The sequence below is a fragment of the Podarcis pityusensis genome (assembly GCF_964106645.2).
Source record: "Podarcis pityusensis genome assembly, chromosome: 4".
Lineage (NCBI taxonomy): Eukaryota > Metazoa > Chordata > Lepidosauria > Squamata > Lacertidae > Podarcis > Podarcis pityusensis.
Window position 1 is genome coordinate 38,452,140 of NC_138027.1, and position 144,179 is coordinate 38,596,318.

The following is a 144,179-nucleotide window of genomic DNA, read 5'->3' on the forward strand; positions in this document are numbered from 1 at the left end:
CACAGTCATAAAATAGAACAGGAACAGTAGTAAAGACCTCGGATTTTTATTTAAAGCATTTCCCTAGTAAAGGGCATCATTAGTTAGGGCCCCTGATAATCCCACAAACATTTTATACAAATATCCTTTCCTTTCTTTAACTATATGCTCCCCACCATAGTCACACATCTAGCAGAAGCATCATTTTTCAAAACAGATGCTAATAAGATAATGGCCAATTTGTGCTCTCAGTTACTGCTCTATAATCTCTGTTTAGCTCTAAGAGCATGCTTTAGACTTCTGTCTCTCATAGTTCACTGCCCACCCCCCAACCATTAGGGAGGGAGGAGACGGGAGATTAGACATTCCCAACGCATTTTCCTGCTTTCCTTTTCCACACTGTGGCTTTTCCAGCCTTCACTGGAGGTAGCAACTGCCCTCGTGTGCACTCTTCTTCATACCAGAGCATGCGTCCCAAGGTAAGATGCTTGCTGTGATGCCAGTCCAAGGCACAAGCTTGGGGATTTGTCTCTGAACATAGGGAGAAAGTAAAGAGAAAGTGCCTGCATGTTCTCAAATGAGGCTGAAATTGGTGTTTGCTTAAATCGGTCCAAAGCCGTACTGCCTGAATTCAATTTGCCTCCGGCATTCAATTAGCTCAAGAGTAGTGGCGCAATTAGTTTTAGCCTCTGGATTCAAATAGGCTTACGAGGGGCACATCTCACTTTAGATAGTCATGCATGGTGTGCTCACTTCAAAATGTGGTAATCCAAGATTGCTGCATTTGGAAGCCCTTCTGCTCAGCTGCCTGGAGTGGGGCCCAGCCCTGCCCTGGTGATGCCATTGCTCAGGAGCAGGGCCAGATTAAGGTTTGATGAGGCACTAAGCTACTGAAGGTAATGGGGCCCTTTATATGTCCAGCTGTCCTTTGTCAACAATAAATTGTCGCTGTTTTTTTGTGTTGAATATATGCTATACGGTAATTGATGGACCTAATAGATATCTAAAGCCATTTGCACATAACGAAATAGGTATTTTATCAAAGTAATTGTTGAACTAAAATACAATTAAGAAGTATATTAATAGTGAAATAATTACTAAGCTCTAACTTAAAATGATTTTTTATTCATAACAAACTTAACAATGCAAACACATTGTCATTTGGCAATAACAAAAGTTCCTTTAGAAACACAATTTACCCTTTTTTTTTCCTTTAATTTTTTTTGGGGGGGCCCAAGAGAGTGGGGGCCTAAGCTATAGTTTGTTTAGCTTATACATAAATTTGGCACTGCTCAGGAGAAGCACAAAGGTGCTTTTATGACAGCAATGTTCCACATGCTTAACTGAAAGGGAAATCTTACTGAACTGCGTGAGATTCAGGGTGCTTCTAGGTGGGGACCTAGTAATGCAAACAGGTATTTGACTACTGGGTTTCCCACCCCCACCCCCCAAAAAGACTGAATATGGATTAAAACTGAGGGGCAGATATGGGGAGAGGGGAATATGAGAAAAATGTTGTGTGGTTGCAGCAAAAACAATGGCACACATGAGAATCGCCAATCCCACACTCTTGCTTATAAGTAAGATCATGTTTATGTATAGGATTATTTTCACACTTTGGCAAGAAAAAAAAGAAAAGAAAAGCCATCATCCTTGTCTTCTAGTGAATGTAATAGGAATATTTGAAGCATGAACATGAGAAATGCAGAACAGGATTTGAGTTCCATGGAGCCTGATCCTATTCTTTCTTATGCAGAAGCAAATCCTACTGTGTTCAATGGGGCTAGGTCACAGATAAATGTGCAACAGAGTTGCAACCTTTTTGTTTTTGAATCCTTTTGGTGCTATCTGTGTGTATGTGTGAATACTGTTAATGTGGGGTAGAAACTAATGAAGACCACAAATTTTAGACAGGTTATACCCTTGGGGATGATGTTGTAATATTAGTAAGTCTGCGTGACTCATGTAGTGGTTTCCTATGTTGAACAGGCTCTGTGCAGTTTAGATTTCAAGCATGACTGTTTATGGTACTAAAATCCATCAACCCCAACTTCTCATCATTTCCAAGGGTTATATCATTACTGTATTATTCTGGGTGCTATTTCCATAACGTCACTAACCTAGTTACTGGCAGGAGATTTCACATATAAATCTCCTGGGTCTGCACTCAAAATCACTGCTGTGGTCAGAAATTCTTATCCCATTCATTAATATGCACTGCATGGGTTTAATTCTGATCTATTATTGTGGTTTCAATTGCTTTTTATGTAAATTCTTGACTTTATGATTAGGTTTGGAGTGAGATGGTTCTATATTTTTTATTGTTGTGACATTTCAATTTGTTAGTCACATTGGGTTTCTTTGAAAATTAAGCAGCACATACATTTTATTTTAAAAATACATGAACTGCAAGCTGTGTAAATAAATTGCTGTTTTTATCTACTATTTAACTGGCCCAATTATGACAAAAAAATGTGATTAAAGTGTGTTATCTGGTAAGTAATCTGCATGCAGGTATGGTTTCAAATGTGCACCTACAGAGGAAAGTTTTAAAAGCTTAGAGGACTCACAGAAAAAGACACTCTCTCCAAATCTAGGTTCAAAAGCTGATGTTGGGAAGTCAAATGAAACTATCTTTAAGTGAGGAAATGGCTGGACATTTATAATATAAACAGCGAAGTGTCTTGTAGCACCTAAAAGATACATCCATTTATCTCCCGTACACTTCCAAACACCAGGAACCACTTCATAGGATGCATTTGCATCTATTTGTGGACTCTGATCCACAAAAGCTCATGCCATAATAAATTTGGCAGTCTTTAAGATGTCAGAAGGGTATTTTGTTTTGCTTTGTTTCTTTGCTGCAGCATACCTACTTAGAGATTGGGTTGGCGTGCAACAATGCTCTCCTAAATTATTTGCATTGCACATTTGACCGTAATGTGTATGGTTCACTTTCTTACAATGTTTAAAAAGATTTAGAAAACATGGGCAAAAGGAAATAATGGTATTCTTTGGTTTTCATTTTTTCCTTGCCAAGGCATTTTAAATACTGTATGTAAGTTAATTTTATTTAAATCAGTGTAGGTTATTTACTTGCAGCTTGTTCAGTATGAGAAGGTGGGCTTCGTTCCTAGAAGGCGGTGTAGAGGGTTCGAGTTTACAACACTTTCGATGTGTTATACTTTAATATATATTTTTCGACTGGCCCTACCAATAAACATCATTAGAACCATGCTGCAGATGTGCTTTAAGTTCCACTGTCATTAACAAGTCATTGTCTGCAATCACAGGGCAATAAATCCCTCTGGAATCAGTGGTGATTGTAAACGCATTTTAGTGGGACAAGCCAATGAATGGAAAGAAACTACTTAGCATGATGCAGTTTACAACCCCCTCTCCAAATAAATCTGTTGGAGGGTCAGTTGTGGTGCTTAATCTGTGCCTTCATCTATGCTGAAGGGGAAAGGTTGCAGTGCAGTCCCACATTCAATCTCTGGGATCGCCAAGATGGGCTGACCTGACAAGAGATCCCAGCCTCAAAGCCTGGAGAGCTGACAACACTGGATCACCACTGCATTAGCAGGCAGCTTCTGGTGCCCTTTGTTCAACCTTAATATGTGTAAATAAGCACAGATGTAAAGATCTAATAATTTTCTTCTGAGGGGAACCTAACCTGGGTGTTGCAGCCAGGAGTTTTGCACTGCTTGGAGAAAGGGATTGATCATGTTTTGACACTGAGCCAATCCAAAAGTTCTATAGGTGGGGATTAATCTATTAGTGCTCATTCACACATGCACATCACTGCTTGGTGCAAAAGATAGTCAATGTGTCAAGCACTCTGTGTGTGTGTGTGTGTGTGTGTGTGTGCGCGCGCGCGCACGCGTGCTTGTCATATGAAGGAGAACAAAATGTGTTAGGGTTTTGAGATTCTAGAAATACATTTTGCAATAACACAAATCACATTGCTTGCTTTTCTTTCTCACTTCTGACATCCTGTTAATCCCTCTCTCTTTATTGTGCCAGCTCTCTTGAGGGAACGTCTTGCCACTGAGATACTGACTAGATTTAGTTTCCATTGACCTTAAAGGCATTAACTACCCACTGCTCATTTTGTTTTTCTTTTGAGAAGTAGTTTGCTTGCCCCATTGTTCCTTGTTATTCTTCTCCCAGATGCTTCCTTCCTTGATGCTGTAGCTGAAATGCTTATCTTCCTTTAAGTTTCCACCCACAACACATCCTTTTCTTAACAATTATCTCATTTCCTTTTGATAATAAGTCTGTTCCTTAATCATATTTAATCCTTGTCGGTAGCTGGCATAACATAATGATTAGGAGACTGAATTACAGATTGAGATACACCAAGTTTCACTACTGCCATGTGCTCACTTGGTGATCTTAAACCAGCCTGTAGTATTGTGGGGGAGTTTTAATACTGGTTTACCATAGATAGCTGCTGTAAGGACTACAACTAGAACATGAACACGAAGAGCTCGGAATGTATGAAAGCGCTACACATTTTGTGCAGTGTTTTGTGATTTAGAATACAGGGCTTAATTGGAGCCCAGGGGTTTTCTGAGTCTCATCACCAGAACAACTTCTTCCAATGCTAGGGCCTGGAGTTGAACATGAGAAGTAACAATGTGAAAAAATACTTTCCATGAGCTTCTGAGAAACAACAACCAGAGCCCATGCACCAGGGGTTTGTGATAGGCATCTAAGCAATGTGACTAGTTCCAATAGATTATTGGCAGTGGTGAGAGGTAAGGGACTCCCTGATAAAATTGACAATCTCCAACTGCCGACTCAATCCCAAAATTTACAATCTCAATCTGCTGACTCAGTTCATATTTCTACCAACTCCATCTTCTGACTTAGGCTGAATAAACATCATACATTTAAAGCACATTATTATTATTATTATTATTATTATTATTTATTAAATTTGTATGCCACCTTCATCCAAAGATAAGAGGGCAGTTCACAACATAAAAAATACAAAATGAGAACACAAAATTCAAAATACATAATAACAACGAGAACAAAAGCAAACCAATAACCCTTAGAATGCTAATCAGCCAAAGGCCTGGTTCTGGAGAAACGTTTCCGCCTGGTGCCTAAAGATATGTAATGAAGGCACCAGACAAGATTCCCTAGGGAGAGCATTCCACAAACAGGGAGCCCTGCAGAAAGGCTTGTACTTGTGTTGCCACCCTCCGGACCAATCATGAAGGAGGTCCTCAGATGATTATTGCAGAGTCCAAGTTGATTCATATGGAGAGAGGCTGTCCTTGAGGCACATGTCTTCAAAGCACATGACTTTCCCCAAAGAACCATGGGAACTGTAGTTTACACCAGAGAGCTATAACTCCCAGCACCCTGAACATGCTACAATTCCTGGGATTCTTTGTGGAAATTGATAGGCTTCCGATGCATATTAAATTTATGGTATGTATGCAGCATAGTCCCAATCACTTAGCTAAATCATGGCTCCCTGTGGTGTGTTCTAAAAACAGTGGTTTAGAAAGCTTCCACACAAGGTTAGCAGGCTGGACTGCCACTGGCCCTCCTGAAATTTAAGAATCAAAACCCACTACATTAGGGATAACCAATGTTGTGCCCTACAGATGTTGTAGGACTGCAACTCCCTTCATCCCTGACCACTGGCCGTGCTTACTGAGTCTGATGGGAGTTGGAAGTCCAACAACATTTGGGTAGCACCACATTGCCAGCTCCTGCATTGCATGATAAGCTCCTCTACCAAATTTCTACTCTATGCAAGGAGAAGAAGTTTAATAAAAAAAACCAACAACACGGCCCTGTTTCCTCTTTATCTGTTGATGGGGCATTCTCAGATTTTACAGACTTCATTTCATAAACAGAAAACACTTCTGCTAGGAAATCCCATGAAACCAATGAGGATCACATGTAATCATTTTGAATGTTTGTACATCATGGCACAGAAATATACATGCACTGGGAAACTAAATAAAAAAATCCTTCCAGTAGCACCTTTAAGACCAACTAAGTTAGTTCTTGGTATGAGCTTTCGTGTGCAAGCACACTTCTTCAGATACTTCAGATGGTGTATCTGAAGAAGTGTGCTTGCACACGAAAGCTCATACCAAGAACTAACTTAGTTGGTCTTAAAGGTGCTACTGGAAGGATTTTTTTATTTTGGGAAACTAAAGCCTATCATAGCTTCCCAGGTTGTACATGCTGAAAAACACCAGTGAGGTCAAGTCTCATTAGTGACAGTCCATAGGTGGATTTCAACTTCCCCACTATTTAAAGAAATGGGTAAAGTGCGGTATGTACAATGTGAAGTAGCCTTCAGGCCAATGACCTGCCATTTGTTAGTTCTTAGCTAGACATGGAAAAGCTTCACTGCTTGTTTTGGGGAGTTTTGTCTGCTATGGCAACATTTTGAAAATCCCCTGATATGGTTGCAGTGGAACAACAGCCTCTATCTTCATTATGCACCTAGGCTATACCCAAAATCCAAATAGTAGAGCATTGTAGTGGCAAAAAAGGCTATTGTGTATCTGTAACACATCTCTTTTTTCTATTCCTAGTTAAATGAAGGTCTCTGTTCCCCATGGACTTTCCAGGGCCTGACTCTGTGCATCATATGTATTGTTCTCTGTAGGATAAAGGGTAAGTCTAACATGATTAGTGCATTGGGGAAAGTGTAATGACTAGGCAAGGGTGGCTCAAGACATTTTGCCACCTGAGGCAATGGACAACATGGTACACACACACACTCTTGATATCGAGTAGCCAGCTGGACTGACTGCTGAATCCTAATTCAGTACTAGCAATGGGGCACTGCACTGTCCTGGAGGGAGGTCAGCACCATAGTTGTAAGGCTGGAGCCCCACAGCTCTCATCTCCAACAGTATGGACAGGGATATCAGGAGGAAGAGCTAAGGGCTGCCACCACCTCCCATCTTATGGCACCTGCACCAGTCACCTCATTCTACCTAATGGTAGAGCCAGACCTGTGACTATGAGCCAGTAGACCAGCAAGTGTGGCTGGCAGAGGGCTATGGAGAGTCTTGTGCTGCTGTGAGCAGGATGGGCTTTTATTTTGAGTCAAAGAAATGTATTTTTTTGGCATCTGTCTGTCTCAGGAGACAATGGAGGAGCACGCTTTGAGGGATGAAGTCAAACTGTTGGAAGGTTGCAGCACCTGCTGTGGCTGTAGAGACCAATGCAGGAGAGATATGTTTTGTTGCAGGTCAGGCAGATGAAGGCATCTGGTTGTGCTGCTACAAATGAACCATAGTGTTTCTTTTCTCTGTGCTCCTCCCAGTGGCCTTTCATCTTCTGGTCACTGCACAGACACACACAGAGCTGCCTTGTGAGGTTAAGTAATGTATGCAGCAACCCTCTTCCCCAAATTGTTCCTACCATGAATTTCAGAAAGGCTTCCTTTTCCCTCCACCTATCCAGTGAAAGGTTTTTAAAAAATGAAAGAAAAATATTTTGGAATTAGCAGCCCAGTTCTAATCTGTTCATGGTTGCTAGAAGTGCAGAACAGGAATTTTTGCATAAATAAATATTTTCCTTGGATCTAGACCAAGGGATTTGTAAGCATAAGATACGAGAGGTGATTATTAATTATTTTGTCTTGCCGCAGGTGCCATATTGACAAGTGACAGAGACGTGGAGCTGGGCGGCAACGCTACTTTGAGATGTACCCTAACAGAATCTCTTCCAACTGTTCAAGTTACATGGCAGCAAGAGGTTAATAAAAACGTTGTAAATTTGGCAGCATATTACAACAACCAAATTCCAAATATTAATGACCGATACAAAGGTCGAGTCAATTTAACAATTTTAGAACTCAATGACACTGCCATCAGCTTCTGGAATGTTAGCACCCAAGAAAATGGTTGTTACCGATGCATATTTAACATATTTCCTCTAGGATCCAATAGCAAAAAAACTTGTCTTTCTGTTTACGGTGAGTCATTTCATATTAAAATAGCTAGAGCAGGGCATTTCTTCAAATATGCTCCTTTGATAATGAAGCAATACAACACACACCATTATCTCCCCCCTGTTCCAGGGGCGCAGGACTTGCCCAAGTTTGGTTTCCTTAGGAAGGGTGTTACAAGAGCCCTACAGCATTTCCTAATACATATAACTACCGATTGAGTATAATTGGAACTACAGCTTAAACCACAGGTGGTGAACCTGTGGTCCTTCAGTTGATGTTGGACTACAACTCCTACGATCCATGAGCACGCTAGCTGCAGATTATGAGAGCAAAACCTGATAGTCTAAGATTACAATATCCACAGCAGATCGGAGGCAGTATATTTCCAGTTGCCCAGTTCCTGCCTGTGGACTTCCTGTGGGCATCTGATTGGCTACTGTGAGAGCAGAATGCTGAACTTGATAGGTCATTGATCCATTAGGTTCTTATATTCTTCTATGCTGATATGGGGAGTGGAACAGAATACTAAGAAGCTCCGGGGACCAAAAGCTCAGCTTGGTGTCTGATCTCCATCTGCCTCAAAACTGCAGGCTTCTCCTTTCGTTTCCCTGTATATACAGAGACCTGGATCACAACATTTGTTAACTGTGCAGGAGGATCTGTCCCCTTCTCTCATAATTCTTCCGATTAAGGACATTCCCAAATCTTTTGTTAGCAATGGGCTAAGCAGTTTGTTGCTATGGCAACATATTCCTGAACAATTAACAAGTCCAAGGTTCTGGCCTGTTATGCCACAGAGAAACTCACACTAACGAAAACCCCTTTGTAAAACTGATTATAAATCAGCCCACTGTGTAATAATGCTACAACATATGTTTTGGTTTTCAGCCAGAATATTGCAGTGTGGGACATTGGGCTTGTCCACATGTATGGTGTGTTGAATAACACACTATAGCACACTACAGTTGAAGGATGATTGCTCAAAGTTAACATAAGTTTCCTACCATATAGTAGGAAAGTGATAGTCAAGGGACCCCTGACCATTAGGTCCAGTCATGGCCTACTCTGGGGTTGCGGCGCTCATCTCTCTTTATTGGCTAAGGTAGCCGGCGTACAACTTCCGGGTCATGTGGCCAGCATGACTAAGCCACTTCTGGGAAACCAGAGCAGTCCACGGAAACGCCGTTTACCTTCCCACCGGAGCGGTACCTATTTATCTACTTGCACTTTGACATGCTTTCAAACTGCTAGGTTGGCAGGAGCAGGGACCGAGCAACGGGAGTTCACCCCATTGCGAGGATTCGAACCGCCAACTTTCTGATCGCCAAGTCCTAGGCTCTGTGGTTTAACCCACAGCACCACCCATGTCCCTTTTCCTACCATATAAGGTAAAGGTAAAGGGACCCCTGACCATTAGGTCCAGTCGTGACCGACTCTGGGGTTGCGGCGCTCATCTCGCTTTATTGGCCAAGGGAGCCGGCGTACAGCTTCCGGGTCATGTGGCCAGCATGACTAAGCCGCTTCTGGCGAACCAGAGCAGCGCACGGAAACACCGTTTACCTTCCTGCTGGAGCGGTACCTATTTATCTACTTGCACTTCGTGCTTTCGAACTGGTAGGTTGGCAGGAGCAGGGACCGAGCAACGGGAGTTCACCCCGTCGCAGGGATTCGAACCACTGACCTTCTGATCGGCAAGTCCTAGGCTCTGTGGTTTAACCCACAGCGCCACCCGCGTTCCTACCATATAGTCTGCCTCTAATTCAACAGTTTGCAGTTTGCCCTGCTGAGTCCCTCACTGATACAGTAGCATCTTTTCATCTTCCTTTTATTGCCCACCTGCTGTCCTTATGGTGAAGCATTTTGTGCCGTCATTTATGTCACAGGCCGCCTCAACACATTTTTACACTACAGCATCTCTGATGGGCGCTTGAATGCCACCTGCTCAGCAACGGGCTTCCCACGTCCCAACATCACATGGGTTGTGCCAAGAGGCCTGAAGGAGGAACACGAGATCACAAATCCCAATGGAACAGTATCGGTCATAAGCAATATCCTTGTAAATGCCTCAGATAGCCATTCTGGACAAGAGATGATCTGCAAGGTTACACACAGGGGGAAAGAGATGGATCTCAAGGTACCAAGAAAAGGTAAGTGAGCAAAGCACTCGGTGCCTGTCATCCTCCTAAAAGGTAGCAAACTTTCACCTTAAAAATCTTGTATTTTCTTTTCTTCCATTCTACAAGGGATGGTGAACCTGCAGCCCTCCATATGTTACTGACCTACAGTTTTCCACCATCATTGATCATTGTCCATGATACCTGGGGGCGATGAGAACTGGAGTATAACAACCTCTGGAGTGTCACAAGTTTGCCATGCCTGATGTAAAAGAAAAGAAAAAATTCAGACTAAAGAGAGGCTTTAGTGCAGGGATGTGGAACAGGTTCCAGGTGGCAGTTTTTGGCAGTTGAGTGGGGCTACCCACCTGTCCACCCCTGGATCCTTTAATACTGTATATTTCACACTTCCCCTTATCAAGTAATAATTATCATTTTATTCTATTGTTACATGCATGCATTCTTCCTTATTTTTCCTTCCTTCAAGATGGATTTGGGCATGTGCTTTTAGTCTCCCTCTGAAATTCTTTACTCTTACCTCTTTCATAAACTGAAACACACTCACTGGTTTTCAGCGAATGCATTTTGAACATATTCTTAGAAGTTATTTCAACCTCTAGTCATCTCACCCACTACAGCAAATTAAGGACCTCACTTTCAATGTAGAATTGTGATTTTATTCTATATTACATTATTATATGATATTATATTATAATATAAATCATTATTATATTATATTATATTATATTATGTTATGTTATGTTGTTATGTTATGTTATGTTATGTTATTGCATTTATATTTATATTACATAGACTCCTCTCCATACTGTCAGCAATTATTTTCTTTCCTCCATATAGGCTATCCATATGCTGTGGTGGTAACTGTACTTGTCCTAATTTCTCTGACTGTGGTTATTATTGCGGTGTGCTGCTGGAAACGACACCAAAAATAATGCAGAAGTAAGTTATTTAAACCAAAAGAAGATAAATATACGTTGTTGCTATGCAGACTACTTGAATGGTAGCCGATGCACATAAAAATGCTGGATAGCAGCTGAATGATAGGGCTTGTGCTCAGAAATGGAGAGATATGTCAATTTTGGTTTGTCCTGAATTCTCAGTTTTCTGAGAGCTCCCAGCTAGGCTCCGCCCCCTTTTGTGCTTGAAGAGCAGACCAGAGTGAAGACTACTTCTACTCGGTCAGCTCCCCTGGCTCCGCCTCCCCAGTCACGATTGGTTCATTTGAACTGAGGTTTGGCGGGAACCTCAAGGTCTGTGACCTGAAGAGGTGGACCAGGAGCACTCTGCCGGGAGTCATGGAGGATCAGGGGTGCTGTGCATGGGCACGCAAAGGGTGCCCTCCATTTTATGGGGAGAGCGGTTATTTTAGAACAAATTTATTGACTGGAGAACACCATCACAATTTAGAAATTATGAATTTCAAAGGTTGGCTGTGTTTCAGTTTTCATATTGTTTCATAACAATACTCCGGACACCTGTACACATGATCTCTACACATGTGCAAGTGTTTGTATGGAAGTATACACTTGTTGTACGTCCCAGTCACTGTGTACACAGACTGTACACTCATTGAACATTACACAGGAATAGCAGCAGGGTTGTGCAGCTCATCTGTTGTGTACACGGGGACCAAGATGGAACACACGATGAACGTATTATGTGAACATCTCAAGTGTTATCTCATAAAGAGGCTTTGCAAAAGTTCTGAAGCATTACCAAAACTACCATATCAGTATGCGTGTGCTTTCCCCCACAGGGCAAAAAGCATTTTGTGTGGATGGGAGAAATATTTTGACTGGGAAAATGTCATGGAAGGAAAGGCTTAAATGTCATTCACAGCTCTGTATTCCCAATCTGGTTCAGGGGCTTCCCATACCCCATCTAGCTTGGCCCAGAGATGTTTATAGACTTGAGCTATGCATCATAGGCAACACTGATGATAATATGACTTCCCAGTCCTGGGAGATGGAGTTTTCATTGGTCTACAGCCTAAATTCCTTCATATTTAAAATATGCTCCATGAATTGGCAAGGCTTGTGAACAAAGAAATTACATTCAGCGTTTAACTTTCTCCAGGCAGCTTCATTTGAAACAGCTTTATTCCTGCTTAAGTCATTCACAACGTTTAAACAAAGTGAGCTACCCATAACATTTTAGCGATGAGGCAGTTAAGCTTAGTGAGAGTTTTGGATTGATGTCAGCCACAACCCCATATGAAGCTGAAGATAGAGGCTTCTAGAACTTTCACTTCCTCTCTCTGGAACTTTCTTTTTCCTGCACGCAAACAGGCACGCACACACATACAAGCAGAAACTGGGCCACCAGCTGAAAGAGACTTTTCAGAGGTGGAATCGCTTCCCTTACAAATCAAGGCAAATTAACTGTGGTGATTTAAAATTAGACTTTTGTAAAAATGCATATTATTCTATTAGGATTTTGAATGCCCCCCCCCCAGGTTTAAATGAAAATTCTATGAAAAATGTATATGTACAGTGGTACCTCGGGTTACATGCACTTCAGGTTACATATGCTTCAGGTTACAGACTCTGCTAACCCAGAAATAGTGCTTCAGGTTAAGAACTTTGCTTCAGGATGAGAACAGAAATCGTGCTCCGGTGGCGCGGTGGCAGCAGGAGGCCCCTGGTGCTTGAACCTGGTGCTTCAGGTTAAGAACAGTTTCATGTTAAGAATGGACCTCCAGAACGAATTAAGTACTTAACCCGAGGTACCACTTTATTGGAAATGAATTTATTTTTTAAAAAGGAAGTTCTAACTGGAAAATTAAATGTTCATCAACATACAAAATCAACTTTAAAAATGTAGGGCAGGAGTAAAAAATTTCAGCTGACCTATCCCAAATCCTATATCTTGACAAGCTCTCTACTTTCAAATTTCCCCCTCAGCTTTCTTATGAGCCAACAATGTTGTGCCATACCTCCACTGCCCAGTCTCTTGTCTGGAACCATATCCTGCTTGAAATTCCTGGAAACATCAGATTAAGACAGATAAGGACAGTCATAGGGAGTGTCTACCATAACTTAAAGCCAAGTATCATAAGGAGGGATTTTGTTTCCTGTGCTAAACAAAAGAAATGGACACTTATAAATTCTTATCTAATATTCAGAGATGTTTTCGTAGGGTAGCCTATCAAGGTTTTTACAGCACTGAGGAAATAGGAATGAAACTACAAATTAAGGGCATGTTGTTCTTGACGTGAGAACATATTCTTCTCTTGCTGGGGCTTTAGGCTGTGGCAATTTTTTTAGGAGATCATCATGGCAGCCAGAGCCCATGGAGTGTCCAAAAATGAAGGCAGTTGTGTTGCTCCATTGTGTATGTGTGTAAACATGCAATCACACACGCATGCACACAAAAGCATAATATCCAGTTTATTAGGGATCAGCCTGGCTGAAACATCTGCATAATTACAGTGGTACCTCAGGTTAAGTACTTAATTTGTTCCGGAGGTTCGTACTTAACCTGAAACTGTTCTTAACCTAAAGCACCACTTTAGCTAATGGGGCCTCCTGCTGCTGCTGCGCCACTGGAGCAAAATTTCTGTTCTCATCCTGAAGCAAAGTTCTTAACCTAAAGCACTATTTCTGGGTTAGCGGTGTCCGTAACCTGAAGCGTATGTAACCTGAAGCGTATGTAACCCGAGGTACCACTGTATCTGGACATAAGCTCTATTGAACTCAGCAGCGCTTCCTGCTGAAGGCATATAAGATGATGTGTGTCAGAGGTGATTCATACATTAATAAACAATAGTAATGATAATAATAAGTTCAACGTCTGAAACTCACAGCAAGGGTAGCTAGCTATATCTTCATAAAGAAATCTGCTCTTGTACATCTAGTACTTTCTTCTTGTAAGGAAATTGACTTGTCAAAGGATTTCTTGAAACATCTTAACATTCAGACAAGTGCGGAGCAAGAGCAACACCCAAACCTGCCCTTTCAGCTCTCAAAAGTCCTGTTTCCTATATAGACTGGATCCCTTCCAAACAGTAGCAGCCAAGCCCCAAACAGGATATATTGCACAAGAACCCTGACCTTTCCCTTCACCTTCATAGTTCCATATTTTCTCTTGCAGCTATGGAGTGGCTTTTTATTCTGAAACATTTTTGATTGTCACACAAGTGAGGGCTGCACACCACACACTTCCTCCTGCAATGTGGGTTTGTGGTTGTGGAGCAGGAGTAGTTCTGAGAAAAAAAGCAACGTTTCTCTCAAGAAATAAGTATTCCTCAAACACTCATGTGCAATCTATTCCTGTATTCCCCCTCCCCCTTTCTTCAGCAACCTGGGTCCTATTTAAATAGGGCTTGTTACAGAAAATGCAAGTTTAGTACTGTTTCTGCCATGACTATGTAGAGCCCATTGCCATACCCGGCTGGTGTGAAATTTTTGAAACACTTGGAGCAGTCATCTCATTCTTTCCTCATACACTATATATATGAAGATTCAGGAAGAAAAGTGAGAATAGACTACATTCATCATACACAATGGGAAAAAACTATGAAATGGCTCCCTGACAGTTGAAACACGCCTGACATTGTCATTTTTTACCCATTTACCCAGGTTTTAGGTGGGTACAGTGATGCTCATCTTTTAGTTGCTGGATGAGCATTTTAAGAATTTTGTATTGTACATCTTTTTCTAATTTGGCTCATAATTTTAGATTTTACTTCACTATATATTAAGTTGTTAAGTTACCTTGTATCATGGCAACAAATATATATATAATATTGATAAAATAAAATAATTAAAACTACTCTATCTATCTGTTCTCTTTTAGGAATCTATTTTTTTTTATAAGATATTTATTAAAGTTTCAAAAATAAAAAAAGAAGTTACAATAGTAATAATAAAAAAAGAAAAAAAGAAGAGAAAAAAATAAAAAAAGAAAGAAGAGAATACAAAATACAAAAAAATAAAAACAATTAAAAACAAATCAATCTTTCCATATCTTATCTTTCATTCACTTGTTTCCCTGACCTCCTCACACCTCCCCTTTTTGTATTCCAGTTCAGTAAGTTAATTCAGCAAATCCTTTCCCTCTTTGTTTTTATCTTAGTCCTTTGTCTTAATATGTAATAACTGTATATTCTCATCTGTTAGCAGTCCATTTTTACGTACTCCTTGTAACATTGCTACTAAAACCCCCTTAGCTTCATTCCAACATTCATTAATTTTACAGAATTTCTGTAGATAGTCTTTGAATTTCTTCCAATCTTCTTCCACCGACTCTTCTCCCTGGTCTCGGATTCTGCCCTCTTTTAGGAATCTAAGGGATTAAACCAACATTCTGAATTTTGTTCCAGGGAACTGAAAAAACATTCTAGCAACTGTGTCTATATAACTAGAATGTCCTGAATGCAGCATCAATTTAAAGGAGAACCTGGACCAAATTTGTGATTCATCATTGTCAACTTTTCCTCTTTTTCTACTGAAAGGACCTCTATGGCTGAAGCTTACAACTCTGCCTACAGCGAACAATGGCTGGTCTCCAACAGGGAAATAACATGTATCTTGGCAGGCCTACCTTCTAGGTAGTCCTTCCACCAATATAGATGCCAGATTTGTGAACTGTGGCCAGATCAAGTGTCAACAGAAGTAACAGGCCACACTCATTTTCAGTGGCAAATACAATATCAGCTGGGATCCAGAGGTTCTCTTGTACAAGCAGAAAGCATCTCTATGGGTACAACCCCCCTAGATTCTGTCAATTCTCCCCTCTTAATGCAGCCTCTCTTACTACATCCCATGTTTTTCCCAGTGGTGGGAAAGCACCATTGTCTGAGTAGTGCCCTGCTTCTTTGTCACTGGATCCAACCCAAAGAAAATGAATTATTAATTCTTAAATGAAAATAGAATGAGAAAAGAAGGTGGTAAACAGCAGGATTCTAGTCTAGTAAAAGGCTTAGAATTGTTAAAACCAAGAAACACATGTGCAGGGTTTGGGCCAGTTTCCACCATGAAGTATTCATTTGCTCCAAAAAGAAAAAAGCACAATGCAAAAGAAACACAGATCTGCTTCTGTTAATACAACTTTGGCTTTCCTTCTTTAAACACACTATTGTTAGCTGATTTTAAAGGGAAGCTTAAAAGGAAAATGCAAAGGGACAATGTTTTCCAGCAATCTACTGAAGAGGAAGGGCGCAGGTTTGATGAATAAGAGCTATTCAATAATTCTGCAACTATGGGAATTGAACAGGAAACAATTAATTAGGCTTAAAAAAGAATTAAGGAGAAGAGGAAGTTATTGTTTAAAGGGACAGTAGCCCAAAAGACGTTAGCAGTGCTTACCAAACCACAATGAACAGGCTAGTGCTGAAATCGATTTCATTTTAAGAAAGTAATAATTAGAACCTACCAATCAGGTAAAAAAAAGAAAAGAAACACAGGGAAAAAAGGAACGCAGTCGGTAATAATGTCACATGGATTTTGTTAAACCTGAGAGAATAAAGGGATGTCAATTTCAAATTAAATGGCTCATATAAAAGGAACCTAAGTAAATCTTTATTTTTAGATGGGCATTAATTATTTCCTGGTGTTAGTTATCCTAACTGTGCTTTATGGCAAGTTCTTGTACATTTATTGTTACCTCTTCTGTGGCTACCTCTCTTAAAATAAATCATTGCACTGAATGTATGGAAAGACTTGCTGCATTTTATGTAGAAACCAAATAAAGTAATTTCAAAGAAAAGTGATAATATGCTCCTTATTGTTGATGTCTTTGGCTTTTTTTTTTTTTTGTCAAAATGGGACCTCAGATTAAAATAGTGCTACAAGTGGATGTAGATTTGATGTGATGATAGTCTAATAGTCCTTCTTTTTACCTTTAAAAATCTTCCTGCACTGATTTCTTTAAAAGTAAAAAATGACATTTAAAAAATAGCAATGAAGGTCTATCAGAACTAGTAGACAGGTTCTCTGGCCTCCTGCAGTTTCTTGTGGTTACAAGAAAGCCCCCTGAGGTTATTATAGGGGCACTTGGGAAGGTTGAAGAATGTGGACCACCAGAGAGAGGATTTGTAGAATCAAACCAAAGACATTCATTAAAAACTTTGACACCTCTAAAGTAAGGGAAGTGCCCTTCACCCATAGGAATTTCACTGAAAAATTTTCTCCGCTTTGGTAATTTTTTATAATTTGATTCTTTTTAATGCAATTTCTTTTCTAGTGCATTGATGGAGAATGGTAAACAAGCAAATAAGTATGTTTTTCCTGATTACATAATTTCTAATTATGTAAGCCACCTCAAAGTTTTGTAGAGAGGTGGGATATTATATGGATAAATTGAGAAATCTGTGCTAAAGCACTGCAACCTCCCTACCACCATTTGTTTTCAAAACTTTTTTGAGACTGTACGTGCCCCATTGCAGTGTTAGGATGTTCAGCTAGTCAGATTAAGAATGACAAAACTCAGCACAACTACTAAAGAAGTCAGCTGGTAGTCTTTTTCCAACCACTTACTTCGGCTATGCTGCTAAATGAATCAATATGATGAAGGCAGAAAGATGAGAACTTTGCTGAAATCAACTTTCCATTTCCTTGCCTAGATCTGAAGATAATTGTTTGCAAATTAGATGGGTGACTTTGACAAGGAGCGTAAATGATTCATCGCAGACGGATAAATATTTTGCACCTAGATTTGCACGCTTGCAGTTTCAGAGGTCTGGTGATGAACTTTTCAAACACAGGGCAACCTGCCACTCACCCACCTGCTCTAGGCCTAGGAGCCCAGCATGTCACAGAGGATTCTGGGAGGTGTTGGCTCATCAGGCTGTTGGCACTGTTGAGGTTCTGCAAGAACTGTCCACATGCACTAAAACATTACCAGTGTTCTGATGTGGCTGTGACTCACTGGATAATATCGACACCCGCAGTTGCACAATACTTTTACTAGGTAAAAGGCACCCCTGCCCGTATGGGCCAGTCTTGACAGACTCTAGGGTTGTGCGCTCATCTCACTCTAGAGGCCGGGAGCCAGCGCTGTCCGCAGACACTTCCGGGTCACGTGACCAGCGTGACGAAGCTGCTCCGGCGAACCGGCACCAGAGCAGCACACGGAACGCCGTTTACCTTCCCGCTATAAAGCGGTCCCTATTTATCTACTTGCACCCGGGGGTGCTTTCGAACTGCTAGGTTGGCAGGTGCTGGGACCGAGCAACGGGAGCGCACCCCACCGCGGGGATTCGAACCGCCGACCATGCGATCGGCAAGTCCTAGGCACTGAGGTTTTACCCACAGCGCCACCCGCGTCCCCTACCTTTACTAGGAGGACCAACCAAAATGTCACAAAATAGTAGCAAGCTAGCTCTGGTTAACATCCAGCCTTTGTGTTTTCAAAAATAGGGAGTGACCACTATCCCAGAATACTAGCTGTGTAACCATATACTGGGAACGCCTACTAGAGACTTAGTCAGTTTGAAATATCCATTTTGTAAGAGAACCTTGTCCTTATGGCTACAACATCCAGCCAATTTCTGTACTCCCACCCCTTCTTTATTTTTCCTCGTCTCCCTGCCACTTGTTTTGTGTAATTTCTTGCAGAAAGAAGCCCCCTCTAAATCTTTCAGCAACTTTCCGTTTTGCTAACTATGTCTGGTTTAGTTATAGGGTAGTAGTTTAGACTTTCCGCAGGTGGATGATCACAATCATGGTGAATTCATTATCTGAAACACCACAAACTACTCACAACAAGTGGGTATCAGCAGGCTTAGGGGCACTAAAAATAAATATTCAGGGGTAAATCACTAAGGGGTGGAGTGGCAGGAGAGAATGCAAAAGAAGCCCAGTGAACACTGAGTGTGCTCACCAAACACACATTGCTAGCTGACTGACACTTGTTGGAGGTGGAGGAAAATGGACTGTTCAGGAAGAGAGCATGGTTGCTTGGAATTCTGAACAGTGGTACTCTACACTGTTGCTGTTTCCCACTTGTCCTTCATTAGGAAGCTGAGCCACATTCTCAAACAGAAGTTTCTAATAACAAAGCCTTTTGCCAGCAGAACAAGTATACTGTTAGGAGACTTTAACTTGGCTCTACACTGAATGCTATCCAAAGAGTCTAGATAACTAGGGAGCCATGTAGATGGTCCTTTGGGCTCATGTAAGCCTTGGATTTATATTATTATTCAGTCAGTCAGTCAGTCAGTCTCCTGGCACATAGAACAACTGCATCACAGAATTGTTTCTTCCCTATTTATTTACACCCAGTGCTTTTTTTCTTTAAAAATGCATAAGTGTACTCTCATTTTGACTCAAGAAAATCACCATTTTATAGCTCAAATCAGGAAAAATAAATACAGTAAATGGACATTGGGGGTAGCAATGGAACTGACGATTCACTGTGCTAGAGAAGAAACTAACTTTTTTAATAATTTTTTTGTTTCTTCTCCCATTAGATTCACAAAATGTTTAGGGGTATGCGTCCCCCTGTATCCCCCCAGAAAAAGGACTGTTTACACCTATTTAAAATGGTTCTTAAATGCTACCCTTTTGACATAACTGTTGTGCCTCTTTTGTGAGGTCATCCACTGGTTGCCCAAACTTTAACAATGAAACACCAACACTCTTAATAAACCTTTTGTTCCCACATGTACTTCAAGTTTACACCCTCCAGATTGCTTTCTTCCAACTGAGAATGCAGAGTTTTCCCCAAAGTTTTTCACAGTGACTCCAGCTGTGAAAGTTCATGGGAGATTTGCTCTCGTTTTGGCTCCTTTTCAGAAGCTGCTATGTAGCTCACTCCTTCACATGTTTATTCAAAAGCAGTTACCACTAAAGTTAATAAGACTTGCTCCAACTAAATAAGTCTGCATAGGGCATGGATTTGAGAAAAATAACAATGGGCTTATTATTTGGAATTAGGAGATCAAACTATAAATCGGTAATAGAAGATTTATTTTCAAAACCCTAAAACGGGTGTTTCCAATCTTTTGGATTTGTCTTCGCAAGCATTGCCATTTCCATTTTTAGAAGGCTAGGAAGTCATGGGAAAAATCCTCCCCCTTCCAGCAATGGAATGAATCAATATATCAGATGTCAGAAGGATGCCCTCCAGTTTGTGCACAGCAGTTTAAAGTTACAGCTGTCTTTTCATGGCTGACTTTTTAAACAGTTGTTTTGCATAGTCCACAATACAATCCTGTACATGTCTATTCAGAAGGCATGCCCATTAAGTTCAATGGGGATTACTCCCAGATGAGGATTGTGGCCTAACTCACAGAAATACCAAAGGTGTCGTGGGCTTTGAAGATGCTCAAACTCAGGACAAAAGGGAGAAACATGCTAATAGGAAGGCATGCTTGGCAAACCCTCACGGTGATCAACTCCTCCCCAGAAACCTATGTCCCCACTGTGGAAAGATGTGTGGATCCAGAATTGGCCTCCACCGCCACTTACACTGTCACTGCTAAAACCATGTTTTGGAAAACAATCTTACTCAGCTACAAGTGATCACCAAAGAAGAAGAAGTAGTATGTATTTGTGTGTGGACGTATGAAGAATAAAACTGTGAGAATCTATTAGGCATTGTTAAATTTATCAACAACACATTCAAGTTCAATATAAAGCAAGCTCTCATGGGCTTTTCTGAAAAAAAAATTTCTTGGATTTCTAGGTTCATTATTGCTTTGAAATGTGGAAAATATTTGATAAGCGTCAAAGGAAACACTGATGAGTAATTGTGTGGGGCTGGGCATTAAAAGTGCAGGTCCTTCTAAAGTTAAAATCTCTGGGGATTTTAGCTTTGTATTTTTATTTTTTATCTGCTTGGTTGAACTGTTTTTGGTCATCTGTCATGGAAATATTGAGAGCTTTTTGGATTATGTTGGCACTGAATGTGGGAAATGTAGATTCAGCAAGTCCATTGAACAAACAAACAGACCCTTATTGCCTCAAATCTAATTGTGAACACATAATAGCTAGTTTAGAAGAGGGAAACATTTTGTCCAGCTCCAGCATGGGACTGGGGAACCTTTGGCCCTCCAGATGTTGCTAGACAACAGCTCCCACCTTTCCTGACCAATGGCCCTTCCTGGTTGGAGTTGGTGGGACTTGGAGACTACCAACATCTGAAGGGCCACAGGTTCTCCAGCTATGCTCTAGCAGCATCATGCCCATCCTTCTTGGGTGGGTTTGGCCCCTTACCTAATAGTGCTCTTGAGCATATACCTTTATCAGAGGACACTTGCAGCTGAGGCAAAACTTTCCCACTTCCATGACACTGGGTGCTCTCATCTCTGCTATTATGGATTTCCTGACTGGAAGGGTAGTAACAAAATCCAACCACCTTCTTTGGTTCCTCTGTTAGCAACCACATTTGATTACCAGGCAAGGCTGGATGTAGACCACAGATGGAGAACCTCAGGCCTCTTTAAATGGCCTTCTAGATTCTTCTCAAGGCATACACCATCCTGAGCCACATCCCTCACCCTCCTTTGCACCCTCCTTCAGTGTTTTCGGCTGGCTGGAATATGTCTGTGAATTTGGGTAATGCTCCCTCCTTGTCTGGATGGAAGACAAAGAAGGGTTTGTGAGTGAGTAGAAACTTAGCCACTGAACGAGGGTAAAATTCATATTTGTTTATCAGCCCTTTTGCCTCAGGCCTCACCTGCCATTGGATGCGGCCCCTGGAACATTGGCTAGAGGAAATGAGGAACATTGGCTGAAAAGGTTCCCACCCTGGTGCACTTCACGCAAACTTCCACAAATGCCATGTTATCAAGCAAACAACCACATCTACCGCCAACTCTCACTTCTCCTGTCCAACCAAAGACCTCTGCATTGGTCTGGGGTGGGATTAAAATGGAGAAATAGCAGTGAAGACAGTGACTAGTGCTTCAGTTCTCCAGCAGGGAATGCCCTCTCATCTGGAGCCATAAGTACAGAGATAGAGTCTCCCTTCAAATGCTGTAGGGTAATGGGTCAGTGTGTCTGGCTGTTAACCAGAAGGTTGGTGGTTCGAGACCACCCAGGGATGGCTGTGGGCAAGATTCCTGCATTGCAGGGGGTTGCACTAAATGACTCCCAGGGTCCCTTCCAATTTTATGATTTTGTAAGGCTGCACACGAGTGTGGTGGCATGGCCCCTGCGCAGAATGGTACTGAAGGCGGTGAAAGACCCATGTGGTCCCACCTCAGGCATTGCTTCAGAGTATGGAGGGGGGCATCTGAACCTCCATCTAACATACCTTGCAAGGTTATTACTGTACAGGCCCGATTATATGCCACACCTTTAAAACTGGGGGGTGGGGGGAGAGAGAAAAAGAAAAAATACCAGAATATAATCCACTTTGTTCCTCGCTGCTCCTGGCTGCATACTGGCAGGGGGGCGGGAGCCACACTGCGTTGCCGGCGGCCTTTCCCCTTCCTCGCTCTCTCCCTTCATGGCCTTGGGGGAGAGGATGGGGGACTACGCATGGGGCGGGCGCCGCTTTGCCACGCTCCTGGCGCTGTTTGCCCAGCGCTCCTGGCTGCATACCATAAGGTTGAGAATATAAGCTGCACTTTAACTTTTCATGGTAGGAATTTTGGGGGGAAAGTGAGGCTTATATTCAGGCTAATATGGTATGTGGCTAAGAGGAGGGGAGGACCATGTAGGTCACATTGAAGTCCTTGGAAGTTATTAAGCGTAATACAAAGAAATATTAATGCAATAAAAATAAAGTGGCAATGTGTGCAGGATTCTGCCTTCTGGTACTCTTAATATGTGCTTCAGAAAGCAGATCTAGTAATTACAGTGGTACCTTGGGTTAAGTACTTAATTCATTCCGGAGGTCTGTTCTTAACCTGAAACTGTTCTTAACCTGAAGCACCACTTTAGCTAATGGGGCCTCCTGCTGCTGCTGCGCCGCCAGAGCACGATTTCTCTTCTCATCCTGAAGCAAAGTTTTAACCTGAAGCACTATTTCTGGGTTAGCAGAGTCTGTAACCTGAAGCATATGTAACCAGAATCATATGTAACCCGAGGTACCACTGTATGGGCAATTGGTGGCATCTCAAAAGCTGAGAGCAGGGTAGGCAATTAGCTGAAATGGAGCAACAACTGACATGCTAAACACAGCAACACACACAGAGGAACAGGGTGGTTGGTGAATTGAACAGTGTCTTTTTTTGGTGTGTGTGTTTTTTTTAAAAGAAGTTTGTCATAGATTTCTTCTAACCAGATCAGTGCTCCTGCCTAATCTACAGCCATCTAGTGGTCCCCAGTATTAACAACACCTCCAAGAAGCAAACGATTTGGCACGGTGAAAAACTTGAAATATGTAGATGACCCCAAACTGGGAGGGGTAGCTCATGCTGCAGAAGACAGAATCGGGATTCAAGATGACCTGAATGGATTGGAGAACTGGGCCAAAGCTAACAAAATGAATTTCAGTAGGGACAATTCAATTGACATCACTTGTAGGGTTAAAAGAAGTTTTGTAAGGAGTAATTTATAAATTATTGTGAAGAGAATTAAGAATAGATGTACTGGAAATTTGAGTTTATAGCAATAACCATAGTAACAAAATGCATAATTAGAAAGACTTTAGAAAACCATCAGTCGAGGCTGAAGGAAGACTCAGGCTGTGATAGCCAAAAGTTTTGAAATGATGTTTAAAAGGATGTTATGCTGGAAAATATGTGTAAAAACTAATAAAAAATTAATAAAATAAAATGAATTTCAGTGGGGACAAAAGTAAGTCTTATGCACACACCGCCCAGGAATGGAACCCCTGCACAAAATGTTTGCCACCTGTATGTACGTTACATAAATTATGCAGTGTGGTGTAGCGGTTAAGAGCGGTAGTCTCATAATCTGGGGAACCGGGTTCGTGTCTCCGCTCCTCCACATGCAGCTGCTGGGTGACCTTGGGCCAGTCACACTTCTTTGAAGTCTCTCAGCCCCACTCACCTCACAGAGTGTTTGTTGTGGGGGAGGAAGGGAAAGGAGAATGTTAGCCACTTTGAGACTCCTTCGGGTAGTGATAAAGCGGGATATCAAATCCAAACTCTTCTTCTTCTTCTTCTTCTTCACCACCACAGATAGCAAGACCAATAATGTAGGGTTGAGTTTGTTGGGTTTTTTTGCAGAATCCGAACTGCAGTGGTACGAAAGGAGCTCTGCCTGCAGCAAATGCACAGAATGGAAAACGATGCCTCCTTGCATCCCTAATTGGCAGCCACTCCTGGTGTTCACTACCCCCTCCCCACATGCTCTATTGGAAAGTACTATGTCACAACATAATATAATTCCAGGGTGCATTGTGGGGTGGGGAGAAGCTGATGGTGCGGACTCTGCTGTCACGAACACTATATTTTTGCTGCAGCGCTAGCAAACCAATGTTTTAAATGAAATGGGGGGAGCTGCTTCTGGTAGCCTGCCACAGTCCCACCCCAAAAAATAACTTTTGGGGCAGTCTCCCACCCCAAAAAAGCCTTTTCATTAAAGAACCTAATTTAATCACCTTATGTGGAAAACTGTATTTATCTGGGGATTCCCCACCTAACAAATGATGGGTGCATTACTAATACTTCAGGCTGGTCCTAAAGGCAAAACAGTGGAATTTTCGGAAACTGGCAGGATTTTTCCTTAACTATTCCATGGCTGCTGCTGCTAAGTAATGCTACTAGCAGTGTACAAGAAGGAAAGGAGACAACAGCCACACATGAAAAACTTCACCACCATCATCAAGATAAAAATTCTCTGCTTCAAAAGCACCACCAAAACACCAGTAATATGTTCCTTGGGGGTGAAATCGTCTATAACAATCAGCCTGCTTACTCACAGGTGGTTTGCAAAGATTCATTCAAGCCACCTTTTGGTTTCAGAAGATACCACAGTTTGTGTGACCTTTTTTTTTTTTTAACTCAGGAAGATTCTGAAAGTTAATCTCTGTAAGGAAAGATTGATTAGGTCAATTTAGCAAAGTGTGTGCATCTATCTATCATCTTTCTATCTATAAATGTCCAAAGTCTGTTTTGGGGGCCTAATCCGGCACGCTGGTCGATTTAATCCAGCCCCTGGGGTAAAATCCTAAAGAAACCTCAACAAGTTCAATCCTAAAAAAAAGCTTAACAACTTTGGTCGGCCCTCACGGCCCTTCACCACATCAAATCTGGCCCTCTTTGGAAAAAGTTTGGATACCACTGTGTTTCTTTCAGGACTGCAATCATTGTTTAATTTGCCAGATTCAGGGGAATTTTTTAAATGAAATATGCAGGTGCCTCTGATTAACTGAATAGCAGATATGTACATTTTTAAAATACAAGTGCCTATAAAAAGGACAGATTGGAAGCTCACTCATTAAAAGAGGCACTCACCCTTTCTTGACACAGACAAGGAATTCCTCTTCTTCTAAAATGATTTGGCCTGCAACACCACATGCATGCATCAACATTTCAAAACAAAGAATCCATTTTGATGCTCCAGAAATATTGTCTTGACCCACATAACTGATGGCCGCAAATTTAATTAATAGACTACAACTCCATGCACACATGCAAATTTAGATGAACTGAGTAAAATTCCATGCATTTAATACCTACATCTTCATCCCACTCTTTAATCCTAAATGGTAACGAGTCATCAATATTTTTTTTGGAGGGGGGTAGCAATTAAAAATAAGCAATTCATGTTCACATACATAAATATGTATCTTGTTTTTTTCAATTTCAAGAAGTAGCAATTCATCAATAAATTAAAAGTAAAACAAAATACGAAACTAGAATAAAAAATACAATGGAAACAGAAAATGTAGATGTTCTAAACCAAAGCCAGGCAAGATTCCAAGCTCCTTAAAAAGCGTCTAAAATCATTATTACAACACTTGGGCTTGTGGGGGTGGGTGGGGCTTATGCCTCACCTGTGGCACATAAATCATGAATTGAAATAATACACCTACAGTTAAGTTTGTGAAGAAAGAACAAGAGAGGTGTGGTGTCTACAGGGGAGTTCATTCAAACACCCCAATGTGTTGCAAAAATTCATGGGTGGGTTGCACTGCAAGCCCTTCCCCAATTACTAACATGCATTGTCCACATCCCACATAGACTGTGCATTTAGGAGCTTTCTGAAGGCTACTTACTGACATGCCAATGTTCTGTGTACAGCTCCTTCATGTACAGGGGATGCTGGGCCAATCAGAATCCAACCTTGCATGGAGGACTTCTAAGAGTCTACATCTGTACATGGCTTTGTGTCAACACCAGAGAGCAAGGCTACACAGCTAGGAAACCATGAGCTCAGTGGGTGACCTGGGGTCAGTCATTATCCCTCAACTGAACCTACCTCCTGATCTCCTTGGAGAAAGATACAGAAATGCAATTAGTCAGTAAATGGGTAAATAAATAAATATTTAGCTCAATCCTATGCACTTAACATTTGGAAGCAACAGTTTATGACCTACTGGCAGCCAGGAAGCGTCATTTAAAAAGTTGGACCGGAATCACCAAATCTAACCAACTGTTGTTTTCTTAAGCATAGATATGGAGCTCCCTGTTTCCGGCGGTGGGAAATGGCTGACTCCCACAAGACCGGACCCCCAGGGTATGGGAGGACTGTCTCGAAGACCGGCAGATTGTCCGAGATTGCCGGCATGCATTAAAGTGCAGCCAGCAGCACACTGGGTCAAAAAGAGCACAGTTCTCGGCTGGCACTCTAAGATGCCACTCCTGTAGCCGGGAATATCTGTTTGGGAAAATAAATAGATTTGAAAAACAAACAGACATGGTCTGGATCGAAGAAGCTGGAAAAAAACCTGCAGAATTGTACAGTCTCTGATGTATGAGCTCGGACTTCAAGGAGATTCTCGTCATGGTGTGTGGATTGCGGAGGTGTTTGGTATGTTTTCTCCCCTCCTTCCTTAATATCTACAATTGGTTTCTCATGCCAAGCCTCATTAAGAACTTAAATTGCTTTAAAAAAAAAAAAATGAGTACAGTTGGATAATTTTTTTTTTTTAATCAAATGCAAAACTTCAGTCAGTCATTAGTCTTAATCTACCCCAGACCTTTACCAATTTTGGATTGGTAAAACACGATAACCATCACTGTGTTTTTTTTAAAGGGGACTCACTGATATTTTGTCATTCTATCTGATGTTTACCTGTCAACTCATCCATTGCCCTGAAGTCCGGTTCACATGCACCTCTTAGCACCTATGCCTTTGAGGTGACTCCAAGTTCCAATGCTGGCAGCCAGTGACTAACTGGTGGGGCATGGCTGACCTTTTAGATGTCACTGAATATGAATGGGGCACACACACACACACACACACACACACACACACACACACTTACCCCAGGAGGAAGCCACCATCACAATCATACATTGCCTTATCATTTTTCATTTTTTCCACCCAAAATTATATCTGATCTGAGCTGCATGCACTTTCACATCCTTTCATCAACGTCATGAACCCACTCTTATCTGTACACAGCACTCTTTCCTCTGCAGTCAGTGTGCTTGGTGGCGAGATGCTAAAGCGCTTCCTGTTTTTCTCACATATTGTGTCTTTCATATCAAAAGGGGAGCAACGTGTTCATTAAGCCAGTACTTTAGATCTTTGGGTTCTTCTACTTCCTGAGAGATACTGTGGACACTTTTAGCTGAAAGTGTTCTGAAATGATTTCTTGAGTTTTCCTTTTTCATCCCTCTATTGACAGTATGTCAAAGCAGAGTTTCAGGTACTGGCATCCTTCTGCTTCAGTAATCTGCCAGAGATTAGGCAGGTGGCAATTGGGTACTGGACCTTTTCAAGGGGAATGGCCTTCCAGAGACACCTATACTGCCCCCCTTTGTGCTCTAGCTAAGCACCCTTTTATTTTCCCCTGCTTGACTTTTGCTGCTGGTTTTATGATCCCACTTCTTGATTTTATCTCATTCAGCTTACTTATTATTGATGGTTGCTTCCTTGGGCTTTATAGAGATAGGTTGTGTTGGACATTGGCTGGCTGAATGAAGAAGCACAGAGGGCTCCTCTTGGAAAGTGAAGCCTACTGCAATTCCCTTTTCTACACAAACAGTTAAAGGTGCAGGAGCCCTGCCATCTCCTTCATATGGCCACCCTACATGGATATTGGATCAAACAGGCAGGAGATGCCATTATTAAATAAACAAAAAGAAGATAAGAAGGTTCCTGCTGGTTCAGATCAAAGGCCAAGTCTAGAATCCTAGTTTGCCACAGTGGCCAATAAGATGTCTCTGGAGATGTCTACAAGCTTGATATATGAGTGCTATCCTGCGTGAAAGGAACACATATAGCCACATTTGATAACCCTAAACTCCATGAATTTGCTCACCCCACCACCTTTTAAGCCAGTTTGTGGACTATGCTGGCAGCCATTTCAGCATCTGCAGTGACAGTGAGCAGCAATCATTTATCTATCAACCATAATTTATTGTACACATCTAGTTCTTTTCCAGTTCATTCCTAGTGGAGATAATTAATATAATCTAAACAGTAATTGGTTCATTTAGCCTCAAAATTCTTTTGCTTTATATTCTGACTTGGGATATCACTAGTTGAGGATGAGATCAATGAAATACATGATTAAAGTTCTGCTAATTTGGCTTTCAGTCAGTAGAAAATGTATACATTCATTCTACTCACTGAGCACACTTCCTGATGACCAGATTATTGGGCATTCGTCCCAACTTGTTGGCAGGGAGATTAGACGACACTGGCTATTGAATGAGCATTTATTCTCATTTGCAAGGAAGTTTGATGATGTTGTGGACACTTTCCAATGAATTTCCCTGTCACTTCCCTCATTGTAAAAAGTCCAGTCTTTGGGGGAAGGGAGTTTGTTATGCAGAAGCTCCAAATCATTTTAACTGCGTGACCTGAATTTGTTGGCATGTGGTTGAATCCCACCCGAAAATAGCAACTATTTTGAAGTGCTCTGAGAGGGCATGTCCACACTTCTGCCTGCCCCATGCCTAGAAAGCTTCTCCTGGCATGAGTTCAAGCAGTTTTGTCTTTGTTCTGCCACTTTCCCCTGGAAAAACTGCTCTTTAGCCCTAATTCAGAACAAACATCAATCCAGAGAAAACCTTATTGCTTCGATTCAGTGGTAAAGATTGGGTTTTAGTGGCGGAAAGCAGCGGGGGAAATGCAAGTCTGGATGGGCCCCTTATCTCCTGCAGTCTTTTAGTAAACTGGAAGTGCAAACAAAAGCTGACAGTTTCTCAGAATATTTTTTCTTTTCTTTTTGTTGTAGTATTCCTAAGCTTTCACCATCCAATTCTATGGAAAGCTAGGTAGTGATGGGGATTTGCTTGCAGGATTTGTCTCTCTTTGCTGAAGGGATTTAGTAATAAACAGCTAGGCTGCTTATGCAACCAACTGTAATGTGGTTTGATTAAATCAAGGTTTCTGGAAACTAGGACTTGCAGAGCAGCTTATGAAAACAGAATAGATAACATCAGCATGAGAGTCATTTTAACAACCCCAAAATAATACATAGCATCAATGAATGAACACATGCTCCTAGTGGAAATAGATGGTGCGATACCCATGCACTAAGCAATTATCAGAGTGAAGCTGGTGAGAAAGCTTGCAGAGTCACAGTGGAAGAAGCTATATGATGCTAAACAATGAGCGGTTGTCCACGTTTAGTGATTCAGCCCAATGGCAGCATATTCTGTAAACTCTGTCTCAGCAGAATGCTCATGTCTCTGAACAGGTTCCCCATAGCTCAGTGTTGCATAAATAAGGGCTTCCTTCTTTTGAGGTAAGAGTTGCTGGGTATTGGAGACACATTCATCACATGTAGGCTTGGGTGGTGCCCTGGTGGCATTCCAGCAATTGCATTGATTGCCGTAGATGGGACCATCATCTGGAAATTGTAGCACATAAGGCTCAGCAGCTTGATGAAGTGCAGGTATCGTATGGGAGGCATTGCTGCACTGGGCATCTGCATTGCTATTAAGCTGTGGGGGAAACAAGAGTGGAATAGATTCATGAAAGAGTGCAGTATCTTAATCACATATCTAGCTAGGAACAAAGATGACAACCATGTCAGACGTGGACAGCTCAAACCTCAGGGAAGATGTCGTTTTTCAAGCCTTCATTAAAATCACAGGTTTCCTCCATCCCTGACCCTCTAGACCTTGTTGGGCTGCAACTCCCATCATTCCTGAGCATTGGCCATGTTTGCTGGGGCTGATGGGAGTTGGAGTCCAACAACATTAGCTGTGCAGCAGGTTGGAGAAGCCTTTTTAAAATTTTAATACCCAGGATAACATCCAAGGCACCTGGATTAAAAGAAGTGCAGTTGACACTCATCAGATTATGTATTGTTTTGATGTGAAGTTAGACACAAATGAGACATGGCACTATTCATGTCTTCAGTACTTGTGAAAAAAATCAAATGGTTGATTTTTTTTTTTAAAATAGTGTGGTAGTGATCAGGGTGAACTAGATTGGGATTGCATGTGAAAGACGAGTGTCAGTCCTTTGTACCAATGCAATAGCAGGAAAACTCCAATTGGGAGTCTGTGCTCCCAAAAGAAAGATCAGCCATGCAAAGGCTAAAGTCATGAATAATGACATGATGCCTCATTTGGACCTCTTCTAAGTCTAGAAAAAGCTGAAATTTGAAGCAAAAAACCCAGCTTTGCACAAAACTAAGAACATTTGCCCATATTTCTCCCTCCCTTCTTCCCTCTGTTGTTTCACACTATCTGGTTAAGGTTATTAGCAACTTGGGAGGCAGAATTTGTCCATGTAGTTCAGTAAGGTGCAATGTCACTGATGGCTAGCATTTAAAACACAACTAAACACCACTTCAGTTGAAGGCTGAGCTTTCTTCCTGTGTTCATGAATGAAAATTGCTTCCTTTAAGTGGCAAAGTCCATGAGGTGAAGGTTTTTATATGTATTTTGAAGGGGTTGGAACATAACACGTTAGCCCTCTCCAGGCATTCGAGCTGTAGCTCCGTGGTAGAACATCTGCTTTGCCCATAGAAGATTCCAGCTTCAATCCTTCGCATCTCCAGGTAGGACTGGGGAAGAATCCTGCCCCAAATCCTGGAGAGCTGTTGCCACTCCGTGCAGTCAATACTGAACTCAATGGACCAATGGTTTGACTCACAGGGATTGTAGGGATGAGCACCCTAGCTTCACCCCTTGTCATTATTCTCACCTTGTGGTGTTGTCCATGTGAATCAGGGAGCCTCCTGTACTTGTGGGGCTCTCCGTGCATTTTAGAACCAAGATTTTCCATGGGTCTAGGAGGCTTGACACAGTCACCCTGCAACTCATGGAGGGAGGTGGGTGATGATTAGGGAGGTAGGGGAAAGCTAGCACACACTTCTCCATGGCCTCAGCTCATGTGATTACTGTACACAGGGACAGAATGCCTGAAAGGGGCTTATGGGCATTTAAGTACTTAGAAATTCAATACCAGGCTCATCAGTGAAGAAACCTACCACATTCATTTCACTTTGCGAGATTGATGGGCCCTTATTGCTGTTCACTAGAAAGGAAAAGAAAAACACCAGCTATTGATGGAACAACATTTGGATAGTTCATCACATTCATTGTACAAAAACAAGAACGCAGCTTGTGAAAATGCCCTGTCTCATAAAAAGGGGATCAAGGAAATCCTTACCAAATTTTATGGATAGGCCAAAACTGGTATGCTGTTATAATGAAAGTCAGGCAATAAATATTTAAAGTAAGTAGCTTTTATCCAAGACTATGAGTTTTGGAAGATAGTCATGGAAGCGGTCCCAAAACACTTTTTTTAAATCCTGAGGTAGAACAGAAATGGGGGTGGTGCTACTCCCCCCCCCCCCCAGGTCAAGGGACATAGTGGTTCCCAAGATTGGTCAACTTATTTTGACCCATAAGGGAGAAACCCCTCACAAACACCTCGCCCCAAGAATAAAATATAATCATAATAAATTTAGAAGTAGCCATTTGCTGCAGTTCTGTAACACTCAAACTCAACTGCCTCACTCTGCCTGTGTTCAGCCCTGGTAATATGAGAAATGAAAAGATATTTGAGTAGCAGAAGTGAGACAGCTGAATATCTCTGCCCAGGGAAAAGAGGGGAAAACTAGAGAGATCTTGAGAGAATTCACCTTGATGCTTCCTTATGCAGCACAGCAGGCCCAAGCAGCTCAAAATGAAGAGGCACAGCGGTCCCAGGAATGACAGGAAATAAATAATCAGCTTCATGTCCTTTCCAGCTGCTTCATTATCTTCTGCAGTAGCATTTTCAGATTCTGTTATTTTATTGTGATCTGTTATTATTATTATTATTATTATTATTGTTGTTGTTGTTGCTATAATTACTATTTACATTTGCTATTGTCCTAATGCCAAAGCAACATAATGTTATATTTCAATATAGCAATGCAATTATTAATCATTAAGCAAATACAAAGAGCTGAGCAGTTAAAATCTCCCGTCAACCTCCTACCAAAGCAGAATTCACCATCAGTTAACTTAACAGGGGTGAAATACAGTGGCGTAGCGTGGGGGTGTAGGGGGGGCCGGCCGCACCGGGCGCAACATCTGGGGGGGGGGCGCTCGCACTCGCAGCTCTCTGCCCCTACCTGGCTCACTCTCTCTCTCTCACTGCAGTGCTGGCTGTGCGAATCCGATCCGAGCCACTGGGTCGCCGCCCACTGTGGAGGGGGTGGGTGCCAGGTGTGCGGTGCGGAGAGAGAGCGAGGGACTATCTGGGGGAGGGACAGTGCAGCGGCCGCCCAGCACAGCGCTGAGCGTGGGAGAGAACCACACCAGACCAGACCAGGCAGCAGCAAGAAGAAGCTGGCAGCGGCGGCAGGTTAGGGGTTAGGGGGCGCAAATTACTTGCCTTGCCCCGGGTTAGGGGGCGCAAATTACTTGCCTTGCCCCGGGTTAGGGGGCACAAATTACTTGCCTTGCCCCGGGTGCTGACAACCCACACTACGCCGCTGGTGAAATAACCAATATGGTAAGAGAAGTTAAACACTGTTTAAAAGTAAGCATTCTCAGAAAGAGAAAGAGCATTCAAAAGTCAATAAAAATAAAAATAGCATGCTTCCTAACAGAAGTAATCTGCTTGATCCAGAATGGTTTCACAAGGGTCACTGACAATACATTATGATCTCTAAATGTTCTTAATGCAACCTAGAAAGCCAGAGAGGCTATAATGAGGGTCAAACTACAGGGTAGGCAGGAGGATCCAGAATTCCCAGTGTTTTTGTAGAGGAGGGCAGAAGATGCTGAAATGAGGCAAATAAGGGCAAATGAGGCACTGCCCCAATAATCTGAGTTTGCTCTCCTCCAGTTCATGCCTGCCTGCCTTCTTACTAACAGTCACTCCAGGGTGGCACAACCTGTCATCTTCCTCCTCAGTCTCAGTGTTGCTATTGTTGAACTCAGCAAGGAGGAGGATCCTTGCTTCCCCCCCTACTGTTTTCATTACCAAAATAGCTCCTTCAACCTGATATTAGAGCCCTAGTGCCCTGAGCCCCAGTTGAAAGGATGGGTGTGTCATGGAACTGCATGCTGGGCAGCCACCAACACACCATCTCTGTGTTTGGAGCATGTCCATGAAGAGGGTAGCCATGACCTAGTCAGGGTTTTCTCTTACTCAGAGACACACTTCAAAAGGATGGATGACAGGAAGAAGAAGAAGAGTTCAGATTTGATATCCTGCTTTATTGGCTAACAATCTCCTTTCCCTTCCTCCCCCAAAACAAACACTCTGTGAGGTGAGTGAGGCTGAGAGACTTCAGAGAAGTGTGACTAGCCCAAGGTCACCCAGCAGCTGCATGTGGAGGAGCGGAGACGCGAACCCGGTTCACCAGATTACGAGTCCACTGCTCTTAACCACTATACCACACTGGCTCATTTCCACTGGGCACAACAGCAGCAGGGGGTGGGCTAGCCCACTCAGCCCCCATTCACTTTCAATACTTGGGAGGAGGATCATGTTTCACCCCCCCACAACCGTCCAAGTGTTCTATGATTGGGTGCATGGAGGGAAGCAGTTTTATAGAGTACAAGTAGAGACTTGAAACTCAGCCTCAAGGTAAACCTGATATTAAACTTATCTGTGAATCCTTTGCTTGAGATTCTTTTTTTTTCTTTCTTTCACAAAACAAACTAATAGCAGTCATGAGGGTGGGGTGAGGGAGCAGGTGTTAATTCTGGCTGGAAAAGTGGCAGGGTAGGAGAGTATTGACGTCTCCTCATGTGCCACACAATGGCATTACCTGTGCCATCCTTCCATTGCCTCCATGAAATTGCTCTTTGCATCACATAGCAACACTGGGGTGAATTAACAGTTTGTAAGAGAGATAATTTTCAGTAGGAAAACATCACGGGGGAGAAGTTGGATAAACTTCCCCTTTCTTCAGTTTTGATGCAGATGTTGTTGGGATGGGGCTTATGACTATGTTTAGGTTTGTGTGTGTTTTTTTAAAGAGAGAAGTACAGTATCCCAACTATGTGCGTCAAAAGTCACATTTAGCTCAACCCTTAGAGAACTGAAACTAAGGTAGGTCAATCTGAGATCAGCTATAGCAGGGGTCAGCAAACTTTTTCAGCAGGAAGCCGGTCCACTGTCCCTCAGACCTTGTGCGGGGGCCGGACTATATTTTGAAGGGGCAAAAACCCGAATTCCTATGCCCCACAAATAACCCAGAGATGCATTTTAAATAAAAGGACACATTCTACTCATGTAAAAACACACTGATTCCTGGACCAGATTTAGAAGGAGATTGGTATGGATCTGGCCCCCCTAGGCCTTAGTTTGCCTACTCATGTGCTAAAGTAAGAGTTGCACAGCCTTAGGTGTGCTTGTTTTGTATTTCAGCCTCCTGTGGGATTTTTATTTTGTAAGGGTTTCAGCATTTCCATTTTATACAGGCCATTTCTTAAGTTCAATGGAAGTTCTGGGCAGTGTGACCCTCTTGTTGAATTTACATACACAGAAAGTCCAAATACCAATTTGAGTCATTTAGATGTTACAACATGGGCTGTTTGGCACTCTGTACAGGTTTCATTTCTTTGCACTACTAGACAGCCTATTTTTTGTCAGATGACTGATAAGGCTACCGCTCTACACATTGTTTGCAAATAAGGGAGCCATGATGTCTTTGATGTGTGATGAACATTTTGTAACTGCAACACTTGGGTTTAACTGTTTTCTGCAATGAACCCCATCAAGATTTGGAAAACTGAAATACCGCAAAGCAAGGAACAAATGAACAACTCTTAGCCAACGTTCACACCATATATTTAAATCACTATGATACCACTTTAAACAAACAGGACTTCCCCTAAAAAAGAATTCTGGGAGATATACCCAGTGCTTTTTTTCTGGGGGGGACGCATACCCCTAAACATTTTGTGAATCTACCCCTAAACATTTTTTAAGAAAAAAGCACTAGATATACCTTTCTTCATGCATAGCCTTCAAGACATAATGCAAGCAAAGCATTTATGTATACTACTATTATTTATTAAATTTGTATACTTCCCATCATCTGAAGATCACAGGGTGGTTCACAACATAAAAAGAAAAACACAAAATACATACTAAAACAAAAGCAAAGCAATAACCCTCCCCTCTCCCAAACACGTTTTAAAGGACATAGAATGTTAGTCAGCCAAAGGCTTGCTTTATAGAGAAACGTTTTTGCCTGGCCCCTAAAGATATGTAATGAAGGCGCCAGGTGAGCCTTCTTGGGGAGAGCATTCCACAAACAAGGAGCCACCACAGAAAAGGCACATTCTTGTCTTGCCACCCTCTGGACCTCTCACATAGGAGGTACATGAAGAAGGGCCTCAGATGATGATCACAGGGTCTGAATCGCTTCATATGGGGAGAGGCGGTCCTTGAGGTGATGATAACTAAGTCCCGGGGCAGGTTGCAACAATTTAAAACACATCATTAGAAACAGTTTAATGCACATGACAAACTTAGGTCTATTCATTTCAGTGGGTTTACTCCGTGTATAACTCAGTTGGAAACAAGTCCCTTTTCTAATAGCAGTCACACACTTCAGTACAGTGCCTCCCCGGGCTCACAGTGTCATCAAAAGAGTTCAGCTTGTCGTCCATTCCAGCTCTACAGTTCTATGATTCTATGACCAAGACAGCAGTGCTGGATTATGGGTGTTTGCACAGAAGGGGGCACATGCCCTTGTGGCAGTTTTGGAGTGGTGGCAAATTACAGGCTTTCTCATGAGCATGTCTCTGTGTATGTGCCCCTATACAACTTTGCCTTGCTCCAAAGGGGAAGAGAAATTCAAAGTATCAGTGTGGGGTGGCCTTTCTAAGTCTCCCATGCCACTCCATTCAGGCTCCACAATCAGAGCTTGAAAAGATGGATTCACGGAGGCTCAGGAAACCTGCTCCATGTTGAAAGGATCCATTTTCAAGTACCCCCCCCCCAAAAAAAACTTTGAAGCTCAGCTGGATTTCCAAGCCTCCCTTATGCCTTGGAGAGCTCACCTGCTGCTGATCCTTTCAATCTCCAATTTCAAATCACTCTCTTCATCCTTCTCAACTGCTCCCACTGGGCTAAACATGCTGAGATGGAGAAGCGGGGCAGCAGTGCAGACCATTGTCGCCTATTGCAAAATTTGTAGATCCAGCATTGTAAGAGAGGCAGAACGTGCAACATGGCTGGGACTTTGATGGGCCTTTTGACAGTTGGCTTTCTATACTGTACTAAAGAGCGTTGCACACAGATAAGAGGAAAGGGTTAGCCTGCAGCATGCCAGAGGTGCTTAGAGAAGAGGAAATAAAATCAATGTACAGTTGAAACCTTGATTGTGTTGATGTGCGTTTCTTGAGCAGAGCAAGAACATAAATAAATGACCGCAGGGCTATAAAGACCAGGCAACTGACCAGGAGGCTGACTGAATTGCCCATAGGCCTGTTGCTGCAAACAGTGAATTGGAAAAAGGCCCTCGTTCTCGGAATTGCTTATGATACTTACCTTGTACAATGACTTGTATTTCATGACCTGGGAGTATGCTTTCCCCCATAGTAGCTTGACACTGATAGCGTCCACTGTCATTCTTAGAAATAGGCAAAAATTGCAAAACAAAATCATGGCCTTTCCAAAAAATATTGTGTCTTTGTCCTTGAGGCAGAATTTCACTGTTCCTGTACCAATTTATCGTAAGATTCTTTTGGCAATCCATCACTGGGCACTTTATACTGAATGAAACGCCAGCATTTATCGTGTAGTTGGTTCCCCTTCGGACAGAAATAGTGCAGTTTTCATTCCCTGAAAGAAAAAAGTGGGGTGGAAATTATGCCTGACACACCTCAGATATTTTTGCATTGTTAGCAATAATCATTTCATTGGCGTCTTGTTGGTTTTCCCATCCATGCAATACCTTTCTACAGGCAATGCTTTAGATGAGAAGAACTGATTGGCAAGCTAATGTGATATAAAATATTGACATCAGTCATCTGTTATTGGTTTAATCACAGCCAAGATATTTATAAATTATTATTATTGTTATTAGTATATTTATTTCTATCCCTTTTCCCCAGACTGGAACTCATGGCGGCTTAGAAAGATAAAACAGAACAAGCTTAAAAACAAAGAAAAGATAATTATTTAAAATGTAATTAAACACTAACAGAATCAAAATGCTATAAAAAGATCCGTTAAAAACATAAACAGTAACTACACATCCCAACAACACCCCTTTCCTAAAAACACAGTCAGTTCCCAAAGGCCTGTTGGAACAAGTCTTCACCTGCCAGCAGAAGGACAGCAATGACACAGCCAATCTAACTTCTTTAAGGAGTGAGTTCCAAAGTCTGGGAGCAGACACCAAGTGGGTGGTGGGACCAAGAGAAAGACCTTCCACAAAGAGTTCGGAGCCTGGACAGGTTTGTATGAGGGAATGTGGTATTTCAGATAACATGGACCTTGGCATCAGAAGTCTGTTATCAGAAGTCTGGATGGTCAAACAGTTACTTCTTGCTAAGCCCCATTATGCTGCCCAGACACTGAGGTCCAGCTCCGAGGGCCTTCTGGTGGTTCCCTGATTGCGAGAAGTGACGTTACAGGGAACCAGGCAGAGGGCCTTCTCGGTAGTGACGCCCGCCCTGTGGAAACGGTAGCCCTTCTTCAGTGCCTACTGTGGTCAATGGGGCAGTAGGCATGGGGAGGGGATTTGATTCTGTTTGCATTTAAAGGTGAACCTACCTAATTTGCACAGTGTGCAAACTGAAACACAGCCAACATCCTAAATTCAAATTTCTCCGAATTTTGCAGCACAGTTCTCCAGTCAAATAATGTGAGCAAAATTGCATATACCAGAGCAAAGTATGCATAAGAATGTATACATCAGTGAAAATAACACTCGGAAACATGTTCTATTCGGGGAAATTTACTTTGCAAAAATGTGTACATTAGGCACAGGCAAAAGTGGGCATATTATGAGAAATTTGCACTAAAATGCTGATGGATTTATATGGGGACTTAAAAAAAACCCCATATCATGAACTAATGCAGTGAGCTAAATTTCAGATTGGAAAAATGAGGAAACTGATTCACCTACCCCCTTCTGACCAGTGACCACAAGGCAACTTCAGCTACAGAAGGTGGAAATGGAACTAGGTGTGTGGCTGAAATTTGAGAACAAGGAATTGTGTGGGGCTTATGTAAATCTGTGGTTTTAGGAGGGAAGACGAAGTAGCAGGCTGCAGCCAGTTTGCCACAAAAAGTGGTAGAAGAGAGTGCTGTTTGGTTGCCTGGGTCAAGTAGGCATAAATAGAATGACACGGTGCGGTTCAATAACTTGATCTGATTTACGAAGTTCAGGCATTTTAAAAGCCACAACAATATCCTCAAGTAAGTCTTGTTCCCCTCCCCATATCTGAATAGAAGAATCTACAATCAAGACCCAAGCACTCCTATGGTTTTCAGCAAATGGTGGAATTGCTGTCTCTGACCATGAAGGCAGAGCATAGCCATCATGGCTGGTAGCCATCAACAGACTTAGCCTCCAAAACACAAAATTCATAGCAAGGTTGATTGCTGCCAGAAGGTGAGTGCCACTGGTTTCCTAAAATTCAGAGACTCTTCAACACCCAGTAGTCCAAATCCTTCAGATGTAGATTATATGGCATGAGACCACTTGCAAATTTGAAAGGCACACAGGCATGTGCACACACACAAACACACACACACACACACACACAGAGAGAGAGAGAGAGAGAGAGAGAGAGAGAGAGAGAATGATGCAAAAATATTTCTTTTAAATCTTGGTAACTGAAGAACTAGGGCACACTTCTCTTTGGTACTTTGAGAAACACACATTTGCTGGTTTAAAGTGTAGTTTCATACTTGAATATGCACTGCTGAATACAAATGAAAGTGTTAATCAACCTGGCATTACTTTATATATTTGCTGTATTTGTGTCCTACCTTTCCTCCAAGTTGCTCAAGGCAGCATGCATGATTTTCCCTGTCTCCATTTTTCCTTTGCAATAACGCTTTCATGTAGGGTTAGGCTGAGAGATAGTGACTGGCTCACCCATGATCACTGACACCCAGCGGGCGACACCAGTGGGGGGGATTTGAACCCGGGTCTCCCTGATCCTAGTCCAACACTATACCCACCTACACCACAGAACAGCCTTTGGTGATAGAAAGCCATTTCACGTGTTCTAACATTTAATTATTCATTGAAGATAAAGTGTTCTATAAAATGTTTAAAATAAATAAGTAATGTCCCAGGAAAGACAAGCTCCCATTTGTCTGCTCACAGTGGTCATAAAAACATATGGAGGTAAGGTGAAGGTATCTACGAGATGTTTCCAAACATTTGTCTCTCCTCTGCATGGTACAATGGCTGCCACAGTCAAAGCATTTCCTGTAAAACATTAGCTATTTTGCTTCTTTACCTTGAGTTCCAGACCAATTAAAAGCAATAAAATATTGATGCATTTATCAGCCACTTTATCAGACAACTGCAGAGAGAGGATTTCAGAATATTATGCTCTGATTAATAGTTAGAAGCTTTCTCTCTAACCTAAACTTATTCTTGAGTAGTTTTATAGTGTGGGTACCTGCAACCTTCCAGCATTGTTAGGCCTCCAATCTCCTCAACAATCAGCCATATTAATGTGCCCTTTGCACTGTATTGTCATATTGCCACTCATTCTCCTGTTTTTCAAACTGGAATGAACAGGATTAGTCATTTCAGCCTGTTTTCATTATATAATGTCTCCATCCTGCTAACACTCTGCTTGCTCTTCTCTGATACTGCACCCATTATCATATGGAAGACACCAATTCACATATGAAGAAGAAGAAGAAGAGTTTGGATTTGATATCCCGCCTTTCACTCCCTTTAAGGAGTCTCAAAGCGGCTAACATTCTCCTTTCCCTTCCTCCCCCACAACAAACACTCTGTGAGGTGAGTGGGGCTGAGAGACTTCAAAGAAGTGTGACTGGCCCAAGGTCACCCAGCAGCTGCATGTGGAGGAGCGGAGACTCAAACCCGGTTCCCCAGATTATGAGACTACCGCTCTTAACCACTACACCACACTGGCTCTCAGAAGGGTGGCTGTAATTATTCAGTGAAGAAGAGAAATTTCAGCCCCAATATAGATATATAGTGTTCGAATATAGATTAATAGTGGCTTCTCTGTTGGAGCTGAACCCTGGTGTGAAATATTCTAAGGCTGAGAATAAGGCCCATTATTGTACTATTTAGCCCAATTTGAGCTGTAGCCTGAACTTAACAGTTGTGTCTAGCCACCTGAAAACATTTAGAAATAAAGGTTTCACACACATTTCACTGGCATTCAGATAGATACGGCCATATCTTACCATGTGCCCATGTATTCTCCAGCGTCAGCATCAGAAAGAGGGAGCGCATTGCAAAGCTACCTGCGTACATGGCCTGGAATGTAGCTTCACTTCATAGTCATCGTGGAAAAGAAAGCTGATCCGTCAGGATGAAACTCTTTTTCTGGTGCAGTTTCAGCAGCTTCTTAATTCAGCTTGTGGAGGCTCATGTAGAAACACTTCAGTTACCTCAAGAAAGTGAGCCAGACTGGAGGCGTGAGGGGATGTGAAAGAGCTCTGCCACGCTCACAACAAATCAAATTTGCTCACCGTAGAACTTCCTGCAGCCGCTGCTGGTTTCCAAAGCCTCTTGCCTCCAAAACCAGACAGAATGAAATGGGGGGGGGGGGGTTGTGTGTGTGTGTGTTTTGCACCTTGAAAGAGGAACTGGTGGATGGAAACAAAATAAAATCAGCAGAACATTTTTCAAACAGCAGCTTCAATTTCAAAATCAAATCAAATCCGTTTATTGTGAGGACCATGCCTGTACACAAACATTAACACAACAATAGTTAAAAAATATTAAAATTCATTACATACTACGCCAACAAAACCTTCATCCCACAAAATAGAAAGAGAGGGAAAACAAGCAACGAGTTAAACAGACGATGAAGGGGTCTTTACATTGTCATCCATAAATCTTTCCCTGGCTTTCATGGCCTTCATCACAAAAACCGCTACCACATGGGTAATACGTGGGTTTGCATCAATTTCTTAAAAAGCATTTGAAAAAGTAAATATTTTTTTTGAAAAAATAAAAAATAAAGGATTGTTGCAGCACCTCATTTGGATGTCTTCTTTCTTTTGGAAATTCATGTCACTCCTTCTAAGAGCGAACTCATGTGCTGAGTGCCAACAAAGTTGTAACCAAAATGGGAGAGCAGTGCTATTTTTCTAGAAAAAGAGCTGCTGGAACTCCCCCCAAATGCCTCCCTTGTTCTCTTATAATGGCCACGGCGCCCACCTGAGAGGTGCCAGAACTGAGTTCCGGCTGAAGAAAAAGCCCTGTAGAGAAGTATCAGCATGCTCAGTGGGAACCCTGAATTTTGCAGAGGGGCAACAAATAAAAATACTCACACTACTGGGGCAACCCTCCCTCCAAGAACCTTCACGTCAACCCTATGAGGACTGCACATGCTCAGTAGCCATGGAATGGTGGCAAGCAGTTGCAGAATGGCTTGATGAAGGAGGCCCTGGCTGGCACCCTGAGCAGGAATACCTGTGTTATGAAATAAGAATATGTTGCAACATTTTGTTGCCCCTGCCACTTGTACACATAGCAACATGACTGAACAGAATTTCATAACACAGATCGCTTATGGATATTAATGATAGATAGATGATATACTTTTGCTTTTTTGTTAACACAGAGGGAGTTAAGAGATCGTTTCTCTCACCACTGTTAATGCCAGTGAGGTTTCCTCTAATTTTGCCAAGCCAAATTACCAGTAATATTTAGGGCTAATGCAGATGATGTCTTTCAGCAATGCTTGAGACTATAAGGAAAAGGCTGCAGAAATCTGGGACAGCTGTAGGAGGAAATTTCTATGTCCACAGCCTGCTCCTGATTTCTTAAATATATAGGAAGTTTTGTGGGCAAGAGGGGTCCTTTAATCAGGTTGAAAAATCTTTTCTAGTTGTTATTTTAGAAGTTTGCTCACTTAGCTTATCAGTCTCACATGCAAGAGACATCCGAGAACCCGTGGGCTTATTCTGCAAAGGTATCCCAACTATGAAATGCCCTCCCCCTTGGCATACAATTGGCACCAGCTCTGATGAATCTTTGGTGCCATTTGAAAACTCTCCTATTTCAGCAGACTTTTATGAGAGCTTAATTGCCTTGGACTGGTTTTGGTCCTTATTGCTGCTATTGAGACTGTTGTGATTTTATCTGCTGCTCTTATTTCTAATTGTCTCCAGACAGATCCACTTGCTTTCAGTTAAAGGTGACATTCCAGAATTTTTGTGTTGTCAAAAGGATAAAATTATTTCATAGGCCAGCGGTGCTGTCATAACGTCGTCAAAACAGCTACATCTTTACATTAGTCCATTGCGCTGTACAAGAAATAAATTATTCTAGAACCGCCAGGAATGAGAAACCCGTGCCCTGCTTTTTATCCAGGTGTTTTCTTCTCCTGGGTATTTGGATAAAACAGGCTTTCTCCAATGTGGAGCCCTCCAGACATTGTTGGTTTCTTAACTCCCATCAGTCCTAGCCAATATGGCCAACAATCAAGGAGGGTGCGAACTGGAGTCCCACATCTGAAGTCCCACAGGCTCCTTATTACTGACTGAAATGACTCTTTTCAATAAGGAAGCAAAACCTTTATTTTAGATAATGACTATGCTACAATATAACACACTGACACATTTTTAGGTGCGATCCTAAACTCTAAGCAGGGCATCACGGAGTGCCAACTCGACACTCCCAGTGCTCACACCAACCTGGGTGGAATGTGGAGTGGCAAGCAAAAACACCCCTTTGCTCTGCTAGCAGCCAGGCTGGTGCAGCCAAGAGGATTAGATTCTCTCCAATGTCATGACATGAGGGTGGCAAGATCTCAGGAGAATCTAATGGATGCTGGGCCAGGCCAGGCCTGCTTCCCCAAAACACGTCAAGGCTTTCGGCGAGTGGGCTGTTAGTGGTAAGATCTGCCTGTTGTTTGGGTGGGCACGTTGGGGGCCCCCTGTTTGTAGAGGCTAGCAGAGCTAGGCAGGGCTGGGAAGAGGGACATCTCAGCTGCACCCAAACCCCATCTAGCATGGCAGCTTGGATTGCTCTATTTTGCCAAAAGAAATAACAGAAAGGGGGAAACGAAAAGTAGTCAGTGCCACCTTTCTATCTGGCAGTTCTGCTATGTATCTTTTGCTGTTCAAATATGACCTTGCTGCCATTGTTTTAAAACTCTTTATTTTGTAAAGTTAACACAGAACTTTAAAAACATAAAGACAATGAATATTCAACATGCATAAGCAAACAAAAAATATCCTAGCAGCAAATTCAAAGATGGAACAGTAAAAAGGGATAGCAAGATTATCCATACAATATATATCTATAAATAAATGGTAATGGTTAGCACACTGTTATTTTGTTCCTTATTTCACTCAAGAAAAAAAGTTATAATGGAGACACAAAATCAGTTTAACTACGTCACTATCTATCTTTGCATGGTTGTAATAGACTATTTTTTTATTTATTTTTAAAAAAACCTTAGGGAGTTAGGGATTTTTGAGTAGCATAAGAACATATCCTAGTTGGCAGAAACTATTTTTGCCATCTCTTGTAAACTGGACAGGTTAGTTCAAAAGTTTTCTCAATCCATTATAACAATCAATATAAAAACCTGAACTTTTAACTTCATAAAAATGCAGGTTTGGAAATTTGGTGGGAGCCAGTTTTCAAAAGACAATTAGGTATGTCTTGACAACTATATGAAGAACAGTAACACCTTGGTTTGTATTCAAACTTACAGGGCAGTCCAATGCATTTCTACTCAATATATTGCTCCACTGAGTTAAGTGAAAAGTTAATCATGACTTAAGTTCCATTAACCTCAACAGGAACTAAATGCAACTAATTTAGGTTGTTCTCTAATGCACACTTACTTGAGAGTAAGCCCAATGGGACTCACTTCTGAGTAGACATGCATAGGATTGAGCTTTTGGCTTGGATCCAACCCATTATTAGCGGCGTCCTTCATCCCCAACCCAATCTGGATGGTTTGTACAACGTTAACATCTGATTGTGAAGGATGCTTCAGTAAATGTATGCTCTTTCTCAACCAGATACTCATTTTAGCATTAAGAAAGCTTAGAAACATTTCTGTCTCACAAAAGTAGAAGTCTTGTGTTCAATGGAGTCTAGAACAACAAAAATTGATGTATTTGAAATTTCTGCTCTATGTCAATTGAGAACATATGAGCAGCCAAATCCTATACTTGGAAGCAAGTCCCATGAATTCAACATGACTTATGTTGAAGTACGCATGTACAGGACTGTGGCTTTCAATAGCTATTCAAAAGCCAAATCATGTTTAGGCAACTACTCAGACCAATCTGTAAAACATTAAGTTATATTCCTTTGGCTAGGTTGCTACTAGTTACTTATTTCAGTTCTAATTCTTACATGCACAAATGACACAAAAATAACGTGTGCAAAGGTAAACTATCCATTTTATGCTTACAGAAGTCTGGCTTTCAACAATTCTTTTCATTGGTACGGTCAAAATAGTGATTTAATATCCTAAAGAAAAGGAATCTAATGTTACTTGTTTCCATGATTTGTACCAGTCGTCTGGGTTAATGGCATCATGGTGCAGCTTCCATTCTTCTACATAGCACACTTATGCACGGCCTTTTCACTTAAAACATAATGGGCCAAACAAGAACTGTTTAACTGAATGGTAGCCAACCAAATGTTGGTGGACTGCTACTCCCATAATCTCTGAACCTTAAACCATTAAGGGTTGGTGGGAGTTGGAACCCAATAACATCTTGAGGGAACCAAGTTAGGGCAGGGGTAGTTAATGTATTTTGTGCTGAGATGTGTAAGTTTCAGAAGCACAAGGCAATTCATGGATCACCACTCTGCACATTAATTGAAAGGGTGAAAAGAAAGTGTACAAATGCACACATACCGCCTCCCCTGCTCTTTGCTGGCATTTCCTTGTGAGTGATGAAGCTGCCCTACAAATAGAAGAACCAAAGCAATACAAATATCCCAGGAGTACAGCACATGCATTTCCCACTGCCATGCGCAATGGGACCTACTCCCTTTCTGACATCATAAAAAGGAAGCTTGTAGATGAAGATGACAGGGAAGTACACATATATTGATGGCACAGCATTCTAATTCACTAGAATTAGTAGACAAGCAAAATAAAATAAAATAAAAACAAGTTGTTGTTTTTTGTAGGGAACTACCAACTTGCTCCAGCATTCCTCTCTGACAAAGGTAGATTACTGTTTAATGTTTATTTTTAAAAAAATGTAAGGTATCTGAAATTAAATGAGATAAATTTTCAACAGAAAATATCTGCTATGGACCCAAACAGGGCATTTTTCTACTCCCAATTCATTATTATGAGCTTTCTTCAAAAGTAAGAAAGCTGTTCTAATCTTAAAACTTGACAATGGCCTGCCTGTGAAACTGATGCACCAGTGTCACCCAGTCCAATAGAGTAACACATTTCTTTTTAATGCTGCACTGGAGTACTGCATCTCTGCACTTGAGAACTATTGTGCAGGAAGTCTATACTGGAACACACATTCTGTGTGCCAGTAACTGTTTTTCATTCTGGAACTGAATATTAAGGCTGTGATCCTTTGTTCAGCTACGAGTTAATTAAGCTTAGGGCTGATTAGGTTCAGCCCAAGAAAGAAAACCCCAATAGTTTCTTCCATGCTGCAGATGTAACATTAGGAGCAATACATGGGGTTCTATTGGATTCTTTAAACAAAAAATCAGAGTACTTTGGCAACAACTGCAGTGGCAGGAAAAAAACAGAAAAGGGAAAAGGAAGGTGGGGTGGGGGACACACAGAAGCTCCTCCTCAAATATATAGAAACTTATAACAGATGCCACCTATGCAATTTCATACAAATATGAGAGCAAAAAAATGGATTAAATATGAAATATACTGTTTTTCGTAAGCTAAGCAGTCCAGATCCTGGGCTACATTCACCAATGCCAAGCTCAACGTGGCACTGCAGATTTTGGATAATCTCCAACATAAAGAGTATATACCTACTAGAGTAACTTGGCTCCATTGATTTCAATGGGTCTACCTTGGTGATCACCCACTTCCTCAAACTCTATGCAACTTTTCAATGCAATATTGCCTGTGTGACTGCGTCAAAACCTTCCAGTGAATCTGCATGTTCCTTAAACTGCTTATTCTGCTCTCTTATCTGTTTTAGTCCAAGAAAAGAGGGGAAAGTGTGGGGAAAGAAATGGACCCATCATCTGACTCCAACCAGATGTCTATGGTGAAGTTTCCTATTCTTTTCTATTTGATTTGGGCTTTGGATGTTAATTAATAATAATTTTAAAAAATAGGACAGAAATAAAAAGCTACTTTGCTTCCTTTGCAATTCCACCAAGAAAAAGTAAAATGTCTGGGGCATGATGCTTTTAAAAGTTATGCATTTAAAAACTCAATCAATAGAAAAGACAGTTATGGTAAACTCTCCCATTCTAATCAATGGGAAGCAAAAGTGCTTAACTGTGGTAGGATCAGGAATTGCTGTTAGCTAATGCATGAAGAAATATATTAGTCATGAATTACAAATTCCTATTAATGCTTTGCTCCTTGGAAAACATTTCATAAAGAAAAAGACAACAGCCAGTGAAGCAAAAGGTATCATCAGTAACTCTAGGAATTCGTATTACATAAACCTAAACTGTGCAAAGTTCAAAAACATGAGATATTCACGTAGATTAAAAAAAACAAAAACCCAACCACCTATTTGAGCCAGCTTTGAAATTAATCAGGGAGCAATGGAAATGCACATTAGACAACTTATATTTATATCCATTATTTGCAAAACATTGCCATCTACAGGCAGCTGACTGCGTAACTTTACTCTTACAGTCCTGCAGCTTTCCTCTGATCTGTAGTATAATTAGGGATGTGGGAAAATTGCCCCTTTAATTCTGTGGAGTATGTCATATACTCTTGCTTTCAGGACTGTGTACGCAAAAGGGATGCTCAGCAGAATGAGCATCCAACAGTAGATGCTACCCTTGGCTTTCAATGGGATGCACATCTACATCCTTACAACCCTCAACAGCTATGCAAGAGTTTGCACATCCAGCCACCAGTTAAAACTTCTCCATCTAACAGAATGTAAATCACATAGAATGAGATAGAAAGTGGGTTCAGGATAATAGCGCAAACCAGAAAAATGGAAACAGTAGCATTGGAAATCAAGCCTGCAGGATTGCTTTGGCATCCCTAAGTATAGCTATGCTGGAGATAAATTTATGCTGAAAATACGGGGCACGCATATTGGGCATATATGAATACATGTTAAAGCCAGAAATTAGACTATTGAGTTTGACCATGCCTAATTTGATCATTTGCAATTATCAGGTAATGCAGGAGGATGAAAAGCGAGCAAAGGAATTTTTCTACAATAATGATTTAGCACTGGACTGTACAAACTCAGCAACATGGCACCTTTCTGCCATTTCCCCCCACTCAAGGAGCTCAACAACATTTTAGATCCAAACTCTTGTAATACTAGAGTCACCAACAATTTGTTGCACACCGTTGCGTTTTGCAATAGATTGTCATTTTACAATACAAAAACCATTACGTAACATTGCATGTGCATGAATATAAAAATAAACCACGTCACTGCTATGCAACTGTTAATACTCCACACTTAGAACCAAGTGGCCTCCTCCACTCAGTGGTCTTCAGACTTGAGAAGCTGGTGTGAATACCCATCAGGCAAGTAGGTTTTTCTTAGCTGGTCTGCCTTGGGTATGGAGTTCCCATTCTTCACGTGGCGAGAGAGGAAAGCTCGCACAGCTGGGTGATCAGCCTTCTCGAGGGGAATGCTAGCTTCCAGAAACATTTTTACAAAGTCCTGGACGACACCGGGCTTCTCTATCGGGGCTGCACTGTTGCACTGCAAAGAGGCAGTCAGAGTTCGCGGTTTCTTCCTGACAGTTTGCTCCTCAAACTCCCCCTTGCGTTTGGTGTGCGTTTTGGATTTGAGATGGTCATTGATGGCGGACTTGCGAACATGATTCAGAACCACATTGCAGAATGTGCAGTACAGTTTCCCCCCGTCTTCATACAGTTCGCTGCCAAATTCAGTAACGCGATCCTGAGGAGTCACATACAAAGCGGTTTTAGAACGGCTCCGGGAGGGAGGTGGCTTCACGTCAAATCGTTCCATTGCAGTCTTCAGTAAACTGATCTTAAAACAAACAAACAAAAAAAGGTAGAGTATTACATTTATGTTCACTCTGTGCAGTCTCCAGTAAACAGCGGGATTTGTTTACTTGGGTATAGCTGAATACCAGAATGTTCAGTCACCAAAACGTTCCTACACCAAGAGATACAAATGCCGATTTCTCTACTAGTTGACTGCAGGCAAAAATGATGTACTCTGTACAAGATGATTATATCATGCTGTGACATTTGTGAACAACAGCAAAATTATTATGGGAAGGTTGTTTTAAAGAAAATGGGCTGTATGCATCTAAATAGTTACACTAGCGCACTGACTTTTAGCTACACAACAGAACTTCCCACAGTCTCCTCTCCCTGTGCTCCTCCTAAATCTGTTTCAGGTTTTCCAACGCTCCGGAGCAGAATTATAGGGTGAACAGGAAGAGGAGAGGGCAGAGAAATTACATTGCACAGCCAGAAGTCTTGCACTAAAGGGCCTATTTAGTTGGATACTGCCCTATGTTTATGTTAGAGACAGACATGTGTAAGTCACATGTTGGCCCCTGGCACTGATGACTGGCCCAAGGTTCTTGTTAAAATAGAGTTTTCATGATTTTTTTAAATAGGCTTGGGAGATGTAGCATATAAATTAAAAGCATATAAATTATAATTTTTTGGAACAAACATTACTGCAATGTACAGTAATTTGCAGCTATCTTGTCCATGAATATGATGCATACTTCCATTATTTGTAGCTAAATTTATGAACATCAGCTGCAATTCCCAGTGAAAAACGTACTTCCATGGTGTTATCACTGCTCTATCAGGTGCTCCAGTTCCACACACGGCTCAGGTTTGTTACGGAGAGGCTAACTTTCACAGAATTATAACTGGGAACCTAAACTAACTGAAGAAGCTTAAATCCAACTCCTGCTTCCATCTGCAGTTGAGAAAGAAAAGGGCACGTCACAGTACTTTAAAACATTTGAATGAAATGGCTTGCATAGCATTTTACTTCCACCAGCATGACACTTTTAGATATCTCTAACACTTATGGTCGCAGTTCACTTTTATTTTATTTTTTACATTGCTGGCCTTATGGTTGTTGCATTGATTTGTATATTTGAATATACCAACTTAAGAATCTTCCCAGCTGAAATGTGGAATACCAACAATAACCACCTTCATGGCAAACATGTGCGCTTCAACCAGATCTTATTATTTTTATGATAAATGGTTTGTACATAATACAAGTAGTGCTTGATTTTTATACAGGTAAATGTTTGTGAGATATATTAAGGTAATATTAACAGTGAAGTATAAAGCCTCACTGCTTGTTCCAGTGCAAAACTGAGTGGAAAAAGATTTATTCAGATAAAACTAAATAGATTTAGTTTCAAAATATTACTTCGATATATGTTTTTATATATTTGTAGATTGCCCTGATAATTGAACTTCTTGTTTCCAAAACACCTCAGAACACTGGAATATTTTTGGTGCTTTTCTTTGTGGTTTATTCTTGCATTCACTACCTCTCCCCATTTTTATTTTTATTTTGGTTTTAAGTCTTAAGGGAAGGAAATGCAGAAATGCCTTAAAGCATGGTGACAGTGGGCAGAATCAAAGCATAACATCCAGTCCATTTCAGATGGATTAGAATTCAACTCACAGCACCATAAAGTAGGCAGACATTTTCAGTATTTAGGGACATTCCTACAGTGCTCTGAAAACCCAACATGATTTTTGCTGTGATTTCAGAAAAGCAGTACTGCTGCTAAGCAGAAACACATTTCTCCAGTATGAACAATTACTAAATGAATATTGCAAAATTCCCAATTATGATCAATTATACAACTTGCACTTTGGATTTATGTTATCACAGTCAGTACAATTTGATGCAGGTATACGCAGAAGGAAATCCTAGTTACTCAGCTGCAATCCTACATACACTTACCTGGAAATAAGCTCCAATGGATGCAATAGGTCTTACTTTACTGAGTAAAGAAGGATTGATCTGAAAGTAAAAATTGTCCTCCCGTTATCTATGGAAAAGTAAGGTAAGCTACCTTAGAGTAGTCTCCCAATCTTGGTTCTCTTGCTATCCCCCGCCCCATCCCCACAACCAGAAAATGTTTAATAAGATTAAATGTTAAATGAGCCAGAAAAGGGGGGTGGAATTGTCAAAAATTTTATATTTATTTTTAAAAATCACTCATTTTCTTGAACTGAGGAAGCAATATATTATTTTGAGCAGATGGGATGAACTGATATTGCTCATTGGTAACAAACTAACAAGCAAAATGAACTGACAAATCACAAGCTTATCAGGCAAAGAAGCTGTATCCCTCTTTGAATGGGAAAGGGTGACACCTGGTGGTTGAATTCTATCAAGTTCCCTATTATAAGAAGAGGCCATTGTCAAGTCCGGCAGTGGTAGCTGGGGAAATTCTACTTGCTACACAGAAGTAGCAAATTGGAATATTCAGTTGTTGTTTTGATAATGATTTTTCTTAGAAGAATAAAAGTGGATTCAAGCTGAAATGGGATGTCTGTTCCAACCTCTGCTCAACGGCACTACTTACTTACTCTGTCTTTGAAAGAAACCACTTACTAATAAATCTTTCCAAAACTTATGCAGACGATCTATTTTAACAAACTCCAAATGCACTTTTTACAGTCACTTGCATTTAGCTAATGGGGAGGGGGAGGCTTCCCTATCTCAGGTTCTCAAATCTAGGATTATCTTATGTATATAAGGACATCATGAGATTCACAAGGCAACTACAAATTTAAGATATACTCTAGGATCTACTCCTGCCCCAAACTTACATTTGTAGATACCTAATTCACTCCTTCTCACATCCTAAACAATTTCATAAAGGTGTCTCTCACCATCCTATTGCCAAATTACTGATTAATTAATTAATTTCTATCCCAGCTTTTCTCCGGAAGGAGCCCAGGTGGCAAACACATCCACAATTCAAAAACAACACTATCAAAATATTCCAAAAACTATTACAACTGAAAACATCTAAAAGCAAATTTCAATTAAAAACAGTATTTCATCCGGTACTCTTTAGTCACTAAATGCCTGGGTAAAGAGGAATGTTTTCAAATTACTTCTGAAAGTTAAAAGTAATGGAGACAGATGCACCTCACTAGAGAGGGCATTCCATAAACAGGGAACCTCCTGCCAACCTAGCTGTTCAAAAGCACGCGGGAAGGTAAATGGCGTTTCCGTGCGCTCTGGTTTCCGTCACAGTGTTCCGTTGCACCAGAAGTGGTTTAGTCATGCTGGCCAGATGACCCGGAAAGCTGTCCGTAGACAAACACCAGCTCCCTTGGCCTGAAAGCAAGATGAGCGCCACAACCCTAGTCGCCTTTGACTGGATTTAACCGTCCAGGGGTCCTTTACCTTTACCTTAAACAGGGAACCACCACTGAAAAGGCCCTATCGCCAGTTAACCCCAACTGGGCAGCTCCTGGTAAGAGCATTACCATCAAGTCCTCACCAGCCAATTCTAGGGACCTAGATGGTTGATATTAGGGAAGGTGCTCTCTTAGGAACTTGGGTCCCATTTATATGCTCTGTATGCTAATACTAACACCCTGGATGCCAGTAGTTCACTGGTAGCCAGTGCAGTGCTTGCACAATGATAATCTTCTACTATCTTTCTTATGCATGATTTACATTGCAAAATTTGTAAATCCTGAAATCACCTTGATAGAGTATTTCTATCACTTAACTCAATTTCTTGCACACTGAAAAGACTCCACTCTATAATTCCTGGAATACTTAGCTCTCCGATATCTTTGTAGCCTTTGACATCATTGACCATGGTGTCCTAGAGAAACTCGAGGGAGGCACTGTAATGGGATGGTCCTGCTCTTACCTGTAGGGTCCTTACTAGAAAGCAAGCAATCGTAAATAACGTTCTCAGCAATATAGCTTTTAAGCCAAGAGTCCATTATGTCTCACTATTCAACATATGAAATTGCTAAGAGCTGTTATCCAGAGACATTATGTTGGTGACATACAGTTCCATCTCTCCATTTCATCTGAATCAGGGAAGACTGCGAAGGTGCTGAACTGGTATCTGAAAGCAGTGATGGGCTAGGTGGGAGTCACAAAACTGAGAGGTGCTGTAGGTGAGCAGTTCCTGCGTCTGGAAACCTGGCTCTGGTCATGGGCTGCATTCCCCTTGAAGAAATTCGTATATTTGTAGCCTGGAAATACAGTACTCCTGGATTCGAATCTGTCACTGGAATCTGTCTGTGGCTAAGAGTGTTTAAGACCAGCTTAGGCCAGTTTGCAAGCTCAAGTCATCCCTGGCCCAAGATAGCCTGGTCTCAGTTGCCTATGCTTTGGGACCCTCATGTCTGGACTACTGTAATGCACTGCTGTAATATTGGATGCTGGAGGCTGAAGCTAGTGCAGAATTTGGCTGCTGGGTTGGTCAGTGGGGCAGTTCAATGGCACCATGAACCACCAATCCAAGGTGTTAGTACTAGCATACCAAGGCAGATGTGGGTTGGGACTCTAAAGGAGTGCTTTCCCCAATATCAATAATCTCGGGCCCTTGCCTTGCCACTTGTAGGGTAATATCTGGTATACACTCAGACTTTCAGCACATTGCTCTAATTCTGAGCCCTAGTTCATTCAGTATGGTGCCCCTTAGCAACCATGGACAGATACTTCCCTTATGAAGTGGCTGCTCCACATCAATACCTGATTGCATGAATCCCAATGGACACAAATTATCTCTCCCCCAGAAGAAACATGTGTACACTCATCAATATAGAACAGCAACTTCATATGTGAATTGAACAACATGGGGGTGGGGAGAGTGATGCCCACAGCTTCACCATGTAAGAAGAGAAGCACTGCTGCTTACCTTTATGGCTAAACTTAAAATCACAACAGATGGACAATTTCCAACTGATGCTGGCAACACATGCATGGTTTTGCGGTTGGTTAAAAGAAATTTATGAAGAGCAGTGGCGACCTGCCCCAAGTCAGAAGGAATTATCCTAACATCATGCCCTATCCTCTGCTGCACATGAGCATTTTCAATCTCTCTTGCTCATTTGCCAGAAGAGCTCAGAAGAAGTACTCAGTAGATCACTTCATCAGTTGCCTGTGCATGCCCTAAATGTGGTCACTCAAGGTCACTTAACACAGATTAACAATGCATCTACATCATGTTGTCATAAATACAGTGGCTACCAAGAATTATTTCACCTCTTTCAATGTCTGCTTATGAGTGGAGTGAGAATTTTAATCTGTGTGAGTACAAAACTGGGAAATTACTCTATATGAATTAATCTGGTGGGTGCGATTTTGTGCAGACATAATAGTCCAGATGTAATAAGAATGGTGAACTGAAAAAAGAAAAAGCTGCAAATGGTAGGAGAACTTTATCTAATGAGGGACTACACTGGTTCCTGGGTTAAAGCAAATGTCATAGAATGTCCTCATTATTATTATCTGAGGCATCCATTCCCAGATTTAGCAAGTGCACATTTGTGGAACAGTTCCTCCTCATGTGTGCCTGGAAGCCATATTTTCTGATTTGAAAGCCCTGTCCCAACTCCTGGATATTTGAGGGAGCTTGTGGTTACTTAACAGCAAGGGCAAACTGTTGTTTGCTGTATGAATTTAGTCCACACATTCTGTGGCTGAACCATGTGTGATCAAGGTGTTTGTGCTATAATGATACCACAAAGCTGGGTATAAAGGTGTTTGTTTTTTGATGGTGGATACTGATACGAGTTGCAACTGGGCAGCAGCTATAGGATAAGTACCTATAAAAACTGAGAATCTCTTATCTATTCCTTGTTATTGTTGTTGGTTTTTTTGTTTTGCACCATGGGAATGGCACAATATGCTTTTTTTTAACATTGTAATCTGTGAGCTACGATGAGGCAGTGTATTTTTGTGATTCTGGTAGAAATCACTTGGATCTATATCTTAAACTGCATTTTCCATAATGATGCTGCTGTAGTGTAGAGCATTAGGTGAACTATTTCTTATGCTGTACTCTCAGTTATGCCTTGATGATGGATGGGACAGTGCAGGTGTGAAGAGTGTTTGAATTTAAGCCAAAGAGCAATCTTGTCTCAGACGTGCAACCATGCCCTGGACCTGTATTTTTGTGCCACAGCTTTGTCATAAAATGCTAGATTTTCATGTGTGCATGTGTGGGAGAGGGTTCCTTTAATTGTACAGCCTGTCAGTATAGGAGTGAACTATAATAAATGCTGGGTTTTACAGATCCAGCTGTAAAAATAGTATAGATTCATGAGAATCCATATGTGAGATTTCTATTTCTAAAACATGAAGTGCTGGAGATATTATTTCATGGCATAATCTTGGGTCAAAAGGTTGAGCTGTCACCAGATTCATTTGGGTGTTCATCTGTAATAATAGCCATAATTTTGAAATTTAAAATATTATGGTCCTCTTCGCACCAACTGGTAAATACTATGAAAGGGTTAGTGAAAGAATCAGCTTTTCAGGTAAAATACAATTCACACATTTTCCTATTATCAATATTGTTATGAGAACTAGATTAAAACAAAATGCACAGAATCTAGGCCAGACAATGCCTTAACGATTGTGAAAAGCCTGGAACCATAATAGTACTGAAGTCTCCAAGATAAGCCAAAACTAAGTGGACATCAATAAAACTGAAAGCTGCCCTGGGGAAAAAACTATAATCCAGACTAACGTATCTCACAGAGACTGTGCAAGAACAAATGAGCTCTCAGGAGGCAAAATATAGTATACATAGTGCAGAAGCCCCACTAAGTTCCCTACACCTTAACTCCCAGAGAAGTGTATATCGGATTACAGCTTTACAGTTCAAATTTAGGCATGTTACTGTTTACTTTGAAGTAATTTTACTTTGAAGTAATTCAACTACGCTCAACAGGGCTTACTCCAGGCATTAGTACTATAGGCATAGGACACTAGCACCTGAATCATGAAACCAGTCAGTGGGCAAGGACCTCATGCAAACGTTTCCAGAACTGGACCCATCAATAAACGCTCCATTATGATACCTCACCAGGAACATGTTTTTTTGTTCTTCAGTGAATTTTACGCTACTACAGTGCCAAACTCTTTCTCAGTGGCTCTTTAGAGGTTCCCACATTATATTTCCCTGTGCAGATTTTTCTTCATCAGATACAACATTTATGTTCCACAATGGCTTCGTCTTAACGAGGAGCCCCAACGTGTGCCCCCCAACACACCTCCTTCCTGGCTCCCCCCCTTTACTCGCCGCTTCCAAATCTCAGGGGTTCTTTTTCCCTCGACAGAATTTCCTGCGCCCCCTGACCCGCCATTTCCCAACACCCCCCATCTTAGCCACCCCTTTCTCCATACAACCCAATGCTATGTCTCCCCACCCAGATGGGGAGGGGGAACCATTTCCCTCCCCCCCCCCGCCGCCCAACCTCCTTCTTACAGCTCTTGACAGCCGCCTGTTCTGTCCCCGGGGGGGGGGGGGTCCGGGGCTCAGCTTCGACCTGCTGCTCCGCGCTCACCTTCCAGGTCCCGCGACAGCGCGGAGCAGACTTGGCGGAGCCGCCTACCAGACAGATAGACAGACTGGAGGAGGAGGGAGGGGGGCGGTGAGGGCGGTTGCACAGAGTTGCTTCCTCTCTCCGGCTCAGCCCAAGCGGGGCGGGACTTACCCCCCCAGCAACACCGCCGCCAATCACGGCGTCGGAAAAAGGGAGAAAGCCCATGCGAGAGGAGGGAGGAGCGAACGGCGTTCCCTGCGCCTCGCGACGAAGAGAGTGGCAGGGGCTCGCGCCAGTCGCTGAGGAGAGGAGGCGGAAGTCGAGGGTGGAGGCCGCGGCCCACTCACAAGGGAGGAGGCGGAGATTGTTTACTTTGAAGGATGAAATACGGGCCCAATCGCCGAGGGCGTAGGAGGAGCTTAGGAGGGGGGAGGGGGTTGATCGATAGGGCCTCACGCCAATCAGAATGTGGGTCTGAAAGTTCAGCCGCGGATAGGGAGGTGCGTTTCCCAATCAGGAGCCGGAGAGCCGGAGCTGTGCCGAAATTAAACGGCCGGAGGGTCGGAGGTTGCGGGGGCCCGTGGCGGCTGATTGGCAAGCGAGCTCGCCAGTAAGGACGGCCCGTGGGGGGTGGTGCCGGAATTGAGGAACGCCGCGACAGGGGGCGGGCCATCCGGCGGATCGGGAGCACAGGGGAGGGGAGCTGGAGGAGCTCGGTACGCGCAGGGCGGCCGGAGCAGCATGGCGGAAGACGAGAGCGATCAGGAGTCAGAGAGGCTCGGCGAGGAACTGGAGGCCATTGCCGGGCCGCGGCTTCCCACCGGCTTGTCCCCGGCCTTGAGCAGCCAGTATTATTGCTACCGCTTCTGCCAGGTGAGGCGCTGGCCCCGCCCCCTGGAGGCTGACACCTTGCGGGGTGGGGGTGGGCTGGGGAGGCGGACAGAAGGACAGGGGCGGCCGGGGAGGAAAAGCTGCTCGGCGTCGGGTCCCCTGCGGGTGGTTCTCTTGGAGGCGCTTCGCGGGGGCGGACCAACCGCCGGAGGGGGCGACGCTGAGGGCCCCTTTCTCGGCCAAAGCGAGGCGCCGTTCTCCGGGCCCCTGTTCGCTCCCCCCACCCCTCACGGGCGACGACCGGGCGCTTGGGAAGCTCCTTCATTTTCTCTCCCATTCCTCTAGTCTCCCCTCAGGTCAGTTTCTCCCCTCGGGAATAGCGAGGTTCACGGGCTCGTGGTTGGCCCTCCCTTCTTTTATTGTGAGAGGGAACAGTGATTTGTGTGGGGTGTCAACAGTGGAGCTCGGCCTGACCTTTTCATTCCCCCCCCCTCCCTTCCCGGCGCTGTCGCGGTGGGGGTGCTGGGGAGGAGGGAGGGAGGGAGGGAGGGGGCTTCTCTCCCCGCCCTCTCCGCCCGCCGGTCGGGCAGTTAGTTAGTTGCCAGGGTGGCGCGCGGGGGTCCCCGTGAGGTCAGGGCTTGGCGGAGGGGGTGCGAGTTGTTTGCAAGTGGTGAGGCAAAAAGGAGCAGGAGGAGACAGATAGGTTTGTTCTCCTCCGGGGAAAGTCTTTCCTGGCCTGTCCTTCCTATCTTTTAATAATAATAATAATAATAATAATAATAATAATAATAAGGCTTCCTTGCCACGGGAGAAAAAAAAAATGCGGTCCGAGGAAAATGGTTGGTGGCAAACTAGTTTGCGTTGCTGGTGCTGTTTGTTAGGAGAGGTAGCTGTCTCTGAAGGCTTTTGTTCCCTGGGGAAGAGGAAGAAGAGGAGGACCATGGTTGGTTGAATGGTCTTGTTTTATTAAACAACTGCTTGGTTCGTATTATTTGAAACATCGCTCGGCTGCTATTTCTACAAGGTATCTTATGACACAAACAGCGCTGTGCAGTGCGTGCTTGAGGTGACGTTCACCCTATTTAGCGAAACTTACTTGCAGGTGTGTATGCTCATTGGAATCAATCAGGTTTTTTTTTCCTCCTGGAGTCAATTGTTCTAATGAATTATTTGCTTAATTTTGAAACACTTGCTGTTCAACTATTTACCAGGTTTGGAACATTTTTAAAGCAGTTTCAAGAGCCTAAAGATGATAAATGACAGCTAAATGTCATTGCTACATTGTTTGCATTTTTGTAGGTTGCTTGTATATAAGGCAACAGCGATTCAAAATTGACTGGATGGCAAAGTATTGACTTGGTGGCCAAATAAAAAACAATTTTTGCTATTCTTATTTTGTATTTAAATTATTTGGGATGGATTCCTGTTACCCGCTTACCTGGAAGTAAGTGAACTCATTGAGTTTTAATTCTGACTAGACATGTTCATATTGGGTTGTTAATGCAAAGGTAATCAGAAGATAGTTTTTATTTCACGCTGGCCATGCATTTTATATAAATAGTATATCAAATGCTTGACTAATAGATTATTGTAAACACCATAGCTTTGTAACCTGTGTTAGGCACTTTTGATTGTGGTGTAGTGACAAGAACAGGCAGAAGCTCACAACTGTAACTATATGCTAGGTGCTTCTCTCCCCTTCCCTAATAGCATGCAGACGGGGAAAAAATGCCAGTGTATAAAATGCTATGCTTTGGAGTAAGACTGCTGATAGAAACTAACTTGCAAATCTTTAGCTAGCTACATCTTGTGTGCTGATACCCTTTAAAGAATCCTTTCTGTAATCCTTTCTTCGTAGCTTTTGATTTTTAAAAACTAGATTTAATAGGACTGTGAATGGCCCAGTATTTGTTTCTCTCTCATTCCCCATTCTTTCAAACACATAGATTGTATGCACTGAGAGTTCATCTATTCCACACGTACAGTGCTATGTTAGTTGGTGAAAAATCTGGCTGGCATGGTAAAACTTGCAGTTTTAAACAGTCTTCATTGATAAACATTTAGACTTCCAAATCAGTGTGTTTAGGGCTGGAATGGAAATCTACTTAACCTGCCTTTCTATTTTTTATTGGCTTCATATCCTCCATTTTCTGTTTAAACCAGGCAGTGTTGTGCCTTTCCACTGTCACTGTTTCCTTGGCTCTTTTCTCATACAAGATCTGTCTTGTCTTGTAAGGTGTATTTTTCTCTGTCTCTGGTGTGAAGAGGCTTAGGTATGGAAGGCCTTGCTAGCTGCTTCGGCCAGGCAGTGTTGCAAACTCGCTTGTGCACTCATTGTGTACAACCCTGTGAATATGTTCCTGACTGGTGTAGAGTAGTTTTAAAATGATATACAAAGTTACTGAATTATTACTATAAATTTCCACAATTGGATGCTCAGGGTAAAGTAGTTGGTATAAAATGACAATTTTAATAAATTCCAATAACACATACATTGCTGTGTGCTTGATATGGAAAAGTGTGTGGCTATTAATTTGCGTGAGTCTGACTGTCATATATATGTATTGACAAGCAGTACCTTGCAGTCAAGTTTTTTTATATAAAAAAAACCTTAAGAAAAATGATGCCTTAAACTGGAAGAAGGAGACAGTGTTATTACAAGAAAGCAATAGTGAAACAGAGCTAAAGGAAGCTGTGCTTTTTCATGGCTACAATTCCTATTTCTTATCAAATGGGACTGGAGGATTTAGTTGTCATAACTAGCTTATGCGTAAGCAACGGGTGTTCCTAACTTTGACATTGATTTTGCAATTTGATGTTGAGTAACACACCTGTTCAGTTAGTAATGTTTGTAGGTAGAGGATATGCATAACACATTTCAGGATCCAAGTTTGGAGCTGGTTTTTAGTCTTTGGGCATTTTAGTTTACATGAACATAATCTGATTAATATTATTCTACTAAAATATTTCCTTGATGGTAAGTACTTTATGGCAGGTGCTCATTTACCTTGCAAGCTCTGAGTTCTGAAATTTGAGATAGGCCTTTATAGAAACAGTGAACTTAGCTGCTACTTACAGGATTTCTTATTTTCATCAACTACTCCCTTTGGCTAGAGCTGACTATATTTTTGCAGCATCTTAGCAATACTATCCTGTTTTCATATACAAGATTCTGGCTGGAATCCTGTGCATACTTATCAACAAGCAAGTCCTACTGAACACAGTGGGATTTGGTAGAATTGCACTGTTTGTCTCATTTCTCAGTAGATGCTGAGTCTTTTAAATAACTTCTGAAGACCAAGAGTTAAAAGGGCATTTTAAACAGCTTTGTGTTTAATAACTCACCAGGAAGGTGTGTATGTAATTTTGTTCCCCCTCAGCCAGTCTTATTTGGTTTCCGTGTTGTCTGAGGAGAAAAAGAAGTCTTTCAACTAGCATAACTGATAAAAAGCTAGTTAGTATCTTGTGTTCCCGTGCTGATCATAGAGAAAGGGGCTTCCCTTGCTCTGCAGCTATCATGGGACCAGGCTACTGGCTTCTTCCTGTGTTCTTTGACTTTTAAATAGTGCTACAATGTGTTCTTTGCTTTCATAGTGAAAGGTGCATTCATGATTGTTAAACTTGTAAATCATAAAACAAGTAGTTCTGCAGATGTTGCTGGACTACAGATCCTACCATCCCTATTGGCCATTCCAGCTCGGGTTTGTAGGATTTGGATTCCAGCCACATCTGGAAGCCCACACGTTCCCCATCTTGGCTGTAAACATTTCTCCTACTTCTTCATACATTGTTTAACTGGCTGATAATCTGTAAGAGCATAACTTTAATATCTTTGCTCTTGCTTATAGTTGTTGGTTCAAAATACCTTGTATTTTTACATTTTCTCCATAGCATATAATTATGTGTATATGCAATAGAGTAACTTTGAATTGCAAATTTTATCTCATAGTAAATCTAGCCTATTCTAGACTGAGTGAGGAAATATATAAGAGAAAACATTAAGCTTTTTTAAAATAGTATACTATGCTAGAAATGTCACAGGGTAGCCTTCAGCTCTTTACAGGCAGGTAAACCTCTGTGACCAAAGGACTACTTCAAGATGTGCAGTTGAAGTGTAAGCTGGTTTTGGGTGCTGATCTTTAGATAATGTGCTACAAGTAAAACAGCTAGTTATTTAACATCTAGACCTTCTTGGCTGCGAGTCCTAGAAAACCTGCTCTCTGCCTTGCAGGCCTTTTCCCACCTAGCCTGGGAGGGCAGGGCTCTGACTGACTCCAGCTGCAAAGGTTGAGGCTGCTAAGCAGACTCTTGGGTTAGGGTGTTGTTTAGGGCAGGCATGGCCAAACTTGACCCTCCAGATGTTTTGGGACTACAGTCCCCATCATCCCTGACCACTGGTTCAGTTAGCTAGGGATGATGGGAGTTGTTGTCCCAAAACATCTGGAGGGCCAAGTTTGGCCATGCCTGGTTTAGGGGTTTTGTTGGGGGTGGGGTTGTTGCAGTTTTTAATATATTTTTTGTACCTTATTTTAGATCATATTATGATTTATGTGGAAATTGTTTAATCTGATTGTGTACTTTTTATGTTTTTTATGTTGTAAGTTGTCATGAGCATGGTTTTAACTTTGGAAAGGCAGCATACAAATAAAATTATGTATATATGTATCTGATGCCAGCTGACTTATACAATGGAACCTCATATTACGTACTGCCCTCCTTACGAATGCTTCGGGTTACGAGCTCCACTGACCCGGAAGTAGATGCTCCTGGTTATGAACTTTGCCCCAGGATGCAAGCGGAAGTCGCACGCTGGCGGCGCAGTAGCAGCAGGAAGTGCCATTAGTGAAAGTGCGCCTCATGTTAAGAATGGTTTTGGGTTGCAAACGGACCTCCGGAACGGATTAAGTTTGTAACCAGACGTGCCACTGTACCTGGTAGGTTGCTACCTGTTATCATGAAATCATCTCTCTTCTAGCCGAATTCCTAAGTGATATTGGTGGGGGTAACAAGTGTCATTTCAACCATTCCCATTGATGATGATGATGATGATGATGATTTATTATTTATACCCTGCCCATCTGGCTGGGTTTCCCCAGCCACTCTGAGCGGCTTCCAACAAAAGATTAAAAGTACATTAAAACATCAGTCGTTAAAAACTTCCCTAAATAGGGCTGCCTTCAGATGTATTCTAAACCTCAGATACAGTGGAACCTTGTGTTACGGACGGGATCCGTTCCAGAGGCCCATCCGTAACACAGAACTGACGCAAGCCAAAGTGTCGCGTCTGTGCCCACGCACAGCGCGATTTAGTGCTTCTTTGCATGTGCGAGCAGCAAAGCCTGGAAGTAACCCATTCTGGTACTTCCTGGTTGCCGCAGGATGCAACACGAAAACACGTAACCTGAAGCGGACGCAACATGAGGTATGACTGTAGTTGTTAATTTCTTTGACATCTGATGGGAGGGCGTTCCACAGGACGGGCGCCACTACTGAGAAGGCCCTCTGCCTGGTTCCCTGTAACTTCGCTTCTTGCAGTGACGGATCCGCCAGAAGGCCCTTGGTGTTGGACCTCAGTGTCTGGGCTGAATGATGGGGGGTGGAGACGCTCCTTCAGGTATACTGGGCCCGATGCCATTTAGGGCTTTAAAGGTCAGCACCACCACTTTGAATTGTGCTCGGAAACGTACTAGGATTACGACTGCTGCAGTTAGTATGGCCATGTTAAAAAGAATTATAAATTACTGCAGTATTGTTTCTGGAGAAAATGCATGTCATGCCTGCCATCTATTTATGTTAAAAACATATATGCTTAATTTTTATTAACAGATTTGGATCAATTTAGTCCTAACCAGCAAAAAAGCCTATGGGAAGAAATGGAAATGGGACATAAATCAACCTCTTCACTGTGTGAAGCTTCATTGGTTGTCTCCGGGATTGGCTAGGCTCATTTGACAGCAGCAAGAAAACAAGCCTTTAATGTTATTGGCCCTGTCCTATGGAAAGCAATACCAGTAAAGTTTCAACAGACTTTAATCTTTAAATGTCTGCTGAACTTTTCTATGCCACCAAGCATATTTAATGTTTTTATTAAAATAAATGAATGAACACGGTTGATTCAACCTCATAATCTACATGCAAACACAGATTCTGTCCCCTCTGTAGTTAATATGTTGCATATTCCATTGTGTTTGCAAATGCAAGGCACACTCAACATATTCATTTAAATACTGCTTTAAATATTATTTGAACAAGTTGTGCAGCTTCTGCAATATATACTTGATGCTGAATACCCTCCTCATCACTAGACCTGGTAGTAAAATATTCAAAGCAGTAAAAACTGAATGGGAGGAGTTGCCTTATTCAATGATGGCCACTTCATGTTGATGATCTCTAGCAGGCCACCCCACTGCCCTCCCTTCAAGTATTCATTCTTATCCCCCCCCTCCAACCACCCCTCCTGTCTTTATTAGTCCATCCGTCTTGTTGGAGGATGTGTGGAAGAACTGCTTGTTACTAAATGCCTGCAAGCACCTTTGTTCCCTCTCCCTGGCAAGAGCACACACCAGCTCGCTCAAAACAAAGAGCCCCAAATAAGCATTCCTTCCTAAGACTTGACCTTATTGGTGCCGACAGGTAAAATGAGATTTCTAAGTGCAGTTTTTCAAAAGATAATTTGTTAATATGATATTTGATCAGCATTGAAGCCCACGCATATCCATTAGGTTGGTGGTGGTCTACCTCTCACTCTTTGTTCCTTCTTTTGCTTTGTTTTCTCTTCAGGCTACCCTTTATTTTCTATTTCTTTGCTATATCTTGCTTGTTAGCTCTTTCTGAATGTTATGGAGAGGATGGATGCAATGAGGTGGTGTGTTTATATCAAATACATATTTAAAAAATAAATACAGTAATGCTATTTGGTGAAAAAATTCCAGCCCGTCACTGAGATGGGTAATGAAACATTCCAAAAGTAAAAAAAGTCAGGACAAATAGTTGTTGGGTCCCAGTAGTTTTTCTGTGTATGTAGGCACACTTGTTTATATTGTGCCTGTGTTAGCAGTCCTCAGTTTCATCCAGATCTAGTTCTTGTTTATCAGAGTTCCTGTCCTGTCTCAAATTGTTGTAATTTTTGGTAGCAATTTTATTGACCCTGACAGTGGACTGCCCATTTGCCAAATACAGTGGTACCTCTGGTTACGTACTTAATTCATTCTGGAGGTCCGTTCTTAACCTGAAACTGTTCTTAACCTGAAGCACCACTTTAGCTAATGGGGCCTTGCGCCGGTGCCGCCGTGCAATTTCTCTTCTCATCCTGAAGCAAAGTTCTTAACCCGAGGTAATATTTCTGGGTTAGAGGAGTCTGTAACCTGAAGTGTATGTAACCCGAGGTACCACTGTATTACAAAAGAGATCCCCATGGCTTTGCAACTTGTTAGGATTCCTCTTTGTTCTAATTTTGACCATATTTAATTTGTACTCTTTCTTCCCTTTTCCCCTGCCAATAGGTTGTGGAAGACTATGCTGGAAGATGGCAGGTTCCTCTGCCACAGCTTCAAGTGCTTCAGACAGCGCTCTGTTGTTTCACATCTGCTTGTGTATCATTCCCAACTGATTGTGAGCACGTGCAGTATGTGCTGAGTAGCTTAGCCTTGTAAGTATTATTATTTCACTCTTCATCCTGTAAGATTCCAACGTTGTGAACAAGTAAAAGTGCTAAACTATATCATAAAATATATAATGAAACCATAAAGAATAGTTTGAGGCCTCAGCAAACCTGTACAACTGGTTAATAAAAATGCCTGGGAAAATAGAAACAGAACAACTTCAGCAGAACATGTCAAAGCAAAATATTTGTTTCTCCTATTTCTGTCCTAATTTTCTGGATAATTCATCACTTGAGAAATGCATAGTCAATGACAACTCTGTGTATTTTCTGAGTTAAGTGTTGTGAAGAAGATTAATCTCTCATTCCCCCCCCCCCATGCAAAAATCAATGGTTGTTGTCATAACCATTTCACAAGTTTCAGTTTGTAACTAACAATATCCTCCTGTGTGTTCACATGTAAGGCTGGGATTGGCCTATATATATTATTGGGTGATAGTTCTCATTTTCCACATGTTAATTAATCTAGCTCTATGATAGATTTGGGGGGGGGGGTGTGGATTTTCCCTTGTGAATTTAAGACGTGAAACAGAGCTGAAGATTTCATAGAAAAGCTAGTTTTAGATGGGATGGTGTTATTACTATTTTTAAAAGAAACTTAATTGTTGATATGCCATATTAGGATGTTTGCTTATTTTAAATTGGAAACCAGCTCAAGCACTTGATAAACCTGCTTTGAGCATTTTTTAAAAAATGATGATCAAAATAATCTGTGATCAGACTGAAATACCTTTTATTTTTAATCCCCTGTCTGCCTCACGTCTGCCACCTCTGTAAATAATAGTTGTGTTCAGATTGACTTGTGAGTCACAAGTTCCTGTACAGTCTCTGTTTTGAAATACTGAAAGCTCAATCTTGTCTCTTTTTGATACATATCAGCCAGTATCAGCTGCCAGTGCAGAGTATGTACTGGGTGTGGGAGAGGTTTTCCTTGGCTGGTGAAGACTAGGAGACACTTGGCTAGTTGCTGGCTGGAATTACCAGTCTCTTCCTTAGGCACTGCACATTAAAAAGCTCAAATCTGTAGTTGATCAATATTGATGTAGTTTCTTTAAGTGTTCTATACCTTAACTAGATTTCCGTATTTTTACAATGATGCTTCAGTACTTTTGTTCACCACGGCAAGTATGACACTGCTTTCTGAAGAATGTAGCAAGCTGCCAGCCTTCCTCCCAACTTTGAAGCGGCATAGGGATAGAGATAACCCTGGCATTTACACAGAAATCTCCAGCTTGAAGGTTTTGAGCAGGCATAGGCAAACTCGGCCCTCCAGATGTTTTGGGCTTACAATTCCCATCATCCTTGACCACTGGTCCTGTTAGCTAGTGATGGTGGGAGTTATAGTCCCAAAACATCTGGAGGGCTGAGTTTGCCTGTGCCTGGTTTTGAGGAAGAATTTTGGCTTCCAGATGTGTTCATTTATGCCTTTAAATTTTGCCTGTGAACTAAAATAATCAGCACTTTTGTTTGAGGTACTGTTTGTGTCACGAATGCCTTAGCAGAGGCTTGTAAAAGAAGTTACTTGTATTTTTGGCAGGAAGGCCAGAATGGATAGTGAAACATGTTTGGAACTTCCCTTGCAGATTCCTATAAGGGTTGCTTCTCATAATACCACATGCATTTGGGATCATTAGGTTAGATTATCCAGGAAGCTGGAGTTGACTGGCTCTCTCTCCTCTTAGGTTCCGCAATCTTGAGGATTGCCCACTGCGTAGCCATTATGAAGTTGAATACTGATAGGACTGAATTAATACTGACTGGCAAGCCATGTGCAATACGAGGGAAGGGATAGTCAGAATTAATGCTGACTTCATAGCAGAAATGGGGATTCTGTGGCCGTCCAGATGCTGCTGAACTACAGTTATTGTCATCCCCAACCACTGAACATTCTTGCTGGCAGGAGTTGGAATTCAGGAGCTTCTGGACAGCCACAGGTTCCCAGTCCCTTCCTATCTCAGTCACACAAGTTTCATCTTCATGATACATAAGTGAGAACATATGCTAGTGCTCTAGTATATTCAGTGGCTTCCTTATGTGTTCTGATGCAATTCAGGGTGCTTGTTGATATAAAGCCCACAGGGGCTAGTGTCACATTGGTGCTTAGTTTAAAATTCTGCGCTTAAAACTTGTGAACTAAATATGTCTTCATTTTTTGCCTCGTTTTTGATTCCTAATTGCTTTGATTTTTAGGAGTTTTTTTGAATTGCTGCTGTTCTTTGGAAAGGATGAATTCTATGAAGATCCTTTAAAAGATATGCTGGGCTCAATCCAGGTAATTTATTGTTCATATGTTTGAGGAAAGGCTATTATTACAGTTTTCAGAGTATGTGACAGAGACTCAGTAAGCAAAAAGTAGCCTCCTGCTTTGAAAAATCTTAAAATTGAGAAATGAGATCACTGGTAAATATTTTATGTTATGATCAGTAAGATTAGCTTTTTATGCTAAACTTCCCTAGGACAAGGATGGCCAACTTTTTTCAGCCTGTGACTTTGGATCCCACAGTTACAGTGTTGTGTCCTCACATGCACACTGGGAAAGTACAGTAGAAAACAATTTTTTAGTGCTAAATGACAAGGTGCTTACAGGGAGCTGTCAATTGGAAATAAGCCTGAGAGTCACACAGCTTTTTGCCAGGCCAATACCATTCTCTGATGTCTTTCTTGTAGCCTTTTCACTCACCAAGAACACTGAGCACTTTGGGCTTGCCTCCCAGCATTGCCACTGCCATCTCAGCCTTCACCCTGTGACGCAATGAGAGAATGTTGCAGAAGTCTCTGTGATATATTTGTGTGCTGCTGGGGGTGTTGGGGAAGGAAAGCTTGAGAGAGCTAGTCAAGGTGCATTGAGAAGGGTAACCTGAACACATTACTGGCCAGCACTCTGACCTAGTCAAGATATCTCTTTTATCTTCATTTTTTAAAATTTTTATTTTAAACTTTGAAAATACGAATGTAAACAACGGAAAAGGTTGCCCTTAACTCATGACATAAGCTAAACGAGAATTAATGCTTTAAATGTATTTTACCCTGTGTGTATATGGAATTATATTAAATTATGCAATTTATTTATGAAAAGACAAACAAAGCTCAGTCCACTTGATGTATTAAAGAAATATTTGTATCCATTTTAGGAATGTCAGAACCTCTTGAGCAGATACGGAAGCGTTAATTTGGAGTTGGTGACTCGAATTATCAGAGATGGAGGGCCTTGGGAAGATCCTATATTACAAGCTGTCCTTAAAGCAAAGCCAGTTTCTCAGGAGTTGGGTACTAAACTTTTTTCCATAAATAGACCAAAATAGTACCACAGAGAAATGTCCTAAATCATGATATCTGCTTATAATTTTATGTAACTTCATTTGCAGGTTGTCTGTCACTCATTTTATACTGGGGATAGCAGGGTAGAATTGACATTTATAATTTCATTATTTTTCCCCCCAAAACGGAATTTCTCTTCCTCCCTGCTGTATCATTATTCCCAGGGCAGCCGACAGTTATGGAAAAGAAAGAAAAAAGAACACCCCATAAAATCACATAACAGAATAAAATGAATTGCCATGGAAATTAAAAGACACGGGTGGAATAAGTGCCCCATGTTATTCTTAATATGAGCACACTAGTCTTGCCCTATTGGCCACTTATACATGTGGAGCTTTCAATTTCTGTGTATTGCTCCTGATGAGCAAAGAGTTCAAAGAACAACTCCATGCATTTCCCCCAGTTGTCTATACAAATCTTCCCCTCACTCAATTGTGAAACATTTGCTTGTATCGGAGTTTGAAATGCAATTGTAATGAAGAATATTGCAGTAAAAGGCTTACAGTTGTCATTAAACAGTCACTGGGGCTGAGTTAATATGAAAGAGGCATGTGGCAGTGGAGGTGATATGCTATTTCCTGTTAATGTAAGAATTTTTATACTGATTTCTAAAGTAGCTGACACCTAACTGACCTCATTCTATTATTAATCTAGATATTTTACCAATTTTTTTTTATTAAATTTGTTAGTTTGTTACAGAAAAAACATACTTAGTACAGGTAAAAATACAGTATAATATAACCAGATTTACACAAAAACATGTGCAATTCATAAATATGCAAAGCAATTTGTTGGGAGGTTGACCTAGCATAATTTGTTAACTTTAACAGAAGCTCTTACCTTACATCTTTATAAAATAGAACTTTTTGTTTAACCTATGTTGCAATTTAAGATTTTTGTAATCTAACTGTTTTTTTCATTTGTTTTTACCAGTTAACAAATATTTAAGCTCTGAAAACCCACTGTTCTTTGAATTGCGTGCCAGATACCTTATTGCCTGTGAACGCATCCCAGAGGCAATGGCTCTAATCAAATCTTGCATGAATCATCCAGATATTAGTAAAGACCTTTACTTCCATCAAGCATTTTTCATGTGTCTTTATATGTCACCACTGGAAGACCAGCTTTTTCAAGAGGTACTGTTCAACACATTTTTGTGCTTAACAATATAGCTTAATGTTTTGATGATAATTGATATTTGATAATTGATATTATAGCAAAGTAGACAAATGGTAAAACAAGGATGTTTTAAAATCAAATTCCTGCACTAAATATCAAACTTTGTACAGAATATAATTTCTGAAGAGCAATAGAAGCTGTTTCCATCCTAATGCTAGCATTGCACTACCCCTACTCCAGAACTGGATGTTCATAGTTGGTGTGATGGGGGCCATATAGAAGTAAATGGAGAGGTGAAATTGATGGGACCAAATTGCAAGCAGTTCCTGATGAGATCCATGTTTTCTCATGGCGTGGGGGGGAGTGAGTGAGAGAAAACGGTTTATAGTGTTAATTAATGTTATTTAAAACATAAAACAGTTTTAAAACATGTTAGGCTGGAACAGTATTAATTGTTAGTCTTCTCAATGGAATCCCATAGCAGTGGCACTAAATTTCCTGCAACACTGGCAACCATGCTGCTGAAAGCTAGTGCCTTCTTTTGCTTGCGAGTTATTGAAATGCTGTATGTAAGGTTAAAGGTAAAGGACCCCTGGATGGTTAAGTCCAGTCAAATGCAACTATGGGGTACAGCCCTTATCTCACTTCGGGCTGAGGAAGCCGGCGTTTGTCTGCAGACATCTTTCCGTGCTATGTGGCCAGCATGACTAAACTGCTTCTGGTGCAATGGGACACCATGACGAGTGCCAGAGTGCATGGAAATGCCATTTACCTTCCCATCACAGTAGTACCTATTTATCTACACGTACTGCTATGTTTTTGAACTGCTAGGTTGGCAGAAGCTGGAACAGAACAACAGGAGTTCACCCCTCGCGCGGATTCAAACTGCCAACCTTCTGATTGGCAATCCCAAGAGACTCAGTGGTTTAGACCTTGTTCAGAAACAGTGTTGATGCAGAAAAAATGTATGCCTCAGGCAGTGATGAGTCTAAAACATGGTCTCCAATTCTCTAAATAGTCATCTTATACACAGATAGCATGCATACATTAGTAATTTATTCTGGAATTAAAATAATACTTGATACTATCTTAGTCACTCTGCTACAAAACTAATAAGGTAGCAATTTTTACTCTGTTACAATCTATAGTTTTACATAGGTTTGAATAAAAATACATCAATTTACAGCAAGTTATAGTTTACTGCTAAACTTCCATCACAAGTTTCTGTGTGTGTTAATATTATGAAGTTATTTTCTTATCCCTTTTAATGTTGTTACTGAACGTTTTTGGGATGCATTTTACTGAAATCAAATTTCCAAACTAGCTGCTTACAAGGGTCAAATATATGTTGCATAGAAACTGCCTTAATATACTTCCATTCTAAAATAAAAATCTAGGCAACATTCCCAATCCTAACCCAAAATAAAATTGGCATTCATATTTGACAGCAATCGCTCTAGTAGCAGCAGTTTGAGGATTCCAATTACTGTTAAATGGTGAGCATTAATGTTACTAGACTTACTCAAATGGATCTCATTTTGATTGTATAGCATTTGCTGAGGACTGATTGCAAGAATGGCACTGAAATCATCTGCAACATTGCAAAGGAAGGGAAGACTGCCTTAGCCTTGTACCTTTGTGAATCATTCCTTATTCCACAGCTCAAAAAGGGAGAGATGTATTGCATATGGTAAATACTTTATCTCTCATAATATTCTGTTATGGTAACATAATATCTGCAGGTTGTAGATTCATATTGCTACTAAAGACTAGTAGAAGTATAACTTATAGTTGTAACTAATACATAGTCAAGATTTCACTTTTCTGAATTGCTGTTGAAGATACCCGTACAGCATGGGATATACTGCATATTCTCTCTCTCTCTCTCTCTCTCTCTCTCTCTCTCTCTCTCTCTCCCTCTCTCTCCCTCTCTCTCTCTCTCTCTCTCTCTGCGTGCGTCTGCGTTTATAATCCTGAGTTATATGTAAATTACTGTGTTCTTAGTAGCATAATTACTCTTTTATAAATATTTCACTTACAGAATTGCTGTTTGAGCTTCTTGCTAACAAACCACTTTCTGTTTTATAGGGAGCTGATCTTTATTTGGAGTAAACTGCAGCTTAAATCTAATCCATCAAAACAAGTATTTGTAGAGCAATGCTACCACCTCCTAAGGATAGCTACAAACATAAGAGTTATATTCCCTTTCATGAAAGTTATTAGGGATGAAGTAAGTTATTGTTTCTTGCAAACTTCTTTTTTTTTAAAAAAATACTAGATTCCACCACGGCTATGAATAATTATTGTACACAGAGTACAGTTGCATAATAGAACTTTTAGTTTAAATGTCAGGAAATTGTTTATAGATGCTGCAACTGAGATAGGAGCATTGCAGACATAACTCTTAATCATAATTAATGCTAACCACTATTTTAATCCTGGTTAAGATCCAAAACATACAGTGAAATCATGGTTTAGTTTGCAGCAGAAATGTACACAGTGCCACTACTGAAACTTGTAGTTCTTTGTCTGTATAGGGACATAAGATCAAGTGGTGTTTAAACAGAAACTTTGAAGATTGTTTTTATTGCATCTAGCTTGTTAGTTTTTTGCATTCTGTAAATTTATTTGAGAAAAATGCATTTAAAAAATAATAATCTTCCAGTGTTACTTGTCTATATTGCCATTGTTACTTATGCCATCAAGTATTTATTCAATAACTTTATTACTCATTTCATTGCACTATAATGTAGGCATACTTCAATAAGATGCATACATTATATGTGCATCTGAAGATTGTGTGTTGCACCATAAGGGAAATATGTCTCTTCCTCACTTTTACATCACCATGAAAGTACAACCAGAAGTATTACTTCCTTCTAACATACAGAGGTGCAACTTGGTGCTTTCAGAGGTCTCCTTTATAAATCTGTAACAGTTGTGTGAGTATATGGGAGGCTGCTGTAGCCTCAGGCCATCAGTCTAGCTCATATCAAGGAAGACAACTTCATTGGCCCTTCCCCTGGTGTAATACTCCAATTGAAGGCTTGCTATAATAGTCATGGTGTAATAGAAAACAATAACTGTTGATTAAGAACGTAACATGGCAAAAATAATACTTTGGGGCTAAACAGAAACTTTTTTTTAAACAACATATTTGGCAGGGATGTTTATGCCTGCTCCATTCAGTATATTATAATCTGTAAATAGCTGTAGAATATTATGAGATGTAGAAGGATCCCAGTAAATTGGATTGTCTTTGTGTTCTGGGTTTTGAAAACATTGGTAAGTTATATTGTCTCATTTCTTTTCCATAGGTTGGCAAAGAAGGCCTGCAGATTTGTGTAGAGATATGTGGAAGTGCTCTCCAGTTGGATCTCCGTGATGATCCAAAAATGAAGTGTCTGATATATAAAACCATTGCTCACTTTTTGCCAAATGACTTGGAGATTGTCAGAATATGTGCTCTTTCTGTCTTTTTCCTTGAGCGCACCTTGGAATCATATAGCACAGTTGAACATCTGTATAAATGTGCGGATGAAGAGTACAACGATCAAACCAGTTCTGTACAGAATCGTGTGCGTTTTGAGCTGCTTCCAATTTTGAAAAAGGGCTTGTTCTTTGATCCCGAGTTCTGGAATTTCTTGATGATCAAGCAGAACTGTTTAGCACTGCTAAAGGAGAAAGCATCTGTTGATTTGAATAAAACTACGCCAGGGCATTCTTCTGCACATGTTTCAAAGACACGTCGAGGATTGCGTGGTGATCAAGCCTGTATAGCTGATGTAAACAACACAGAACTTGAGCATGATAGCCCTTCTGGAGCACATGATAATTCCAAGAAAAACCATATAACTCTCAGCTCATCTAAAGTCGATCACAATGTACCAAGGCACCGTTGTGTGTTATGTAACAGGGAATTTCTTGGTGGTCACATTGTGAGGCATGCACAAGCTCATCAGAAAAAAGGCAGTTTTTCCTGTGTAATGTGTCGCAGGAAATTCAGGCAAAAAGGAATAATGCTCAAGCACTTAAAGAATCACATCAAGAAAATGGCAAGGCGTCACCTTGCTGTTACTTGTCATGATCAGGAAACCCCTAATGTAAATGAAATAAACTGTGCCGATACAGGTGTCGCAACTGAAAATGGGAAGTCGGAAAGCTGCAAAGACAGCAAAGTAGAGGTTGTCATCATACCGGATACAAATCAGGAGATGCAGAATTCTGAACTCCTATTTGATATAACTGAAAATCATGATAGTTGCCAGGGTACCATTATTGAAAATGGTAGTTGTGATAGCTGTTCAAATAATACTCCTGAACCAGAAACCATGGGAGGATTTCCAGAAAGTGATAGCAACCTAAATAAAGAGTTGCCTGTACTTCATAAAGTAAATGGTGTGTTATGCCCTCAGAATGACTTTGACATTATGGACCAAGCAGGTAACTTCAAGTGTCCTGCTAATGGCTGTATTAGAGTCTTTAAAAAGATAAGATTTCTGAATAAACATGCCCGGAAAGCTCACCCCTCTGATTTGAAGGTGCAAGAACACATAATGAAGTCTAATAAAGGAAAATGTCGCTTCTGTCAGAGAAAGTTTTTTGATTCTCAACATTTTATTGATCATCTAAAGCAGCATGTTTATCCAAATGTTTATTTTTGTTTACACTTTAACTGCAATCAGAGATTTAAGCTATCCACAGAACTTGCGGAGCATATAAAAAGCCACAGTGAGTTTAAAGCTCAGTGTAACTTTGCACAGTGCGGTAAACTTTTTGAAGATCTTTCGTTGCTGTATGAGCATGAAGCTCAGCATTATTCCAACAAAACTGGTCCTTTGGAAGAAGCTGATGAAAACATTTTTTCAGATACTACTTTGGAATCCCAGTGTAGCATCCAGGAAAAAGAGAGTAGTAATAGTAAAAAGGAGACTGTAATAGACTTGCCAGTTCCAACATGGAAAGCGAGGAAAGATTCTACAGAACCAAAGACTTACATTCAGAGTGAGAAGAAAATTAATAGTGTAATTCCAAATGGGAATGAAAATGCATGTGAAGGTACTGCTACAGTGGTGAACTTGATAGACCAAAAGATACCTGCGGTAGAGCCAAATTCAGAGAACTGTAATGTTACTGACCAACTAGTCAATGGGTATGGTGAACTGGAACAGACTTCTTCAGCATCCCTAGATACTGATTCAGAAAGTGTGATTGACAAAACAAGGACAGAAAATGGATCCGTTCTGCCTGTTTTACAGAACTCTCCTGATACACCACCAAACAGTGTTGCTCAGTTGCCTTCCAAACCAAATCTGATAACAGAAAATACTTCATATGGCTTAATTTTAACAAAGCCTTTTGTTAGACCATTGCCACCAAGTTACCTGGATGAGCGATACATTAGCATGCCAAAACGTAGAAAAACTTTGACTGAGAAAGTAGATACCCATTCAGAACAAGATAAAACTAGTAGCAAATCGGAAAGGTTAAGATGCAGCAAATGCCTGACCACCTACTGTAACTCAGAAGCACTTGAGCTTCACCTTGCACAAAAGAAATGTCGGACACTCTTTGGATTCGATTCAGATGATGAAAGTAAGTTTTGAAATACTAGGTCCATGTATAGTTGTAAAAGCATTAGACAAGATACAGTGGAAACAAGCATGTGCCAGACAAATATTGAAAATGAGTGCGGTACATTTAAGGAGAAATGAATCCAAAATGTTAGGGTAGATAGATGCAAGAAACAATTGAATATAAGCTGTCAGATTTAGAATATAGGCAAGCAAGTTAGTTTGAGTGCTTTTTTAAAGACAGTATTCCGTACTTGTTAAGTAGCTGAATTCCAGTATAAAACAAGAATAGAGAGTACCTCATTGTGTATACTGTAAACATAATAATGTAATATTTGTTCACAGGTGCCTGATCAAATGTTGTGAGAAGATTTCTCAGTGAAGAGTGATGTGGTGGAGCACTACAATATTCTGCATCAGTTGTCTTTCCCTTGTTGGCCTTAATTACAAGAAGTCTGAAGTTACTAAAGAAAATCATGATCTTGCTCACTTGGGTCAGATCTAAGTGACTGTAGGAACTGCAGAATTTGAGTCCAGAAAAACTGTGTTAAAGCCCCCAAAGTACCAGTAATCTAGAAGCCACAAGGTCCTACATGAAGTTCCAGTGTAAGTAAGTTCAAAGTGCAGTAACATACTGAGTGGGAACTAGGGAGAAACACAAGTGGTACATGCCTCTTTCAGATGTGCACAGTCAAAGGAAGCCTGTCTATATTATAACAACTATTTTGAGTCATTCTATTAAATGTCCGTATGCATAAAACCCAGCCAATTAAAAGTTCATCTGTTTGTAGAGGTTGATTATTCTTAGCATTGGCATTTGGCTTATATTGTACTGTACTTTGGAAAGAGAACTTGTGAATGTAACAGAAGATCAGAACATGGCCATATCCTGGTAAAAATGTTAAGGCATACAAAACATGGAAGCATGTCTCAATCTAATATTTCAAAACACAAGCAATTAAACTTCTTTCAAATGCACCAACTTTCCTTTTTTTTTAATATCTGACCCATAGATGACCTCTATAAAGAATGCAGGCGAAGTGAAAAAAATTTAAGTACAGTGTTGGATACATGCAGTTTGAGGCTTAAAAGTAAATGCATATGCTATTGAAGGCAGCTGAACTTGACCTGGAATATAAAATGATTTTTTTATTCAAAGTATAGTTATTATGTTGGTACAGTTGATATCTTGAAAGACCAGTTTCCTCTATAAAGTGAGCTACTTGGTGGTTGTTTTTTAAAAAGATACATTTCCAACTTATCTAGAGTCCCACGAGATTCAAAGTAGATTGTCAATCCTAGGAATAAAAGCACTTGGCAAAATAACTTCATTCTTGGTGAAAGAGCAGGGAATTAAACGAACATACCCATATTGTAATCAGTATAGGAATATATAATTATCTTTATGAAACAGTTGCTTTTTTCTGAAAGATTATTGAAATGTATTTCATTACAAAATTTGTGGTAAAAATTTTAGGACTCACTGTTTCTTTAGCTAACTGAATGCCTGTAAGGACAATTCGCACTGTGCCTTGAGAGGTGAAGCTTTAACCAACCTCATTCATAACATAGTATATGTAAAGACAGAGCATTCAGATTCAAAATAAGATCCAAACAAATATTTTCTTGAATAAATCAATATGCAAATTTTCATTTCATGAAAGGTCACATGTCAAGAGACTTTGCTAACCACAGATATTTTGGAGACATTTATTTGGGTGGAGTGTATGTTTCAAAGCATTGAATGATGGTGTGTGAGTTATCACAATTTTAGGCATTTCAACTTGTTGATCAGGTTCACGTTGTTACCTCTTCTCATCCATAAAACAAGCGTATTTCAGTGTTAAAACAAAAGTTCCATAATCAAATCTAGCCAAACCGGGGGGGGGGGGGGGGAGGATGGAATTATGATCTCACACAAACATGCTTGTACACTAAAACTATCATTTAGTGTATTGGACACCAAAGTATGTGTTTAACCTTTGCATGCATTTGAGGTTATTGACTTGGATCCAGATTTTTGTTGAGCCATAGGTATTACTTAATCTACACTTATTAATTGCCTTCTAAACCACCATCTCAGTGGTTTACACAGAATAATTTAAAGCAGTTAAAAACACAAAAAGAGAAAATACAGTTAAGACAATACTAAAACCCTAACAAGTGGACCCTCATAGCAAAGCCCCAGCTGGGAGAGCCTGCTGGAACAAAAATGGCTTCAGCCATTTCTGGTAAGTGCAGATAGCTGCCACCTGTCATATCTCAACAGGAATGCTGTTTCACAGAAGAGGCAGCCACAATAAGAGCTCTGCTCTGAGTTAATGTGGAGCAGGCTTCTGAAATCCTTGGAACTTGTAGGAGGAACTCTAATCTACTGGCTGTATGTAAGTTAAGGCAGTTTCTCAAGTAACCTGGTCCTGAGCTGTATAGGGACTTGTATGTCAATACCGACACCTTGAACTTGGCAGCAATTGCCTACTTTTCCTTATGCCAGTGGGAACTCTGGATCAGAGGTCTTTGAAGGAACCGTTTTGCAGAAGGCTTAGTTTGTATTCTGCCCACTGTCAAAGCTGCTCTAGACTATACTAAAATAGCAAAATTCAATCCCAATATAATCCAGATTATAATAGCAGATTTCTGTTATGTATAAATTATAAAATATTACTTTGCATGGAAATAACTCTCATAGCACATTACACAAATGCCATACCTGGGTTCTCTGCTTTTTACCACTTGAGATCCAATATAACATTTTTTGTTTTGTTTCTGTGTACCCTGGCACCTGTAAGTGTTTAGTAGTTTACATTAAATGGGAGTCATTAACAAATTTTGGAATTTAACTGTGATTTAGCTGGAATCTGCTTGATACCATTACTAGATTAGTAAATATTTTTTTCCTATCATTGGAATATTAAAAGTGGAAGTTCTCATAAATGGCATTTAATTCAGTGGATTTCTGTCAAAATGAAGATAATGACCAAGGAACATAGCAAGAGTCCACAAGAGGTTGTTTTTCAACAGCTGGTAATTCAGAAGCATGTTGCCTTTGATTCTGGACGTGGTATATAGCCATCATGACTAGTGGCCATAACACTTTCAGTTTTCAATAGTATTCATATTCAGGTAGTCCTAGCCTTGTGTGTATTGGCTTTTTTATTTATTTCTAGTTACATTGCTAAATTTGAATGGAAGAGTATTAGCGCTGTTCAAAAACCTGCTTCAGTGGCATCACACTGAGTATCTTAAAAAAAATAAAATTATTATGCACTATATAATCGTTGCTTTAAAAGACAACTGGGTTTTGCAGTGCTTTCCCTCCAGTTTATGTGGATATTGTAGCTGTGATACTTTATCTGCTCTGCTGTTTTGTTTTGTTTTTTTTTGGATGTGGACAACAATCTTGGACACCTCTTTAGTTTGAAATTGTTTATTTTCTGTATATCACCATATATTGGGTATTCAAAATTTGGCTTCCTCAGGAATGATTTCCTTTTTGAAGTTGATGAATTATTTTCTAAAGTGTAGAAAATCAGTCAAAATAGCTGTAGGAAACATTTTGTAAAAAAGAAAAATTACCCTTCTCTTAAATGTTTACTTTGCCTGTTGTATCAAACCATTTTAAAAAGAAATTTTTAAAATGAATATACCATTACTTTTCAGTTATTATCTGATCTCTTTGCTATGCCACCACACAAATGCTTTGGATATGTTTTAGTACTAGGACAGCATGCCATTGCATTGCAAAAAGGACGGGTCTGCTGGCAGGTATCTGAATATTTGGGATTTCAGGCACCTTAAAACAGGAATGCTTAAAAATCACGATTGCAAACCCAATCCGTGTGGCTTTTAAAGAATAAGTTTACCGTAAACAGTGGCCAGAATCTAGCAAACCCACTAACTGCAAAATGCTGAGAGAGCAAGAGAGCTCAGGATAACTTTCTGATTTAGGGCTCAGGTTACAAAACCCAATCTTAGGTTTTGGCTGTTTGTAGGCTGCCGCTGTTAAACTCAATACAGGGAATGGGAAACTTCAACCAACCAACCACCTGCATGCCCCTGGTGAACTTCTTGATTGTTCTGGGAAATAATTGGGATCCCTTTTCTTGTTAACATAGAACCAGCTTTAGATGTACAAAGACTGAAGCTGCCGGGACCATATGGGGAGGATTCCCCCCCACCCTCCGTGATCCCGTTCAGTCTTCCTTGTTTCAGATTTTTGGCCCAAGGTTTGTTGGATAGTGGAGATTTGCTAATTCAGATAACGCAGTGATAAAGTTATTGAGATGCAAACCCCTAGGGGCAAATATTTGAACTTTGTGTGCTTAAAACTGTTACATATGGATAGTCTGCATTCTAAGTAACTGAAATAAGAAAAACCATCGAACAATTATTAATGGATGGTGTTCCATCTGTCTGTCTGTCCACAGGACTGTATTTCTCCAGCTGTTAATGCCCCCCACCTCCAAAAGGGACAGCACAATAGATAGTTGTTGTGAAGGGTTTACCCAGAGAAATGTGCTGTGACAGGTGTTAGTCCCTTTCCATCTCTTCCTTACCCTAATGTCAAGAGAAAAAGAATGCCCACAGCCATGGAAGTGTTACTGAACTCATGACTATCTTCTTGTCTTAAGATTTAAAGGCTAGAAAACATCACAGTGCTGTGTGTTCTATGTTTCACCAGCTGGTGGCAATATTGGCAATCTCCGCTTGCCCCAATTAGGGTGACAAATACAGATTTCATGGCTGACCATGTTTTCTAATTGAATGCCCAGTATCTAACTATGCTATCATATGGGAAAACTCTATTATTTTCAAGCATTTCTGTTTATTCTGACCCTCAGTTACATATCTGATTATCAGTTGTTCTTTATTTTTTAGAATAACTCTTAGTGCCTAAAAGGGTTCTAAACAATACCCAACTGTTGGCTGTGTTTTCCAGATCAGTTTCTTTAGGATTTGAAATACACTTAAAAAGGATGTTCACAGGTTTGTTACTATATAAATTTGGTTCATTTTAAAGGATATGTAAAAATCTAATTGTATTATTTTCTGGGTAACCTTCCTCTACAACCAGTTTTCTAGAAAAAGTTGGAAATAGGATATCTGTGGGAAAGGTCACTGGTACTTTGGTTATTTAGCCATATTCGTTAAACATCTATAAATTGTATAGTTCGGATCATGTATAACAAGAAGGTTCGGCGATACTCTTTGTTTAACACCAAGGGGTAGGATGAAACACTTAAAAGGGGTGTTTTTTTATTTATTTTGTACTGTATAACACTTTGATTAAATGCAGTGTGTGCATTTTGAGACTCTTACTTTGTAAAAGCTATTACAGATTCACCAAGAAAGGAAATTTGTGCTTCCTTCTTGAATGTTAAATTATTTTATTTTGCATTTTATATGAATACAAATTAAAACTGAGCCATCAAACTGCAATAAATCAACAGTAGTGTTTCCATTTTAAACTTTTTGTATTGTAAATAGAATTGTTCAATAAAATATTGTCTGTTATTAAAGATGATTTTTATGGTGTCTGGGATTCTACCTAGGAAATATTTGACAAGTAGATACATCATTGCTTTACAACTTCTAGACTACACAACATTACATTTTGTATAGCAGCCATACAAAGCAAATGATTAAGGCCATCAAGCAAATGATACTGCTAAAGTAAATATGGTCTAATATGCCAAGTGGCAATGGAACACAGTGACAAAGTTGAAACATTGCAGAGTTAAGCTGGCTTTTCTTAGTTGATCAGGGTTTGGCCAGGTTTGAAAACTCCCTTGGCAATAGACTCAAAAGCATGGGGAAATATTAAAGTAACAGGGCATGCAAATAGTTAACCTTTTTTATATTCTACGATTCCCATTTAAATATTTACCCACAGAGCCACCCATGTTTGTTATGGCTGCTTTTTTGCCACTACCAACATCTTTGCAGATCAGCTAAGGTTTCTGACTCCCAAATATTTAACAGTAGCTAAAATGAAGACGGTTAACAATGTGTGGACTTTAGTGCGATTTCAGTTCAGGTAAAGACAAGTGCCTCAGATACATTCTATTTTGATTGTTATCTGCATTTTTCCACCTTGCTCTGGGTGGGAGATTTTGGGGTTCTAGTAAAGTAGACCCAGCAATCCTGAAGCCTGCCAACCCCCGCTTTGTACTACCGAAGTGGCACCATCTAGGCACAAGAGGGAGAGGTTTTCGTAGGTTTGGAGGAGCCCAACCTTTTAAGAAGTACAGTACAGGATACTCCTGGGGAAACTAAAACTAAAAAAAAAAAAAAAGCCCAGTGAAGCCTCAGCAAGTTACGGGGTGGGGGGATGAATGAAGGATCCTAGAAAAAGGCATGGCTGGAATCCTAAATGCTGCCACATATTGAGTTGTTTTGCGGGATTTTATGTTTAGAGAAGTTTTTTTTTATATTTGATGCTCCTAATATTTCGTTGGGAGCCGCCCAGAGTGGCTGGGAAATAATAATAATAATAATAATAATAATAATAAATGTGTTTTGCTGGCCGCACTAGCACTGGGCCTAGAGAGCAGCCTTTTCCCTCAGCGCCCTTTCGTTGCGTATCACAGCAGACAGGCGGCAGCCACTCTCTTCCAACGGCCAAAACTTGGCTAAGGTATGCTTGGGGAGATCCCCCTTATTAGATGAGGCCTCAGAAGACAACGGAACCAATGCAGCCCCCTCCGCGTTCCAAGCCGAACCCGTTCAGGCCGCGCTCGCGTCGCGCGAAGCGTCGAGGGGGCGGGGCCGGAGGCTGCTCGCAGCAACACCCGAGCGGCGGAAGCACGTTGACCCTTGAGCCTGTCGGTTGCCAAGGTTTCCTGTGGCGGGGGGGGGGGAGAAGAGGGGGGGCGCTGGCGGCTTCGGGGGGGGGGGCTCTGCCTGCGCTCCTCACCTCGCGCCACCAAGAGGCGACGCCGCCGCCGGCCGCCACCACCACCATGGCTTCGGCCTGGGCGGGGTTGACTGAGCGCGAGCGGGACGGCTGCCGGGAGCTCCTGGATCTTCTCCACACGGACGACCTGCTGTCGCTGACGGACACGGTGACTAACCGCCTCGTGCAGCCAGACGACCGCCAAGGTATTGGGGCGGGGGGGGGGGAGTACGCGGAAGGGGTCTGCGGACTTCAAGAGGGGTGGGGGGGAGTAGAAGTGGAGCCTTGTGGGTCTCACTCCGGAGCGGACTCTCATCTTCTAGCTTAGTCAATGCAGAGACTGTGGCCAGAAATGGGCGAAAGCGGGGCGGAGACCTTGAGTCCCTGTCAGGGGGAAAAGGCGAGGTTTCAGTAAACAAACAATAACAATAATCGCTTTTTCGAACATAAGCGCCTATAGAGAGCCTCGAGGGGAAATGTTCGAACCGAATGGAAAAACAATAATACTGCATAATTTTGGTATTTCTAAGAGACGGGGGGGGGGGGAGGAGAGGATGAGGACAAGAATGAACGATCGGGTTAGTATTTTGGAGTTTGTTTTTAAGCTACTTCATTTCTCTCCACACACACATCGTCCTAACTTTGTTTTTTAAAAAACACACCGCCAGCGATTTGAAAACAAGTGCAGATATTTGTATGCTGTTTTGTGACAGTAGGTCTTCGGGTTGTAGGAACAAAACTGATAATCTGCTCCAAGTGTGACTTAACTCTTTGGCTCATAGAACTGCAGAGAAAACAGCAGGCAGAGTTCACTTAACAAGTCTTCGGACTTCAGGAGCTGTGTTGTCGTTGTGCACTGTTTTAAGGGGGCACAGTTGCAAAAGAATGTATTTGGAAGGGGGGGGGTCCTTAAACTTCATTAACTGAAATCCGTAATCTTTTTTAATCCTTAACAAATCCATCTGAAGATTCTAGCTGCCAGGAACAGACCTGTCTGCTCTCTTGGTCCAGAGTTTGTCACCCGTCCGGCTTCCAGATCTGAATGAAGAGGTTTATATTTGTAAGCCATTCCAGGAGCCTTTTTCACTAACATTTAGTGGGTGTTAGAAATAAATTTGTTTGACCAGAAAATATGTCCAGACAAAAATGCATGCTGTCATGTTATCTATAATTTTTTGTTTTATTTTGTAAAATAGGGATTTTTAGGATCTTCTGACAGCGTATGTTTGTTAAAGACTATTTGCCAGTTAAATATGATACTGGCATATTAAATTCATGTGTCTTTGATGAGACCAAAATAAAGAAGTACTTTATATTTCTAATATGCCTTTAAAAATAGCTTGCAGTTTGGGTCTTTTACTATTATTTTAACTGTGTTCAGATATAGGAGCCATTATGAGAAAATCGCTTTGTGTTGTTTCCTATTGTTACTTGGCTGGTGATTTCATACAGCTGCATGAGTAGTAGTGTCATATGATAAAAGGTAATGCTTATTTGTAGGTAGATAGAAGTTGAAGTATGTGGTTACTGTGTGGAGTTAGTAGTGGTCATGGCTTCTGCAGCCCCACAGGTGGGACACTGAAAAAAATTAGGGGAGCTTCTAAAAGTTTTCGAAGCCTGTTCTTGCCATTGAGAAGGAGGCATTAGTGACTCAGTGTCGTGAGTCAAGAGGCAGCTTCCATTCTGCTTGGTTGTCTTCTGACCACCAGGACAGTGGCAGCTCTGCCTCTCCAATCCTCAAGTGGTATTGAACACTAGTCCTACTCATAGTAGATCCATTGAAGTCAATGGACATTAATTTCAGTGGGTCAACTCTGAGTAAGAATTGGTAGGATACAGCCCATTGTTTGCAACTAAAAGAAAGTGTGTTCAACTGATCTGCCCTTGCCTCTTCCGTCCCTGTCTGAATTTAGTTTGTACGTATGTGGATTCTTGGCATAGGGGCTTCTTTGTGTTGCTGCCTATTGTTACATAACCAATATTTTCATACAGCTGCACATCTACCACATAACACAAATGCCCCAACTAATACCATACCATGTACATGTGCAGTCACAGTACTATAAAAAGGAATTGCAGCTGTGTGTACATACATAATTTAAAATACAGTGATCTAGTGATGATTTTTTTACCTGGTGAAGAAATGGTTCTAAGACTCACTCTTACCAGGGAGCATTTAAAATTTCTGTAATTCTTAGTGTTGTATCCAGTGGACTTCTGCTTATGTAACAGAACTTAATTTTTTAAAGCTTCCTGAATGTTCTTTTAAATTGCTCTGGAGGGTTGGGCCTTCTGAAGACCAATTTTGAGGGCAGTTGCTGGACTATGGTAGAATCATAGAATCATAGAATTATAGAGTTGGAAGAGACCACAAGGGCCATCGAGTCCAACCCCCTGCCAAGCAGGAAACACCATCAGAGCACTCCTGACATATGGTTGTCAAGCCTCTGCTTAAAGACCTTCAAAGAAGGAGACTCCACCACACTCCTTGGCAGCAAATTCCACTGTCGAACAGCTCTTACTGTCAGGAAGTTCTTCCTAATGTTTAGGTGGAATCTTCTTTCTTGTACTTTGGATCCATTGCTCCGTGTCCGCTTCTCTGGAGCAGCAGAAAACAACCTTTCTCCCTCCTCTATGTGACATCCTTTTATATATTTGAACATGGCTATCATATCACCCCTTAACCTCCTCTTCTCCACGCTAAACATGCCCAGCTCCCTTAGCCGTTCCTCATAAGGCATCGTTTCCAGGCCTTTGACCATTTTGGTTGCCCTCCTCTGGACACGTTCCAGTTTGTCAGTGTCCTTCTTGAACAGTGGTGCCCAGAACTGGACTCAGTACTCCAGGTGAGGTCTGACCAGAGCAGAATACAGTGGCACTATTACTTCCCTTGATCTAGATGCTATACTCCTATTGATGCAGCCCAGGATTGCATTGGCTTTTTTAGCTGCTGCGTCACACTGTTGGCTCATGTCAAGTTTGTGGTCAACCAAGACTCCTAGATCCTTTTCACATGTACTGCTCTCAAGCCAGGGAAGCAGAAGAAAGGGAAGCAGAAGAAAGTGAAGTCCCATTGTGTGAACAGAAGCCAGCTTCCACAACATTGGGTTCTTTGCTTACTCAGCAGTGATCAAATACATGTGATTGCAGCAATAATTTATAATAAAGAACTGAGCCTACAGAAAGATGATACCAATGAAGGTGTTCAATTTAAGTTTAGCACTTTGTTCTGCCTATAAACTAGAATGCTTGTAGAACACTAGAATCCTATGTTGTGTTTTAATTGTGGGATGTGTTATGTTTTTGGGAAAAAAGAAATCCTACACGAACTTGTCAGTATTCTACTATTCTGAGCATCTGACTAGATTGTCCAACTTTCATCTCTTCCCATCTTCCATCAGTGCCCAGGGGAAAGGCTACTCTGCTTTGGAACACAGTGAAGTAAAGTTATAGCTCCAAGTGGGAGGTGGGAATTAAAATAAGAACATTTATGTGCTTATCTGAGAAGGTATTTGGGGAGTACATAGCCGGCTTTTTAGTACTTATAGCCTTTGGAAGGTGCTCTGATTCAGTTTAAAATTTAAGAAGCCAAACTAAAGAAAGTTATAAGACTTTAAATAAATTAAATATTTGAAGTGTAAATGGTAGAGGTTTGCTGTGAGCACAAGTTGCACCTTATATTTGTAGCATTTGGAAGCAACTCAAAACTGTTTTGGATCCACTCATTTCCTTCTCTAGTTTTTTGGCGATCCAATGACTTTGGGAGAAGGAGAGCTTTCCTGCTAGGTGATTTACTTTATCTTTGTTATACTGGCAAAGGCATTTTTTCTCACCCCTCCACCACCTCCTTCCTAGAAGTACACTCTGTGAAATAAGAGACAACACTATGATTTTTTATTGTTAGGAAAAGAATGGTTGGGAAATAAGTCTAACTCCATCGCTTATGCCCTGCTTTCACATCCAGAATGATGACCTAAGTAAAGAAAACCATTCCTCTCTCAAATCACTGTGATTGGAGTACACCAGGGGTGTCCAAACTTTTTTCAAAGTGGGCGAGATTTGATGAAGTGAACATGCATGAGGGCCAACCAAAGCTTTTTTTACAAGTTTACCCTACAATGGTTGAACTTTGTTTAGGATTGAAATTGATGAGTTTTTAAAAAAAGATTTTACCCCAGAACATATACTGCCATGGGGGCTGGATTAAATCGACTGGCGGGCTGGATTAGACCCCCGAAATGGACTTTGGACATGCCTGGAGCACACTGAGAAAATTATCTACTGTGATTAAATGCTAGTCCTGTCAGTCAAAATGAAATATTATTCCACCTCCCCTCCCCTCTCCTTTGCGCATACACACCCTTTTAAATTCTGGGCATTTCCCCACTCAGCTTGGATTTGTATCTCAAAAGAAAAGTGAGGGATGTGTGTTTAATTTTATGGAAAAACACAGGCAACACTTACAAGTTTGGTGATTCCCTGTTTGCCCTTGATACACTTTGTTAAGCAGGCAGTCCAAGTTGGAAACATCAAAGTCTTCCTGAATCACCCCAATATGCATCATTATTTGAGATATACAGAGAGCTGATGCATATTCCTAGTAAATATGGGGGGAAATAACTTGTTGCATATATTGATCCTTGTAGTTGAACATCTTTAGGCAGACTTAATTACGATAAGGATTCTTCTGTTTTGATTGGTGAATAATTCTTGATTGAAACATGCATTTCCAATGGATCTCTTATTGGCTGTCAATGGCAAGCTGAAGGGTTGTCGCTATGTAGCAGAGCAGCTGCTTTGCATGCAGAAGATCCCAGGTTCAGGCCCCAGCGTCTCCAGGTGGGATAGGGAAAGACCCAGTCTGAAACCCTGGAGAGCTGCTGCTAGTCAGTGTAAATAATACTGAGCAAGATGGAGGAATGATCTGACCCAATATAAGGCAACTAGCTTCCTATGGCACATGGAACTTGTTTTCTTGCCAACCAACATGTGACTTAATTACATTGGACCATGAACCTGTGTGGAAAAATATGTTTTGAATAGCAGTTGCCACTGAAGACAGGCTCAACAATATTTAGGCCTCTGTCTTCAGCAAGAACCATGCTGCCTTTTACCCATCAGAGTAAAGTTTCTTTGGCTTGGGAGAAGGGTATGAGGGAAGGAACACCAGTGGCAAAATTTGGCGTTTTTGAGAGACATAATAGCTCAAAAGGACCTTTTAATGGTTCTCAAGTGATTAAGACTCAAGTTCCAGCTTTCTTTTGCAGAATGATAATTGGATTCAAGGAACACGCCTGTTTCTGATTTTATTTTCAGAAGCCATAAATGCCATCGTATTGTACAGTCAAAGTGCTGAAGAGCTGCTGAAGAGAAAGAAGGTATTTCGAGAGGTAATCTTCAAGTATTTGGCAGCAAAAGGAGTCGTAGTGCCGCCTTCTTCTGAAAAACACCAACTTGTTGATCGTGCAAAGGAGTACTGGTGTGAACAGCTAAAAGATAATGGCTCAGAAGAAATCTATACTGAGCCTGATGTACAGGTGAGGTTTATTGTACATGTTTTATAAATTCAAAGCATTCTTTTTGGAAATTAGTTGCTTGTTCATGCTTTAATAAGTTGTTCACATTTGTCTTCTATGGAGGAGCAGGGGGCATATTCTTTCTGTTAGAAGTGTATCATGTGACAGCGTTTTTGTGCAACATAAGCATCGGACCTTCCTGTCTGTTCCTCACATGCTTTGAAGATAGTAGAATAACAGGTGTCTAAATGAGAGAGGGTTCTGTGAGTGATTCCTACAGAAAGCAGGCCGATTTTGGAAGCCATATTCAGCACAACTGTTCTTTAGAGCAGAGATGGGGAACCTCTGACCATCTAGATGTCAAACCCCATTCATTCTCTGCAAGCTCCTACACATTTTTGAGGTGAGGCAACCAGAACCATAAACAGTATTCGAAATGCACTCATGCCATAGATTTGCATCATGGCATTATTATATCAGCAGTTTTATTTTCAGTTCCTTCCTAATGATCCTTAGCATGGAATTTGATAAGAATTTACCTTTCTCACAGCTGCCACACACTGGGTCAGCATCTTCATTGAACTACCCAGAACTACTCCCAGGTTTTGTTCCAGGGTAGTCACTGCCAGTTCAGGCCCCATGAGTGTATATGTGAAATTAAGATGCATCCGTTTTCACTTGTTTATATTGATTTGCATTTGCCATTTTCCTGCTCATTCACTCAGTTTGGAGAGTACTATGTGTACATCTGATTTCCCCCTACTTCTTTTGCTGCCTTGAACATGGGGGAGGAGAGGAAGTAGAAGTCCTATTGTATGAAATCCACTTCAGCATTTCATAGAACCCATGACTAATGAATGGTTCCTGTTTCCACAAAACAGAAATCTACAGAGGTTTTTTCTGCCTAATAAAGTGGATCCAAGTAAGCTGTCTATTCCACACATCTTTAGACAGCCCCTTCATTTGGTGTGCATAGTTCTGAACATTTTCAAAGCAGAAATTATGGCTGCATTAATTGTTGCATTCCATGTTAGTTGCAGTCGTAGGGTCCATTTCAACTTTGCTGAACAGTACCATGTGGAAAGGAATAAGTACATTTTGTTACTGCTTAAAAGTAAAAGTCCCTACTTGGTTTTTCAGAAACCTGAAGAGGGAGGGAAGGAAGGAGGAGACAAGCAAGATCACAGCAAAGATTGCCACAGTCTGGGAGAGGAGTTTTGCCAGTGGTTCTTTGGAATTCTGAACTCTCAGAACCCGTTGGTTGGAGAACCACATGATGAATGGGGACCACAACATTTTTGGGATGATGTAATCCTAAAGTTTTGCTATAACACTTCAGAACAAAACATGGAAGAGTACTTGGGTGCAGAATTGGTTAGCCTTCGTTTACTGTCATTGGTGAAAGAAGAATACCTCTTCCTGAACCCGAACTTGGACGCTGGTGGGCTGAAGTGGACAGTTTCACGACATGGGTTAGTTGTGGTGGCAGTAGCAGGCACAGTTCATAGAAATACTTCTTGCTTGGGCATCTTTGAACAAATCTTTGGACTCATCCGATGCCCCTTTAGGGAGAATACGTGGAAAATCAAGTTTGTGAACCTAAAGATTGTTGGTCAGAATGCCATGGAACCTGGGACCCACTTAGAAAGACCTTGCATAAAATATGAGCAGGAAGAACTCCAGGAATTCTATGTTTCCAATGATCTTTCCTTGGTTGAGTCTCAAAAATCCTGAGCATTCTGTGTGCAGAATGAAGTAGAACAGTTTGTGGGCCCAGAAAATACAACACATGAGCATACTTGAGCATTCAAGTAAGTTGTTTGCTTCTATTTCTTGAGTTAGACTTTCTGGTTGGATGACAAGCCAAAGTACTGCCTAAACAACTAGTGCTAATTGGGTTGACACCTAGTGCTGGTTGGGCTGACTCAGGTTCCCTAAAGTTACAGTCTGGCACCCTGAAGAGAAAGGAGGAATGGTGAGCAGATGCTTACCTTCTCTCCCTTCTGCTACTGTTCTCTCTCCTGCCCTTGCTTTCCCCCACTGTGAGACACGGGGAAGCAAGCAGAAAGAAGCAAGCACAAATGAGAAGGATGCAAAACGGGGAAAGACGCATCATCATCATCTTGTCTACCTGTGGCTTCGTCACCTTCTCCTTGGGGTAGCAGTGGGGGGGGGGGGTAAGGGATATGTGTGGATCAAGACCACCATATTGCCAAAGATTACTTAACAGTCACTGGATCTGTGAAGGTGTCTTCTCTTAGAGTAGTTCTTTCACATTAAAGAAGCCCTAACAATGATGGAGCCAACATTAGTGTGTTACTGTTAGTTGGAAAATTACATTTCTCTTGGGTTCTTTTTGTAATTTGCACTTGTCACTTAATATTTTTTGTGTAAAAGAAACAATGTTAGAATTAAAGCTGCTGTTGATCTCAATGCAATTACTATTTACTAGGTATATAAAAAAGGTTAATTAAAGAAATGTTTATAAGAATTTCATGAATCTCAGGGTTGTATAGTGCAATGTATTTAATTTTTTAATTTGCAGACATTTATGACTTGATTAAGCTAGACACAATTTAGGAGCTGTATAGTACAACTATACTTAGTCTTACATCTAAAATTATAGCTACGGTGTTTAAGAAATTTCCATTGATAAGCCTTAAAAACAGACTAATTTCACTTTTCTATAATTGTGAAATATTTTAAATCTATCCCACTACACAGTTCATTGTGTCTGATTCTTTGTATGGCATTATAGATACAGTGGTGCCTCGCAAGACGAAATTAATTCGTTCCGCAAGTCTCTTCGTCTTGCGAGTTTTTCGTCTTGCGATGCACGGTTTCCCATAGGAATGCATTGAAAATCAATTAATGCGTTCCTAGGGAAACCGCCTTCAGACCAGGTCCGGGGACAGTCTGTCCCCGGACCTCTTCTGAAGGCTGGGGGGGGGGGGGGGACAAGGGCTTTTCTTCCCACCCCCAGCATTTAAAAAAACCCCGGGACAGCGGAGGACTTCTCCGCTGTCCGGGCGATCTTAAAATGCTGGCGGGCGGCATTTTAAAATCGCCCCGGGACAGCGGAGGACTTCTCCGCTGTCCGGGGCGATTTAAAAGCCCCTGGGAAGGCGGGCAGGGGGGACAAAGACTTTCGCCCCCCGCCCGCCTTCAGAAGGTGTTCCCGCCCCCCGCCCCGCTTCGGAGCAGCGTTCCGAAGCGGGGCGGCTGGGGCAGGTGTTCCCGCCCCCCCGCCCCGCTTCGGAGCACCGGGAGAAGCGATCTCCCCGCAGCCCCTTGCTTCAAAAGAGGTCCGGGGGCAGCGGGAAGCGCAGCGCTTCTTCCCCGCTGCCCCCGGACCTCTTTTGAAGCAAGGGGCGGTGGGGAGAAGCGATCTCCCCGCAGCCCCTTGCTTCAAAAGAGGTCCGGGGGCAGCGGGAAGCGCTTCCCGCTGTCCCCGGACCTGGGGCTGCGGGGAGAAGATCGCTTCTCCCCGCCGCCCCTTGCTTCAAAAGAGAAGACCTGCTGTCCCCGGGGCAAGCTTCGTTTTGCGAAGCAAGCCCATAGGGAAATTCGTCTTGCGAGGCAACTCGAAAACGAAAAAACCTTTTGTTTTGCGAGTTTTTCGTCTCGCGAGGCGTTCGTCTTGCGGGGTACCACTGTACTAAGGATGAGCAGCTATAAAATTCAGAAAATGTGGTTCTGATTTGGGTCAATTATATCAAACTACTTTTGATACAATTATATCAAACTACTTACTGTCTGACAGTAAGAGCTGTTCGACAGTGGAATTTGCTGCCAAGGAGTGTGGTGGAGTTTCCTTCATTGGAGGTCTTTAAGCAGAGGCTTGACAACCATATGTCAGGAGTGCTCTGATGGTGTTTCCTGCTTGGCAGGGGGTTGGACTCGATGGCCCTTGTGGTCTCTTCCAACTCTATGATTCTATGATTCTACTTTTTCTTTCTTTCTTTCTTTCTTTCTTTCTTTCTTTCTTTCTTTATTTTAATCCAGTACAGGCTCCAGTTCTGAAACTTAACTGGATGATATCCAACATTAGCCATATGTAGAACAGACCCATTTAAATCAGTGGACTTAAGTGGTTCTGCTCTGAGTATGTCTGAGATTAGTTGAAATTTTTACGGAAAATTATTGGGGGTTACAATTCTGAGTTTCAAGTTTGCAATGCACCTTTAATACTTGTATTCTTGTTAAAATGTACTATTTTTATATAAAAACGAGTGAATGGCAGCATTTGAAAATCCTAAAGTTCTTGAAATCTTCAAGACTATTTTTGAAATTACACATCAAAGACTTTTTTGTATTACTTTGCCTTTGGCAAAAAGGTGGAGGAGCTCCTTTCCAAGCAAAACAAACAACCAAAAATCCTGACAGCTATCCTGGAAACAGAATGCCACCTGTATGTACAACTATAAAAAACAAAAACAAAATGCTTGCTAAAAAGGACAGACGTTTCATTTTGTGAAAATGTTTTGTAAGGTCATTCAATATGCAGTCTTGTCTTGATATCAGTACAATGCAGTCAGCTTCCATTAATGTTTCACTGTAGGTGTGGGGAACTTTTGCCCCTCCAGATGCTGCTAAAGTGCTACTCCAGTCAGCCCTAGCCAGAATGCCCATTGGCCAAGGATGTTGGGAGCTATAATTCAGCAACACCTGAAGAACCAAAGGTTGCCCACACCTGTTCTATGGGCTGTTGCTTCTTCTTTGCCTTTAACAACAGGTCGTGTTAGCAGGTAGTCACATTGGCCGCCATGTTTTCCAGTCACCCTTGCTGCTACTGATCCAGGTTTAAGTTTATTGTATTGATTTACAAAGCCCAGAATAACTTGGGTCCAGGATATATCTCAGGGATTGCCTTAACCCTTTATAATCCAGCTTGATCACTAAGATCATCTGCACGAGCATCTTTGGTCATTTCCTGAGTTGGTGAGGCTCATTTGATATCAACAAGAAACCAAGCCTTCAGGGCCATCGGTCCAGGCCTATGCAACATCCTGCCAATAGAGATTCAGCTGGGCATGTTCTGTGCCAACTTTTAAACACATGCTGAAAACTTTTGGGACAGACCTATGCAAACAATTAAGAGTGCATTCACCACAATCGTCTATTGATGTTTATTTTTAATTTATTTTTGCTTTTGTTTTTAACTTGTAAAGTGATAAGCTTTACTTTTTTATACTGTTAAAAACTGCTGTAATATATTTTTAATGATACAGCAGTATATAAGTATTTTTATAAATAAACAATAAATAAAGTGAAAACAATGAACCACACGGCTATAATCGCCAATATACCTACAAGCTTTTCTCAGCTGACACTAGAAATTTCTGCAGAATTTTGAAATTCCTGTTTTGCCAGCAAGGCACATAAGACACCCTCCAGTTGGTGCAAAGAGTGAAATCCAGTGCATAATTCACCTACAGAACAGAAAGCAAAATCCTTGTGAGAGGTGAGGGCCGATTGTATATAACTTTGCTGTACTGCATGCTCAAGACATCATGAGTTTAGTGCCATCTGGAAGTGTGTGTGTGTGTTGGATTTGAACATCTCTCCTTTTTGTTATTTAAAGAGATTTCTTTTTTCATTGACACGGGGGTGGGCAACCATTGTACCATGGTTAAAATTTGGTAGAGGTGGCCAGGTCCGGATAAAAATGGCTAGAGGTTGGATCTAGCCCATGGGCTATATGCTGGGGATTGCTGGATTAAGCAGAATTTCACCACTGCACACTTCCTTGATGCCTCATCAGTAACTCAAAGGCTGGATATTTCCTTTGGCTGAATTACCTCTATCAGATAGAGCAGTTGGAGACGATCAACCTGCCATTGATAAAGATCTGAACCCGTCCTTGCTTTTTTCAAGATCTGCTCCTCTCTCAAGCTGGTCAATAATGTCAAGCTGTGATTTATTTTTTTAAGGGAGAAAATAAAACCTGTATTGTTGCTGGGGTCATGCAGGAAAATGTTATCCATGACAGCTGTCAGGAAGAGAGAGAGAGAGTTGGCTGGCTGGCAACAGAATTTCAACTGACTTGTTAACAAACACATTTCTGAGAGTCAGGATCCCTGTAGGCTTAGGAGCTCAGGAAGGAATATAGAGCACTGTTCTGGCAAAAGAATAGCTCTCTCTTCACCTGACTGCAAATCTTAACAATCATGTTGAGAGTGAGATTGAAAGAGGAATTGCTTGCTTTCAGCACCTGTCTCTCTGCCTTTACATCATCTCCAAGTAAGTTATTTATTCTGCTGCTTAAAGAATGATGCAATAATCGTAACAAATCAATTTCATTAAGGTAGCAGGAAATATTTCCTGAAGAGTAATTCAATTTCGTCTACCGCCAGACTTGGAACAGGTTCACACATACACATACATCCCTTGATCATCAGATTACTTGACATTTGGCCAAATGTGTGAATTACCTCTGCTGAAAAGTGTTTATCCATCACCACCATGTTAATAAGTGATTGCTCATTAAGTACATCAGAAGCAGGGAACCCAACGGGAAGATGGCTGGAATGTCAGTTGCTACCAAAGGAGTGACAGAACTTCTAAAGGTCGGTTGCACAGAAGCAGCATACATTTCTTTGTATGTGTCTCCATTGTAGAAAGTGCAGCAGGGAGAATTGGTTGGGATGGCTACATCCAAAAATGTCTTAGCCCCCCCCCCCCCAGAAAGTAGATAGTGAGCACCTGTAGTATCTCAACAGGAGCACTGTTTCACAGACTTGGGGCTGCTGTACTGAAAAGTCTGCTCCGAATCATTATTCTAAACATTGTGACTTGAGACACTTGTCTTAACTGATAAAAAGTAGTGTGTGCCATAGATGTCAGTTTGGCTTCAAGTTATAGCAAAGATCCATGAGCCCCTCCATACTGCAAACCTGATACTTTAGGGCAGTGTTTTTCAACCTTTTTTGGGCAAAGGCACATTTGTTTCATGAAAAAAATCACGAGGCACACCACCATTAGAAAATGTTAAAAAATTTAACTCTGTGCCTATATTAACTATATATAAAGTAATTCTCTTGAATAGGAATCAAATAAACACAAAGTATTTTATAATTACTTTATTATGAAATAGTAAGTAAACAGAAATATGAAAAATTATAAAATACTTTATTCAGTGTGCAACCTGGGCCTGTTTGGCTGAACACAAAGCTGATATTCTGGCTGGAATCGAAGAAAGACACACACGTAGCTCTTCGTCAACAGCTCTCAGTCTCTCTCTGTATTTAGTTTTTATAGCAATCATGCTTGAAAAGCTCATCTCTCACAGATATGTAGTGGAAAATGGGAGCAATGTCAAAATAGCTTTGTTTGCCAGAAGGGGGAACTCCTTGGCAGTATCCAACCAAAAACTGTCCAAAGGTAGATCAGCAAATCTTAGCTTGAAACCACGATTTTGTCTCAGTTCAGTTAGTTCCTCCTGCTCCTGTAAAGTCATGTCCTTTCCACCAAATGATGCTGAGCTATAAGGGTCCCTAACCCAGTCAAGGCATTCAGTGGAGACTGAAGAGAAATAAAATGACAACTTCTCCGGTCCTCCTGGTGACTCGAGTCGCGACGTCTTCTTCTCTCCGCTGCTGCGCACACTGTGCTCGGGCGGGAAGGAAGTCAGAAGATGATGTCCTACTGTGATAGGTCCAGGCTGGAGTCTGGACTAATCACAGCCTGGACATTAGAAAAGTGGAGGGTGTCCCCCTGAGGAGCGCCAATTGGCGCCCCTGCTGGCCGAGGGTGGGGTCAAAAACCCACCCCCCATACCTAGGACACAGTCCGGCGCCCGCCTAGTGGGCAAAAATTATTTTTTAAAAAAAATCTTTTGAATTTTTCAATTTTTCCCACGGCACACTAGGCAACATCTTGCGGCACACTAGTGTGCCGCGGAACAGTGGTTGAAAAACACTGCTTTAGGGGCAATCTTTTTTCTGTTGAGGGGCCACATGCTTGTGGTAGATAGAGCCAGAGCCGTGAACAAAGGGGTTATTGCAAGTTTGGTGAGGGTTTAGGCTGCATGATGCCTGAGCTCCTAATTCCTGGATACAGCAAGGGCTAACATCTAATGGGGAATCCAACTGTTGAATTAACCAGGCAAGGCCCATAATGGTCCCTAAATAGTGTAAGAAAGAAAGAAGCTTTGTGCCAGATGGCAAATGGTTGAGCCCTCTACCTCACCTGCCTGGTAGTGTGAAGGCCAATAGCCAGAGAGTGGCTCCTGGAAAGACCAGAGCCCTTCATTTGTTTGAAGAACAAACCCATTCCCTTTTTTTTCATTTCCCCATGGTGCTTCTCCTCAAGAATATCATTTTAAGCAACATACTTGTCAACCACAACGGTGAAACATACGTGTCACTTTCTTCTTTAAGTTGTTCTCTCCTTGTAGTTCATCAACATTATTTATTACTTGTCCAGATTTCTAGTAGGGTATTCATTCTTTTAGCAATTTGCATTATTTATTGAAATGGCTTGCTCCTACGTGACATCATTTGTAGCAATTATGGGGTTTGGCATAATAGCTACGTGATGCCTCGGATGTCGCGTGGAAATGAATGATGACAAAATCCTGTCCCGGTGGTTAACACTGATGTATTGCTGTGAACTTTAAGATCTCTAATACATTTGATTTTTCCTCATGTTTTCATAATGCTTCAGCATAGAAAGCGACTTTTGGGCTTAGGTCATATTCAAGTCATAGCATAATGTCTGGCACTTATCTGACATGTGTCTCTGTAGTCCTGTAATTCCAAAGGTGAATTGCTATCAAGTTTCTCCAATAGTTACTAAATTAAAATATAGAGAACAATAACGAGTCTGTAGCTGATATGAGTAGAACCATTCTGCCTCTTTAAGTCTGATCTTGTGAGCAGCATTCACTGTTCTGCCATCATTGATATGAGATTCTGATCACTGAACTGAGATCCCCTGGATAGGGGTTCCTGAATAGGGGTGGGGAAGAAATTTGATTCAGTTCACATTGAAAGGAGAAGCTGCCTAAAATCACACTGTCCAAACAATAAGAAAACTGAAACACAGCCATCCTTCAACATTCAGATTCCTCCAAATCTTTCAGTGTAGTTCTCTAGCCAAGTATTGTGTCCAAAAATGCATATACAGTGGTGCCTCGCAAGACGAAAAGAATCCGTTCCGCGAGTCTCTTCGTCTTGCGGGTTTTTTTGTCTTGTGAAGCAAGCCCATTGGTTTAGCGGATTAGTGCTACAGTACTGTATTAGCAGCTTAGCGGGCTTAGTGGATCAGCTGATAAGCGGCTTAAGGATCAGCTGATAAGCGGCTTAGCATCAGCTGTTAAGCGGCTTAAAGATCAGCTGATAAGCGGCTTAGCATCAGCTGATAAGCGGCTTAGCCATCAGCTGATAAGCGGTTTAGCGGCTTGGGAAAAAGGGGGGGGGGAGGAAAAAAACCCCGCAGGAACTCGCAAGACATTTTCGTCTTGCGAAGCAAGCACATAGGAAATTCGTTTTGCGAAGCACCTCCAAAACGGAAAACCCTTTCGTCTAGCGGGTTTTCCGTCTTGCGAGGCATTCGTCTTGCGGGGCACCACTGTACTGAGATAAGATGTGCATCATAATGCACATATTAGTGAACATGGCGTACAAATATGCTTTAGATTATGGGAAACTGCTTCGCAAAATGAAACCTTAAGGAAGATTGCTTACAAATGTACATATTGGAAATTCACACTGAAATGCTGATATATTTTTATGAGAATTTATTTTTAATCACAAGCTGATGTGAAAATGTAGAGAACTGAAGATCAGAAAATGAGAACCTGAGAGAAAATGAGAACCCCAGTGACCTCTAGGGGACAAGGCCTTTTCCAGTTTCAGTTTACAGTTTAAACTGAAAACTTTATAAAAAATATTCAAATAAAAGGCCTTTTCCAAATCTAGTACAGTAGTACCTCGGGTTATAGACGCTTCAGGTTACAGACTCCGCTAACCCAGAAATAGTACCTCAGGTTAAGAACTTTGCTTCAGGATGAGAACAGAAATTGTGTGGCGGCGGCAACAGGAGGCCCAATTAGCTAAAGTAGTTAAGAACAGTTTCAGGTTAAGAACGTACCTCCAGAACGAATTACGTAAATTCTTAACCTGAAGTACCACTGTAGTGTGCTGGGGATTCAGCTAGGGAATAGTTTGCATCAGGCAGTGTGTTGGTTGGCATCTGTTTGTCTCGGGAGACCATGGAAGGGTGCACCTTCAGGGCTGAAGTCAAACTATTGGAGAGTTACAGCACCTGCTTAGGCCGTGAGCTCCAGTATGGGAGAGACACGATTCAAGTTACAAGAAAGCAAATTCTGACGAAACACCAGGAAGAACTTTCTGACAGTAAGAGCTGCTTGACAGTGGAACAGTCTCCCTCGGGAGGTTGTGGACTCTCCTTTCTTGGAAGTTTTAAGCAGAGGTTGGATGGCCATCTGTCATGGATGCTTTAGTTGAGATTCCTGCATTTCAGGGGGTCGGACTAGATGAGCCTTGAGGTCCCTTCCAACTCTACAATTCTGTGAGTCTATGTTTTGTTGCAGCTGGGCAGGTGAAGGAGTGCAGTTGTTCTGATGTGGCTGCACCATGGCATTTCTCTCTGCGCTCCTCTTAGCAGTCATTCCTCCTCTAGTTGCTGCTGTGGATACATGGCCTGATTGTCTCTGCAAGGGATTCCCACATGGTGGGGTAATGTGTGCTATTGATTATAACACAATCCTCAGCCTGCTTAAGCAGCCATGCTTTCAGTTAATGTAACCTGGTGCTCTCTGGCTGCTTTGACTACAGCTCCCATTAATCCCAGCAAGCGCAGCTACACTGGTATAGACAATATGGCCATGCTGACTGGGGCTGATAGTTGTTGTCCAAAATAGTTGAAGGGCACCAGGTTGGCAAAGGCTGAAGGCATGTACCCTCACCCTGAGTTCAGGATAGTGAATCCATTTAGATGTATGCAAAGAGGTTGGTCGCTGTCATCTAAAACTCCAAATATAATCACCCGATGATCTGTTTGTTCCCACTCTTTCAAGGGAAGATACAGGAAAGCTGCTAATGAGAGGGCAATTATTTCAGCTGAATGCACTATTTGTTTATAGCTGGTGAAGAAAAACAACAACAACCACCCCAGGTTAACCACACACTCAATGCAGTCTGGCAATTAAACAGTTCAATAGCAATAAAACAATTAGATCACAATGGTGAATTTCCATTTAAAGCTAATTAAAACAGTGTAAAAAGTGATTTGCATTAAGGGAAAACAAATGCAACCATCAATATGCGCTATGAATACAAACAGTGGCTCTGTATCTTATGGGTTTTTATGCAGTAATAATTTTAAATGTATTTATTTAAATGAATGCTAGCTGTCCTAGTAACATTTCCTCTGCAGCCTTACCATCTCGGGTGGAAATGAAGATGAAGGAAGGCGTTCTCTAAAGCAGAGGGCAAAAGAGAGACAGGGCAGCAGAGCACCCAGTTGCTCATCGCATCTTAGCAGTCGTCGATGCCAGAGAATAATAGGAGCTGGGGAAGAAGGGGAGCAACCACAGGGTAGGAAAGAAGGAAATGCTACACAGGGAGATGGCAAATTAATTCAGGTGAACGTCAAGCACACAAACCAATTAAAGCTAATCATGTTGAAATTCCATTGACACCACTGAGAGAAAGAACATGCTTCCCCATCCATGGGACTGAAAACTGCATAGTGGGGTAGTGCACAGGCTTCACGTGGGTAGGAAATTGTCTTTCACTGAGATCAGTGGTCCCTCTAGCCAGTATTGTCTATCGACAGGGACTGGCTGGATACTGAGGAGGGGGCACCGGGAGAAGGTGGGGTTGGAGACTGAATTGGAATAAGGGACCAGTGAACTGAGGGAGCCTGCAACAGCTGAAAGACAAGAGTCGGAGGCAGGAGGAGCTGCAGGGTTGGAGAGTGAAGGAGAAGAGAGTTCTGCAGCTACTGAGATTTTTCCCAGCCTTGAGGCTTATATCTGATTTGTGGATGGTCAATACAGAAGCTGATAGATATGCAGTCATTGTTCTATGTCACATGCTCAAAAATGGTTACCGTTTCCCCACCACCAAGGTGGCAGACTTGCCCACTGCATTTCAGTACGTTAGACTGCTTGTTAGTGACTCGGCTAGGTTAGCTGATATTAAATTGCATCTCTGATATTAGCACCAGCTTCAGTTCTAAAAGCACCTTTGGCTACCTATCATTGAGTGAATGGGCTGTGGGCACTTGATGAGGTAGTCCTATAGCTAAAGCTAAGCAGCTATGGTCCTTTAAGCTGCCTGGATGGAAGACCACCTGGGAACCTTATGGTCCATCTCTAGCTGTTAAATCAGCAGTTTGGAGGTGATAAATGTTTATTTCTGTAATGAAAAGAGTCACTTGCTGATTTCTGTATATCATACCTTTATTAAAAGCATACAAACAGGTCAGCCCCTTACACACACACACACACACACACACACACACACACACACACTTGATTATCCACAAGTATATATGAATGGTTCATGTGAAAGTGTGAAAAATGAAACTACGTTGCAAATGTAGAAACTGCCTAATGCCCGGTGGTCATATTATTTGTCTGTCTACCCTGTTACATTCAGAACCTTTTCTGACCAGCCACTCCTGTGCACTTAAATACAAAATCTTTGCCTCTTCCTTGAGACAGAAATATTTCCCGGTCCTGGGGAATTCCATGATATTCCCACAGTTGCCACTGTGTGGAGATGTTGTGTCATAATCCCATCCAGACTGTGAACATTGCAGACGGCTCAAGGCTCAGTTGAATTGTCATTGTCCAAAGTGCTTTTCCTGCCAATTCCATCGTATCATATTCTGAAAAGCTCTGCCTGCATCTTCCTATTGAACCAATATATCTGGTGATACAGAATTTCTTACAAACAGCATGTGGCCTGCAATGTTAGGTGCATTTACCTGGGAGTAAGCACTGAACCCAGGGGAACTTGCCTCCATGTAAACATGCATAGGATTACATTTATAGTGATTTGCAAGTTGGGGTGCTGTCTGTATTTATCACTTTTGTAAATGGGGTGTCATATTTTTCACATACCCCTCAAAGAATTGATCATTTTTATTTTTATTTTTAAAAAGTGTGATGGTAGATTGCAAAGTATTACCATATATGCATTTCAACCCTGTTTTTCTATCAAGCGGACACTCAGATGTCTGTATCAGTTGTGGATTTACCTTCTTGATTATAATCAAGGCAAAGTGTTATTTGCTTTGCTTTTTCCCTGGCACAGGTAAGTGGAGGTTGCATTCAGAATCCAGAGCAGCGGTTCAAGTGATAGATCTTACTATCTATCCAGGAAGAAAGAAGCATTACGGTCATGACACAACAACAAATAAAACAAAATGTAACAAAGGTGAGAACAAGCAAACCCTTCACGAATATTATTGGGATACTGATATACAGAGGGTGACAAAAAGCAGGGGTAAACCCTCTGCTGTCCTCCCCTCTTCCTCAGCCAGCTCTTTGGAAATCCCTCCCTAGAGAAGCTAGACTGGTTTCCTCCTGGCTGTCCTTCCACCAGCAGCTGAAGATAGTTTTATTCTGACAGGATTTTATGGATTGGCTGTTGTTGTTGTTTTTTTAGGAAAAGGCTTTTGAATTATGCTGTGCTATTTTTCCTAGCTGTATATTAACAGATTTTTTAATATTGTGTTCATTCTATTATAGTTTTATTACTTCTTAACTGTTATCTTTCATAGGTTTTTATGAAACATATTCTGTATTTTAGCTGTGTGTTTTTTAATTTGTGTAAGTTGCCATGAGTCCTGGTCTGCAAAAAGGCATTATTATTATTATTATTATTATTATTATTTATTACAGTCGTACCTTGGTTCTTGAATTTAATCCGTTCTGGGAGTCCATTTGACTCCCAAAACTGTTTGAAAACGAAGGTGTGGCTTTCAATTGGCTTCAAGAGCTTCCTGCAGCCAATTGGAAGCCGCATAGGACATTCGGCTTCCAAAAAATGTTCACAAACCAGAACACTCACTTCCGAGTTTGCAATGTTCAGGAGCCAATTTGTTTGACAACTAAGGCTTTTGACTACCAAGATATGACTGTATTGTTTCCTTGCCACTGCTGCCAGTTCCACTCAGTAGTTTTCCTGGACTTTGGCAAGTCCTCATACTTCTTCAGGGATATGGGAACTTGGGAGGCTCGCCTCCAAGTGTTGGGGTTGAGGCACATAGGACTCAGGTAGGCAATAGAAGCATCCTGGGTTTTCAGCCAGAAAGAAGAGGGTGCTGCTGGTCCCAGCTATTGTTGTTGTTGTTTAGTCATTTAGTCGTGTCTGACTCTTCGTGACCCCATGGACCAGAGCACACCAGGCACTCCTGTCTTTCACTGCCTCCCGCAGTTTGGTCAAACTCATGTTTGTAGCTTCAAGAACACTGTCCAACCATCTCATCCTCTGTCGTCCCCTTCTCCTTGTGCCCTCAATCTTTCCCAACATGAGGGTCTTTTCCAGGGAGTCTTCTCTCTTCTCATGAGGTGGCCAAAGTATTGGAGCCTCAGCTTCAGGATCTGTCCTTCCAGTGAGCACTCAGGGCTGATTTCCTTAAGAATGGATAGGTTTGATCTTTTTGCAGTCCATGGGACAGCAAGTGCCATATACTTGTCCATAAATAAATATGCTAAGATAGATATAGATATAGATATAGATATCACTTAATCAACCCAAACCTCTAAATGGTTTGCATAAAACAACAGAACATATTCCAATAAAATAGAATATAGACAATATCAATAAAATCAAGTGCTATTATTAGCAATAAATAAATAAAATCAGCCATTTTAAAACACACACACATAACATAAAATTCCATCTTAAAATTCCATGTCTGGGGAGATTGGTCTGCACAAAAGTTCTTAGGAGCCACAAACAATACAGTGAAAGCACCTAGCTAATATTAATGGCAATATTAGTATTGTGTTGTATCTGATAGCACTGAAACCAAAGATGATTATAGCCTTCCAATTTACATACACACATCTATCTAAACAAACCTTTTCCTGTATATACAGGGTGGCATCTGAGGTCGTGCGAGTGGACTTCTGCTTATGCAACAGCTCTTCCCCCCCTTTTCCTCCTGCAAAACCCCCACCCCATTACAATCTGTAGGTTTCTCATTATTTCTGTTAGTTTATTATTCTCTTGTATATTCAAGTTCGGACAAGCCATCCCGATTTCTTGTAATTAATTATGTATCCTGCTGAAATCCCACCAAATGCTTTCTAAAACGATTAAAAACAACACCATTTCTTGATCTTGTTAGATGGTCATAAAATTAGCAATGCCATCTATATAGAGGTTAATTTAAAATATTGTTACTATTCTAATTATAATTGCATTTCCTCCGTCATTACTAGGGGCCACTCAACAGATAAAGGGCAGCCTTTCCTTGTACTCTCTGAAATGGACTGTAGTCCACAAAAGGATATACAGTAAAAGATTTGCTCATCTTTTAAGATGTCACAAGAATCTTTGCTGAAATCAAATTTTTGTGGCAATTGCTGTAATTAAAATGCAAGAAAACACGAATTTCAGAAGCCGAAAAAGAAGAGAGCAAGAACAACACCACCACCACCACCCTCCTTTGTCTCCAAAAAAGGTAAAGGGACCCCTGACCATTAGGTCCAGTCATGATCGACTCTGGGGTTGCAGCGCTCATCTCGCTTTATTGGCCGAGGGAGCCGGCGTACAGCTTCCGGGTCATGTGGCCAGCATGACTAAGCCGCTTCTGGCGAACCAGAGCAGCGCACGGAAACGTCGTTTACCTTCCCGCTGGAGCGGTACCTATTTATCTACTTGCACTTTGATGTGCTTTCGAACTGCTAGATTGGCAGGAGCAGGGACCAAGCAACGGGAGCTCACCCCGTTGCGGGTATTTGAACCGCCGACCTTCTGATTGGTAAGTCCTAGGCTTTGTGGTTTAACCCACAGTGCCATCCGCGTCCCTTTTGTCTCCAAAAGGAACCCCAAATAAAGATGTCTTGCAGCGTGAGATTTAAAGCTTTAATTGCTCATGTGCTGTTAGCAGTAAGAGTGATGCTGGAAAGATTAGAAAGTAGCAATTGCAGTTAAACCACCTGGATTTCCAAGCCAGGCTAAAAAAAAAGATACAATTTACAGCACCAAAAAGTAATGAAGAACTCTAATACAGGAGAAGCCTACATGACACCCTCCAGATGTTATTGGACTACAATTCCCATCAGCCACAGCCAACATGGCCAATGTTCAGGGATTTGGGGAGTTTTTGACCACAACATCTGGACCATGTCATATTGCTCTAATAGAACCAGCAGCAAGGTGTTTCCCCTTCTCAACTTTCAGTTGTCGATTATTTAACACCGCCTCCATCTAATAACTGAGCTGAACTTAAAAGCATCACAAGAAAGATGTCCCATCTGCAAATGGTTTAAATTGCTCTGCTAGCAAGCATTCCATTGACTCCCCAGAAACGGGAAGGTTGGATACCTATCTAAAATGGCCTGGGCAGTCAATGCATCCATGATGGTTTCTTTTTTTAAGGAGACAGCTATGCCAAGCTACCACTTAGCATAAATAAAATGAGTTCACACACCAATATATTTTATCTAAAAGGGACAGGCTGCATTTTTCTATAAATAAAAATGAAATGGCCATGCTTTTGATTCATTAGATCCTCTCAAGTCATCTAAGATTAGTTAAGGCTGCAGTGACTGTGTCACAGTATAAACCTATGCATATGCCCTCAGAAACAAACCCCACTGAGTTCAGTGGGGCCTAAAGGTAAAGGGACCCCGGACCATTAGGTCCAGTCGTGACTAACTCTGGGGTTGCGGCGCTCACCTTGCTTTATTGGCCGAGGGAGCCGGTGTACAGCTTCTGGGTCATGTGGCCAGCATGACTAAGCCGCTACTGGCGAACCAGAGCAGCACACGGGCCTAATCACTGGCAAAGTGCATAGGATTGCCACCACAAACTTTGAGCCTGGCTACTTGATACACTCACCACAGGCTACCAGGCCCATCTTGTAGGGGCAGATATACTATGAAACTAATGAAGTTTGAGCTTCAGGGCCCCTAATCCCAGAGGGGTCCCAGAAAAGACTTTAGTCCACGTTGCTTAAAATTTGGGGGGTCTGGTAGATCCAAATGGAGTCACACAATTCAGATTGATTAATTTTTGGTTGTATATAGTTCAACAATCACAAAGTTTTGAGAGTCAGTAGCACAGATGTTGTAAAGGTGTGCTGGTCTGTTGTGGAACAACTCCACTGAAGAACGTAACAATAGCTACCCAGACCTCTTTGCTGGTTCTGAAGGCCCCCCCCCCTTAACAATTCACGCTTTAGGGCCCCCAAAATGTAGGTCTGCCAGTGCCATCATGACTGTCCAGTTACAAAACAACGGAGGAGGGCCAGATGGGGCTCCTATATGGGGAAAGTCCCTCTGGTAGGTGGGAAAGTCATACAGTTGGGTGGAATCCCTCAACCCACTTTGCCCCATGGCTCTTGTGAGGGGTGGCATGAGAGTCTTTGTGTCTAGCATTGGGGAGTAACCCCAGTGGCAGAGATGGGCATTGTATGGGCTCAAAAAAGGGATAGCACTATTTTTAGGAAAAACAATATGGAGTCTTGTGGCACCTTAAGGACACATATATCATGGCATAAGCTTCTGTGAACTAAAGTCTGCCTCATCAGTTGCATGAAGTGTTATTCTGAGTTACAGGTATAAAAGTAGAGACATCACCTTGCCAACAAAGGTCCGTATAGTTAAAGCTATGGTTTTCCCAGTAGTGATGTAGGGAAGTGAGAGCTGGACCATAAAGAAGACTGATCGCCAAAGAATTGATGCTTTTGAATTATGGTGCTGGAGGAGACTCTTGAGAGTCCCATGGACTGCAAGAAGATCAAACCTATCCATTCTTAAGGAAATCAGTCCTGAGTGCTCACTGGAAGGACAGATCGTGAAGCTGAGGCTCCAATACTTTGGCCACCTCATGAGAAGAGAAGACTCCCTGGAAAAGACCCTGATGTTGGGAAAGATGGAGGGCACAAGGAGAAGGGGACGACAGAGGACGAGATGGTTGGATAGTGTTCTTGAAGCTACCAGCATGAGTTTGACCAAACTGCAGGAGGCAGTGGAAAACAGGAGTGCCTGGCGTGCTCTGGTCCATGGGGTCACGAAGAGTCAGACACGACTAAACGACTAAACAACAACAACAACATAGACACATCACCTTTACCTTTACACACATCACAGCAGGCCCTAAACAATGTGATGCCTGTGGCAAAGGACAAGATGGTGCCCCATCCCATGCCCAGAAGCTGACTGGACAGGTAGTTGAATCTTACTTCAGCATGGGAGATGAGACAGTATGCTCCACCACATTTGGGAGCATCAGACTAGCTTAGGGAATGTATAACAGGCCATGAGGGGAACATAACTGTTGTCCAACCACTTACCACTTCTCCCGTCCTCCTGTGTATCTGCTTGTCTGAGGTGGCCACCTCACTCAGCCTACAGGTAGCGGTTTAGGGGTAAGCAGAATTGTAATAAAATGAGGTCAGATGCAATATCACACAGTATTTCCCTCTGGCCTCACAGTTTGCAAATGCACACATATACCACCATGTGTATATGACTGCAATTCATGATAAAGCTTCATGTATCTGATGAAGTGGACTGTAGTCCCATATAAACTTAGGCCATAACAAATGTATTTGTCTTTAAGGAGCCACAAGGCTCCTTCTTGTTGTTTCTGTAACAGACCAATATTGCTGCCCCTCTGAATTTTCTTAGTGGTGCCAATGAAGCCCCAGATAATTGCATAATTTTATTTATTAGTACCTTTACAATGCGTAGCTATGAGGCCATTTAAAAACAGAAGTAGATCATTGGATTATGATTGAAAGATAGCAGAAATTATGCACCACAGAAACAGAGCAGATGCAATATGGGGATTGTTAAACAGTTAATAGATTTTGTCTAGCATCTGCTTAAAGGCCTTAACAGCAGGGATATCTATTGCACCACTGACTAAATTCCACTCTTTCCTTCTCTATCTAGTGGGGAGGGAAGATGAGCAGGGACAAAAAATAGGCAGGTAGATTTTTCAGCTTTGCACTCAAAAGAAAATGAGCAGGAAATGGAATTCTTAATTTCCATTTCAGAGAGCCATATATAGACTTTGGCCGTGTCTATAGCACAAGGCATTCTGATTCTTTTCTGTGCAGTTTTAATTCACAAGTTTGTGTCAAGGTTTTACCTCATGTTACCTGATTCTTCCCTACTTCTGTTTTTAATTTGTTTTTCTTTCGCTTGTTTACAGGGACAATCACTTGTGTCCCACCATAAAGCCTTCTTGAAGGCTCAGGGAGCCCTCCCGAACGCTCTGGGGCCACCACCACAAATGTACAAGAAACAGACCAGATTTTTTAAAATCCTCACTAACTGGGTTAGGAGGCAATTTATAGGCAACACAGCGTCATTCACATGCATTTTAATATGTCAGCTTGGATAGTTGAGGGCCAATGTGGCACACAACACAGTGTCTCACATTTTCAAGCCTTCCATCCCACTGGGGCATAGCACATTTGGCAGCCATTTTCTCAAATGATGGTTAATAGAGCCTCTTTAGACAGAAGTAAGTTCTAGTGAGTTCAAATGGCTTATTTCCAAGTAAATGTGCCAGGAGTGCAGGATAAATAACTTGGGTTTGTTTTGTATTTCCCAGCATTCAGTTGTACCTCTAGAATGTATATTTGGCTTAAAATGGGCTTGCTGCCATTTTCTATTCTACATCAAACATATTCACAACTGATCCGTTTCAGATTAAAAGGTGTTTGTGAAAATCTCCTAATTGCAAATGTCATAGCATCACTCTGCCAGACACATACATGGATTCACAGATGTCTGAAACTGTAAACCACACAGGTCAGATGACTATAAAAGGAAGCTCAGATCTTTTTCCTGCAGAATTCTAGAGGTACCAGTCAGAGAAAAATGTAGGTATGCCCAAATTCTTACTGAAAAACTGTTTTAAATTGTCCACCCAAGGCCTTAATCATGGAAAAGGAAAGTAAGGATTCCTTGAGCTTCAATGTTCTGTTTATTAGCATTCATCTTGATTTGCTTGCAAAAAGCTTCTTCTGTAGATAGACTACCTAATGTCTTTATTAAGTAATTTGTTTTGATTTGTTTATGGGGTGGTTATATGACAATGAGCATTCATCCTGTTTGCTCTGTGGGGTGTCGACATGTCTTCTCATTAATCATTCACCCCACACTTTTCATATCTCCATCAATTTCCCAATTGCAAACATTTGTGTGTGTGTGTTTTAAACATGGATTTGTTGCACTATGGCAACAGGGTTCTTTAATTCACTAAATTGCACAAACATTAATTTTAACTATGTGCTTGAACCCCTTCCACAAAATAGTTGGTCTGCAGACACCCTAAAATGTGGGTTCTTGCGCAAAGCAATGCAACCAAAAATTTCCTCAGTTTATGCTTCCCAGCATCAAACACTATGTATGATTTTGCTTTGGAGAAATACAGAAGTGATGCTCTTTATCAGATGGATGGACGAGGCATTCCTCCTCATGTGTACCTTTTGCAAAGGGGAGGCAGTGCTTGTGGGACAGGCTCATCATAGCAGCCTTGATCATATAATGAGGGAAGGATTGAAGTGGAGAGACAAGGTTGTTTCTGCATACTTTAGAAAAGGCATGAAAGCTTAAATGGGGGAATCAACTGAGTGCAGCAGTTACTGTAACAATTAAGCTGACATGATGAAAAGAGGGAGCAGAGAGGGTGGGACAGATCATCCACCCCCACAGAATGCCTGCATGGGCAGGTGGCAGTTTTGAGCCATGCCTCCTGCCAGCAGAAGATAATGGAGCTCAGCTACAAAGCTCCAGTGAGACACAGAGGAGTTTGGGTGGGGAGGCAGATGTCTTTTTCTAAAGTTAAGGAAACACAAACAGATTAGCTGACTAAACCAGGTCAGATAGGAAATGGGAGACAATGGATCGTGGAAGCTAAAGCCATGATAGGTGGTGGAAGCAGTGATGCAGAAGATGTAGCTGGCACAGTCCTACATTCGTAGCTGCCTTATACTTAGTAAGTATACTGAGTATACTTACATGGGTCTCAGTATAGTTTACAGTGACTAGCAGAGAGTCCTGAACCATAGGGTACCTGGCGGCAAGTCCCACTGCTGTACACAATTCAACTGCAGATGCTAGCACAGGCATCCCCAACCTGCGGCCCTCCAGATGTGCTGGCCTACAACTCCCATGATCCCTAGCTAACAGGACCAGTGGTCAGGGATGATGAGAATTGTAGTCCAAAACATCTGGAGGGCTGGAGGTTGGGGATGCCTGTGCTAGCACATAGTCTGGCAGACTCACAGCTCCAAAGTGCAGTGGACCAAAGCCTCTGCAGCCGATCCAAGGGTCAGGGCACCTAGAGGTCAGTCCAGACAAGCTCAGACCCAAAGAGCTCCCTGGAACATCCAAGCCATGGTCCGGGCAATGTGGGAAGTTGAGCAGAGACAGCTCTCAGCTCTGTTGCCCTTTTATATGTTGCATGCTGATTGGCTTGCATCTCAGCCTGTAGAGGCATGTGACCTTCACCTGCTTCAGCTGAGGAATCACACATCTCCTCCCAGAGCTAGCAAGCCCCACCTGGCCAGCTAGGGAGCTGAGCTGTGGGCCCTTGCCTGCCTCAGCCTCCTGGAGCACCACTCCCGCTGCTCCCTACGCCTCAAATCCTGCTGTGTTCATGGAAACAGGGGCCCCTGCTGCTCTGGTTCCTGTGCACTGACTGCTATCCCTTGGTCATCCTCTGTCACCCTGAGAGTACTTCCCATACCAGCCAGTGTGGTGTAGTGGTTAAGAGCGGTAGTCTCGTAATCTGGGGAACCGGGTTCGCGTCTCCGCTCCTCCACATGCAGCTGCTGGGTGACCTTGGGCCAGTCACACTTCTTTGAAGTCTCTCAGCCCCACTCACCTCACAGAGTGTTTGTTGTGGGGGAGGAAGGGAAAGGAGAATGTTAGCCGCTTTGAGACTCCTGAAGGGGAGTGAAAGGCGGGATATCAAATCCAAACTCTTCTTCTTCTTCTTCTTCTCTCCTTCCCCATCTCCAGCTTGCCCCAGTCCTGGCTACACCCCTCACCAGGATCCGCTTCCTCTTCCCATCTGTCCTGCCAGTTCATGACACAGAGACTCTTCAGAATTTCAGATCTGAGTCTCCCTCAGCCCTACTTGGAGATGCCAGGATTGAACCTGGGTTTCTCTATGTACAGTTAGGGTTTCCCTACTGACAAGTTGTGCCCCATGTATCTAGTGCAGTTTGTGTCTGATCAGAGGACACTCCTACAGATGGATTTGAGGAAAACCATCCTCACAACCCCCAGCTCACCAGCCGCTGCTGAATGTCCAGGGCAGTTCAGGCCAGGACCCTTGTGGGGTCCAGAAATTCAGAGCATGCTGCTGGTTAAGTTATTCAGAAATTGGTGTTTAGGTGAAGTGAACAATGCCAAATGCTGAAAGACGTGCAGAATGGCAACATAAAGAATTTCTGTAAGCGGCTGCAAAATGCAGTTGACAAATATCATCCGCCAGAGTCTTTCCAGATGAAGCATGTGAACACTGGTAGGTAAGGGCTCACCTTCACTTCCACTTGTTCAAGTGGTTTTGCCTTGGAAAACTCAATTGTTTTGTCTATTTTCCCTGGAAAACTCAATTGTTGTTTGGGGGAAAGTGGCAGGCCAAATGAAAGTGTGGATGGCTCCTAATTTCTGAAGTGTCCCATATCCCACCACGGGAGTGACTGGTCAACTTCCCATGATACATCATGGCTTGGACTGCTATATTCTGTCATCTCTCCCACCTTTTCTTAGTTGACCTGGTTTACTCTACCAGGCTGTTTGCATTTATGCAACTCAAAAAGACATCTGCCACCAGCCACCCCCCGAAGTTCTCATCTGTGCCTCAGTGGAGTTTTGCCGTTGACTGCTATCCTATTTATATTAATTGAATGCACTGTATTCTCCATACACCACTGATTGGCCTAATTTATTTCAGTTCCTTAAAGGCCTGGGATTTTCCTGTTTTCCCTCGCTGCATTGTTTTTACTCATTTGGCTCCAATTAGCCTCAGCTAACAAAAATACATTATCCTGAGCCTCTCCTTAGCAGTGCTGTTTCTAATGGCACAATTTGTGATTTATTTATTTTTATTTTTAAAGAAGTCTTTAATGTAAAGACATTAGGAATTAAGTTACATTTCTCTAGTGGGGAAGAGAAATATTAATTGCAAGCACCTGGGGTCCCCCCATCTTTAAAGAAGAGTTGTGATTTTTAACTTTAACTAATAAACATTGACAGAATCAGTGAGCTATCAGCACCATGCGTCAGCCCTTTGTGAGGGACATATCATCCCCCTTGCTTGGTTTGCTGAGGAAGTGCTTGAATTTTAGCACCCAGACTTGGTATATTTTTCAACTATCTTTCAGCACCAGGATGTTGCTGTGGGAAAGAGATGAACTGTCCCTTTTAAGTTACTGGATTGTTTTCCTTAGCTAGCCAGGTGAAAAGGAATTGCATGGCCAGCCGCAGAGTCCCCACCCCTAGGGAGTCTGGCTAACTAGAGAGATGAATGAATGGATACGACAAGTGGCTGGGATTTAAAAGGCCACAGCTTTACTGATTTCAGGTGTAGGTAAACTTTGGCATAGGCATTGGGCGTGTATCCCTCTCAGTCCCCCGGCATGAGAGGGTCTAATTGGGGAAGAAGGGACCGTCGCAAAACGCAGGTTTATGCAGATGGTGCCAGTCTACTGTTTATGCCAGGGGAGCGGACCTGAGTGAAGACTGCAACACCAGAGTCACTCCCGAAGCACCACCCCCAGGCCGCCGCGGATTGGCTGAATTTGAACTGAGGGCCTGGCAGTGCGCACAATGCTCTGTGGCAGCTGGAGAGGAGCAGCACGGCCACAAAAACAGGGCTAGGTTCTGAGGGCGCCATGGCAGGCTGCAACCGCTGCTCACTGCTGAATTGGGTAAGCGGCCATTAAAAGAGAAAGACAATTGCTGAGGTCGTTTGAGGCCTCAAAAGATTAACCCACAAGCTTCCTCTGCTCTGAGGCTGTTCTTCCACATGGCACCACCAAATAGTACATTTGAGTCTCTATTTGTGCCATATTGTGTAATTTATTTAATGTAAAAAAAATAAAAATGCACAAAGTGTTAAGTGTATATTTTAGCTAATATAGCATGCATATCTTGCATCGCACAGCAATTTAAACATGACAACTTTAACTTCACGTTGTGTAAAACTTCCCTACTCCTGCCTGTGTTTTGAATAGAGCTGGATAAATCTGTCAATAATGGCTTCTCTCTGTTTCTCTCCCCTTCCCCAGTCTTAAGTTCACTTGTCCACATTTCTGAATTAGTTTGCAATTTGTTTCGTGAAGAAAAAGGGGAAAAGTACTCATGAATATTGGTTTGCATTTTAATATAAATGTATCCTGAGACACATGTTTTTGTATGCAATTTGCCTATAACACACATTTTTGCAAAGATATAATACATTCCTGAATGCTTTCTACAGACCAGTGTAAAAATGATATTGATAGCCTATCATTTTAGGATACTATGGTCAATCAGCAGGGTTTTCTCCTAGCATAGAGCATTCGTTGGGTTTACAAGGCAGATTCTGTGCCAAAAACAGACTGTAATGGATTCAGATAATCCATATCTTCCAATATGGATTGTGGGTGGATTTTGTAGGGGGGTGGGGTGGAGAAGGACTCAGTCTCCATCGATACTGGAATAAAATGTTGTGTGTACGTAGTCTATAGATGGAAAGTGCATTAGAAAAAAGAGATTTAAGTCAGGGGTGAGGAACCTATGGCTTTTCAGATGCTTTTGGACTCCATCAGCTACAGCTTGCATTGCCAGTGGTTAGGGATTATGGGAGCTGGAGTCCAGATTTCCATCCCGGATTTAAGTAGCAAGATTATTTTCTTCAGTAGCTAAAAAGAAAAACTTTTTTAAAAAAACAACCTTTGTATGTAGCTAGCATGTAACCTCTGAGACCCACCTTCAGTTCACGTGAAAAACCATGGTGAGTGGCTGTGGATACTTCCATGAATGCCACCAGCGGAGGAGAAAAAAGTTTTGCAGTTTTCTTTTCAAAGGGTTTCTGTCACTGTTCTTGCTGAATTGATCATCTTAATGGGATATGTTTGGAAAGGATCCAAATTCTAATTTTGGAAATTGAATTGTTTTAGTGATTAAACAAAGTAACCGAGGGCATCACCCTATTAAATAAGATATTTCATGCATGTGATTAATTGTAATCTCAATGTAAATCCTTTTGATTTAGAGATTAATGTTGATTCTTTGCTTTGAGTTTACTGTCCATTTGTTTTGTTAATTAAAATTAAAGATAGAAGACAGATAGCTGTGGAACCTCTTCAGCTTGTTGATGCCCACTTTATTAAATAGGACATTTCCCATTACTATCCTCAAAAGTAATGGGCTTGGTATAACTATATTAACCTTCCTGAGGAGCAGCATCAATGAACGAGGGAAGTTTGCACTCATTTCTTCTGATTGTAAAGCATGTCACATTTCACATCACTTTAAAAATAACAATAGACAGCCTTTTGGTCTCCAATGCAGTTTTCTTCCTTCAAAAGAAAGACAATGTGCTTGAAAAATATATCACTTTAACAAAGAGGGTCGTTTTCCCCTTGTGCAGCTTAGTTTATGGCTTCCGTATTAAATAGCCATCTAAAGCAACAACAGTTTATTGCAGAATGGTGTGCTGCTTTTTTATTGGCATCGTGTGTTGAAAATGCACCCACTCCTGCTACAAAGTGGTTCTGTGATCATGGGGGAAACTGAAAAAATAATAAACTTCAAGCTTATTTTATTTAAAAGTGTATCTGCCTTGCTGGATCAGGCTAAGGCCACTGTTTCAAGCAGTGAGTCCGATGCCTATAGATGCTCACAACAGGGCATAGGAACAACATTCCTCCTGTTCCTTCTGCATATGGCAGTCAGAGATACACTACCCTTATTCATGGAGGTTCCAGTAACCTCTAATGTCTAATAGCTGTTGATGAATTCATGATCCATCCATTTGCAAACCTTCTTTAAAGCCATCTAAAAGGCCATCTGGCAGCAATTTTTACAAGTTAATTCTGAGCTGTATGACACCCTGTGACCTCTACTTTTATTGTCAGTTTCACTGAGTGACCATGGAGGCTAGTATTGTAGGGAGGAGCATTAACTTCTGTCCCTGACCACTGTTTCCATGACATTCACAACTTTGCTAACTCCTATAATGCTCCCCCAATCGTCTGTGCTTTAAAGCAAAACAAAAGTCCCAAATGTTTCAACCCAAGGAAACTCCCATTATCCTGGACCATTGGGCATGCTGTGGGGAGTCAGAGACCAAACCATCTGGGAGTCACCATGTTGTTGTTGTTGTTGTTGTTTTGTTGTTGTTTATTGAATTTATATACAGTGGTACCTCAGGTTACAGACGCTTCAGGTTACAGACTCCGCTAACCCAGAAATAGTACCTCAGGTTAAGAACTTTGCTTCAGGATGAGAACAGAAATTGTGCGGCGGCAGCGGGAGGCCCCATTAGCTAAAGTAGTGCTTCAGGTTAAGAACAGTTTCAGGTTAAGAACAGACCTCCAGAACGAATTAAGTTCTTAACCTGAGGTACCTTACCGCCCTATACCTGGAGGTCTCAGGCCAGTTCATAGAATAAAATCAAGATTTAAAACCACAAAATACATAATAAAAATAAAAACAACAACGCAATAGCCCCCCCCCCCCAAAAACACATTTTAAAAGGGCATAGGATGTTGGCTACTTGAGTGTTTCTTCATAGGGAAGATGTATCAATGACTTGATTGCTTTGTTGTTCCCTTTGGTGGAATCTTTTTTGAATAACAGTTGCGGGAAACTACAGGAAAGGAGAGTGTTGTTGCACTCAGATCCTCCTTGTGGGCTTTCCATAGGCAACTGGTTAGCTACTGCGAAAGAGAATGGTGGATTGGATGAGCCACTGGCCTGATTCCTTGATAACCTTTTTTGAGATGGGGAGCCTGGAGACGCTGTAAATATCATAGGAGCTTAGGAAGCTGCTTGCCTTTCTAGCTCTGCATTGGCTACAGTGATTGGCAGCGGTTTCCCAGCCTTTCAGACAGTCTTTGGTGGAGACACGAGGATTGAATGCCAGGGGTTGAAGCTTTCTGCAATCAGAGCATGTCCTCTACCACTGAGCTACAACATCACGAGGCGATGTGAAGAAGGCTGGCTTTTGCACGTCCAAGAGTTTTGCAGAACTTCTTTCAATTTCAGTTGTTGATCCGTAAATATCAAGCTGGTCTCAGATGCCACAATGGGTCAGTGCATCTGGCTGTTAACTAGAAGGTCGGTGGTTCGAGCCCATGCAGGGATGTCTGTGAGCAAGATTCCTGTATTGCTAGATGGCCCTTGGAGTCCCTTCCAGCACTCCAATTCTATGATAAGCAACCTATTTTGTCATTGGGGGGTCATAGATAGTGGTGCATAGGTGCCCTGGGGTTGCATGCCAGCGGCTCATGCCATGTAAAGCTGTGAATGCACAAAGTGAACACACACATTCAACACTCCCTCTCCCCCCCTGAAACACAATCCCCAGTACTGGAACAGTGATTTGGACTACATCAAGATTGCTGAGAGGAGTCAGATTAAAACCTCTACTTGCTAATGAACCTGATGAAATCGAGAGATTGCCACTAATATCCACATGGGGACGGCAATCTTTTGAACATCAGGATTGCTGGGAAGCAGAGTATTCAACTTACCTGCAAAAGCCTGATGCAGTCAAAACTAAGCAGTATGGAAACGTTTTGCACCATAGTGATAAAGTGATGAATCCCGAGAATGACTAAGTCAGGAAACCGGAGCATAAACACTATAGGAACTGCATCTGGAAGACGCACAGGGATGTAACAATACTCAGGTAAGCTGAAAATATTCAAGTACAATGGTACCTCGGGTTAAGAACTTAATTCGTTCTGGAGGTCCGTTTTTAACCTGAAACTGTTCTTAACCTGAAGCACCACTTTAGCTAATGGGGCCTCCTGCTGCCGCTGCGTTGCCAGAGCACAATTTCTGTTCTCATCCTGAAGCAAATTCTTAACCCGAGGTACTATTTCTGGGTTAGCGGAGTCTATAACCTGAAGTGTCTGTAACCTGAAGCGTATGTAACCCAAGGTACCACTGTAATTCAAGCAGTCTTTGCAAGGACGCTATTGTAAGTCTAGGGACTTTGGGTCAAAAATGCTAACTGCAACAGTCTGGGTAGAAAGAAAGACTGAGATCCAAAGCAGAGTAGAGGTAATTTTAAGACATGCAGAATCATAGAATAGTAGAGTTGGGAGGAACCATGAGAGTCATCTAGTCCAGCCCCCTGCAATGCAGGACTCTTTTGCCCAACGTGGGACTGGGACCCTGATTGTGAGATTAAGAGTCTCATGTTCTATCAACTGAGCTATTTCCATGCAGCAAAGGAAACCATGAGTTTATGTGTCTTAACCCCACCAGATTACAAACTCCTACTGAAACGGAGTGTCTGGAAGTATTGTGTATGGAGGCCTTCTGTTCAAAATGGTTGGGAAAGGGTGCTAAAGCTCTGGGATGAACATAAATGTATGACGTTTCCTCACCCTCCACCTAAATTGAGCCCTTAATCTGTAATTGCCAGGAGAGAACACAGCAGAAAGTAAGATGCTTCAATTAGCTAGCTAAATAGGATAAATGCATTTTTAGTGGAATGTCTGCTGACCTGCATTCCACAATCAAACCTTTCAGTGATTTGATAATTGGGAGTATCCTGTGTGGAGCTATTAATAGTTACATGCTTGCCAATGAGAAAGGGGGAAAGAAGCCTGAGAAGATATGAATAATGGAAATGTAAAGCAACGTTAAATGCAAAATAACGGCACGGTGTAATTGGCAAGCTGACCTTTCATCTAATATTTCAGGTCTGTGGTGCTAACTCTCCTGGTGATGAATCTGAGTACAGTACAATATTCAGATAATTACAGCTCCAAATAATCCAAATCTGTTAATAAATGTCTTCTGAATTCAGGGTGGTTCCCAGAGATCCATTTTGGCAGCACAATATTAAGAAGCTCTTACAATAAATGGGCTGATTAAGGCTATCGGGAAGAAATTATTGCCTGTTAACTATTTAGCTACTGCTCAACGGGCAGATAGCAGCCACATACATCTATGTTAGAGACGTGTGTGTGTGTGTGTGTATGTGTATACATATACATATACATATACATACGTCCTTGATTGAGCAATATGACATGCTACTAGCAATTCTTCTCACTTTTTTGCATTTTTATATTTGAATTTTAAATGAAATTATATCCACAGTTGATACCTATACACAAGTCTTCTTTGGGTGTTAGAAATGTAGGTAAGGAAGGCTGCAGGTAGGGAGGCTGGGACAGGGCAGCAGGACGCGGGTGGCGCTGTGGTCTAAACCACTGAGCCTCTTGGGCTTGCAGATCAGAAGGTTGGCGGTTCGAATCCCCGTGATGGGGTGAGCTCCTGTTGCTCTGTCCCAGCTCCTGCCAACCTAGCAGTTCGAAAGCACACCAGTGCAAGTAGATAAATAGGTACCACTGCAGCCGGATGGTAAACAGTATTTTCGTGTGCTCTGGTTTCCGTCACGGTGTTCCATTGCACCAGAAGCGGTTTAGTCATGCTGGCCACATGACCCAGAAAGCTGTCTGTGGACAAATGCCGGCTCCCTCGGCCTGAATCCAGGGATCCTTTACCTTTTTACATCCTCATGGAGCCATGAAGGTCACTAGGTGTCTCCAGCTGAATGACCTCACAGGATTGTTGTGAGGATAAAATTAGGAAGTGGAGAACCATGTATGCCACTTTGAACTTCCTGGAGGAAAGGTGAGGTATAAATGTAATAAATAAATATATGCATCCAGAAAATCCCAAAATTTTCAGTATGTAATAAAAGAATATGATATTGTAAACATGCCATAGAAAGCCTCTAATAGACAGCAGCATGTGGTTTTACTGACGGAGCAACTGAGTTACTCAAGTAATATGACAAAAAGAAAGGGAAAGGGAAAATTAAAATAAGTAACCCTGCACAAAATCTCTGGGAGTACCCAAGTAAAGTCCCCCTGCCAGCCATTATTATGATTTAAGATGCTTAGGTACCTTTCCTGAAAGGCTAACTTACCCCCCTGCAATATCTGTTGCTGTAATATTATTTTAACACTGTAAGATATGTGACTGAAAAGTTTAAGGTTACAGCTATATAAATGTCATTCTCGAGGAAAAAAAAGTGATACATGGTAATATGATAATGAAGCACTTGGATTAAAAGCTTCCAGTATTTTATGATCTATGGGAGCTAGCTGGAAAGCCCCTATAAAGTATTTAATGATTAGCTTTTCTTGATAAGGTTTATTGGCTTTACATAGAATTGATTTGGAATGGTGACGAGGAATCAGGCTTTTGTTTGAGTTTATTGTGCTCTTTAATATGTGGATGGATATTGGAAGACTAGCAGGTTATACTCATGCAATACCTTTCGCCTCCAGGGCATTTTAGAGTAATAAAAGTAGCAAACCTAAGTCAATATTGATGCATTTGATCTGATTAATGGGAAGTAAATTGCGCCCTACATCAGCGGTTCCTAGCTTGGTTCCGTGGTCAGTTTTTTCTTCTTCGTCAACAAGCAGCCTGGCCCAACAAGATTTCCTTCTATGTGGACCTTCTCCTGAAATGTCTGCTGCTGGGCAGCAGGCCCAATACTACCAGGCAGTTTCCGCAGCCAGCTGCTGGGGATCAAATACCCCAAGCAGGGTCTACTGCAGATGCTCTCCCTTGGCCTTCATTTAAATTTGATGTAGTGGTTAAGAGCGGTGGACTCGTAATCTGGTGAACTGGGTTCGCTTCCCCGCTCCTCCACATGCAGCTGCTAGGTGACCTTGGGTTAGTCACACTTCTCTGAAGTCTCTCAGCCTCACTCACCTCACAGAGCATTTGTTGTGGGGGAGGAAGGGAAAGGGGAATGTTAGCCGCTTTGAGACTTCTTCGGGTAGTGATAAAGCGGGATATCAAATCCAAACTCCTCTTCTTCTTCTTCTTCTTCTTCTTCTTCTTCTTCTTCTTCTTCTTCTTCCAGCTGCCCAACATTTTAACTTCCTACAATGTATGTCAGGTTCTGCTGGTCCCAGAGGCTCACTGGAGCTTCTTGTTGGAGGTTGACTCTAGAAGGTCATAGGCTGAGGGGTCACCTCAGAGCTGAAGATGGTCCTGCATGAATTCACATTCATGTTCCATCTTTGCATGGCTCTCCTCCCCATTTTATCCCCACAACATCCCCACGTGGTAGGTTAGCCTGAGAGACAGTGACTATCCCAAGATCACCCTATGAGCATCAAGGACGAGTGAGGATTTGAAAGCTGGTCTCCCAGGTCCTAGTCCAAGGGCCCCTCCAGACATGCTTTTCATTGCATGTTCACAACAATTTGTGCTCATGATGCTATCGGGGCAGTCAAATGTGATCTCACTTTCAATACTGTTTGGACCCATGAAGGTTTTTGGGGTGGTCACACTGCTTCCTTTCCAATCAGTGCATATCTCGTAACTTCCTGTGGACATCTGGCAACTCTTTATACCACAAACATTCTGGTTTCGTTTTGTCCAGCTTTTGCTGCATTATAGTCCCTCTGTTAACACCGGTGAAGCATTGAAGAACAAACTAAAACAGAATAAACCCACCACTAAGTCATTAAGATTGAGTCAAGGACATGTTGCAGAATACATTCACAAGAGAAGACTACTCTGAAGGGGCCCAAAGACACTAACCACTATGCAACACACTATTTATTTCAATGGCACCACAGCCGATGACTTTTTGGCATCTGGACCGAGGAAAAAAAAGAAGAAGAAAATTAAGTGTTTCCCTGCTCCTTGTGGTAAGTCATGCATTTAAAAAACCTAGTGCTGAGCTGCACTCTGTTCCTTTTTCAAGACATTTCCCCATAACCATGCTATCTCAAAGTTGCTAGGAATGTGCCTCAGTGCTCCATTGGTGCTATATCAGTGTCCCCATATCATGTGAGTGCATTAAATTTAGGCCACATAGCTATGAGAATACAGAAGTACTCCTTCAGCTCTGCTAACTGTATCAGAATGGGACTGAGGCAGATATGTGGCTTATTATTATTATTATTATTATTATTATTAAGCCTGGTGAGGGAGGGGTAGCAGTGTGTGTGTGTGTGTGAGGGGGTTAATATGTCTGAAGTGTCACACAGTGTAGCCCTATCTCTCTGCCACCTCTGTGCATGGCAGCCAATCTCACTGCCAGCTACCTATTCAGCAAGGAATGTGCAAACCACATAAAGGGGGGGGGGGTGTTCTCGGCCAATCAAGAGTTCCTCTTTGCATCTACACATGTACATTGGTACACATGTAAGAAGACCTCTCAAAGTTTCACAGTCATAGAATTGTCCAGTTGGAAGGGACTAATGCATTGGTAGGCAAGTACAGCTGTGGTGATTGGCCTTTATGTGCTCTTAAAGCATGGGAAGGTCACCTGACCCCCCCTCCCCCAGGTTTGTGAGCAGCATCTTCTTGTGTGTTTGCATGTGTGTGTGCAAGACCTAACTGCCTCCCATTACACAAGTACAATGATGCAGGCGAAGCGAAGTTACAGGAAACCAGGCAGAGGGCCTTCTGGGTAGTGGCGCCCACCCTGTGGAATGCCCTTCCATCAGATGTCAAGGAAGTAAACAACTATCTGACTTTTAGAAGACACCTGAAGGCAGCCCTGTTTAGGGAAGTTTTTAATGACTGATGTTTTATTGTATTTTAAATATTTTATTGGAAGCCGCCCAGAGTGGCTGGGGAAACCCAGCCAGATGGGCGGGGTATAAATAATATATTATTATTTTATTTTATATTATTTTATTATTTTATTTTATTTTATTTTATTATTTTATTTTATTATATAATGAGTTTCAATTATCAGCTTGGATAGCTCAGTTGGTTAGAGTGTGGTCCTGATAACACCAAAGTTGCAAGTTTGATCACCGTATGGTACAGCTGCATATTCCTGCATTGCAGGAGGTTGGACTAGATGATCCTTAGGGTCCCTTCCAACTCTACAATTCTATGATTCTATGAAAAACCACTTTTCCAGAAAGTGGGCAATCCCTTCAGGCATTTGTAGCCCACATGATCCATGGCCATGCCAAGGGATCAGCAACCAAACAATAAACTTCTCAGCACATCCACACCAAGCATGCTTCCAACCACAAAGATCAGAATGGGGGCAGCAGCACAGACAGACACAGATACTTCCCAAGGTGTCCCTCCATCTTTGCATTGGAAGATCTGCCGCCATGCCACACACAGAGTGAGAGCGAGAGCAAGAGAGCTCTCTGGTCCACAAAGTCCAGAAAATCTACACAGCTAAGCACAGATTTGGGCTCCAAGCAACAACAATGCGCCTTCCCTCACCAATAATGTTGAAAACCACCGTTCCAGAAAACAAGGACATCTGTTTCACGGGTTACAAAAACCCATTAAGGACCATGGAAACCATGAAAATAAACTCATGTGCTTTTTGTGGTTTACTTTGACTGGTTTTTGTTAAGTTATCCTTACTTTTGGAGTAACTATAAGGAAAACAGAAGTTTCAAGGAATTGACCACACTGATACTTCTGTGTTTCTGCATGTTTTAGGAAGTGCCTCAGAGGAAGGAACACTGCTTCCCTTGAGAGACTAATTCACAGTTTAGTAGATTTCAGTGGCAGGAAGTTGTGACCACAGTTTATCTTTCATATATTTTACATGATCTCCACTGTGCTTATGTAAAATATGCTAAAAGCATTAGCCAAGGGGTGGGGGATGCCTAGCCTAGAATATGGGGAAGGAAAAGAGCAGTTAAGAAGACAAGTTTAAATAAATTTGAATGCAGATTATTTATTTTAAGTAGATGTTTCATGCAGTATATTTTAAGCTGACGTTGATTTATTAAACATGAATATATAAGCATATATAATTCATTTCATGGGTAAGCAAAAAGGATGCTAGATAGGAATTGCACATTAATTTAAAAACAAAGAATTGCTAGACTTGTGCAAGCCAATTCATATTCTAGAGCACACAAAAGGGGGAAAATCCATATGTACATAAATGTGCTTATTCCTTATTAAAAAGCCAATACCCTGGTTCTCTTTTTGTTGGTGAGGCAGTGTCTAGATCCATATTTGCCACTCAAAGCTCTAGCAAAAAGGGCCAAACTAGATATGACATTACTTACACACTGGACTGGAACCTGGCTTAGGGTAGACCCATTGAAATAAATGGTTTTCCAGGGTTTTAGATAAAAGTCTTTTTCTGCCCTACCTGGAGATGCAATGGCAAATGCTCCACCAACTGACGTACTTCTCAAACAATTTTTCAAGATTTAAAAAGACAATGCTCAACAATTGCGAACAGCTTTTTTTTAAAAAAGGGGGTGGGCAGTTTTAACAAGAAAAGAGCTCAACGAAAACATTTTTTGTTCACCATTAATATTAACAAGATGTTTGTCTAAGACGGTTCTGGATCATTTGCTCTTCTGTGCGATGACAACTCTCTTAGCTTCAGGCTACCTCTTTCACAGGCGATTGAAGTGTGAAAGAATAAATCCTTATTATCCCAAAAAATGTTTGAGACTTTAATCAGACAAAAATGTCGAGGTAAAGTGCATGTTCCATCTACTAACCAGATGGAACAAGACGTTAAGCTGGCCTCATGCTGCTGCCGTGTCTTCAAAATGTAGGGAATGTGCTTTAACAACATATACTTTCTTGAAATGAGAAATGCTGTAGCATATTAAAAACTGATCCGCCCCCCCCCCCCCCCATTTATTCAGAATCAAGTAGGCTTACAGACATGTATCCAACCCTGTGGTTTATGACCATGCACAAGGAAGCTGTTCCATTCATAGAATGTTCCAAGTCAAATGTCCAAATCCATGGTGGAAAGCCATGAACATACCTTCAAGACGTGGCAAGTTTATGAGGCCCTGCTGACCTTCTTTGTGCCATCATTGTGAATATTTCATATCATGGACGTGGCAAGTCCTTTTAGCCAAGATTGCTACCTGTAGGCCAGATTGGCGAGCAAGGACAGCAGTTAATTCACAGTACATTAATGTAGCCCACCCTTGTATCCCTTGAGGTAGAAATCCATTATCGGTAAGGCCAACTTTACGTACACAAGGGGACAGCCTGGCCACAAAACTAGGAGGAACCTGTTGTGGAGGAGCCTAGCAGACTGCTAGAGTGAAAAACAGTTCCAGAAAAGATGCTCTGCAAGTATGGAGGAAAATTTGAGCTGGGTGACTGTGCGAAGGACTGTGGTTGGATGAGAGATGGTGGGGCAATCAGGGGCAGAAGTTGGTTGGAGAGAAGGCGAAACAGCCCAGATGAAGCCTTTTTTCCTATAAAGCATGTATCTTAAAGGAAGGCTCTCGCAGACTCTTTGGACCTGCAATGCATTACTAAATGAAAGTCTGACTAATTGGGAATCTGCTTGGAGCCTCCATACCGAACCCCCAGAATGATTTTTCTTCCTTACACTCACAGTGATAAAGGACATTTGAAAATAAATAGAATCTGGTTCAGGGATGGGTTTATTAATTCCCTGATTTTAAATGTGCTGTTCTTTTTAATTTTCTCCATCTGGAGTACAAAGGACAATCTTTCTGCTTAACTCTCTTCCACTGAAGTAAAAGGAGCTCATTGAATGTGACTTCAGTTGAATCATGTGCACAGGGCATATGTGTTAAAGGTAATGTCTTTTCTTGAACTGGATATAAAATGTCAACTTTTATTGTCTTTGCTTTATAGCAGGAAAACAAAATGGGCAACGTCTTTCCCTTGACAGTAGGCTCATTTGTACCACATTTTCTGTTAATAAATAAGCATTAAATTGCTCATTAGAAGGTAGACCTTGGAAGCTTAAAATGGAAAAGTCAATTGAATTTATGATATATTTAAATCAAGGCTGGTTATAATAGCATGCTTGCATGGAAATGTGTAAAATGTCCACCCTTTAGCTTGCTTGTCAGAATCTTCAGGTTTTAAACATCTCCTTAGCGCAAGATAATAAAAATATTATATTTAATGTGATCTCGGCGGCAGGGGGAAAAGGTTATGAACCTTGCCATCTGGTTAATGACCTCAATGGTTCCTAGCAAGTTATTTAACTAACCATTTATTCATTCTAATTTATTGTGCAATTAATGAGAGCTAAAACACAGCCATGGGATTCACAGTCCTAGAAAAAATAGACATAAATTGTGGGCAGGTTTAAAGGGGCATGACTTATCGGACAATCTTCTCAGTTCTCTCTGGGGAATTGGTGTCTGCCCACACATTTATGAATGGTGCTTGTGACACAGCGTTCCGCCACTTGTCCCTGGTTAGAGGCTAGTTCAAAAGCTCCTCGCTTTCCAGCTCTGAAGGCTTGCAGCAAGGAAGACTATCTTGTTGCACCGCTCAGTAGCAGCTAAACACTTACCAAACTGGAGTTCCTGAATCTTGTCAGGACAATCATGAAAATCTTTTAAGAACATATGGAGATCCTTGCTGAATCAAACCACAGAAACCAGCCAGATTCTAAGGGAAGCATAATACTGATTTGCTGCCTACACACGGTCCTGTTTGTAACACAGTTATTCTAAATCAGGAATCCTTCGTACTCATCCTCAACATGCTCTTTTCAGTGAAGATTCTAGATCCTGCCTTCCACAAGGTTGGGTGTGGTTACTTGATAGTGTTATGAGTTTTTTGGGAAACTTGCAAGAAGATCAAACCTATCCATTCTGAAGGAAATCAGCTCACTGGAAGGACAGATTGTGAAGCTGAGGCTCCAATACTTTGGCCACCTCATGAGAAGAGAAGACTCCCTGGGAAAGACCCTGATGTTGGGAAAGATGGAGGGCACAAGGAGAAGGGGACGACAGAGGATGAGATGGTTGGACAGTGTTCTCGAAGCTACCAACATGAGTTTGACCAAACTGTGGGAGGCAGTGGAAGATAGGAGTGCTTGGCGTGCTCTGGTCCATGGGGTCACGAAGAGTCGGACACGACTAAATGACTAAACAACAACAACAAGGTTGTATGCCTGGGCCCCCTTCTAATTCCTAGATCCAGAAGGGATTCAATACCTGGAATAGTCGGGCTAGCTTCCTGGTGAGGTAATTGCCCTCTAAATAGGAGCCATTAAGGTAACAAAGTGTCTCTGTGCCAGATAGCAAATGGGTGGGCACCCTTCCCTCATCTCACTGGTTAGTTAGAAAGTTGAGGCCAGAGTGGAGAGTTGAGTTACATGAGCTAGAAGGTAGAAGATGGGAGGTTGCAAGCTGGACAGCTGGGAGAAGAGCTATGCCTGATTTCTGTCGGAATCCAAGGCTATGGCAAAGGGAGAAGCAAGACCCTCTTGGCATGTTAATGTTGTGCACCCCTCCATTGTAGGATCAGATTGCATATGTGTGTAAATAAACCATATATCCTAAAGACCCCACAGTCTCCTCTGTACCTCATTCGAAAGGAAATATGATCCCTGGGATCTCCTGGAACCCCTGGAATCTCACATTGCTGAGATTGGGGTGGTGTGCAGCAAAATGCATTTGGAAGCCCTATGTTTGAGTAGGCTTTCCATGCCTTTTCCTCCCTCCTCATGCCCCGGAAAGAAGGAAGTGGTGATTGCGATCTTGATAGATGCCCATTCAGAACATCGTTGCGCAGGTGTGGATATACCCCATTGCCAGGATTGTCTGCTTCCGTTTTCATCTGTTTCAACTGGATACACTGTGGAGCAATGTAGAATCAATCAATGAGCATTTATTTTAGAATGGAATCAGTTTTTCAAGAAGCGCTGTCCGGGGGTGGGGATGGGGATGGGGATGTGAAATGCATCTAGATTGTGTGCAGACTATGAAGAGAAACAATTGATTCTGGAATAAAATGAGGAGGAATGAAATTTAGTGGACTGAAAGGGAGAAGGGAGAAACACAGACATAGATACAAATACTTAGACCAAGACATTTCATTGCTTGAATAGATCATTTCCTAGTTCACACAGTCTTCCAAAAATTTCCTGCCTGTAGCCATCAAAGGAGACACCTGAGATTCCAATGTACCTGGAACTGGGCAAAAGTATGTGCTTTAGTTGACATTCCTGCATTATATGGGGTTGGACTAGATCAGGCATAGGCAAACCCGGCCCTCCAGATTTTGGAACTACAACTCCCATCATCCTTAGCAAACAGGACCAGTGGTCAGGGATGATGATGGGAGTTGTAGTTCCAAAACATCTGGAGGGCCAAGTCTGCCTATGCCTGGACTAGATGATCCTTGGGGTCACTTCCAACTCTACAGTTCTATGATTCTCTATGTACCTCACTCGTGTCCAAACCTGAGTGTTTATTTATTTTTATTTATATACTGTGTGTGTATCTATATCTAGCATATGTACATTTATTTACAGTTTGATCATTAGCATTTATGGTGTAGATAAAAATAAAACATACAGAGCATAAAACAAAGTCATACTAAAACTTAAAATGGATTGAAAACACCAAATGGGGGGAGGGAACAGCCCAGTGGGAACTGAGCATGCTCAGTGGTTATTGACTGGGGGTGGTGGGGGGGGGGGAGAGAGAGAGAGAGAGAGAGAAGGAAAAGGGAATGAAATGAAGCAGGGACCCTGAACAGAAGCTCTCCTATCTGCAACATTTTGTTGCAGGGTCATGCTTGCACATTCCTATTTGCATTTGACCACATTGGACTCCCAAAAGTAGAAACATGACCTCCGAGATTTAAGATGCACTTGTGGTCCATTTTCTTTATGGTCCTGTTAATTAGTTAATTTGTCAGAAATAAATAAGATACAATTAGCGTGATACTTTGATATTTTACTTCTAACGACAGGAAGACGATTACCTTCAAAAATAATAAGACTTAAATCTCAGTAAGGATCTAAATTATACTTGTTGAGTTGTGAAGAAAAAGCAAATTCATTTAATCCCTATTTGCATGTGCCAATTAGCTAAGTATTAATCAATCTTCTATATAAATGGAAATGAGGATACTAAGCCCTCTTTGGTAAGATAATGTTTTTCATTAACACGTGTACAACCTCCTAACACTTTAATGTAGAAAAATAATCTCTTTGCTGCGCACTAAAAAGCCCAAGCGAATGGACCACAACATCCACCCAAAGTCATTTAGGAACATTTCAACATGTCTGTTTCAACTATAACTAGCCTGGGATTAAATCACAGAAAGAGGAGATAAGTAAAGAGAGATGAACTAGGAATCTCAGAGAAAGGTATAGAAAATGTATGTATCTATAAATTGACTGTATTTTAGGTAATCATACATCAAGGGGAGCTTAAATGAAAAATGACGGCTAACAGCCTTATCTCCTTTGTTATATATTTATGTAATCCATCCTAAATTTCTTAATATCCAATGTATGTTAAATCTAATATTCAATTACAGTGGTACCTCAGTTTACAAACTTAATTCGTTCCGGAAGTCCGTTCTTAAACCGAAACCGTTCTTAAACCAAGGTGCACTTTCCCTAATGAGGCCTCCTGCCACTGGTGTCCTTCCACCGTTCGGCTTCCGTTCTTAAACCAAGGTAAAGTTCACAAACCAAGACACTTCTTCCGGTTTTGCAGAGTTCATAAACCGAATTGTTCGTAAACAGGGCTGTTCTTAAACCAAGGTACCACTGTATTTAATGTATTGTAATGCATTGTAATATGCTTATGATTTTTTTTCTAGAAAAGGAGGGGTACTGAGGAGATTGGCAGCCAAAAAATTATCGTTCTGGAAACTGGTTATTGTTTCAGCATTAGTTTTTAAATATTTTAAGGAACACTTCTGATTTTTTCAAAAAGGTGTGATTCTGTATCCATGTGTACTAGAAACTTGTTAATTGTTCCTGTGACCTAGAGCTCTGGTCTTCAACTGGTGGGTTGGTACCCAGTAGGTTGCAGCCTTATTATTATTATTATTATTATTATTATTACCACCCAAGAAATGAGTCCCCAAATGCATGTTTGCATTTAAAGTGGTAAGAGCTTTCTTACCGGAAGAAGGCATTTTTTATTAAATTAGCAGAGCATATTTCCATTATATGAATTTCTGAAAGATCTATCGTATACTGCCAAACTATATGGGGCTTGCAAGATCCGAGATTAGACCTCTTAGTGTATTTTGCAAAACACAAACATCTGCTTTAGTGAATACAATACAGCAGTCAAAAGAATGTCTGAAAGTCTCTCTCTCTCTCTCTCTCTCTCTCTCTCTCTCTCTCATGTGTTACCTGCACCATTTTTAAAGGGAAGGCATTCAAACACTGCAGATTTGTTCCAATCATAGAATCATAGAATCATAGAGTTGGAAGAGACCACAAGGGCCATCGAGTCCAACCCCCTGCCAAGCAGGAAACACCATCAGAGCACTCCTGACATATGGTTGTCAAGCCTCTGCTTAAAGACCTCCAAAGAAGGAGACTCCACCACACTCCTTGGCAGCAAATTCCACTGTCGAACAGCTCTTACTGTCAGGAAGTTCTTCCTAATGTTTAGGTGGAATCTTCTTTCTTGTAGTTTGGATCCATTGCTCCGTGTCCGCTTCTCTGGAGCAGCAGAAAACAACCTTTCTCCCTCCTCTATGTGACATCCTTTTATATATTTGAACATGGCTATCATATCACCCCTTAACCTCCTCTTCTCCAGGCTAAACATGCCCAGCTCCCTTAGCCGTTCCTCATAAGGCATCGTTTCCAGGCCTTTGACCATTTTGGTTGCCCTCCTCTGGACACGTTCCAGTTTGTCAGTGTCCTTCTTGAACTGTGGTGCCCAGAACTGGACACAGTACTCCAGGTGAGGTCTGACCAGAGCAGAATACAGTGGCACTATTACTTCCCTTGATCTAGATGCTATACTCCTATTGATGCAGCCCAGAATTGCATTGGCTTTTTTAGCTGCCGCGTCACACTGTTGGCTCATGTCAAGTTTGTGTTCAACCAGGACTCCTAGATCCTTTTCACATGTACTGCTCTCAAGCCAGGTGTCACCCATCTTGTATTTGTGCCTCTCATTTTTTTTGCCCAAGTGCAATACTTTACATTTCTCCCTGTTAAAATTCATCTTGTTTGTTTTGGCCCAGTTCTCCAATCAGGGCTGTCTTAAGTATATGTGCAAAGATCTGTCTGCCCCCCCCCCCCCCGGTTGCCCAGTCCCAGGCGTGCAGGAGGGTGGAGCCGGTCAGCCGCCTCAGCGTCTCACTGGCTCGTTCACTCCTGAACTCATGGCGCAGAGCGGCCCGCAGCAGAAGAGCCCGTCACGGTGCTCTGACTGACAGGTGGGCTCTTCTCCGGACTCAACTCTTGGGCCTCGAACTCTCGGCCTGGTGCCCCTGAGAGCCCGGCGCCTGGGTGCCCCGCACCCCTAGCGCCTATGGGTAAGACGGCCCTGGTTCCAATCCCAGCTGGTAAAAAGGAACATATGAATAACCATGTGTTCCATGATTATTACATGCCAGCCAGCTCGTATGCATGTTTCTAAAGTAATACGGTCCTCATGTGGTTGATCTGGATGTTCTCATGCTGACCATCCCTTTTTTGTTTGAGAAAGCTTGGCTTGAAATTGCTCATCCTCTGCCCATCAAAGCAAAGAGACTGGCAATTCCACTGGGGAGAGAGGTCAGTTCCCTAGGTATTGTTCACACATCCTTGCGAGGGTAGGCCTTGCTCAATCGGAGAGCTTTAGACAGAGGGGATTTTCAAGAAAAAACTGCAGAAAATATTGGCGAGATCTGCTTACGTGTTATTTAGATGGAGCATAAGGAAATGGTTCATAAAAGTTTTTAAATTAATGTTACCCTTGCTATCTTTTAATGTTAGAAAACTAATTAGCATTTCATAGCATGAGATTAGAGTGCTGTAAACAGAAGAATAAATCTAAGCTTAACAGTAATGGTGAGCACTCTAACTGAGCTCTTTTCCTCTCACACTGTTGAATGCTCCAGCGGAAAATGAATGGCGGTTCGGTTTTAACAAATGGTTTGCAATTTGTTTGTTGGCTCTGCACCAGCTACATGCACCCATTCAAAATGATTATTAATATTTAAAATATTAAGGGGCTTGGTTGCACCTTTAATAAATATTTTCTTTACGAGCTCCCTGAGAGACGCAATATATTTCAGCTCCCCCAGGACTGGCAGGTAAAGTCCACAATGTAGACGGGGCCTTTAATGCATACACATTCGTGACTAATGACCGTGGGCTTGGAGGCAGGTACTAAATCTACTTTATTGTGGTCAGTAAAATTGTGTTGGAAGGTAAACCTCAACTAATTGCTTCTATCTGTTCATTCTGAAAGCAAAACTGGAACTTTTAGAGTTAGACGGGGAATCCTTTTTTAGCCCATTCTCTTTGCTGAGACCCTCCAGGGCCATTGCTGGGCAGGACCAGAGGCAAAAGTGAGAAAAGCAACAAATGTGAATTGTAGCTTTGCACAGTAGACTACTTTCTATACACATTCTCTCACACTCTCCTCTCTATCCTCCATCCAGGTGAGCAAGTAGCATAATCAGAGTTCATAGAATCATGGAATTGTAGAGTTGGAAAGGACCCTGAGGCCCATCTAGTCCAACCCCCTGCAATGAAAGAATCTCAACTAAAGCATCAGTGACAGAAGGCCATCCAACATCTGCTTAAAAATTTCCAAGGAAGGAGAGTCCACCACCTTCCAAGGGAGTCCATTCTACTTACGGCCCTCAGAGTCCCTTCCAATTCTACAATTCTATTATTCAGTCCTTGGTACCTTCTACAAAAGTCTACATGTTTGCTATGGTGGATTTCAGCCCTCATTTCCAGGGTCATGAGACGTTTCAGAGCCTTCTGCTTTGCTGCGTTCTTCTTTTCTACTGTACAGTAGAATTTATATGGTGACTTCCCAGGCTGAGCACCGAGTGAAAAGGTAACTATCGCGACCTGGACCACTTCCTTTCCTACTGGTTTTTCTCCGGGATTATCAACTGTGATAAGGGGAAGCTCCTGTTCCTTAGAATAGATCAGAGGTAACCAATATGTCCCCTCAAAATATTGTTGGACTCAGCATCCCATCAGCCCCAGCCAGCATGGTCAGGGATGATGGGAGTAGTAGTCAGCAATATCTGGAAGTTGCCTCATTGGCTACTCTTTCCTCCTCCTCCTCCTCCAAATGTACAGATAAGCCAAGAAGAACATAAGAAGAGCCTCTTGGATCAAGCCATCATCCTGTTCCCACAGTGGCCAACCAGATGCCTATAGGAAACCAGCAATGTCTTCTTGAATAGAAATCTATGTGGAATTCAACCTTGTGAATAGGCTCAACATACCTTCAGCAGCTTTTCTGCCTCCCATTTGCTGTACCATATGACCTAGAGCGCAGGTGGCCAATGTGATGTCTTCCAAATGTTGTTGTCCTACAGCTTCCTTGATTCCTTACCATTGGTCATGCTGGATGAATCCAATGGAGGCTACAATCCAACCATATATTGAGAGTACCGTATGGGTCCCCCTTTGACTAGACTTAACCATCCAGGGGTCCTTTACCTAACTTTTTACCTGTGGGTCACCCCAGTCTAAAGGCAGCTAAGCCTGAAAAAAGTTCTTCACGGTATTAGGCTCCTAGTAGGGAAAATGGGGCCTTTTCAATGCTGTGCTTTAAAAAGTGTTTCTAGTCCAAAGAGAAGAGAGAGAGAGAAATAGCAGCAGCAAGCTTAAGAACAGATAACATACCTCTCTTGTGTGTGATATGTTGAGCTTTTTCTGTCCTAAGGCATAAAAGCCTTTCTAAATAACTATACATAAATCCTCAGACCAGACCACATTATCTTCAAAACACATTTGCTATTCCAAAATGTCACGAAATTGCAAAGTTCCTATCAGAAAACCCAGGGTGGCATACAGAAAGGAGGCTTTAAGTGGTGTCATTTCCTCTGTGCTTTTGCAGCGAGCATCTCTTGAATCTGAGCACCTGCATTTTAAAAAAATTGTCGCTGGAGATAGGATGGGATGCAGTGGGCCTCTTGTTTAGATTAACTGGATAAAAGTACCACTTTGGAATCCATCTGTACTTTTTGCTGAAGTAAGTTGAGCTTGTCAGAGGCATTTTCTAAAGCAAGAAAATGTTTTAAGTACCTAAGTCAGGGGCCTGATCCTTTCCCAATCACTGTTTCTTTGTTTCTAAAAAAACAGCCTTCAAACATTCACAAGTGACATAAGTATATGTTTTGTAAGGAACATGGAAGAAAAGGCATAGACAACCTAATCAAGAAGAGGGATTTCAAATGAGTACCAAATAACTATTTATTTATTTATTTATTTATTTAAGTCGTACCTTGGAAGTCAAACAGCCTAGTTCTCAAATGTTTTGGCTCCTGGACAACTGAAATCCGCTACAAGAGGTTCCTACAGCCAATCAGAAGCTGCTCTTTGGTTTGCGAACGTTTTGGAAGTCGAATGGACTTCTGGAACAGATTCTGTTCGACTTCCAAGGTACGAGTGTATTATTATTAGCTAAAAACAAATTAGAGTGCATGCAGCCATAGCAGGACAGGGAAACCTATAGCCCTCCAGATGTCACTGAACTCCGTCTCTTATCATCCCTGACCATTAGTCAAGCTGGCTGGGACTGATGGGAGTTGGAGTGCAACAACATTTGGTGGGGCCATCGTTTTCTTATCCCCAATCTACATTTTTGCACTACAAACAGGTGAGTGTTTACATAGGCTATGTGTGTATATCTAGATCTAAACACACACATATACATATTCAGAAAAGTATTGCATGCTTTTGAACTACATGTAAGCCTTTCTTCTTAAGCTCTTGGGTTCACTCTGCACTGGCACATAGTTTTCAAATATTTAAATAGAAGGTATTCCATGTAAATTCTGCTTTTTAAGTTCAAACCCATAATCCTGGCCTTTGCATAGTGAGATAAAGCTTGTCGACTCTTGCTATGGGCCCATTTACTTATTTATGCCACTGCGGCCAGGCTGACAAAGGAAGCAGCCCACAACATCCTGCCAAAGCACTTATAAACATTTGACAATGAACACCATTCTTTGACTATTATTAGGGACTTGCATTCTTGGATAGGACAACCCAAAGAATAAAATCCACTTTGACCTGTCAAGACTTATTTGGCTTCTCTATAGTATGACTGAATTTGCCTGCCTTTCAGTGTACAGCTTCCGTGCGTATTTCAGCAGGGTATTTAAAATCCTATTATACAACCTCATTCTTGGGAATGGTGTGTGGTTTGACAGCTCCATCCTCATCATGCAGAGAAATTACATCTGGATGGCTAGAGCTTTTGCTGTATAGTTTCAAAAAAAAGGGCAGGGAATAGTAAACATTTATCAGTTTAGATTTATTTGCTAGTACTGAGTGTTCTGACGAATTGAGACCAGTGCTTCTTAATTATACCCTGCCCCCGTTTTAAACAAAACTTGTGTTAATAACATCATACAGCATATGGTGTGTATTCTATCTTTTTACAAGTTATCAGCTTAGCATCAGCAAGAGCATTCGGCGAGTGGGGGGAAGCTCCACAGAAAAGTCTTCTATTTTTCCCTAAGATAATCTGATTCCATAAACAGTTACTTGAAAATCTGTCAACAGATTGAAAATGACATTTTAATTACAACAGAAGTCGAGGAGTACTCCTTGCAACAGCTTTGCAGCCTTTCAATTATTATTTCAAGCTCTTTTGTATCTGATTACTTGAACCATTTGTAAGCTTTCTTAACCTAAAGCGATTAGAGAACACAAATATATGTGGGCAATTTTACTCAGCAGCATAAACCAGCTGAATGCAATTGAATTACTCGTGCATTTGTAGGTGTTCATGTTTGTGGTCCTTAGCTACTTATGGCATGATTATCTGGCTTTCCTAATTATCATTGCCCTTATTATCAGTGATGAACATTATTATCCCATTCTTACAGTCAGCATGATGAAGTATAATAAAAATAGTGTCTCAGTTTGGGATATGCTAGATTAGTCATATTCTGATTTGATCAGACCTGTAGCCCTAGCTCAGACCTCCAGCCAGGTTTCACATGGTCAGTAGTTTGTTTAATTCTACAGACCTCCAAACTTACCATGCCATTTCTCAGACTTCTCATGAAACTCCTCCCAGTAACAATAGTGATTTGCCAGATGGTATGGAAAATTAGTGATCAGTAAACAAACAGAAGCCCCAAACCCCTTTGGACAAATGTAGTTTGATGGATTCTGGTCTTTATGTATTTGTTATTACATTTATATATCACCTTTATTCCTCAAATCTCAAGGTGGTGCAGATAGTTTTTCTGTACCCCATTTTATCCTCCCAACTATCCAGGGTCACTCCATGAGCTTAATGACTGAGTGGAGATTTGAACCTGGGTTCCCCAGATCCAGGTCACATACTCCTAACCACTACAGTGTTACATACGCTTCAGGTTACATACGCTTCAGGTTACGGACTCCACTAACCCAGAAATAGTGCTTCAGGTTAAGAACTTTGCTTCAGGATGAGAACACTTCCCACACTTTTAGCTTATAAAATAACTCATAAGTATGCTGTAAACTAAATTGCTCACTGAAGTGAAGGCACAAAGCCAGTGGATTTTTTTTGATAAGAATACTTAAACACACACCCCACCAGAAAATCTCTTCAAAGCATCAGAGTCAAAAAAATCAATTGGTAAAAAATTGCTAGCATTTGCAAATTCAAGTCTTAGGCTGAGTAAGGCAGCAGCTGTTACTTTATCAAAATTTTGAATGGCAATGGGGAAAAAATAAAGTTTGTGCAAAATCTTGTGTGTTGGATACTGCTGTCAAAATTCTGTATTTTGAATAAATGCGTGTTTGGTTTAATAATATTTCAGAATCTTTCGTTTAGGAAAAATTACTCCTCCCTTTTTCTGCACTCCCTGAGGGTACTTGTAGCAAAGAAACAAAGAGTGAACTTAATAACTTCCACCTGAATGAACAATACTATAAAGAGAGATTTCATCTTTAAGCTTCCAGAACCAAAGGAGGCTAATTTTTATAAGTCCCAAATGCTTATATTTTCCACCTGGATTAGGTTGTTGCAGAAAGATAAAATACACACATACAATAGCTTTATTTCCTTAAAAAATAACCCCTAAAATTATGATAATGATTAAAAAACAAGAATAATCTAAATCAGCCTTCACCAAATTGGTGCCATCCAGATGTTTAGGACTATAGCTCCCATTAGGCCCAGCCAGCTGATATTCATAACATCAAGAAGGCACCAGGTTGATGAAGACTGATCTATGTACTGGGGCTTCTTCAGAAAAATGACAGCTATTTCCAGCAGTAGATGTGTAAAAGCAAATGCAGATCCAGCAGTGAGTTGGGGGGGGGGGGCACATCTATTTCTGTGATCATTCTTGTTCCTCTTGTGCTTCCAAATTGAGGGCTAAAAAAAGGCTAATGAAACAAATAGTTTGGGAAACCCTGCAAGACATTGTTGTAAGAAAAACATGAAGTAGAATTTGCTTGCCTTGTAGATGCACACACTGACTCTACCGCACCACAGCTGAACTTAAGGAAGCTTCTTTCAAGCCCATCGTGTTCCAGAACTGGTCAGCTAAGGTGAATATGCACATGGAGGAGAGGGACAGTACATTATTTGACATATTGTGGAATGCACAAAAAACCAGTTTAAGGAGGATCTCTCTCTATCTCTTTACTTTAGCTGTAAGCTGCCTTGAGTCCCTGTTAGAGATATAAAGAAATATAATTCAGCTGCTTGACTTCACCCCCGAAGGCACACTCTTCCATTGTCTCCCAAGACAGACGGATACCAACCAATAATAATAGTCCGGCATCCTGTGTCCCAGCTCAAAACTTCCAGAATATCAGCAAGCAGAGCATGCAAGCAAGCTGGATAAGCAACTTGTGCTCAACTGTCCTTGAACAAGGAGATTCCATTTAGTGATCATGACTAATAGCCTATGATAGTTGACTTGCTCCATCTAATCATCCTTTAAAGCCAACCGAGCCATGACCATCACCATATCTTGTGCTAGTGAGCTACATAAGGCAATTAGGCATTCCATAAAGTAGTATTTCCGTTTGTCTGTCTTGAACCTACCATCAATATCATTGGTTGACTCATAGTGTTATGGGATAGGAGAAAAACTGCTATTTGTTCTCTTTCTCTACATCATGCATTGTCTTACAAATCACCCTTATGTTTCTTCTCAGTCGTTTTCTTGAACTAAAAAGCTTCAGATCCATTCTTAGTTGTGCTTAGACTCACAGAAACGAGCCATGATTAACTTGACTCTCATTGAATTTGGCAGATCTTCTCTAAGAGTGACTAACTTTGGATCCAACCCTAAACATTTTAGCTCCTCCCCACAAAGAAGGCCTCACAATTACTTTGACTGCCTCTTTCTGCACATTTCCCAGCTCTATAGTGACCCTTTTTCCTTAGATTTGGTGAACCAAAAAAATGTACAGTAGTCTGAATGCACATGCACAATAGCTCAGAGCAGAATCCTTTGGATCACGGTCCATATGAATACATTTAAGTAGCATAGGACATGCATAGGACTGACCTCTGGGAGTGATAACTGCAGCATTTGCAAAGATTTAACCTTTGCTATGTGTGTCATAAAACTGAATTACCATATTGTATATAAGGGACTAGAAGGGATGCGGGTGGCGCTGTGGGTTAAACCGCAGAGCCTAGGACTTGCTGATCAGAAGGTTGGCGGTTCGAATCCCCGCGACGGGGTGAGCTCCCGTTGCTTGGTCCATGCTCCTGCCAATCTAGCAGTTTGAAAGCACGTCAAAGTGCAAGTAGATAAATAGGTACTGCTCTGGCGGGAAGGTAAATGGCGTTTCCGTGCACTGCTCTGGTTTGCCAGAAGCGGCTTAGTCATGCTGGCCACATGACCCGGAAGCTGTACGCTGGCTCCCTTGGCCAATAAAGCGAGATGAGCACTGCAACTCCAGAGTCGGTCACGACTGGACCTAATGGTCAGGGGTCCCTTTAATTTACCTATATAAGGGACTAAGTATACAACAACCAAATACAAAACAACAACAACAACAACAACAACAGTTCATTTGGGGGGGCTTCCTAGTTTAGGAAAAAAGTGAGTTGGGGGCATGATGAAGGTCATAACATTAAACATAGTGTAGAGAGAGCAAATAGAAGCATTTCTCCCTCTCCTAGACTGCAAGAAATAGCAGCAGCATCTAATGAACCTGAATAGAGAGGAGGTTTTGGACAGGAGACACAGTGCATTCTGAACATATGGAATTTGCTACCAATAGGCATGGATCACCAGCTTAGATGTTTTGAAAAGATTAGACAGACCCATTGAATTCATGGAAGATAAGTCGCTCCACATCTACTAGTCATGATGGTTATGCACTACCTCCTAGGGGGAAAATTGTTCACTTTTCATTTTAATGCAAACCTACCTAATTTGCACTTCTTGGACCAATATATGAACCAAAAATACAACTTTTCTCCAAAAGGCACACTTAATTTGACTTGTGCAATGTGGTTGCCAATCAAAGGTTCCATAGAAAAATAATTATATCAGAAAAGATAAATTATGTTACGTACATATATTAGAGAAGAGTGAGCATAAGATGCGTTTATTATTGAAAACAATGCATAAACATGCTTTATATTAGGGTGAATTGCTTACAAAATTGTATATTAGGTCAAATGCACACAAACATGCATACATAAGAAGTGTATTAATTCTAGTCCTTTACCTATCCTGATCTATGCATCACTTTTTGATGGTAAAGGCTGCCGGGTGAGTCAACACAATTTCTTCTTCACCTTGAGAGTGCTGAGGAAATGTGATCTCCTGATTTCAAAATGTTTAGGGATGTGGTATTTTCAAGTATTATCAGCATTCCTGTCAGCGGTGATCTTGTCTCTACAACAAAGTGGATAGTGTCTCTTCTTTGTGTGGTCAGAGGGGGAAAGATCCACATTTTATCCTCTTGGCAATGACAATCACATTTGAGGCCAAGTTATTGCTTAAAGGATATTAATGGTGATCCACCACCAGTTGCTAGTGATGTGGTGGATTTTTGCTGCTATCTCAGCAGTGAAATGTAACACTGCTGGCCAAGGAAACATGGCAAGAAATGTGTAGAACCTGGGCATGCCTTTCATGGGCGCAGCCATGCTGCTCTTCTGTACAATTCCCACTGGGAGCAATGGAATGTCACCAAGCTCCTTCACCTGCAAGTGGACCTTTTGTTAATTCAATGTATGTATATACTCGTTGCTCAGGCTGTAGGTGGCTGGGTGCACAGTTTCAGAGGTTTAAAGAGGGGGAAATGGAGCTCTCCCTTTGGAAATGTTCACCATCTCTTTTTCTTTTAACAACCCTGAACGATTAATTTGGTGTCGTTAGTAAACTTGGCCACATCACTGCTCACCCCTAACTGTAAAGGGTTTATGATGAAGTTAAACAGCACAGATTGACAGATTACACAAAACGATCTCCTCTGATTGACACATGGGCAGAGTTTGTGGAAATGCAGGAGCCTGGAATTAGGCTTGTGGGTCAGAAGTTCCAGACTGAATGGGAATTTCTTGGACCTTACTTTCCTGGCAGAGTTTGAGTTCCAAAAGAGATCAGGGTAGTTAATGTCTCCCATAAGTACTATATCTCTCCTTGTTGAATCTTTGGTAATCTACTCTAGGAAGGCATCACCTAAATCCTCCGTCTGAATACACTCTCTGAATACACATTGCCATCTTAAAATGCAGCTAGGGTATTCTTCTTCTCAATTTGGATTGAAGTTGGTTTTGTGGGAAATGCATCAAAATATTTCAGAAGAAATTACAGGATAGATATGAATTGTGGCTAACACCATATGTGCACCACTTTCCACCACTGGATGCAGACTAAATGGGAGTGTGCACACAACCACAGCAGTTTGGATACAACTACTGGGTTGGATCTATTCCAGGAGTTCTAGAAACTGTAACTCTGAGAGTGGGATAAGTGTCTCCTAACAACTTGCAGTACCCTTCACAAACTACAGCTCCCAGGATTACTTGAGGGAAGCCATGTCTGTTTAATGTAGTATCAGAGTGCTTTAAATATATGGTGTGAATGTAGCCTAAATCATGCTCAGATCAGACCCATTGAAATAAATGGAATTAGATTAGATTAGATTTCAGTAGGTCTACTCTGAGTGTAGCTTAGTTGGATACAACCCACTGTCTCCTCTGACTTTCCAGTAATCTAGGATTAATATGGTAAAAAGACTCAACAAAGAAAACGTTTTCTTGAACCGAAGGAAAAGATGCTTATTGAGAATTTAAATGCTGCAGAAGACACCACAGTGTTAGCTAAATATCTCAAATAAAGTTGAATGGAGTCCAAGTGATGCATCCTGTCATAGACTGAAGTGTAATCTAAACTTTATTTTGTCAAGAAATGAGAGATAATCTATATCTAATCTCTGTCTCATTTGTAATAGGAATTGGCCATTGCTGTTGGTCAACCAGCTTCAAATGTTCTCCTTTCCTATTTGGAAGCACTGAGAAGAATGTTTACTGGCTGGCATTTTCTTTCTCATGTGCTGTTTTATTGTTAAGGAATCTCAGCGCTGTAACCTCAATATTTGGCTAGGTTGACCCATAGGGCTTTTATAACCTTTTTGTCAACTTAACTGCCAGTCACAAAACTGAAGGCAATTACTCTTCAGAGATGAAGTAGACCTTTCCTCCAGCTTTGAAGGCAAGAAAACAGCCTCAGGTATTTAGGTAACTGCTTGAACTTTTCTAATTGGTACAAACTGTCTGTAATAATTCCAGTTTGCCTTGGACTGCCACCCAACAGCTCTGCTATTTTAAGTTAATACACTTATCATGATGTTATTCAGTGATATACGATATCAGCAGCTCACTCAGATTCTGAGACAGACATCTCTCTAGGCCATTGCTCTTTAAAGTACATGCTAATAAAATAACTCTTCATTGATCCATGTAAAGTTTCCATCATGCACTGGAATACCGAGCATGGAACATTGGTTTCCTAAATGCAACTGAAGTTTATGTGATGAAATATAGATGGTTTCAACATAAAATTGAATTCCATTTTTGAACAGAAAAGGCATACAAAGATAATACAGCTTGATATGCAGCCAGCTGGTGTCATCGTGCTTTTAACGCCATATTCTCAATAGGAAAACAGGAAGCTGTCCCATATGGAATCAGACCACTGGTTCAGTCATACCTGTACAGGTGATTGAACCTGACTTCTTCTGCATGCACAGCAGATTCTCTGCCACTGAGCTGCAGTCCTCCAGTTCAGAGGAGATGAACCTTCTATAAGAGAAGCCTCTTTAAAAGGAGCGAGCCTGCTTTTATGGATAAATTTAAGATTCTAATGCACACAATGGGATCAAAGGCAGATCCCCACTATATATTAAAAGCATATTCAATGCACATTTAAAGGACACAACACCCTCTAAAGAATGCTGGGACCTGTAGTTTTCTCGGCACAGTGCTACCAGTTCCAACGACCATTTCCACCACTATACAAACTATAGTTCCCAGGATTATTTGAGGGAAGTCGTGTTCTTTAAATGTGCATTGACTATGCTTTAGATGTATAGTGTGGGCCTGTATTTCTGTTTCTTTCATCCAAGGTATCCAGCGAGAAGTAAGATCCCCAAACAAGCAGAGTACAAAGAGAGTCCACAGTGACTTACTTACTTATACAAACAAACAAACAAACAAACAAACAGTAAAATGCATTAAGAGCCATCAGACTCTACATATTGCACATTTGACAGATAAATACATCATTAATTTAATTTTATATGACATTATTTTTTGTGATGCTGCTGTTTCTCAGAATTTGTCCCTCTGTAAACTGAATCAAGAATGGCCATAATTCTCAAATATATCTCGAGCTCTGACTTCACCAAGCTTTAATATTTTTGTATTTCAAACTAAGACTGATTGCAAGTTAATTTGTATTTTCTGTGCAGGCACAATCTGCATCCAGGAGAGGGGAAGTATCAGAAAACTTACAGTATATCCAGTATATAACATCTTGATTTACAGGCATCCTTTTTAGGGCATAACACTCATGAGGTAGCTTACATAACCATAAATTGCATATACAAACAATAAAAGGCAACAAAATGAAAGAACGAAATTTTTCAAAACATATAAACCAGCTGATTAAGAACAAATGGACAAAACAACAGTTTAGAAGCCAATAAATCTAGTAATACTAAAACATTTTCAAAACAGCTCCACCATAAAAAAAAACCCTGTGGCATGTGGTGATGTGAGGGCAGTCCCCCTGGAAACGATGTTACATGACCACATAGTGCCATTTGCAGAGACATTTTTGGCCCCATTTTGGAAGTGCGTGTAAGGGGCTATGTTCCTGGCCTATTCAAGAGACCTCTACCTTTAGGTGAATATAAGAAAATAAGGAATATAATAGTTAACAATCCCACGGGCAACTTTGCATTACTGCAACTTTAAATTTGACGATACTTCAATTTCTCATAATGATGGAGGCCTTTCAACTTTATTGATGCCATTGGATTTGTAACTCGGTGAACAAACTGCAAATGACGATACTGTTAGAGGACATTCAGCACAGAAACATGTGTGTATACCTTTAAGAAGTTTCTGGGATTAATTGGCTGCAGCTGGCCGTTGCTATAAAAGAAAAAAGCTGAGCTTTGTAGCCTGCCTGCAGGAATAACACCCACCAGAGTTTTGTTTATTGTTTAGTAATACAGTCTTCGTTTTAGTTTGGGTTTTTACTCCTGGAGTCACTCTGTCCTCTGCCACCAGCTGGAAATCCCCCTCCAACAGGTTATGGGCCCAATCCCCAGTCCTGAGTGGGCAGAGACAGAGCGCGAAAAGAACCCAGAGACTGGAAGCAACTCAGCGTTTCTCAAGCAGCTGGCTGTGTGAAGGCATCGGCAGGGAGTGTCTGTTTGAGACCAGGAGCCGAACATTTCTTCAAGCCACGTGTGAGTAAGGACTGAGTGGAAAGCTGAAAGCTGGGTGGAGCCATGGCTGGACTTGGAGCTGGAGCTCAAGGGGGAGCTTCCTATTTTCCAGTAGAGAAACTGGGAGAGTCCAATTATATGTCATGGAGTTTACAGATGCAGGCGTTTTTAAAGAAAGAACAATGTTGGACTGTTATTGTTAACCCTCCTGTAAAAGAGGAGGATGAAGAAGTAGATAAAGCAGACCAAAGGCTGGAGGACAAAGCCTATGCCAATTTAATTTTGAGTTTAGAGAAGTCTCAGTTATCTCACGTGCGAGACCTTGAAACAGCAAGTGAAATTTGGCAAGCACTGAGAGCAATACATATTAGAGACACTGCTGGCAGCAAAATTACTCTAATGAGAGCTCTGTACCGAGCCAGACTAAGTGAGGGTGAATGTGTTTCAACACACCTTGGGGAACATTTTTCTGAACAGAGAAAGGTTTATATTGTGCTGTCTTCACTTCCTGAGTCATGGGACAATTTAGTGATGACTCTGGAGGCAATTCCAGAAAGCCAATTAACAATGCATTTCTTAACTGGGTGTTTGCTTGATGAGGAGGAAAGACGCCATGAGAGGAAGGCCACAACCCCTCACCATAACTCCAGAAATGGGAGGCAGTCCAGTAAAAGATATGCAACTGACGAGGAGCGGCAACCTAAAGAGGTTGTAGACCACAGAGAGGAAGCAGCTTTCACAGTCAGAAGATGCTATCATTGTGGGTCAACCAAGCATTTAGTATGTCAGTGCACTGTGTCTGTGGGAGAAAACACAAGAAAAGGGCGGCCTGCGTTTGCTGGGAAGCGAGGAGACAGGAAGAGTCGAGTCCAGTATGTTTCTGCAGCAGTTCGAGGCACCAGTCACGACGTTGGACAAGACTGGATTTTAGACTCAGCAGCGACAAACATTTTTGTTAAGTCTGCACAAACCCTTGTAGAAAAGCAGCCTTGTAAATCTGTAAATGTAGTACTAGCTGATGGAACAGTGCATGAGTCAGCTGGAAAGGGTAGTGTGAATATCAACTGTTTAACCAAGTTTACCAGTGTTTTATGTGTACCAAGTTTAGAAAATAATTTGCTTTCAGTTACAAATCTTGTTAAGCAGGGATTTAAAGTAACCTTCTCTGTTTCAGGCTGTAAAATAGAGAAAGCTGGAAAAGTGGTTACAGCGTCACTAAAAAATGGTTTGTTTGTTTTGAAAGACCAGCTAATAAGTGAGTCTGGGGCATGTGTTAAAGCCTTGCATGATGAGTGCCAGCATCTGTGGCATCGTCGTTTGGGGCATGCCAATTTCCGCAGTATTGCAAAAATGCCAGAATTAAGTAAGGGAATTAAAATGAAAAAATGCACAGTTTTTCTGGACTGCAATACCTGCAAGGAGTCTAAAAGTAAGCGAGGGTCCTATTCTGAAAGTACTAGAATTAGCAAGAGGCCATTTGCTTTAGTACACTCAGACCTTTGTGGGCCATTTGCAGAGTCTGAAGGAGGAACAAAGTGTTTTTTTTGTTCTTGTGGATGATTATAGCCGGTATACTTGGGTATACTTGTTAAAACACAAAAGTGAAACTGGTCAACTGATTAAGAATTGGGTCAACTATATAGAAAGGCAGTTTCCCTACAAAGTTACCCAGTTGCAGAGTGATCGTGGAGGCGAGTTCATGTCAGAAGCCCTCCAGGTCTGGTTGAAAAAGCGTGGTATTAGTCACCGTAAATCGTGTCCTTTTTCGCCTGAAGAAAATTCAGTTGCAGAACGCAAGATAAGGTCTTTGCAAACAATGCTAGATTCTATGCTATGTGATTCTGGCTTATCCAGGAAGTTTTGGGGGGAAGGAATTCTGTGTGCTAACTACGTACAGAACAGATTATTTCATTCTACCATAAATAATACCCCTCATTTTTTGCTTTATGGAAAAAAACCCTTTTTGGACCATGTTAAAACTTTTGGTTGTTGGCCTTGGGTTCACATCCCAAAAGGACAGAGAAGGAAAGGAGAACCCAAGGCAAAGAGACTTAGGTTTGTTGGCTATCAAAGTTGGTCAAAGGGGTATCGTTTTGCACTAGGGCGTGGCAGAGTTGTGATATCAAGACATGCAGAGTATTGTGAGCAAGATGGTTGGGCTCGTTTACATGGGAATTCAGAAGTTGTGTTATCTTCTGATGATACAGATAAATTTGTGAAATCTGAGGAAGAAAAGCCACAAATTAAAGAAAGTTCTAAAAGAGACAGTGATGAGGACTCAGGGGATGAGGGTCCCAGTACACAATCTCCTAAAGCTGAACCAATTTCTCCTGAGCAAGATGAATCAGAAGGGGAAGATAGTTCAGAGGGGGAGAGTGTTCAAGTTAGAAGATCACAAAGAAGCAGTAAGGGGGTACCTCCAGAAAGGTTTACTATACAAGAAGTTAAAACTGTTGCTGTGAAGAAAGAACCTTGTGATTATGAGGAAGTTTTAAAGTTACCACACCATGAAATAGTAATGTGGAAAAATGCAATGAAAGCAGAAATGAAATCTTTAGCAGAACATAATGTGTTTACCACTGAGCCATTGCCAGAAGGAAAAAAGGCAGTGGGCTGTAGATGGGTGTATAAAATAAAACACTTCGCAGATGGTGGTGTTAAGTACAAAGCTAGGCTGGTAGCACGAGGCTTTACTCAAA

The 144,179-nt window shown here is 41.6% G+C and overlaps 5 protein-coding genes across 19 annotated transcripts; 3 read left to right on the forward strand and 2 right to left on the reverse strand.

The window, feature by feature from the left end:
• Positions 1 to 330: 330 nt before the first annotated feature.
• LOC308475527 (OX-2 membrane glycoprotein-like) lies at positions 331 to 16,774 on the forward strand. Of its 3 annotated transcripts, none has more exons than XM_081002549.1 (6): positions 331 to 458; positions 6,555 to 6,636; positions 7,622 to 7,948; positions 9,808 to 10,071; positions 10,897 to 10,998; positions 15,342 to 16,774. In XM_081002549.1, the coding sequence occupies exons 1-5, from the start codon at positions 447 to 449 to the stop codon at positions 10,989 to 10,991; spliced, it is 780 nt and encodes a 259-aa protein (XP_080858675.1). In that variant the 5' UTR covers positions 331 to 446; the 3' UTR covers positions 10,992 to 10,998; positions 15,342 to 16,774. The 3 variants fall into 3 exon arrangements, with proteins under 3 accessions (XP_080858675.1, XP_080858676.1, XP_080858677.1); XM_081002550.1 differs by having other exon boundaries at positions 15,383 to 16,774; XM_081002551.1 differs by having other exon boundaries at positions 15,515 to 16,774.
• Positions 16,775 to 25,519: 8,745 nt separating this feature from the next.
• Positions 25,520 to 41,165, reverse strand: BTLA (B and T lymphocyte associated). 4 transcript variants are annotated; one of them, XR_013985794.1, is made up of 6 exons: positions 40,869 to 41,165; positions 37,005 to 37,298; positions 32,143 to 32,304; positions 31,486 to 31,532; positions 27,211 to 29,986; positions 25,520 to 27,178 (listed from the first exon to the last, which is right to left on the reverse strand). XR_013985794.1 is itself a non-coding variant. In XM_081003678.1 (5 exons), exons 1-5 carry the CDS (start codon positions 40,936 to 40,938, stop codon positions 29,669 to 29,671), a joined length of 852 nt encoding a protein of 283 aa, XP_080859804.1. In that variant the 5' UTR covers positions 40,939 to 41,165; the 3' UTR covers positions 25,520 to 29,668. The 4 variants fall into 4 exon arrangements, 3 of the variants coding, with proteins under 3 accessions (XP_080859804.1, XP_080859803.1, XP_080859802.1); XM_081003678.1 differs by having other exon boundaries at positions 25,520 to 29,986; positions 32,143 to 32,265; XM_081003677.1 differs by having other exon boundaries at positions 25,520 to 29,986; positions 32,143 to 32,286.
• A 2,615-nt stretch (positions 41,166 to 43,780) lies between these two features.
• Positions 43,781 to 56,452, reverse strand: CGGBP1 (CGG triplet repeat binding protein 1). Of its 8 annotated transcripts, none has more exons than XM_081002776.1 (4): positions 56,266 to 56,428; positions 50,748 to 50,807; positions 49,593 to 49,733; positions 43,781 to 48,818 (listed from the first exon to the last, which is right to left on the reverse strand). In XM_081002776.1, the coding sequence occupies exons 3-4, from the start codon at positions 49,596 to 49,598 to the stop codon at positions 48,300 to 48,302; spliced, it is 525 nt and encodes a 174-aa protein (XP_080858902.1). In that variant the 5' UTR covers positions 49,599 to 49,733; positions 50,748 to 50,807; positions 56,266 to 56,428; the 3' UTR covers positions 43,781 to 48,299. The 8 variants fall into 8 exon arrangements, with proteins under 8 accessions (XP_080858902.1, XP_080858903.1, XP_080858900.1 ...); XM_081002777.1 differs by having other exon boundaries at positions 56,345 to 56,396; XM_081002774.1 differs by lacking the exon at positions 49,593 to 49,733 and having other exon boundaries at positions 56,345 to 56,452.
• A 548-nt stretch (positions 56,453 to 57,000) lies between these two features.
• On the forward strand, positions 57,001 to 75,802 carry ZNF654 (zinc finger protein 654). 3 transcript variants are annotated; one of them, XM_081002654.1, is made up of 9 exons: positions 57,001 to 57,196; positions 64,657 to 64,802; positions 67,005 to 67,086; positions 67,946 to 68,081; positions 69,066 to 69,268; positions 70,802 to 70,941; positions 71,340 to 71,481; positions 72,569 to 74,865; positions 75,192 to 75,802. In XM_081002654.1, exons 1-8 carry the CDS (start codon positions 57,065 to 57,067, stop codon positions 74,855 to 74,857), a joined length of 3,270 nt encoding a protein of 1,089 aa, XP_080858780.1. In that variant the 5' UTR covers positions 57,001 to 57,064; the 3' UTR covers positions 74,858 to 74,865; positions 75,192 to 75,802. The 3 variants fall into 3 exon arrangements, with proteins under 3 accessions (XP_080858780.1, XP_080858781.1, XP_080858782.1); XM_081002655.1 differs by having other exon boundaries at positions 72,569 to 74,846; positions 75,170 to 75,802; XM_081002656.1 differs by lacking the exon at positions 57,001 to 57,196 and having other exon boundaries at positions 64,765 to 64,806; positions 67,008 to 67,086.
• Positions 75,803 to 81,703: 5,901 nt separating this feature from the next.
• LOC308475600 (uncharacterized protein C3orf38 homolog) lies at positions 81,704 to 89,046 on the forward strand. Its single transcript, XM_081002740.1, has 3 exons — positions 81,704 to 81,925; positions 87,036 to 87,256; positions 88,376 to 89,046. Exons 1-3 carry the CDS (start codon positions 81,787 to 81,789, stop codon positions 88,967 to 88,969), a joined length of 954 nt encoding a protein of 317 aa, XP_080858866.1. The 5' UTR covers positions 81,704 to 81,786; the 3' UTR covers positions 88,970 to 89,046.
• The last annotated feature ends 55,133 nt before the right edge of the window (positions 89,047 to 144,179 follow it).

Bases quoted from the DNA above. Each gene is read 5' to 3' on its own strand.
- LOC308475527 (XM_081002549.1), top strand. The intron at 6,637-7,621 runs GTAAGTCTAACA...GTCTTGCCGCAG, and splicing joins TGTTCTCTGTAGGATAAAGG to GTGCCATATTGACAAGTGAC. The intron at 10,072-10,896 runs GTAAGTGAGCAA...TCCTCCATATAG, and splicing joins TCTCAAGGTACCAAGAAAAG to GCTATCCATATGCTGTGGTG.
- BTLA (XM_081003676.1), bottom strand. From the start codon at position 40,938: ATGTACGCAGGTAGCTTTGCAATGCGCTCCCTCTTTCTGATGCTGACG. The intron at 37,299-40,868 runs GTAAGATATGGC...TTTTTCTTTCAG, and splicing joins GGAGAATACATGGGCACATG to GGAATGAAAACTGCACTATT. The intron at 32,305-37,004 runs GTAAGTATCATA...TAATAATAACAG, and splicing joins AATACAAGTCATTGTACAAG to ATCACAATAAAATAACAGAA.
- ZNF654 (XM_081002654.1), top strand. From the start codon at position 57,065: ATGGCGGAAGACGAGAGCGATCAGGAGTCAGAGAGGCTCGGCGAGGAA. The intron at 68,082-69,065 runs GTACTAAACTTT...TGTTTTTACCAG, and splicing joins GCCAGTTTCTCAGGAGTTGG to TTAACAAATATTTAAGCTCT. The intron at 71,482-72,568 runs GTAAGTTATTGT...TCTTTTCCATAG, and splicing joins TGAAAGTTATTAGGGATGAA to GTTGGCAAAGAAGGCCTGCA.
- LOC308475600 (XM_081002740.1), top strand. From the start codon at position 81,787: ATGGCTTCGGCCTGGGCGGGGTTGACTGAGCGCGAGCGGGACGGCTGC. The intron at 81,926-87,035 runs GTATTGGGGCGG...TTTTATTTTCAG, and splicing joins GCAGCCAGACGACCGCCAAG to AAGCCATAAATGCCATCGTA. The intron at 87,257-88,375 runs GTGAGGTTTATT...TTGGTTTTTCAG, and splicing joins ATACTGAGCCTGATGTACAG to AAACCTGAAGAGGGAGGGAA.